This window comes from Oncorhynchus mykiss, chromosome 14 (genome assembly GCF_057628025.1).
Source record: "Oncorhynchus mykiss isolate SJ-2025 chromosome 14, ASM5762802v1, whole genome shotgun sequence".
NCBI classification, from domain to species: domain Eukaryota; kingdom Metazoa; phylum Chordata; class Actinopteri; order Salmoniformes; family Salmonidae; genus Oncorhynchus; species Oncorhynchus mykiss.
In genome coordinates this window covers 25,237,368-25,381,546 of record NC_143035.1, presented here as the reverse complement: position 1 = coordinate 25,381,546, position 144,179 = coordinate 25,237,368, and positions in this window count along the sequence as shown.

The window sequence follows — 144,179 nt, the reverse complement described above, 5'->3', positions numbered from 1 at the left end:
CCACACCTGCTCGCCCGTCCAGCATCACTACTCTGGACGGTTCTGACTTAATATGTGGACAACTACAAATACCTAGGTGTCTGGTTAGACTGTAAACTCTCCTTCCAGACTCACATCAAACATCTCCAAAGTTAAATCTAGAATTGGCTTCCTTTTTCGCAACAAAGCATCCTTCACTCATGCTGCCAAACATACCCTCGTAAAACTGACCATCCTAGCGATCCTCAACTTCGATGTAATTTACAAAATAGCCTCCAATACCCTACTCAATAAATTGGATGCAATCTATCACAGTGCCATCCATTTTGTCACCAAAGCCCCATATACTACCACCACTGCGACCTGTATGCTCTCGTTGGCTGGCCCTCGCTTCATACTCGTCGCCAAACCCACTGGCTCCAGGTCATCTACAAGTCCCCCCTTATCTCAGCTCGCTGGTCACCAAAGCAGCTCCCACCTGCAGCACGCACTCCAGCAGGTATATCTCCCTGGTCACCCCCAAAACCAATTCCTCCTTTGGCCGCCTCTCATTCCAGTTCTCTGCTGCCAATGATTGGAACGACCTACAAAAATCTCTGAAACTGGAAACACATCTCCCTCATTAGCTTTAAGCACCAGCTGTCAGAGCAGCTCACAGATTACTGCACCAGCCCATCTATGATTTAGCCCAAACAACTACCTCTCCACCTACTGTATTTATTTATTTGTTTATTTTGCTCCTTTGCAACCCATTATGTCTATTTCTACTTTGCACATTCTTCCACTGCAAATCTACCTTCCAGTGTTTTACTTGCTGTATTGTATTTACTTTGCCACCATGGCCTTTTTTTTGCCTTTACCTCCCTCATCTCACCTCATTTGCTCACATTGTATATAGACTTATTTTTCTACTGTATTATTGACTGTATGTTTGTTTATTCAATGTGTAACTGTGTTGTTGTATGTGTCAAACTGCTTTGCTTTATCTTGGCCAGGTAACAATTGTAAATGAGAACTTGTTCTCAACTTGCCTACCTGGTTAAATAAAGGTGATCTTAAAAAAGTATACCTGCCCTAGCTATACATTACCTAGCTATATATGACCTAGATATATTTGACCTAGCTATATATTACCTAGCTATAAATTATCTAGCAATACATGACCTAGCTATACTTTACTTAGCTATACATGACCTAGCTTTACATGACCTAGCTACAGTATACATGACCTAGCTATACAAGACCTACAGTAGCTATATGTACCTACATTACCTAGCTACAGTATACATTGCCTAGCTATACATGACCTAGCTATACATGACCTAGCTATGCATGACCTAGCTATACATGACCTAGTTATACATGATCTAGCTATGTATGCATGACCTAGCTACAGAATACATGATCTAGCTATGCATTACCTAGCTACACATGACATAGCTATACATTGGTTTTCAGGCAGAATGTACTATATTGTTTTCCCTCAATCTCCTCAAATGAGTTTAGAATACTATCTCTGTGTATTTAAAACTAATAGGAGGGGCATCCTTAACATCTTTAAAACATGAAAGCTGGTCCGTCTGACCTATCTTGCACAATTAAAGAATGGTTGGACCACAAGCCAGGTTTTAATGGTTATACATTTGATGTGGTATTGAGAAGCGAATACCAGAGTAGCTCTATGTTCAACTAGGCACTGAAAATGAAAAACAGACACGATTAAAACTACACTCCTGAACATGTGCATACTCTAAAAAAGTGAGCCACCATCAAACAGGTAAACAATGATACAGTTGTACTTCTCAAATAATAATTATCCGTGAGAGCAACAGTACCAATATGAGGCTGAATCTAATTTGTTGACATTTACCGAGGCCAAGATTTTATCCGATCCACATTAGATTTGCGTTGAATTACCTTGCTTTAAAGCGACATTTCACTGCTGTTCTTTCACTTTATACAGTGCCTTCGGAAAGTATTCAGACTTCTTGACTTTTTCCACATTTTGTTATGTTACAGCCTTATTCTGAAATGTATTAAATTGTTTTTTTCCTCATCAATCTACACACAATACCCAATAATGACAAAGCAAAAAATAGGGTTTTATACATTTTTACAAATGTATAAAAAATAAAAACTGAAATATTACATTTACATAAGTACTCAGACCATTTACTCAGTACTTTGTTGAAGTACATTTGGCAGTGATTACAGCATCGAGTCTTCTTGGGTACGACACTGCGAGCTTGGTACACCTGTAACTTGGGGAGTTTCATCCATTATTCTCTGCAGATCCTCTCAAGCTCTGTCAGGTTGTATGATATTTTCAGGTCTCTCAAGAGATGTTCGATTGGGTTCAATTCCGGGCTCTGGCTGGGCCACTCAAGGACATTCAGAGACTTGTCCTGAAGCAACTCCTGGGTTGTCTTGGCTGTGTGCTTAGGGCCATTGTCCTGTTGGAAGGTGAACCTTCACCCCAGTCTGATGTCCTGAGTGCTCTGGAGCAGGTTTTCATCAAAGATCTCTCTGTACTTTGCCTCATATTTCCCTCGATCCTGACTAGTCTCCCAGTCCCTGCAGCTGAAAAACATCCCTACAGCATGATGCGTCCACCACCATACTTCACTGTGGGGCTGGTGCCAGGTTCCTCCAGACGTGATGCTTGGCATTCAGGCCAAAGAGTTGAATCTTGGTTTCATCAGTCCAGAGAATCTTGTTTATCATGGTCTGAGAGTCTATGTGCCTTTAGGCAAACTCCAAGCGGACTGGCATGTGCTTTTGACGGAGGAGTGGCTTCTGTCTGGCCACTCTACCATAAAGGTCTGATTGGTGGAGTGCTGGAGAGATGTTTGTCCTTCTGGAAGGTTCTCCCATCTCCACAGAGGAACTCTAGAGCTCTAACGGAGTGACCTTTGGGTTCTTGGTCACCTCCCTGACCAAGGCCCTTGTCCCCCGATTTCTACAGTTTGGCCAGAGAAACAGCTCTAGGAAGAATCATGGTGGTTCCAAACCTCTTCCATTTAAGAATGATGGAAGCTACTGTGTTCTTGGGGACCTTCAATGCTGCAGACATTTTTTGGTTCCATTCCCCAGATCTGTGCCTCGACACAATCCTGTCTCGGAGCTCTATGGACATCTCCTTAGACCTTATATGGCTTGGTTTTTGCTCTGACATGCACTGTCAACTGTGGGACCTTTTATAGACAGGTGTTTGCCTTTTCAAATCCAGTCCAATCAATTGAATTTACCACAAGTGGAATTCAAATAAGTTGTAGAAACATCTCAAGGATGATTAATGGAAACATGATGCACCTGAGCTCAATTTCGAGTCTCATTTCTAAAAACCTGTTTTGGTTTGTCATTACTGGGTATTGTGTGTAGATTGGTGAGCTATTTATTAATTTAATAAATTGTAGCTTAAGGCTGTAATGTAACAAGATGTGGAAAACGTCAAGGGGTCTGAATATTTTCAGACGGCACTGTATGTCCAATAATATTGTATTAGCATTACCTCACTACACGCAAATACGAGTATTTCTGCATCTCACCAGTAGAAATGAGCCATCTACATTTCCTGGTTGTAAGCAAACCACAATATCCAGAATTCATAGCGATTTCAGGATGTGATACCACCCCTGTGGTTGTGGATCCGGTTTTACAATTAATGTCAACAGCTAGCTAACGTTACTCGTTGCCCATCCACTCCTTCATAGAACATTAATTTGTGAATGGTGTGGTGGTGTGATGCTTAGAACGTGGATGTACAAACTACAAGCAAGCACAGGCTGCTGGGGTAGAAATTCATTGTTTGCCTTTCTAAGATGTCGAACAGAAGTAATGTAGCCAACTTAGCTAGCTAGCTAACTAGATAGTGAACTACATTTGTTTATCTAAACCAAAATATATCTTGCGATGTGATTTGTAACTTTGAAAGCTAACTTTAGCTACGTTAGGTTACATTCGCTACCGCCTGTCGGGCCATATCTAACCGTTAGCGCCAACCCGGACAGGAAGATCACGTCAGTGATCCCACTCAAATGATACACCCCTCCTAAGGACGGCATGGAAGAGCACCAGTAAGTCAGTGACTCAGCCCCCGTAATAGGGTTAGAGGTAGAGAATCCCAGTGGAGAGAGGGAACCAGCCAGGCAGATACAGCAAGGGCGGTTCTTCGCTCCAGTGCCTTTCAGTTCACCTTCACACCCCTGGGCCAGACTACACTCAATCATAGGACCTACTGAAGAGATTAGTCTTAAATTAAGACTTTAAGGTTGAGATTGAGTCTGCATCTCTCACATGGATAAGCAGACCATTCCATAAAAATGGAGCTCTATAGGAGAAAGCCAGCCTCCAGCTGTTTGCTTCGAATTTCTAAGAACAATAAGGTCTTGTGACCCTGTCCTACGTTTAGGTATGTACGGCAGGAACAAATCGGAGAGATAAGTAGGAGCAAGCCCATGTAATGCTTTGTAGGTTAGCAGTAAAACCTTGAAATCAGCCCTAGCCGTAACAGGAAACCAGTATAGAGAGGCTAGCACTGGAGTAATATGATCACATTTTTGGGTTCTAGTCAAGATTCTAGCAGCCGTGTTTAGCACTAACTGAAGTAAATTTTGTGCTTTTTCCAGGTAGCCGGGAAGTAGAGCATTGCAGTAGTCTAATCTAGAAGTGACAAAAGTATGGATTAACTTTTCTGCATCATTTTTGGACAGAAAGTTTCTGATGTTTGCAATGTTACGTAGATGGAAAAAAAGTTGTCCTTGAAATTGTCTTGATATGTTTGTCAAAAGAGAGATCAGGGTCCAGAGTAACGCCGAGGTCCGGCGTTACTCAAGGAACTAGAGTAAGTCACCTTTGCTAAAATCTTTCCATGAATCCATTATTGAGCAAATAAATATACTGGACGTAGGCATAAACATGGTTCATATTTTGTTGTCATACAGCTTTTATACTGCCTTACCAAGCAAAAAGGCAGTTCTTGCTCACAGCGTGGAATTGAGAAATATTGCTTTTATTTACCTTGGTTTCACAGTAACTTTATGCAGTTACTTCTAACATGACCCCCATTTTATCCAGAACACAACACAAGAGAGGCAGGATACTTGTTCACATAATTAAGCATGTATTTAATGTTAAAAAAATGACAACTCATTTTCAACCAAATTAGCAAATACTGCCTTTGCTTGGTAGGGCAGTATAGTTATCTATATTATGGAGGCTTAGTTGATTGTTATTGCAAAGCTTGAAGTCTAAATTGGAGAAAGGCAGAGTTATAAGTAAGGAGGGGATAGTGTCGGTGACTGAAGGGTGTCTGTTGGGTGTGGGTAATGTGTCTGTGAAGGTTAGTCAAGATGATCTATTGATCAGCAGCTGTGAGCTTGTAAAATCACTGGGGAAGCCAATCCAGAAAAAAAGCATTATTACAACCTATGTGATAGTATTGTTTGCACTATAACCTGTTAGTTCATATGCCTTGACACCGTGATATATAGGCCCAAGGCTGAGACTATAAGAAGGCAGTGGCAGAAGAAATTCAGCCACATATTTGTTTCATTACAAAACTGCAGAACATCTGTCCTGTGAAGTCCACAAAACATATTTCATGTAACAAACAGTTACATTACCTAGAGCATGGTCAAGCAAGGTAATGTTTCCGACATTTAAGGGACCACTAAACAACTATTGATTTAACACCACAGAGAGTTACCGCAAGTCTCATAGAAGACAGTAGCTGCCTCCACTATTTCAGCACCATTTCAGCTTCAACATTTCAACATCATCGAATCACCTATGCTTAGTCTAATACAGTGACAACTAAAAGATACCCCAATCAACGTAAGCAAAGTATCATGTGGCTATTTATGGTACTGATTTGTGTGTGTATGCGTGGTGTGTGCATGCAAGTAGAAAAAACATGTTGACTCACCCTGTTTGTAGATAAAGCCAATGCTATCCTCCTCTTTCATTTTGCCTAAACGGTCTATGACTCTGTCATACAGTACACGCTTTTAGTTTTTGTTGTCCTAGCCTACCTGGCAAAAATACTTACTCACTAGTCATTAGCCAAACTTCCTTTCTTGGGCAACGATACGTCAGGCCAGCTAGTTAACATTGGCATATTACATTTTCCTAAATGTTTAACTTCCATTATGAATTTATGGTTGGATCAATGTCACCGCTATAATTATTGTCCAGTAACAAGAATTAAGTCAAACCAAATCCCTATCTCCATCCATGGCTAATTTAGGACGGGACGATTTTAGCTAACTAGCTAGCCACCGGAGGACAACAACACAAAGAGAAGCAACAATTCAACATTTTGTCTGTCAATAATGAATTTTGGCTTGTGATGTGATTGATCTGAAGCCAAATCCAAACTGGCTTTCCTTGACACTTTGTTTTGGTGCATCAGGACCATTCACAGCTGAGCTCACTCAGGTTCGCTCAACGCTGATTGGCTATTATTTATTTTTTAATGCTCGCTGGCTTCCCTTGCATTCAATGCTACTTGTGGCAACAATGTCATACTCATTCTAACTAGACAGCATCAGATAGATACGCTACACAAACTGAGACCGAGGGGCACTGTTTAGTTCGCTTAGATGCTTTAACCGGTGAGATAAATTGAGCCTCTTGAAGGAAATGTATGAAACACAGAGAGGTGACAAATACATTATATTGTATGTTTTTGCTTATTTATTGCTAATTTTTTTTTAAGGAAGACAGGCTTCCCTTGGCATCCATGAGTACACGGCACTGGTGGATATACGGTTGAAGTCGGAAGTTTACAAACACCGTAGCCAAATATATTTAATCTCAGTTTTTCATAATTTCTGATATTTAATCCTAGTAAAAAGTCCCTGTTTTAGGTCAGTTAGGATCACCACTTTATTTTAAGAAATGTCAGAATAATAGTAGAGAGAATTATTTATTTCAGCTTTTATTTATTTCATCACATTCGCAGTGGGTCATAAGTTTACATACACTCAGTTAGTATCTGGTAGCATTGCCTTTAAATTGTTTAACTTTGGTCAAATGTTTCGGGTAGCCTTCCACAAGCTTCCCACAATAAATTGGGTGATTTTTGTCCCATTCCTCCTGACAGAGCTGGTGTAACTGAGTCAGGTTTGTAGGCCTCCTTGCTCGCACACACATTTTCAGTTCTGCTCACAAATGTTCTATGGGATTGAGGTCAGGGCTTTGTGATGGCCACTCCAATACCTTGACTTTGTTGTCCTTAAGCCATTTTGCCATAACTTTGGAAGTATGCTTGGGGTCATTGTTCATTTGGAAGACCCATTTGCAACCAAGCTTTAACTTCCTGACTGATGTCTTGAGACGTTGCTTCAATATATCCACATAATTTTCCTACCTCATGATTCCATCTATTTTGTGAAGTGCACCAGTCCGTCCTGCAGCAAAGCACCCCCACAACATGATGCTGCCACCCCCGTACTTCACGGTTGGGATGGTGTTCTTCGGCTTGCAAACCTCCCCCTTTTTCCTCCAAACATAACGATGGTCATTATGGCCAAACAGTTCTATTTTTGTTTAATCAGACCAGAAGACATTTCTCCAAAAAGTACGTTCTTTGTCCCCATGAGCAGTTTATTATGGTTTTTGAACAGTGGCTCCTTCGTTGCTGAGCCGACGTTCAGGTTATGTTGATATAGAACTCATTTTACTGTGGATATAGATACTTTTTTACCTGTTTCCTCCAGCATCTTCAAAGGGTCCTGTTGTTCTATCTGGGATTGATTTTCACTTTTTGCACCAAAATATGTTCATCTCTCCTTTCTGAGCGGTATGCCGGCTGCGTGGTCCCATGTTGTTTATACTTACGTACTATTGTTTGTACAGATGAACGTGGTACCTTCAGGTGTTTGGAAATTGCTCCCAAAGGATGAACCAGTAGCTTGTTTGAGTACAGTGCCTTGCGAAAGTATTCGGCCCCCTTGAACTTTGCGACCTTTTGCCACATTTCAGGCTTCAAACATAAAGATATAAAACTGTATGTTTTTGTGAAGAATCAACAACAAGTGGGACACAATCATGAAGTGGAACGACATTTATTGGATATTTCAAACTTTTTTAACAAATCAAAAACTGAAAAATTGGGCGTGCAAAATTATTCAGCCCCTTTACTTTCAGTGCAGCAAACTCTCTCCAGAAATTCAGTGAGGATCTCTGAATGATCCAATGTTGACCTAAATGACTAATGATGATAAATACAATCCACCTGTGTGTAATCAAGTCTCCGTATAAATGCACCTGCACTGTGATAGTCTCAGAGGTCTGTTAAAAGCGCAGAGAGCATCATGAAGAACAAGGAACACACCAGGCAGGTCCGAGATACTGTTGTGAAGAAGTTTAAAGCCGGATTTGGATACAAAAAGATTTCCCAAGCTTTAAACATCCCAAGGAGCACTGTGCAAGCGATAATATTGAAATGGAAGGAGTATCAGACCACTGCAAATCTACCAAGACCTGGCCGTCCCTCTAAACTTTCAGCTCATACAAGGAGAAGACTGATCAGAGATGCAGCCAAGAGGCCCATGATCACTCTGGATGAACTGCAGAGATCTACAGCTGAGGTGGGAGACTCTGTCCATAGGACAACAATCAGTCGTATATTGCACAAATCTGGCCTTTATGGAAGAGTGGTAAGAAGAAAGCCATTTCTTAAAGATGTCCATAAAAAGTGTCGTTTAAAGTTTGCCACAAGCCACCTGGGAGACACACCAAACTTGTGGAAGCAGGTGCTCTGGTCAGATGAAACCAAAATTGAACTTTTTGGCAACAATGCAAAATGTTATGTTTGGCGTAAAAGCAACACAGCTGAACACACCATCCCCACTGTCAAACATGGTGGTGGCAGCATCATGGTTTGGGCCTGCTTTTCTTCAGCAGGGACAGGGAAGATGGTTAAAATTGATGGGAAGATGGATGGAGCCAAATACAGGACCATTCTGGAAGAAAACCTGATGGAGTCTGCAAAAGACCTGAGACTGGGACGGAGATTTGTCTTCCAACAAGACAATGATCCAAAACATAAAGCAAAATCTACAATGGAACGGTTCAAAAATAAACATATCCAGGTGTTAGAATGGCCAAGTCAAAGTCCAGACCTGAATCCAATCGAGAATCTGTGGAAAGAACTGAAAACTGCTGTTCACAAATGCTCTCCATCCAACCTCACTGAGCTCGAGCTGTTTTGCAAGGAGGAATGGGAAAAAATGTCAGTCTCTCGATGTGCAAAACTGATAGAGACATACCCCAAGCGACTTACAGCTGTAATCGCAGCAAAAGGTGGCGCTACAAAGTATTAACTAAACGGGGCTGAATAATTTTGCACGCCCAATTTTTCAGTTTTTGATTTGTTAAAAAAGTTTGAAATATCCAATAAATTTCGTTCCACTTCATGATTGTGTCCCACTTGTTGTTGATTCTTCACAAAAAAATACAGTTTTATATCTTTATGTTTGAAGCCTGAAATGTGGCAAAAGGTCGCAAAGTTCAAGGGGGCCGAATACTTTCGCAAGGCACTGTATGTATTGATGGGGACAAAGTAGTCAAATGTTGGCTAATGTTGGCATATCCTACAGACAGTGGTGGAAAATGTACCCAATTGTCATACTTGAGTAAAAGCAAAGATATCTTAATATAAAATGACTTAAGTAAAATTGAAAGTCACCCAGTAAAATACTACTTCATTAAAAGTATTTGGTTTTAAATATACCTAAGTATCAAAAGTAAATGTAATTGCTAATGTATACTTAAGTATCACAAGTAAAGGTAAACGTATACATCATTTTTAAGTCCTTATATTAAGCAAACCAGATGACACCATTAAACTCAGCAAAAAATGAAACAAACCTTTTTCAGGACCCTGTCTTTCAAAGATAATTTGGTAAAATCCAAATAACTTCACAGATCTTCATTGTAAAGGGTTTAAACACTGTTTCCCATGCTTGTTCAATGAACTATAAAGAATTTATGAACATGCACCTGTGGAACGGTCGTTAAGACACTAACAGCTTACAGACGGTAGGCAATTAAGTCACAGTTATGAAAACGCAGGACACTAAAGAGGCCTTTCTACTGAGTCTGAAAAACACCAAAAGAAAGATGCCCAGGGTCCCTGCTCATCTGCGTGAATATGCCTTAGGCATGCTGCAAGTAGGCATGAGGACTGCAGATGTGGCCAAGGCAATAAATTGCCTAAGACAGAGCTACAGGGAGACAGGACGGACAGCTGATCGTCTTCGCAGTGGCAGAACACGTGTAACAACACCTGCACTGGATCGGTACATCCAAATATCACACCTGCAGGACAGGTACAGGATGGCAACAACTGCCTGACTTACACCAGGAACTCACAATCCCTCCATCAGTGCTCAGACTGTCCGCAATAGGCTGAGAGAGGCTGGACTAAGTGCTTGTAGGCCTGTTTTAAGGCAGGTCCTCACCAGACATCATCGGTCACAAACCCACCGTCGCTGGAACAGACAGGACTGGCAAAAAGTGCTCTTCTCTGACGAGTCGCAGTTTTATCTCACCGGGGTTGATGGTCGGATTCGTATTTATCGTCAAAGGAATGAGCATTACACCGAGGCCTGTACTCTGGAGCGGGATCAATTTGGAGGTGGAGGGTCCGTCATAGTCTGGGGCGGTGTGTCACATCGGACTGAGCTTGTTGTCATTGCAGGCAATCTCAACGCTGTGCGTTACAGGGAAGACATCCTCCTCCCTCATGTGGTACCCTTCCTGCAGGCTCATCCTGACATGACCCTCCAGCATGAGAATGCCACCAGCCATACTGCTTGTTCTGTGTGTGATTTCCTGCAAGACAGGAATGTCAGTGTTCTGCCATGGCCAGCGAACAGCCCAGATCTCAATCCCATTGAGCACGTCTGGGACCTGTTGGATCGGACAGTGAGGGCTAGGGCCATTCCCCCCAGACATGTCTGGGAACTTGCAGGTGCCTTGGTGGAAGAGTGGGGTAACATCTCACAGCAAGAACTGGCAAATCTTGTGCAGTCCATGAGGAGGAGATGCACTGCAGTACTTAATGCAGCTGGTGGAAACACCAGATACTGACTGTTACTTTTGATTTTGCCCCCCCCCTCCCCCCTTTAATCAGGGACACATTATTCAATTTATGTTAGTCACATGTCTGTGGAACTTGTTCAGTTTATGTCTCAGTAGTTGAATCTTGTTATGTTCATGCAAATGTGTACACATGTTAAGTTTGATGAAAATAAACACAGTTGCCAGTGAGAGGACATTTCTTTTTTTGCTGAGTTTATATACGAATACCCAGGGGCACACTCCAACACTGACATAATTTACAAATTAAGCATTTGTGTTTAGTGAGTCTGCCAGTTCAGAGGCAGTAGGGATGACATGGGATACTCTCTTGATAAGTGTGTGAATTTTACTAATTTCCTATCCTGCTAAGCATGTATGGAGTAAAAAGTACATTATTTTATTCAGGAATGTAGTGAATTAATAGTACAAATGGAAAAAATATGAATAGTAAAGTAATGTACAGATACCCCAAAAAACTACTCAAGTAGTATTTTAAAATATTTTTCCTTAAGGACTTTACACCACTGCCTAAAGACTTATCATGCTGCTGATGACAATGACCATGAAACCAGCTCCAGTAGTACAAGTCCTGTAGACCCATTGGATGAAAGATTTCAGTTGGGAAAAAGCACAGCCTCATCTAAATCGGAAGAGGAAAAGATTGCACGTGGAGTTTTATATCAAATGTTTTAATATAATATTTTTACAAGTGTACTGACAAGTGTCTAAATTATTCCAGCTGCATCAGAAACCAATAAAGTATTGACTTCAACTTCTGGATCAATTCATTGTGATATTCATTCAATATATTTTGAAGTAACTAGCTACGATCTTACAGCTAAAACAAATGATGCAGGGAGTTGGTGTATAATTCCAACTTTTATTTATTGGCAAGTAAACATGCTTCAATATAACAGTAGATGAGTCTGTCAATGTAGCACATAAGTAGACAGGGCTTGTTGTAACGGGAGTCGTCGTCGGATGAGAAGAAATTGGACCAAAACGCAACGTGGTGAGTGTTCATGACTTTTATTGAACTGAACACTTAAACAAAAATAACAAAGTGAATACACGAAACTGAAACAGTCCTGTCAGGTGAAGAACACTAAACAGAAAACAACTACCCACAAAACATAGGTGGGAAAAAGCTACCTAAGTATGGTTCCCAATCAGAGACAACGATAGTCAGCTGTCCCTGATTGAGAACCATACCCGGCCAAAACAAAGAAATACAAAACATAGAAAAAAGAACATAGAATGCCCACCCCAAACCAAAATAGAGACATGAAAAGCTCTCTACGGTCAGGGCGTGACACTTGTATTCAAGACGATTTATTTTCTCTGGAGACCGAGGTGAGTCTACACACCAGTATGCAGGAACAGTTTTGGCAATGTATGACATATATACAGTAGATTACAAAATACACTGTACAGCTAATGCCTATAATAAATACTGCAGTTCTACAAAGGGAATACATGCATGTAGTCCCTTTGTAGAACTGTAGTATTTGTATTACCAACATTTTTAATACCAAAGTTCCAGCTTATTTTGTATTCTACTGTCTATATGTCATACATTGCCAAAACTGCATACTGTATGGTGTGTTTGGGGGGTTTGGGGGGAGATTGTTGTTATGGCCTTTCACATCTTCTCTTGAATTGCTCAAATGACCGCAACAACACATGCAGGCAAGGGGATTCGGTGTCCTGTGCCTAGATTCTCCCCCAAACAATACGTAGTCCAACATGCGTCATTGTCTGTAAGATAGTGACAAAAACGCTCTTAGACCTTCATTGGCAATCGTTGTTTACTATCCATACTGCTACTGTAGCAGCACAATGCAGAACATTACCGATCTCACAGACACATGTTAGGTAGCTAGCTACAACACGCAGGTTTGGTTACTCAAAGATGAGTCATGAAGCCAAAGTCATTCCTTTACTCTCCATCATCATCATCATCATCATCATATACACCACCAAGTGCTAACACTATCTGGATAATGTGTGTGAAATGCTTGACAATGTATGTGATATCAACAGAGAAGTATATTTTCTGGGTGATTTAAATATTGACTGGCTATCATCAAGCTGCCCTCTCAGGAAAAACTTTAAACTGTAACCAATGCCTGCAACCTGGATCAGGTTGTCAGTCAACCTTCCAGGGTAGTTACAAACAGCACAGGAATTAAATCATCAACATGTATTGATCACATCTTTACTAATACTGAAGATATTTTAGTTAAAGCAGTATCCAAATCCATAGGATGTAGTAATCACAATATAATAGCCATATCTAGGAAAACCAAAGTTCCAAAGGCTGGGCCTAATATTGCTGGTCTGTGGTGTGTAATGAGGAGCAACCAGATGCTTCACTTGATGCATTTATGAAACTACTTATTCCAGTTCCTAATAAGCACTATGAAACAAAAATAAATTGTATGAAGAATGGTAGTAAAAAGCTTTGGGGCACCTTAAATGACATTTTGGGGAAAAAAAGCCAACTTGGCTCCATCATTCATTGAACCAGATCACTCATCACAAAGCCTACTGATATTGCAAACTACTTTAATTACTTTTTTATTGACAAGATAAGCAAACTTAGGGATGACATGCCAGCAACAAACGCTGACACTACACATCCAAGTATATCGGACCACATTATGAAAGACAAGAATTGTACTTTTGAATTCCGTAAAGTCAGTGTGGAAGAGGTGAAAAGGTTATTGTCTATCAACAATGACAAGCCACCGGGGTCTGACAATCTGTATGGAAAATTACTGAGGATAATAGCAGACGATTATGCCACTCCGATTTGCTACTAGAGTGTGTGTGCCCTCAGGCCTAGAGGGAAGCTAAAGTCATTCCGCTACCCAAGAATAGTAAAGCCCCCAACCAATCAGCCTGTTACCAACCCTTAGTAAACTTCTGGAAAGTATGGTGTTTGACCAGATACAATGCTATTTCACGGTAAACAAATTGACAACAGAATTTCAGCATGCTTATAGGGAACGACACTCAACAAGCACAGCACTTACACAAATGACTGATGATTGGATGAGATAAATTGATGATAAAATGATTGTGGGGGCTGCCTTGTTAGACTTCAGTGCAGTTTTTGACATTATTGATCATAGTCTGCTACTTGAAAAACGTATGTGTTTTGGCTCTACACCCCCTGCTATAATGTTGTTAAAGAGATACTTGTCTAACAGATCACAGAGGGTGTTCTTTAATGGAATCCTCTCAAATATAATCCAGTTACAATCAGGAATTCCCCAGGGTAGCTGTTTAGGCCCCTTGCTTTAAAAAACATTTATTTTTTTTACTAATGATATGCCACTGACTTTGAATAAATCCAGAGAGTCTATGTATGCGGATGACTCAACGCTATACACGTCAGCTACTACAATGACTGAAATGACTGCAACACTCAACAAAGAGCTGCAGTTAGTCTCAAAGTAGGTGGCAAGGAATAAATTAGCCCTAAATATTTCTAAAACTAAAATCATTGTATTTGGAACAAAACACTAAACCTAATACTAAACTCTAAACCTCAACAAAATCTTGTAGTAAATAATGTGGAAATTGAGCAAGTTGAGATGACTAAACTGCTTGGAGTAACCCTAGATTGTAAACTGTCATTGTCAAAACATATTGATGCAGTAGTAGCTAAAATGGGGAGAAGTCTGTCTATAATAAAGCAATGCTCTGCATTAACAACACTATCAACAAGGCAGGTCCTAAAGGCCCTAGTTTTGACCCACCTTGACTACTATTCAGTCGTGTGGTGTCGACTGAATATACACCGAGATTAATCATACGCATGTCAATCTCTCCTGGCTGAAAGTGGAGGAGAGATTAACTTTGTCACTACATTTATTTATGAGAGGTATTACAGAGGTGGGACCAAGTCATTGTTGTACAAGTCACAAGTAAGTCTCAAGTCTTACCACTCAAGTCCCAAGTCAAGACAGGCAAGTCCGAGTCAAGACCTTCAAGTATCAAGTCAAGTCTCAAGTCTTTAACTTTGAGTTCCGAGTCTTAAACAAGTCATAATGTGCGCTTTTCCCCCCTTTATATAACCAGGTAGGCTAGTTAAGAACAAGTTCTAATTTACAACTGCGACCTGGCCAAGATAAAGCAAAGCAGTTCGACACATACAACAACACAGAGTTACATATGGAATAAACAAACATACAGTCAATAACACAGTAGAAAATGTCTATATATACACAGTGTGTGCAAATGAGATAAGATAAGGGAGGTAAGGCAATGAATAGGCCATGAGGGTGAAGTAATTACAATATGCCAATAAAACAAGAGTAATAGTTAGTATATTACATGTACGCAAATCATGAATGCTTTTAAAAATATATATGTTTATTACATTCCAAATAAACGTTATCTTTCCATGGAAATACATGGGTAGCCATGAGAAAGACACAGCCATGAGAAAGCCTACATCGCCGCAATCGGGCGATGTAGGCTTGTACACAATCGCCCAAACTTCTTTTAGGAATGTCAGGCAGGATTTAGGCTACCAACTGCCTAGCCAGTTGTAGCTCAATCTTGGGTGCAATGATCACGTTCCTGCACTGACTGACTGTGTCGAGGCTCATTGATTCAACTTTACGCTAGCCTACATGATACACTAGTAAGATAAAAAAAATATATAGCTGTTGGCTATATTAGCCACGACTTACCATTCTTTGTGCAGCTTCAAATGTCGAAAAAAGTTGGAAATTGTTGCTCCTCAGTCTGTAATTTTCATCCCGCATGTTTTGCAAGTTGCAATCCGTTTTTTGTTGATAGAGCGTTGTCTTTATATCCGAAAATAATAATTTTGGTTATCATCTTTCCAAGGGCTCCATCTGAATTCACGTTCCTCTGCACTGCCACGCACACCTTTATCTCAGCTGGCACAATTGTATTGGCTGCTGTCCGATTCAAACTGTATTTCGATAAATGAAGAGTTGATGCGCTGCACACTTTTTTTAATAGCATAATTTTTCATATGTGGGCTTGGGGAGGGTATCAAGTCAGGTCTAGTCATTGGTGTCAAAGTCGAGTCCACGTCATCATATTTGTGACTCGAGTCTGACTCGAGTCCAAGTCATGTGACTCGGGGCCACACCTCTGGGTATTGACATGTTGAATGCACCTTGCTGTCTGTCGAAACTACTGGCACACAGCTCGGACACCAATGCATACCCCACAAGACACAGAAGCAATCAATCAGATTCCAAACTCTCCACCATGGCCAAGACCAGAGATCTCCAATGATGTCAGGGACAAGATTGTAGACCTACACAAGGCTGGAATGGGCTACAAGAACATTGCCAAGCAGCTTGGTTAGAAGGTGACAACAGTTGGTGCAATTATTCGCAAATGGAACACAAAAGAACTGTCAATCTCCCTTGGCCTGGGGCTCCATGCAAGATCTCACCTCATGGAGTTGCAATGATCATGAGAAGGGTGGGGAATCAGCCCAGAACTACACGGGAGGATCTTGTCAATGATCTCAAGGCAGCTGGGACCATAGTCACCAAGAAAACAATTGGTAACACACTACGCCGTGAAGGACTGAAATTCTGCAGCGCCCACAAGGTGCCCTGCTGAAGAAAGCACATATACATGCCCGTCTCAAGTTTGCCAATGAACATCTGAATGATTCAGAGGACAACTGGGTGAAAGTGTTGTGGTCAGATGAGACCAAAATGGAGCTCTTTGGCATCAACTTAACTCGCCGTGATTGGAGGAGGAGGAATGCTCTATGACCCCAAGAATGCCATCCCCACCATCAAACATGGAGGTGGAAACATTATGCTTTGGGGGTGTTTTTCTGCTAAGGGACAGGACAACTTCACCGCATCAAAGGGACGATGGACGGGGCCATGTACCCTCGGCCAGGTCATTAAAAATGGGTCGTGGATGGGTATTCCAGCATGACAATGACCCAAAACACGCGGCCAAGGCAACAAAGGAGTGGCTTAAGAAGAAGCATATTAAGGTCCTGGAGTGAACAAGCCATTCTCCAGACCTTGATCCCATAGAAAATCTGTGGAGGGAGCTGAAGGTTCGAGTTGCCAAACGTCAGCCTCAAAACCTTAATGACTTGGAAAAGATCTGCAAAGAGGAGTGGGACAAAATCCCTCCTGAGACGTGTGTAAATCTGGTGACCAACTACAAGAAACATCTGAACTCTGTGATTGCCAACAAGGGTTTTGCCACCAAGTACTAAGTCATGTTTTGCAGGGGGGTCAAATACTTATTTCCCTCATTAAAATGCAAATCAATTTCTAACCTTTTTTACATGTGTTTTTCTGGATTTTTTTGTTGTTATTCTGTCTCTCACTGTTCAAATAATCCTACCATTAAAATTATAGATGGATTATTTCTTTGTCAGTGGGCAAACGTACAAAATCAGCAGGGGATCAAATTATTTTTTCCCTCACTGTATATATCTTACAATGTCCTGGCAGATAGGACCATACTTGAGACAAGTCAAATCAAATATATCAAATGTATTTATATAGCCCTTCGTACATCAGCTGATATCTCAAAGTGCTGTACAGAAACCCAGCCTAAAACCCCAAACAGCAAGCAATGCAGGTGTAGAAGCACGTTGGCTAGGAAAAACTCCCTAGAAAGGCCAAAACCTAGGAAGAAACCTAGAGAGGAACCAGGCTATGTGGGGTGGCCAGTCCTCTTCTGGCCGTGCCGGGTGGAGATTATAACAGAACATGGCCAAGATGTTCAAATGTTCATAAAGGACCAGCATGGTCAAATAATAATAAGGCAGAACAGTTGAAACTGCAGCAGCAGCACAGCCAGGTGGACTGGGGACAGCAAGGAGTCATCATGTCAAGTAGTCCTGAGGCATGGTCCTAGGACTCAGGTCCTTCGAGAGAGAGAAAGAAAGAGAATTAGAGAGAGCACACTTAAATTCACACAGGACACCGAATAGGACAGGAGAAGTACTCCAGATATAACAAACTGACCCTAGCTCCTCGACACATAAACTACTGCAGCATAAATACTGGAGGCTGAGACAGGAGGGGTCAGGAGACAGATTATTTCTTTGTCAGTGGGCAAACATACAAAAGTCCAATCCCAACAGGCAATGAGGAAACGTCCCAGAAGCGTCTCTCTTCTGGAGGTCCGGAATCGGGTGTCGGACTTGGCCCGGAATCAACGTGAATGACTGCCCAGAATCGGCCCAAGTACATCGGGCCATTTCTGTCTACCGGAATTCAGCCGACTTTGCCGGCATCTTACCAGAATCCCCCCAGAAGCGGCCCGATGCAATTTTAAATAAATGTATACAAAATTATCCAATTTAGTAATTTTAAATATTACTATTATACATACAAATTATACCCATCCACAATTTTTTTCAATAATTGTATTTAGTTTTACCCCCTTTTCGTCAAATCCAATTGTCTTGTCCCATCGCTGCAACTCCCGTACGGCCTCAGGAGAATCGAAAGGTTGAGAGCCGTGCGTTCTCCCAAACACATCCCCGCCAAGCCGCACTGATTCTTGACAAGATGCATTCTTAATCCGGAAGCCAGACGCACCAATTTGTCAGAGGAAACACCGTACATCTGGTGACCGTGTCAGCATGCATGCGCCTGGCCCGCCACAGGAGTCACTACAAAGCGATGGGACAAGGACATCCCAGCCGGCCAAACCCTCCCCTATCCTAGATAACGCTGGGCCAATTGTGCGTCGCATCATGGGTCTCCCGGTTGGCACGGGTATCAAACCAGCATCTGTAGCAACACAGTTTGCACTGTGATGCAGTGTCTAAGACCACTGCGCCACTCGGGAGGCCCAATCCACAAAGTTTTTAATGCTTATCAATTGCCTTGCACAAAGTATTAAAATACTAAAATACTAATTAAACAGGACTCTTCAAGAATTTTATTTAAATGTACTTTTTTTTTTTGACCACTTAAACAATGAGAAAATACGGAAAAATAAATTAATAATGAAAGGTTAATTATATAAAGCAGCCCTTGTAATCATCTGCCAGAGAGTAGACACAATCGGCCCGAGCCCCAAGTAGTACATTTGGACCAGACAACTCACACTGGAATCGGCCTGAGCTCAATCCCCACATCCCAGCCATAAGTAATACTGCTGAAGGCAGCCCATACTCGGGCCACATGACATCGGCCGAGGACCCGACTCTCAGCTGGAATCGGCCCAGATCCACTGTGCTAGCTAGGATGGCTTTATTGGACAAGGCCAACCATATCTGCTCACTCCTAGCGTGATCGTGCAAATGGCGATAACACAAAGGCCACAATAATTGCTTCAACACATGGCTCCATTCATTTTTAGATCAGACAGCAGGCTCACTCAAAATAATGACGTCATTAGTTGAACTCTCCCAACGCATTTTTTTTTTTAAATACCACTATAGTGCATAATTATGCCTGAAACACCTCTTGTCAATCATGGAAAAACTCCCAAAATACTGTCTAATGGGGAAGTTTCCCTTTAAAATGGGTTTGATGCTGTTTGTGGAAGTCTAAAATTGAATGCACAGTCAGAGGTTGATATTTATTGAAAATGTACTTATTCATATACTAATGGTTAAAATTCAAAGTGATTCACAAGTTTGCCAATTAAGACAGAGAAAGAGGGAATAAAGCTGTGAACTTCATATTTGAGGTGTCTAAACTACACACTCTGTTTTGCTTTAGGGTTGTGTTTTTTTTTTCTGGGAGATGTTTCCTCATTCTCCTAAAATGCTGGCATCTGCCCCTGTGTCTGTTGACTACTTTGGAGGGGTTAATGAAGGGTAATGTTGCTCTGAATTGAGCGGCAGATGAGCAGAAAGAAGTGTTTCTCGCTAGAAGCCAGAGCACATAATTACTGGTGCTGAATGGCCCATACAGGATGAGGAAAACAGCTGAAAAACAGCACAGTTAGTATTGAGGACTAAATTAACAACGATTGAAAGCCAGGCCTGGTGATAGAAATGGATGAAAATGTGTTGCTACCAGAAACTGACTGGCCATAGGGCTGTTTTGGAAAATGCCAGATGGGATGGTCTATATTTAGGCCAGTGGGCCTGTCTAAAAAAATGTGTTTTGTGCAGAATTATCATTATTTGGCTAATAGGCCTTGAGGCAAAATGGGCCGGTGTGTTCGATATACCCGGGCCGATTTCTGGTCCCAGTCTGTCCCTGGTTGTTCTATGTGCTCTCTGTCTTTACTGTGAATAACCCATTTCAACTGCATGTGTGTGTGTGCATGCAACAAGGAAGTATTGAGGGGAAATTATGTCTAATCTCATACATAGCCACTTCATCTGTGGCGAGTGGAATGGGTGGCATAAGGAGGCACGGTGGTGTCCAGGGGCCCATGGAGGCTCCTGATCCAGGCCTCTGAGGGGAGTCAGAGGTGCCAGCCACTGGAGAACAAGCCTCTCCACAGGACCCAGGGTTATCTCCAGGTCACCCCACCGCTCCAGACAGGCCAGCCAACTCTTCACTCTTCATTACATCATTCCACAGACAGGAGGTGTGCAAAGGTGAAAAAATATTACAGGGCTGGGCCAGACTGAGACATAAATTCTTTAAGTATATGAGCTGCACTATCTCAGTGTTTTTTTTAATGAACATTGGATATAAAGTAACATTTTGATGAGCCGGCGCAACTAAAATGCTTCTATGGAATGGGGTGTTCATCTGGGTAAAGTCACGTACAGTGCCTTGCAAAAGTATTCATCCCCCTTGGAGTTTTTCCTATTTTGTTGCATTACAACCTGCACTTTAAATTGATTTTTATTTGAATTTCATGTAATGGACATACACAAAATAGTCAAAATTGGTGAATTGAAATGAAAGAAAATTCAAACAAATAAAAAATGTAAAAGTGGGGCATGCATATGCATTCACCCCTTTGCTATGTAGCCCCTAAAGAAGATCTGGTGCAACCAATTGTCTTCAGAAGTCACATAATTAGTTAAATAAAGTCCACGCGTGTGCAATCTAATTGTCATATGATCTGTCACATAATATCAGTATATATATACACACCTGTCATGAAAAGCCCCAGAGTCAGCAACACCACTAAGCAAGGGGCACCACCAAGCAAGTGGCACCAGCTCTCCAAACAGGTCTGGGACAAATTTGCGGAGAAGTACAGATCAGGGTTGGGTTATAAAAAAATATCTGAAACTTTTAACATCCCACGGCGCACCATTTAATCCATTATTAAAAAATGGAAAGAATATGGCACCACAACGATTGGACTTGACAAAGTTTGTAGGTGTAATGTATATTGTATATTTTATTGCTCTCACGCGCACATTTCCGTTCTTTAAAAACCAATAATATGCTAAAAAAAATATGCATTTCTGGCAATGCTAACATCTAGTATAATGGCGCTGAAGAGGATGGCTGATGGTTTACATGCTCCTAACCAACTGTGCTATTTTGTTAGTTCTGTGTTGTTTGTAACTTATTTTTAAACTTATATGTACACAATGTTGCTGCTACCATCTCTTATGACCAAAAATAACTAATGGACATCAGAACAGCGATTACTCACTACAAACTGGAACCTTTAACGAGTCACACAAACCTTTAACGAGTCCGACGAGAAGGATATACTCATTTCCTGGGAACAGGCCCAAATCCCCATCATCAACGATGAGAGGTCAGGGAGGAGGGAGGAGGTCAGAGAACTGGCAGTGTCATGCCAGGACAACAACCTCTCCCTCAATGTGAGCAAGACAAATGAGCTGATCATGTACAAGAGGAAAAGGTGGCCAAACAGGCCCCCATTAGTATTGACGGGACTGTAGTGGAGCGGATCGAGAGTTTCAAGTTCCTTTGTGTCCACATCACCAACAAACTATCATGGTCCAAACACACCAAGACAGTCGTGAAGAGGGAACGACAAAACCTTTCCCCTTGAACCTTGTTCCCTCTTCACGACTGTCTTGGGATGGTGTTTTTCGGCTTGTAAACTTCCCCCTTTTTCCTCCAAACTTCACGATGGTCATCATGGCCAAACAGTTCTATTTTTGTTTCATCAGACCAGAGGACATTTCTCTAAAAAGTATGATCTTTATCCCCATGTGCAGTTGTAAACCGTAGTCTGGCTCTTTTATGGTGGTTTTGGAGCAGTGGCTTCTTCCTTGCTGTGCGGCGTTTCAGGTAGTGTCAATATAGGACTCATTTTTACTGTGGATATAGATACCTTTGTACCTGTTTCCTCATGCATCTTCACAAGGTAATTTTGCATAAGGTCCCCTGTTCTGGGATTGATTTGCACTTTTTGAATATCCGTTCATCTAGTACGTTCATCTCTAGGAGATCGAACGAGTCTCCTTCTTGAGCGGTGTGACGCAAGCGTGGTCCCATGGTGTTTATAATTGCGTACCCTTGTTTGTACAGATGAACGTGGTACCTTTGGAAATTGCTGCCATGGATGAACCAGACTTTGGGGGTCTTTTCTGAGGTCTTGGCTGATTTCTTTAGATTTTCCCATGATGTCAAGCAACGAGGCACTGAGTTTGAAGGTAGGCCTTTAAAAACATCCACTGTTACACCTCCAGTTGACTCAAATTATGTCAAGTAGCCTATCAATTGTGATACAGTGAATTGTAAGTGAAATAATCTGTCTGTAAACAATTGTTGGAAAAATGACTGGTGTCATGCACAAAGTAGAAGTACTAACCAAGCTATAGTTTGTTAATTAACAAGACATTTGTGGAGTGGTTGAAAAATGACTTTTAGTGACTCCAACCTAAGTGTATGTAAACTTCCGACTTCAACTGTAGGTGTTCCTTTTGTCCAGGTGAGAAAGGGCGGTGTGGAGTGCGATTGAGATTGTGTCATCTATGGATCTGTTGGGGCGGTATGCGAATTGGAGTAGGTCTAGGGTGTCCGGGAGGATGTTGTTGAAGTGAGCCATGACCAGCCTTTCAAAGCACTTCTTGGCTACCGATGTGAGTGCCATGGGGCGGTAATCATTTAGGCATGTCACCTTCGCTTCCTTGGGCACAGGGACTATGATGGTCTGCTTGAAACAACATGTAGGTATTACAGACTCAGACAGGGAGAGGTTGACAATGTCAGTGAAGCCACTTCACAGTTGGTCCGCCCATGCTTTGAGTACACGTCCTGGTAATCCGTCTGGCCCAGCGGCTTTGTGAATGTTGACCTGTTTAAAGGTTTTGTTCACATCGGCTACCGAGAGCATTATCACACAGTCATCCAGAACAGCTGGTGCTCTAATGCATGCTTCAGTGCTGCTTGCCTCGAAGCGAGCATAAAAGGCATTTAGCTTTTTATGTGCAGCTCGCATCTGGGTTACCCTTTGTTGTCCGTAATAGTTTTCAAGCCATGCCACATCCGACGAGCGTCATTGCCGGTGTAGTAGGATTCAGTCTTAATCCTTTATTGACGCTTTGCTTGTCTGATGGTTCGTCTGAGGGCATAGCGGTATTTCTTATAAGCGCCTGGATTAGTCTCCCCTCTTTGAAAGCATCAGCTCTAGCCTTTAGCTCGATGCGTATGTTGCCTGTAATACATGGCTTCTGGTTGGGATATGTACATACAGTCACTGTGGGGACAATGTAGTCGATGCACTTACTAATGAAGCCAATGACTGAGGTGATGTATTCCTCAATGCCATTGGATGAGTCCCAGAACATATTCCAGTCTGTGCAAGCAAAACAGTCCTGTAGTGTAGTATCCGCGTCATCTGACCACTTCCGTATTGAGCGAGTCACTGGTACTTCCTGCTTTAGTTTTTGCTTATAAAGAAGGATAGAATTGTGGTCAGATTTGCCAAATGGAGATCTTTGTATGCATCTCTGTGTATGGAGTGAAGATGGTTTATGATTTTTTCTATGATTTTTCTATTATTTCTATGATTTTTTCCCCCCCTGGATGCACATGTGCTGGTAAAAATTTGGTAAAACTGATTTAAGTTTGCCTGCATTAAAGTCCCCGGCCACTAGGAGCACCGCTTCTGGGTGATCATTTTCTTCTTTGCTTATGGCCTTATAGAGTTGGTTGAGAGCGGTCTTAGTGCCAACTTTGCTTTGTGGTGGTAAATAGACGTCTATGAATAATACAAATGAGAACTCTTGGTAGATAGTGTGGTCGACAACTTATCATATGGAACTCTACCTCAGGCGAGCAATTACTCAAGACTTCTTTAATATTAGACATTGTACACCAGCTGTTATTGACAAAAAGACACACACCCCCTCCCTCGTCTTACCAGAGGTAGCGTCTCTGTTCTGCTGGTGCATGGAAAATCCCGCCAGCTCTATATTGTCCGTTTCTTCGTTCAGCCACATCTCGGTGAAACATAGGATGTCAGAGTTTTTAATGTCCCGTTGTGCGTGGTGAGTAATCGCTTTTCTGATGTCCAGAAGTTATTTTCGGTCATAAGAGGCTTAGCAGCAACATTATGTGCACATTAAGTAAAAAACTAAATTACACAAAATGAAAAAAATTGCACAATTGTTTGGGAGAATGTAAAACGTCAACCATGTTCTTTGGCGCCATCTTTAGCACTACACCTGGTGGGAAGAGGCTGTGCAACACAGAATTAGTTACTTTATGCATGCTGTACGTTACATCATGACACGTCACAATTTAACGGGGGTCAGTATTTTCAACTTTTCTCCAAATCTATCAGGCCATTACCATGTTAATCAACGCTTGAAAATAAATGTAGTTCACACCCCAGATGTTGATGCCAACACAGTCCCATTAGTTTTCATTGCAGCCTTGTTTGAATGCCGCGGTTGAGCAAATTTGTAAGGAATGGGGTTAGTCAACAGTAGCTAGGTAACTTTAGTTTGTGTATGGCCAGTTTATGCATCACAATATATCATACTTTCTTACACAAAACATATCTAGTTAACATTAATTACATTAAGTTTAAAACCACTAAACTTTGGCAAAATGCCACACTGCTGACTTTCGTTTGCATTGCACAGACCAAGATACGATAATTTATTTATTTTGTTAATTTCTTTATTTCACCTTTATTTAACCATGTAGGCCAGTTGAGAACAAGTTTTCATTTACAACTGCGATCTGGCCAAGATAAAGCAAAGCAGTGCAACAAGAACAACACAGAGTAACACAATAAAAACATATATGTACAGTGTGTGCAAATGTAGTAAGGTTAGGGAGGTAAGACAATAAATAGGCCATAGTGGTGAAATAATTACAATTTAGCATTAACACTGGAGTGATAGATGTGCAAGTAGAGATACTGGGGTGCAAAAGAGCAAAAATATATAACAATATGGGGATGAGGTAGTTGGGTGGGCTATTTACTGTGTACAGGTACAGTGATCGGTAAGCTGCTCTGACAGCTGATGCTTAAAGTTAGTGAGGGAGATATAAGTCTCCAGCTTCAGTGATTTTTGCAATTCGTTCCAGTCATTGGCAGCAGAGAACTGGAAGGAAAGGCAGCCAAAGAAGGTGTTGGCTTAGGGGATGACCAGTGAAATATACCTGCTGGAGCGTGTGCTACGGGTGGGTGTTGCTATGGTGACCGGTGAGCCTAGATAAGGCAAAGCTTTACCTAGCAAAGACTTATAGATGACCTAGAGCCAGTGGGTTTGGCTGCGAATATGTAGCGAGGGCCAGCCAACGAGAGCATACAGGTCGCAGTGGTGAGTAGTATTTTGGACTTTGGTGACAAAACGGATGGCACTGTGATTGACTACATCCAATTTGCTGAGTAGAGTGTTGGAGGCTATTTTGTAAATGACATTGCCTAAGTCAAGGATCGGTAGGATAGTCAGTTTTACGAGGGTATGTTTGGCAGCATGAGTGAAGGAGGCTTTTTTGCGAAATAGGAAGTCGATTCTAGATTTAATTTTGGATTGGCGATGCTTAAAGTGAGTCTGGAAGGAGAGTTTACAGTCTAAGCAAACACCTAGGTATTTGTAGTTGTCCAAATATTCTAAGTCGGAACCGTCTAGAGTAGTGATGCTAGGCGGGCGGGCAGGTGCGGGCAGCAACTGGTTGAAGAGCATGCACTTAGTTTTGAGTGTTGTATGGCATTGAAGCTTGTTTGGAGGTTTGTTAAAAACCTCTTATGGCTGCAATGCCGTTAACGGGAGCGATATTACAACAGCCAGTCAAAGTGTAGGGCGCTATTTTCAAAACATCAAAAATCCCGTAATTAACTTTCCTCAAACATACATGTATCTCATACCATTGTAAAGCTATTCTTTTTGTTAATCCCACCACAGTGTCCGATTTCAAATATACCTTACAGCAAAAGCACCACAAATGATTATGTTAGGTCACCACATATAGCCATAGATAAAATGAATCACTAACCTTTGATGATCTTCATCAGATGACACTAATAGGATGTCATGTTACACAATACATGTATGTTTTGTTTGATAAGTTTACATTGGGGTGTTACATTCACTAGTTCCAAAAACATCCAGTGATTTTGCATAGCCACATCATTCAACAGAAATACTCATCATAAATGTAGATAATAATACAAGTTATACACATGTAATAATAGATATACCTCTCCTTAAAACCTCTTCAGTCTACCCCCTCCTTTTTCGAACATTCTGTTAAAAATCGCGCAACATTTCAGCGTCCTGCTACTCATGCCAGGAATATAGTATATGCATATGATTAGTATGTGTGGATAGAAAACACTCTGAAGTTTCTAAAACTGGTTAAATCACGGCTGTGACTATAACAGAGCGTGAGTTTCATCGAAAAGCGCAAGAAAAACTGGTCACTGAAAGCTGAAAATAATATTCATGCGCCATTTGCATGTATTGTTTAAAGGACACCAAATTAAATAGGACTAAGGATGCAATTCCTACAGCTTCCACACGATGTCGCCATTGTCGTCATTTTCCTGAGAATTATTTATTGGTAAAACAAAGGAAAGGGATTCCATTTCTTCCGGTCTCCGAAAGGATGTTTTGGAGGAGAGATTTCCGACCATGATTTCAAGACGTGGAGCTATTGAATACACATCGCCCCGTGATCATTTTGATAGATTATAAACGTTTACTAATACCTAAAGTTGGATTACGAAAGTATTTCGAAGTGTTTTGTGAAAGTTTATCGTCATCTTTTTTAATTTTAAAAAATGACGCAGCGTTTTGAAACAATGTTTTTTTCTGAATTACACAGTTTCCATAGATGGCTATTTTGGGTATATATGGACCGATTTAATCGAAAAAAAATACCCAATTGTGATGTTTATGGGGCATATAGGAGTGCCAAGAAAGAAGCTCGTCAAAGGTAATGAATGTTTTATATTTTATTTCTGCTATTTGTGTAGCGCCGGCTACGCTAATTCTTTTGTTCGCCTTCAGGCATATTGGGGTGTTGCATGCTATCAGATAATTGCTTCTCATGCTTTCGCCGAAGAGCATTTTAAAAATCTGACTTGTTGGCTAGATTCGCAACGAGTGTAGCTTTAATTCAATACCCTGTATGTGTGTTTTAATGAACGTTTGAGTTTTAACGAGTACATTTAGCATTTAGCGTAGCGCATTTGCATTTCCAGGTGCCTACTGGAGACGTCTGCGTCTCAAGTAGGATCAACAGGTTAATGCAACCGCTGTGTCTGATTTAAAAAAAAACTTTACTGAACAATTAGTCACAATTAGCTGCCATGTTGACATCAACATAAACAAGAAATTACATGATAATTATTCCCTTACCTTTGATGATCTACATCAGAACGCACTCCAGGAATACCAGGTCCACAATAAATGTTTGTTTTGTTCGATAATGTCCGTTATTTATGTCCAAATACCTTCTTATGTTAGAGCGTTTGGTATACATATCCAAACGCTCATTCTAGTCAGCGTTACATCGGACAAAAACATCAAAAAGTTATATTACAGGTCGAAGAAACATTTCAAACTATGTACATAATCAATCATTAGGATGTTTTTAAAATATACCTTCAATACATTTCCAACCGGACTATTCCTTCTTGTCTTCATGAGCCATGAAACGCAAGTGACTACCATGAGGAATAAGCATGATCAGAAAATGGCTGACTGACAGACACCTGACTGATTCTGCTATTATTCACTCCCACAACACCATAGAAGTCTCATTATAATTTCCATTGATGGTTGACATCTAGTGGAACCCCTAGTCAGTGCAACATCATTAATATCTCAAGGGGATTTCATTTGGGACTCTGGTGAATACATACAAAGCTCAGATTTCTCTCTTCCTGTTTTGATTTCTCCTCAGGATTTGGCTTGCAATATGAGTTCTGTTATACTCACAGACATCATTCAAACAGTTTTATAAACTTTAGAGTGTTTTCTATCCAATACTAATAATAATATACATATATTAGCAACTGAGACTGAGGAGTAGGCTGTTTACTTTGGGCAGCTTTTTCATCCAAGCTACTCAATACTGCCCCCCAGCCATAAGACGTTAATTAACACAGTGTCCAAGGAAGGGCCAGATGTATCCAGAATGGTGTCGTCTGCATAGAGGTGGATCAGAGAATCACCAGCAGCAAGAGTGACATCATTGATATATACCGAGAAAAGAGTCGGCCTGAGAATTGAACCCTGTGGCACGCCCATAGAGACTGCCAGACAGGGTCTCCGGCGACGGTCCCCAGTCCGGGGTCTCCAGCGATGATCTGCAGTTCAGAGCCTCCGGCGATGATCCACGGTCTGGTGAGGGGGGGCTGCGTCCGGAACCGGAGCCGCCCCAGAGGGTAGATGCCCACCCAAACCCTCCCCTATAGGTTCAGGTTTACGGCCGGGAGTCCGCACCTTTTGGGGGGATACTGTCACGCCTTGACCTGAGATATCTCTGTTTTCTTTATATTTTTAGGTTAGGTCAGGGTGTGACTAGAGTGGGTACGCTAGTTTTGAATTGTCTAGTGTTTTTTAATTGTCTAGGGTTTTTGTATGTCTAGGGTTTTGGATCGCCTTGGTCCGATCCTTATAACAAATGTGACACCCTTTCATGCCTTGCCTCCAGTCCACTTACCTATATCTGAACAAGAGAGCCTCATCAAAATTGCAACAAGCGGTTCTGTGAAAATTTAATTTAATCAGAAGTCACTGCCAGATTTCTGGATTGGGCTACACTCACTCAGAGTATACTGCCTTGGCAAATCGCACTGTTAAGACATTGATGCCCTTTGTAAGCACATACCTATGTGAGAGTGGATTCTCTGCCCTCACTAGCATCAAAAACGAAATTCAGGCACAGACTGTGTGGGGAAAATGATTTAAGACGGATTATTATTATATTATTATTTGTGCCCTGGTTCTATAAACGCTCTCACTTTCTACGAGCCGGATTGTGACAAACTCACACTCATTCTTATGTTTAATAAATGTATCGTATAGTGTGTGTGTGGCAGGCTTACAATGATGGCAAAAAAACAACATTTGAGGGTGCGCTGACCCTTGTGCTTGAGGGGATACGCAGCTGGAGGTTGAATGTTTCAAGGGTACATGACTTTAAACATTTGGGAACCACTGAATTAATACTTTCGGAAGCCACTGTAGTTCTACATTTTTTAACGGGGCATGCTTATTTAATATGATGAGGAAAGCACTATTAAATTACAACCAGGCATCCTCTACTGACGGGATGAGGTCAATATCCTTCCAGGATTCCCGGGCCAGGTCGATTAGAAAGGCCTGCTTGCTGAAGTGTTTTGAGGAGTGTTTGACAGTGATGAGGGGTGGTCGTTTGACCGCGGGCCTATTTTGGACGCAGGCAATGATGCAGTGATCGCTGAGATCCTGGTTGAAGACAGCAGAGGTGTATTTAGAGGGCAAGTTGGTCAGGATGATATCTATGAGGGTGCCCAAGTTTATGGATTTAGGGTTTTACCTGGTAGGTTCCTTGATAATTTGTGTGAGATTGAGGGCATCTAGTTTAGATTGTAGGACAACCGGCGTGCTAATAAACATATCCCAGTTTAGGTCACCTAACAGTACGAACCCTGAAGATTGAAGTTCAAACTGTTTGGGACAGACCTGGATTGTATGACAGAACTCTGCAGTCTATCTCTGCAGTAGATTGCAACTCCACCCGCCTTTGCAGTTATTTCTTGATAGAAATTGTTGTAGTTGGTGATGGAAATTTCAGAATTTTTGGTGGCCTTCCTAAGCCAGGATTCAAACACGTCTAGGACATCAGGGTTGACGGAATGTGCTGAAGCAGTGAATAAAACGCATTTAGGGAGGAGGCTTCTGATGTTAACATGCATGAAACCAAGGCTTTTACGGCTACAGAAGTCAACAAATGAGAGCACCTGAGGAATAGGTGTGATGCTGGGGGCTACAGTGTCTGGTTTAACGTCTACATCACCAGAGGAACAGAGGAGGAGTAGGATAAGGGTATGGCTAAAGGCTATAAGAAGTGGTCATCTAGTGGGTTGGGAACAGAGAATAAAAGGGGCAGATATCTGGGCATGGTAGAATAGATTCAAGGCATAATGTACAGACAACAGTATGGTAGGATGTGAGTACAGTGGGGGTAAACCTAGGCATTGAATAACGATGTGAGAGCTTGCATCTCTGAAGACACCAGCTAAGCCAGGTGATGTCTCCCCATGTGTGGGGTGTTTGACAAAATAGCTCTCTAAGGCATGGTGAGCTGGATTAGGGGCTCTACAGTGAAATAAAACAATAACTAACTAAAACAGCAGAAGACAAGGCATATTGACGTTAGAGAGAGGCATGTGTAGCCGAGTGATCAAATGCGCATCAATAGGTGAGTCCTGGAGCCGTTCGGTAGCCGCTACTATGCTAGGCGAGCGGGAGGCATGGCTTTCAGAAAGCTAGTGGGCCGGGGCTAGCAGATGGGTCTTCGGTGACATCGCAACGGAAAAGCCTGTTGAAACAACATCGGACGATTACGTCGGCAGACCAGTCGTGATGAATCGGCGGGGCTACGTGGTGGCAATAAAGGTTCCAGGCCAATTGCCAAAAGAGGTATTGTAGCCCACAAATTAGTAGGTATATCTCTTTGGCTAGCCGTGAGATGGGGCTAACTCAAGGCTAACCGGTTCTTGCTTCGGGACAGAGGTGTTTGCCAGCGGTAGCCACTCTGTTACAGCTGCGATGGTCCAGTGTAATGGCCCAGAGCTTGCGGCAGGAATACGGTGATGTGGTGGAGAAAAGCAGTCCGATATGCTCTGGGTTGATATTGCGCTGTGCAGACTGGCAGTTATTGACTGAGCTAAAACTGGCTGGTGTCCGAGCTAAAGGTGAAGACCGCTAACCATGGCTAACAGTGACTACTAGGTAGTAAGGATGGGCTAATGTCTAGCAATCCAAAGGATGAGTGTTTCAATCTCATCATGGACAACTTTGACATTTTAGCTAATTACCAACTTTACAAATACTTTATATGTAATTTGCAACTACACTGAACAGAAATATAAATGCAACATGTAAAGTGTTTGTCCCATGATTCATGAGCTGAAATAAAAGATCCCAGAAATGTTCCATACACAAAAAAAGCTTTTGTTTACATCCCTGTTAGTGAACATTTCTCATGTGCCAAGACAATCCATCCAAATCAAATCAAAGCAAATCACATTTTGTTACATACACATGGTTAGCAGATGTTAATGCGAGTGCAGCAAAATACTTGTGCTTCTAGTTCCGACCATGCAGTAATATCTAACTGTTACGGTTTTCTTGCGGTGAAGGAGAGTCGGACCAAAATGCAGCATGGTTTCTATTCATGGTACTTTAATAAAGACTCTACACATGAACAAACTAACAAAACAATAAACGTAACAAGAAAACCTAACAGCCTATACTGGTGCACAAACAAGAGACAGGAACAATCACCCACAAAACACTCAAAGAATATGGCTGCCTAAATATGGTTCCCAATCAGAGACAACGATAAACACCTGCCTCTGATTGAGAACCACTTCAGGCAACCATAGACTTACCTAGAAAACCCCACTAAGCCACAATCCCAATACGTACGAAAAACCCCAAGACAAAACACACCACATAAAAAACCCATGTCACACCCTAGCCTGACCAAATTAATTAAGAAAACACAAAATACCAAGACCAGGGCGTGACAGAACCCCCCCCCCCCCCCACCCCCCAAGGTGCGGACTCCCGGCCGCACACCTAAACCCATAGGGGAGGGTCCGGGTGGGCGTCTGTCCACGGTGGCGGCTCCGGCGCGGGACGTGGACCCCACTCCAACAACGTCTTAGTCCATTTTCCTTGCGTCCTTAGATAGGCGACCCTCGCCGCCGACCTTGACCTAGTAGCCCTCACCAAGGACCCCACTGGACTGAGGGGCAGCTCGGGACTGAGGGGCAGCTTGGGACTGAGGGGTAGCTCGGGACTGAGGGGTAGCTCGGGACTGAGGGGTAGCTCGGGACTGAGGGGTAGCCCGGCACTGAGGGGTAGCCCGGCACTGAGAGAAAGCCCAGTACTGAGAGGAAGCCCAGTACTGAGAGGAAGCTCAGTACTGAGAGGAAGCTCAGGCAGGTAGTTTGCTCTGGCAGATCCTGGCTGGCTGGTGGTTCTGGCAGATCCTGGCTGACTGGCGGTTCCGGCAGATCCTGGCTGACTGGCGGATCCTGGCTGACTGGCGGATCTGGAAGATCCTGGCTGACTGGCAGATCCTGGCCGACTGGCGGCCCTGGCGGATCCTGGCTGACTGGCGGCTCTGGAGGATCCTGGCTGACTGGCAGATCCTGGCAGACTGGCAGCTCTGGCTGCTCCATGCTGACTGGCGGCTCCATGCAGACTGGCAGCTCTGGCGGCACCTTGCAGACTGGCAGCTCTGGCGGCTCCTTGCAGACTGGCAGCACCTTGCAGACTGGCAGCTCTGGCGGCTCCTTGCAGACTGGCAGCTCTGGCGGCTCCTTGCAGACTGGCAGCTCTGGCGGCTCCTTGCAGACTGGCAGCTCTGGCGGCTCCTTGCAGACTGGCAGCTCTGGCGGCTCTTTGCAGATTGGCAGCTCTGGCGGCTCCTTGCAGACTGGCAGCTCCTTGCAGACTAGCAGTTCAGGCTGCTCTTTACAGACTGGCAGCTCTGGCAGCGCTGTAGAGGAGGAAGGCTCTGGCAGCGCTGGATATGCGGGAGACTCCGGCAGCGCTGGAGAGGAGGAAGGCTCTGGCAGCGCTGGACAGGCGAGGCGCACTGTAGGCCTGATGCGTGGTGCTGGCACTGGTGGTACTGGGCCGAGAACACACACAGGTAGCGTGGTGTGGGGAGCTGCCACCGGAGGCCTGATGCGTGGAGGTGGTACTGGATAGACCGGACCGTGCAGGTGCACTGGAGCTCTTGAGCACCGAGCCTGCCCAACCTTACCTGGTTGAATACTCTCAGTCGCCCTACCAGTGCGGCGAGGTGGAATAGCCCGCACTGGGCTATGCAGGCGAACCGGAGACACCGAGCGCAAGGCTGGTGCCATGTAAGCCGGCCCAAGGAGACGCACTGGAGACCAGATGCGTAGAGCCGGCTTCATGACACTTGGCTTGATATTTACTTTAGCCCGGCCGATACGCGGAGCTGGTATGTACCGCACCGGGCTATGCACCCGCACTGGAGACACTGTGCGCACCACAGCATAACACGGTGCCTGCCCGGTCTCTCTTGCCCCCCAGTAAGCACAGGAAGTTTGCGCAGGTCTCCTACCTGGCGTAGCCATACTCCCTGTGAGCCCCCCCAAGACATTTTTGGGGCTGACTCTCGGGCTTCCATCCGCGTCGCCCTGCTGCCTCCTCATACCAGCGCCTCTCCGCTTTCGCCGCCTCCAGCTCTTCCTTGGGGCGGTGATATTCTCCAGGCTGTGCCCAGGGTCCTTTACCGTCCAATATCTCCTCCCATGTCCAGAAATCCGGATTTCGCTGCTCCTGTTGCCGCTGCCTGTCACCACGCCGCTTGGTCCTGTTGTGGTGGGTGATTCTGTTACGGTTTTCTTGCGGTGAAGGAGAGTCGGACCAAAACGCAGCATGGTTTCTATTCATGGTACTTTAATAAAGACTCTACACATGAACAAACTAACAAAACAATAAACGTAACGAGAAAACCTAACAGCCTATACTGGTGCACAAACAAACACAGAGACAGGAACAATCACCCACGAAACACTCAAAGAATATGGCTGCCTAAATATGGTTCCCAATCAGAGACAACGATAAACACCTGCCTCTGATTGAGAACCACTTCAGGCAACCATAGACTTACCTAGAAAACCCCACTAAGCCACAATCCCAATACGTACGAAAAAAACCCAAGACAAAACACACCACATAAAAAACCCATGTCACACCCTGGCCTGACCAAATTAATTAAGAAAACACAAAATACTAAGACCAGGGCGTGACACTAACAAGTAACCTAACCTAACAATTTCACAACAACATCCACCTGACAAGGGTGGCATATCAGGAAGCTGATTAAACAGCATGAGAAATACGGACTGGTTTTCTGATCCACGCCGCTTCCTTTTTAAAAATCTATCTGTGACCAACAAACGCATATGTATTGTCAGTCATGTGAAATCCATATATTAGGGCCTAATGAATTTATTTCAATTGACTGAAAACCTTATATGAACAATAACGCAGTAAAATTGTTGCATGTTGCATTTATATTTTTGTTCAATTTACTTAGCATGTTAGATAACCCTAACCTTAATCCTTTAACATAACTCTTAACCCTAAATGTAACCCTAACCTCGAGCCTGGTTAATGTTAACCATGTAGCTAACATTAGCCACAACAAATTGGTATTTCTTAACATATCATATGTATTGGAAATTGATAACATATCATACGAATTGTAATTGGTAACATAGGTTACCGTTCAAAAGTTTGTGGTCACTTAGGAATGTTCTTGTTTTTGAAAGAAAAGCTAATTTTTTTTGTCCATTAAAATAACATCAAATTGATCAGAAATACAGTGTAGAAATTGTTCATCTTGTAAATGACTATTGTAGCTCGAAACGGAAGATTGTTTATGGAATATCTACATACTGTAGGCGTACAGAGGTCCATGATCAGCAACCATCACTCATGTGTTCCAATGGCACGTTGTGTTAGCTAATCCAAGTTTATAATCTTAAAAGGCTAATTGACCATTAGAAAACCCTTTTGCAATTATGTTAGCACAGCTGAAAACTGTTGTCCTGAATAAAGAAACAATAAAACCTGCCTTCTTTAGGCTAGTTGAGTATCTGAAGCATCAGCATTTGTGGGTTCGATTACAGGCTCAAAATGGTCAGAAACAAACAACTTTCTTCTGAAACTTGTCAGTCTATTATTTTACTGAGAAATTTGGGCTATTCCATGCGATAAATTGTCAAGAAACTGAAGATCTCGTACAACGCTCCCTTCAGAGAACTGTCTCTAACCAGAATAGAAAGAGGAGTGGGAGGTCATTGGAGTGTCTAGCTTGAGAAACGGATGCCTCACAACTCTTCAACTGGCAGATTCATTAAATAGGAGCCGCAAAACTCCAGTCTCAACGCCAACAGTGAAGAGGCAACTCCGGGAACACAGGAGTGATAGTTGCTGATAATGGGCCTGTCACGGACTGGCCATAGAGAGGCTTTTTATTCTCTATTTTGGTTAGGCCAGGGTGTGACTAGAGTGGGCATTCTATGTTATTTTTTCAATGTTTTGTATTTCTTTGTTTTTGGCCGGGTATGGTTCTCAATCAGGGACAGCTGTCTGTCTTTGTCTCTGATTGAGAACCATACTTAGGTAGCTCTTGCCCACATGGGTTTTGTGGGTAGTTGCTTTCTGTTTTTGTGTCTGCACCAGACAGAACTGTTTCAGTTGTTCTCTTTATTGTTTTGCTATTCAGTGTTCAGTTCAACTAATAAAAGATGAACACGTACCATGCTGCACCTTGGTCCTCACCTTTTTCCACCAACAGCCGTTACAGGGCCGCTGTACGCCTGTGTAGATATTCGATTAAAAAAATCTGCTGTTTCCAACTACAATAGTCATTTACAACATTAGCAATGGTAAAAAAAAAAAGGTGCAATAAAAAGTAGGAAAAAATGTCTACACTGTATTTCTGATCAATTTGATGTTATTTTAAATGGATAAAAAATTGCTTTTCTTTCAAAAACAAGGACATTTCTAAGTGACCTCAAACTTTTGAACGGTAGTGTATAATGCAGAATGGATGATGGACATCCACAGATTAACACATACCATACGAAATGTAATATATTACGCTAAAATGGAGTGTCTCAGATTTACAGTGCATACAGAATATAATATGAAATGCCATGTTGTAGCCATCAGCTTGCAGTCAATCGAAAACAAAATGCTTGCTAACATGGTTAACTATGTAAGTAAATTAGTCTGTTTTCTAATTTATAAGCAAACAGCTGGAGACAGGGCTTTCTCCTATAGAGCTCAATTTTTATGGAATGGTCTGCCTACCCATATGAGAGACGCAAACTCGGTCTCAACCTTTAAGTCTTTACTGAAGACTCATCTCTTCAGTGGGTCATATGATTGAGTGCAGTCTGGCCCAGGAGTGTGAAGGTGAACGGAAAGGCTCTGGAGCAACGAACCACCCTTGCTGTCTCTGCCTGGCCGGTTCCCCTATTTCCACTGGGATTCTCTGCCTTTAACCCTATTACAGGGGCTGAGTCACTGGCTTACTGGTGCTCTTTCATGCCGTCCCTAGGAGGGGTGCGTCACTTGAGTGGGTTGAGTCACTGATGTGATCTTCCTGTCTGGGTTGCCGCCCCCCCTTGGGTTGTGCCGTGGCGGAGATCTTTGTGGGCTATACTCGGCCTTGTCTCAGGATGGTAAGTTGGTGGTTGAAGATATCCCTCTAGTGGTGTGGGGGCTGTGCTTTGGCAAAGTGGGCGGGGTTATATCCTTCCTGTTTGGCCCTGTCCGGGGGTATCATCGGATGGGGCCACAGTGTCTCCTGACCCCTCCTGTCTCAGCCTCCAATATTTATGCTGCAGTAGTTTATGTGTCGGGGGGCTTGGGTTAGTTTGTTATATCTGGAGTACTTCTCCTGTCTCATCCGGTGTCCTGTGTGATTTTAAGTATGCTCTCGCTAATTCTCTCTTTCTCTCTTTCTTTCTCTCTCTTGGAGGACCTGAGCCCTAGGACCATGCCTCAGGACTACCTGGCATGATGACTCCTTGCTGTCCCCAGTCCACCTGGCCGTGCCGCTGCTACAGTTTCAACTGTTCTGCCTGTGATGATTATTATTTGACCATGCTGGTCAGTTATGAACATTTGAACATCTTTGCCATGTTCTGTTATAATCTCCACCCGGCTCAGCCAGAAGAGGACTGGCCACCCCTCATAGCCTGGTTCCTCTCTAGGTTTCTTCCTAAGTTTTGGCCTTTCTATGGAGTTTTTCCTAGCCACCGTGCTTCTACACCTGCATAGCTTGCTGTTTGGGGTTTTAGGCTCGGTTTCTGTACAGCACTTTGAGATATCAGCTGATGTACGAAGGGCTATATAAATACATTTGATTTGATTTAATTTGTTTTCAACAAATCAACTGTTTTAGACATTGTATTTTTAACCAAGCAAGATAATTAAAACTGAATTAACAATATAATTTTGGAAACAAAGCTTCCTGTCGTCACCAGAATGTCAATTTAAATAGAGTGTCTAGATGAAATGTTTATAAACAAGGTTTTCAAACTTCTTCAGGATCGGTGTCCCGTCCATGGGATGGTTGAGCTGACGTAGGCTAATGCGATTAGCATGAGGTTGAAAGTAACAAGAAAATTTCCCAGGACATAGACATATCTGATATTGGCAGAAAGATTAAATTCTTGTTAATCTAACTGCACTGTCCTATTTATAGTAGCTATTACAATGAAATAATACCTATTATTTGAGTAGAGTACACAATTCTGAACATGAAACGTTTTAATAAACAAATTAGGCACATTTGGGCAGTCTTGATACAACATTTTGAACAGAAATGCAATTGTTAATTGGATCAGTGGGGGTTCATTGATGCTGTCATCTAGTCGCCAAAATCGAAATTGCACCTTGGCTGGAATAATACGTTACGTCCTTTCTCTTGCATTTTAAGGAACGGTTGTTTTTTTCTTTGTATGACCTTTTACCAGATCTATTGTGTTATATTCTCCTACATTCCTTTCACATTTCCACAAACTTCAAAGTATTTCCTTTCAAATGGTACCATGAATATGCATATCCTTGCTTCAGGGCCTGAGCTACAGGCAATTAGTTAGAATTTTTTTTTTTTTTAAAAGGGGCGGATTCCTGAAAGTCCTGGGTTCGCGTTCGCATCTCGGAGGAGACATATTGACCATTCTCTTTAGTGTATACAGTTAAAGTTGGAAGTTTATAGACACTTAGGTTGTAGCCATTAAAACTCATTTTTCAACCACTCCACAAATTTCTTGTTAACAAACTATAGTTTTGGCAAGTCGGTTAGGACATCTACTTTGTGCATGACACAAGTCATTTTTCCAACAATTGTTTACAGACAGATTATTTCACTTATAATTCACTGTATCACAATTCCAGTGTGTCAGAAGTTTACATCCACTAAGTTGACTGTGCCTTTAAACAGCTTGGAAAATTCCAGAAAATGAGGTCATGGCTTTAGAAGCTTCTGATAGGCTAGTTGACATCATATGAGTCAATTGGATGTGTACCTGTGGATGTATTTCAAGGCCTACCTTCAAACTCAGTCCCTCTTTGCTTGACATCAAAAGAAGTCAGCCAAGACCGCAGAAAAATAATTGTAGACCTACACAAGTCTGGTTCATCCTTGGGAGAAATGTCCAAACGCCTGTAGGTACAACGTTCATCTGTACAAACAATAGTATGCAAGTATAAACACCATGGGACCACACAGCCGTCATACTGCTCAGGAAGGAGATACATTCTGTCTCCTAGAGATGAACGCACTTTGGTGCAAAAAGTGCAAATCAATCCCAGAACAACTGCAAAGGACCTTGTGAAGATGCTGGAGGAAACAGGTACAAAAGTATCTATATCCACAGTAAAACTATTTCTATATCGACATAACCTGAAAGGCCGCTCAGCAAGGAAGAAGCCACAGCTCCAAAACCGGCATAAAAAAGCCAGACTACGGTTTGCAACTGCACATGGGGACAAAGATAGTACTTTTTGGAGAAATGTTCTCTGGTCTGATGAAACAAAAATAGAAGCCTTTGGCCATGATGACCATCGTTATGTTTGGAGGAAAAAGGGGGAGGCTTGCAAGCTGAAGAACACTATCCCAACTGTGAAATACGGCGGTGACAGCATCAGGTTGTGGGTTTTTTTTGATGCAGAAGGGACTGGTGCACTTCACAAAATAGATAGCATCATGAGGAAGGAGAATTCTGTAGATATATTGAAGCAACATCTCAAAACATCAGTCATGAAGTTTAAGCTTCGTCACAAATGGGTTTTCCAAATGGACAATGACCCCAAGCATACTTCCAAAGTTGGGGAAGTAAGCTCTATAGAAAATGTGTGGGGAGAATTGAAAAACTGTGCGCAAGCAAGGAGGCCTTACAAACCTGACTCAGTTACAGCAGCTCTGTCTTGAGGAATTTGCCAAAATTCACCCAACTCATTGTGGAAAGCTTGTGGAAGGCTACCCGAAACGTTTGACACAAGTTAAACATTTTAAAGGAAATGCTACCAAATACTAATTTAATGTCTGTAAACTTCTGACCCACTGGGAATGTGATGAAAGAAATAAAAGCTGAAATAAATAATTATCTCTGCTATTATTCTGACATTTCCCATTCTTAAAACAAAGTGATGATCCTAACTGACCTAAGACAGGGAACTGAGTTTAAATGTACTTGGCTAAGGTGTATGTCAACATCCTACTTCAACTGTAGTTTTTACACACAGTGCTTACTTGCATTTATTAGGTGGCTTTTAAAAGAGCCTTTTAGTTTGTGGAGTGGCAGGCAAGTGGCAGTGAGTGTGGTGGTGTGTACTGCTGCCTTTTGCGAGAACGGAGGAGATACCACCTCTCAGACTCTCAAGGAAGAAAGAGGTTGTTGCTCTCATCCATGAGATGCACGCCATCTCTACAGTACTGCCCAGGGACACAGTGCATTATGGCCGAGTGGCGGATTGTGGGAATGCGCCTGTCACGGACAAATTCAAGCTGGCCCATGTTGAACTGACAAACGACTTATGCCAATTCAAATGCACACACTACACATGGTACTTTGCAAACTATCAATACTTAAAATGGATGTTATGTTCCAAATCTGTGAGTACTCCCATCTGTTTTCATATTTATACTGCCATTTATAAATGAGGATGTGTGATCTTTTACTGGAGTTGGACAGCTGTGTACAGCATTACTTAGGACATTTGGTGCTGAAGTTTTATATTCAAGGATTTAGAGCATCTATCAATTTCAGATTTGTAAATATGTCTATAATTTTTCTTAAGAGTTTTGAACTTGTCGAATGACTGTATTTTACAGGTGTTTCTCAGCAGTTCGTCTTTTGTTGCAGTGTTTGTATCAGGAGTTTTTAAAATTGCTATTGATGATCCAAAGTGTCATGCGGGCTTTTCTGTTTAAGCCCAGTGCTACCACACCTGATTCTACTACTCAGCTGTTCATCAAGACCTCAGCTGTTCATCAAGACCTCTACTGTTCACCAAGACCTCAGCTGTTCATTGACACCTTGGATAGTAGAATCAGGTGAGGTAGAACTGGGTTGGAACAAAAAAGCCTGGGTAAACCAGTAGCAATTGTGGCCATCTGTGAATTATATTTACAAAGTTGACTATATCTGATGAATGTACATCTGGTTGTACATTTTATATTTAGTGATGACTCACTTTTGTTTACAGGTAATGTAGTACTAGGCCTTTCTTCAGTAAACTATAAGATATGTTTTTGTGGAAATCGTTAATTATACAATTGATTATTTGTGTATTTTCCATGAGCTTGCTCAATTGTCTTAAGAGAGATCAGGGATTTTTTTTCTCCAGTTTACTCCATATTGGCTTGAATGGGTTTCTGTTTTTTCTCTCTGGAAAATCAGATATTAATATTAAAAAAATACTAATAACTACATTACTTCTGCTAGCATTTGTCGTTGTTGCTTATTTTTACTTCACTTTTATTGCTGTGTTATGCTGTATTGTAATGTTGAATAATAATGTTGCATGATCACCTTCTGGTGTAAAAACCATGGGAGAGTGTATGTTGGTATTGTACTTCATACTATGTGTGGGCAGCTTGCTTAGGATCCAAACCTTCTCGAACAGCCTAATTCAGATGGATAATGGGCTTTTTCAATGTCCTGCTATACAATTTTTTAAAATAATATATATTATACTAAAGACATCAAAACTATGAAATAACACATATGGAATCATGTAATGAACAAACTAAAATATAAAACTGAGCAATTGGGGGAGAAGGGCCTTGGTCAGGGAGGTGACCAAGAACCTGATGGTCAGTCTGACAGAGCTCTAGTGTTCCTCTGTGGAGACGGGGGAACCTTTGTCGTGGTAATTATTCTACTCAAAGGAGAGACTTAGATTTATTCAAAATAATTGTACTTTATTATTTAGTTATTGCAGTAATGGAGCTGGTCGGCAACCACCCTGGAGGTTTTGACTGAGAACTCTCCTAGTAGAACTAAGCGACAGCATTTCATAGCAAATTCCATCCTCATGTATGTTCATGACAAACAACAGATGTGTGGAATGGGTCAAAAGGTTAGGATTTGTTTGAAATAAATGTATAATTCACAGCAGACAGTATCTGCTATGTAGACAGCTCTCATTGTAAAGAAACCAGGGTTTGGCCACTGAGAAATGGTTCCTCTCATCATTATCCATACCCGAGCCATCTCCTCCCTGCTACCTCATTGTACACAAACACCAACTCATTCTATAGAATGTTGACTTATCACCAAGCCATCGTAAATCAACAGTCAGCATTAAGCCTCAGGGGCTCCTCTAAGTTCACACAGACTCATGAGAGTTCTAAGAACCCTATTCTGTTGCCTCTCAGAAAACAGACTGTGTCAATCCGCTAATATAGGAATACATTCTAATATAAAATTACTGTGATTAACAAAATATTGTAATTCTACCACAACTTCCAGAATGACATCCATCTCTGCAGCACTCCACCAATCAGGCCTTTATGGTAGTGTGGCCAGATGGAAGCCACTTCTAAGTAAAATGCACATGACAGCCCACTTGGCACCTAAAGACTCTCAGACCATGAGAAACAAGATTCTCTGGTCTGATGAAAGCAAGATTAAACTCTTTGGCCTGAATGCCAAGCGTAACGTCTGGAGGAAACCTGGCACCATTCCTATGGTGAAGCATGGTGGTGGCAGCATCATGTTTTGGGGGTGTTTTTCAGCGGCAGCAACTGGGAGACTAGTCAGGATCCTTGGTGAAAACCTGCTCCAGAGCGCCCAGGACTCAGTCTGGGGCGAAGGTTCATCTTCCAACAGGACAACGACACGAAGCACACAGCCAAGACAACAGATGTGTGGCTTCGGGACAAGTCTCTGAATGTCCTTGAGTGGACTTAAACCTGATCAAACATCTCTGCGGAGACCTGAAAATAGCTGTGCAGCAAAGATCCCCATCCAACCTGACAGAGCTTGAGATGATCTGCAGAGAACAATGGGAGAAATCCCTAAATACAGGTGTGCATGTGCACTCAATCATGTGCACTCAATCATAGAAATAATGTACATTGTGTGATAAACATGATTTAGGTGAGAAGGTGTGTTCATCAATGTTCTTGAGTGGCTCATTGAGAAGCAATGATTAGCATCATTTCATGGCAGATGATGACAGTGGAACACAGATAATAAACAGTTCCACACGGTTGGATGTTCCTTCTGAGACTCTCTCTTCTCCAGAACCTTTTCCAACACCTGCACACTAGCCGGCACCCCTCACTCTCTTTTCCAGATCCCCCTCCAACACCTGCATCCTGGCCTGCAGCCTTAACTCTCGAGGAAGAGTGGCAAGTTGATCTTCTCCCATCCGAAACTCTCCCAGCCAGATGAATGTGATGTCACTTTTCTATTCTTCTTTTCACAGACCAGTAATCTTGTGAAAAAGCATGGCAGGTTACAGCTGCTGCTGTGTGTCACTTTTGGGAGAAGTTGCAGTTGATTTTCTTTCTTTTGTCATCACCAGCTGTGGAAACTCGTATTTTCAGCTGCAAGTGTGAGAGATAATGGCTGAGGATGATTCTCTCCGAGTCTTGTTATCTAATTCACAAAGAGCTTAATATTCCTGATCTAATTCCTGCTCCTTGATGCCTATCCAAGGATGCTCCTTTCTCCATGTGGAAATACATTCGTAATACTGCACATATAAATTACAGGCATTGAATTATAAAAATACCCATATCTCTTACTAGACAATACTTTTTTTGACTATTAATATAATGACTTTGAAATAGTAACCGGAGTGAAATCTTTCCTCCTCTGATGTCATGGGTCCATTTTCGTCTCCCTAGAAAAGAGTTGCATTTGCAACAGAGAAATTAATAACGACTAGTGGGATATGAAATATGATTCCTAATCACACAGAGAATGGGATGAGGGGCAGAGAGTTCACTACTTCTTAATTAGTTTGCAGTATATGTGTAATTACTCCTGCATTTTTAAATTCACTTAAGGCACTGTTCCTCTATTCATTTTTAAGTATCTAGTTCAAGGATGTCCTGGAGTAACATTGCCAAATCAATTCCGTGTTAAACGAGAGCCTTGAAGTAATTATTCCCTCTTTTCAAACATAGAGGAATGGACATATGGATTTGAACTATGTTTGCCACCATGGAATGGCAATGTCCCTTATGGCAGTTTGATTTGGTATGAAATTAATTAAATAACTAAATCAGGAGGAAGAGTCAGGTCCTCAGTCTAGTTTTGTGGAACTGTCGATGTGAGGTTGTAGCAGTAATTAAGTACACAGAATACACCTTGGCTGGTTGCCATTCTACAGTTAGTCACTACATATAGCAACTTTGCCACTAAGGTTGCGTTTACATGGGCAGCCCAATTCAGATCTTTAGCCCAATTCTTGGCAAAATATCTGATTTGATTGGTCAAAAGACCAATTAGTGGCAAAATATTCAAATTGGGCTTTCTGTGCAAATGCAGCCTAATGGTACTGCAAGTATTGTATCGTTGAATACAGTTTGCACTTTTACCAAGTGTATAATCCATGTGAACTATATATGCAATGGATGACAGTTTAACTAAGCTCATGAGGCTTCATGAAGCTCATCGAGTTATATTATTCAATAATCAATGTCTCTATATAATTCATTTAAAAGTCAAACTGTATGTATCAATCACAGATTACCCCTTTAACTAACACTACATTCTCAAAATGAATGGTTCAACAAGGGTTCTTCTAAGATCCTTATGGTTCTTGGCACTAAAAATTGCTGCCAAAAGGTTCTTCCAAGAACCCCACAGGAGGTGGGGTTCATCGAGGAACCTCCTCAGTTGGTAGGGGTTCTTGCAGAAACCTAACTACCCAACTTTAACATTTGGAAGGACAGCAGGTGCAGGCACGTAAATTAAAAATGTAATGATCTCCTTAATTTAAGGTAAGGTTTTCCTTTGTTATGATTTAACAAATAGGTAAGAATATGTAGGCTATAGGAAAATGTTGAAGGCTAGCTGTACTGGATGCAGATGACTGAACTGCTCACTTTTGTTTCTGCAGGAATACAGACGAGAAGGCATAAAAAGGTATGTCAATTGGTATTGATACAGTATGTTATGCAGATCACATGTACCATCCTCCTCCCTTACCTCTTCAATGAATATCCCATAGTCCTCAACATTATAGACAAGGTATGTGTATGAAAACCAATATCAAAACAGTTTTTTTTTCATTCACATTTACCTCAAAAATCAAGGTATGAAGGCTGTCATGTGCATGTTTTGTTAAACATCTGTATAATTAATATTTTTTTTTGAGCCACAGACTTCACCCTTCCTACAACTCTGATGAATATAATAGGAAACCTGTTCGATCACCATGCACTCCAAAATCATGCTGGCTATGGATACGCTAACATCGACAAGCCAGAGGATATTCCCATTATACTTGAGGCTCTGCTGGGAGTTTAAACACTGACAACTAAAATATTGTGTTATTGTTATTCATATTATTATTTAATAGTAATAATAATAATAGGGTGGGGGGGTAGTTCAAAAATGTACCCCAAAAGGTTCTTTGGAAGGTTCTTCGAGGATCCATTAATAGGGGTTATTCGAAGAACATAGGGATTCCCCCACTGTTTCAATTTGAATAACCCCTAAAGCATACTCTGGGAACCTTTTCTTTTTAGAGTGTAATAAAACAAACAGTCTGCAGCTCCTTGGCCTCAAAGGACTTTTTCTTGGAGAGGAACCGAGTGCCTTCAGTAAGTATTCACACCCCTTTACTTTTTCCACATTTTGCTTTGTTACAAGGTGGGTTTAAAATTGATTTGTCGTCATTTTTTGTCAACGATTTACATAAAATTCTCTCATGTCAAAGTGTGAAACAAATTCTAACATTTGTAAAAAATAAAATAAATGATAAAACCCCCACTAATATACTATATCTTGATTACTTAAGCATTCAACCCCCTAAGTCAATACATGTTAGAATCACCTTTTGTAGCTATTACAGATGTGAGTCTTTCTTTCTAAGAGCTTTGCATACCTGGATTGTACAATATTTGCACATTATTATTCTTGGTTGGTTGTTCATCATTGCTTAGACAGCCATTTCAAGTATTGCCATACTTTTTTAAGCCAATTTAAGTCAAAACTGTAACTAGGCCACTCAGGAACATTCAATGTCATCTTGGTAAGCAACTCCTTTGTGTATCTGGCCTTCTGTTTTAGGTTTTTGTCCTGCAGAAGTGAATTTGTATACCAGTATATGTTGGAAAGCAGACTGGACCAGGTTTTCTTACAGGATTTTGCCTGTGCTTAGATCTATTCCGTTTCTTTTTATCCTAAAAACAACTCCTTAGTCCTTGCCGATGACAAGCATATCCATAACGTGATGCAGCCACTACCATGAATGAAAATATGAAAAGTGATGTGTTGTGTTGGATTTTCCCCAGACTTAACACTTTGTGTTCTGGACATGAAGTAACTTCTTGGTCCAGTTTTTTTGTAGCTTAACTTTTTTTGCAGCTTTACTTTAGTGCCTTATTGCAAACAGGATGCATGTTTTTGAATACTTGTCTTCTGTACTGTACAGGCTTTCTTCTTTTCACTCTGTCCATTAGGTTAGCATTGTGGAGTAATACCACCCTCAGTTTTGTCCTATCACAGCCATTAAACTCTGTAAATGTTTTCAAGTCACCATTGGTCTCATGGTGACATCCCAGAGTGGTTTCCTTCCTCTCCGGTGACTGAGGTCGGAAGGATGCCTGTAGGTTTGTAGTGGCTGGGTGCATTGATACACCATCCAAGGTGTAATTAATAACTTCACCATGCTCAAAGGGCTATTCAGTGTCAATTTTTTTACCCATCTATCAATAGCTGCCCTACTTGCGAGGCATTGGAAAACCTCCCTGGTCTTTGTGGTTGAATCTGTGTGTATAATTCACTGCTCGACTGAGGGACCTTACAGATAATTGTATATGGTGGGGTACAGAGATAGTCATTCAAAACTCATGTTAAACACTGTTATTGCACACAGAGTCCATTAAAACCTGTTAAGGATGCTGCGAATTTTCGCAGCTTTTTGTTAAAAATCGCGCAACATTTCAAAGTCCTGCTACTCATGCCAGGAATATAGTATATGCATATGATAAGTATGTGTGTATAGAAAACACTCTGAAGTCTCTAAAACTGGTAAAATCGTGTCTGTGGCAATAACAGAGCGTGTTTAGGAGTAAAACTCCCAGGGAAAACTGTTCACCAAAAACACACAAAAAAAATGAATCCGCCAGTCTTTGAATTGTCTAAGGCGAAAGAAAATAGATCCGGTTCCGTTTACAACGCCTACAGCTTCCACACGATGTCGCCAATACTGGAGATACATTTATCCTTGGTGGGATGACGTAGAGGCACTTCCTGTCTTGGGGTGCACCCAGGAAATTATGAAAGTTAAAAAAATGGACGATGATTTCAAGACTTGCTGCTATCGAATACAGATCGCCCGTGATCAATTTGATCGATTATTAATGTTTATTAATACCTAAAGTTGGTTTACAAAAGTCGTTTGAAGTGATTTGTAAAAGTTTATAGGCAACTTTGTTAATTTTAAAAGTGACGTTGCGTCGTGTAAAGCTGCATTTTCCTTGGATCAGACGGCCTTTATAGATGGACATTTTTGGCATACTTTGACGGATTTAATCGGGACAAAGACCCAATTGTGATGTTTATGGGACATATAGTAGTGCCAACAGAGAAGCTTGTCAAAGGTAATGAAAGTTTTATATTTTATTTCTGCGTTTTGTGTAGCACCGGCTACCGCAAAATCTGTTTAGGTGACGTTTTGGTATTTTGGGGGGGTGCATGCTATCAGATAATAGCTTCTCATGCTTTCGCCGAAAAGCATTTTACAAATCTGACTTGGTGGCTAGATTCACAACGAGTGTAGCTTTAATTCAGTACCTTGCATGTGTGTTTTAATGAAAGTTTGAGATTTATTGAGTACTATACTATAGTACTATAGGTGGCGCTCTGAAATTTCCGCTGAGGTGTTCCTGTGCAGGAACCACGTCGGTAAGAAGTTAATAAAACTTATTAAGTGACTTGTTAAGCACATTTTTACTCCTGAACTTATTCAGGCTTGCCATAACAAAGGGGTTGAACAGTGGCGGATTTAGGTATAGGTGACATGGGCAGCTGCCCAGGGCGGCACCTTGCCAGGGGTGGCCGTGGGCGCCCACACAAACATTTTTGGAAATGGTGACATTTGCGCAATCGTTTTTCTATCGCTTATTTGCACGTCACGTCAATGATATCATGTCACCTTGTCGGAGTGGGCGCCCTGATTATAGTTTGTGAGCTAGGCAGGCTACTGCCTAGGAAGGTCCCCCACTCAGAAGTACGAGATGTGGAGGGGGGCAGGGGTAGGTTGACCTCAGGTCTCCCCACAGGAACCTCGAGGTAGGGGGAGCGGGGGAATCTATCAAATAGCGCACCTCTAACTTTGTACAGTAATATTGCAATTAGTAAAATCAGTCCCACTGCAAAATGCTACGAAATAATCCACAATAAATTCATAATACTGTGAATATATAGTTTCACAGACATATTGTTGCATTTTTTTCTGGCTTGTGCAAAAACGTTAAGAGTAATATAAAACCAGTCTGCACACCACCAAGGTGAATTGGTTTAGGCTTGACTCTTGGTTGACAGTGTTGGGGGATGGGTAATGTTCCAAATCAACAAAAATGTATTTCTATTTGTCTTTGTTACTTCTTTTTGATATTTATGAGATATATATAATTTTTTATATAGTTTTAAATGTTTTGATTATTTATTTGTGTTGTTCCAAATGTCTGAATTAAAATTACAGTTAGTACAGAATGGTGCTTTTTTTGGCAGAGGGGGTTCTCCCAGGGAGCCAAACAAGCTAGAACTGCCACTGGGGTTGAATTCTTATTGGCTCAAGACATTTCAGCTTTTCATTTTTTAAATTAATTTGTCAAAATGTCTAAAAACGCAATTCCACTCTGACATTATGGGGGTATTGTGTGTAGGCCAGTGACACAAAATCAAATTTTACTCCATTTTAAATTCAGGCTGTAACACAACAGAATGTGGAAAAAGTCAAAGGGTGTGAATACTTTCTAAAGGCTCTGTACTTGCCCCCATTCCCCCATTCCCAACAAAAATACATGTTCATATGTCAATCTTTTTAAAATTTCAAACCCCTTTAGGCAGGCCATTGTGTGCACAGCCTGAAAACCCAATGACAAATAACCAACTTAAAAATACAGCCAATGATATGAATGAATCCAATTTAATGGTTGTGCAATTCCCACACCCTTGTGATATTATCTACCCGAGACTGAATTTCTAAATCTCACCATACATAAATAACCTGCTGAGGAAGGATTGGAAATTGTTGTGAGTTTAGCTCTGGTGATTCCAAAAGTTATTGCATTTACAAGACGAAATCGCTAATGCATTATATGGTGTCATCTCAAGCAAATAGCCATGTTTATGAGGGAGCACCAAAGCCACGGGAACATAGTATGTCTAGGGATATATTGACCTAATGTAACATTCTCAATAATGGGTACAGTGTGTAGTTAACACACATATACATATATATATATATATATATATATATATATATATATATATATATCTACCTGTTTTGTGGTTAAAATACATTTGAATAATCTATCTGAGATGGGTGAGAGTTTTCCACCGTATTAGCTTTTCACATGTTGCAGCAATATAGACAACAAGCAAACTAGCTAAATGTGTTTCAATCTGCATCTGTATATCTGCTGGATTCAGGGTCAATCACGTCTGTGACTTATATTGTTTTGTCTCATCTCTCCTTACCAGGAAATGATAATGGCACTGCCATTCATACTCCAATCCACCAGTCAATTGGCATGTAAAAAAAACATGAAGTCAGATTTTTCAGACAGCACAAGTTTAGAGTGAGAACACCCATTTATTTCAATGTAATATGGGAAGATACATCTAAACTTAATCAAGGATATTCTACACCATGATAATCATAGATATTTAGAATCTCAAACTCTGTCCACAGATATCTAGTATTTGAAGGTTGTATCATGCCGTCTTCTTCAGCTCCAGTACAACCTTCAACATCAAAGGTTTAATTGTCAATCACTTACACGTAAAGTCCACTTTGGAAGCGACCATCAGTTACCTCGAACCTCGGGCCAAAAGCGGCTCATCATTTTAAGTTGGACTTACTTCCATGGACAACCATGCACGATATGTCCAGTAAAAAAATTGTCCATCACTCTAGCGCCTGCAGGACTTCCCCTTACACCACATTCTGCCTAAGACATGATGGTGTCCGGAGACGTCTGTCACGGGTAACACCGGCTAAGTGACACCCATATTGCAGTAATATCCTTTGGGGGCTTGGGATGTAAATGGTTGACAGCCTTGGGTCTGGTTAAAGTCATGACTGTGCCACTCATTTATGAAAACAGTAGCCCCTGGCAGGCAGGTATGGTAATAGGCATTGCATCCCCCCAGCATGGTAAAAGAAATAGGGTGATTGATTGAGGTCTGTGCTTTGACTAGGCCATTCCATTTCATGGTTAAGTGTTTCTGGCATATACAGTACCAGTCAAAGTTTGCACCCACCTACACATTCAAGGGTTCCTACTTTGTAAAATAATAGCGAATACATCAAAACTGTGAAATAACACATGAAATAATTTAGTAACCAAATAAGTGTTAAACACATCAAAATAGATTTTTGAGATTCTTCAAAAATTAGATTATTCAAAGTAGCCACCCTTTCCCTTGATGAAAGCTTTGCACACTCTTGGCATTCTCTCCACCAGCTTCATAATGTAGTCACCTGGAATGCATTTAAAATAACAGGTGTGTCTTGTTGAAAGTTAATTTGTGAAATTTATTTTGTTCATAATGCATTTGAGTCAATCAGTTGTATCGTCACATGGTAGGGGTGGTACACAAAAGATAGCCCTATTTGGTAAAATACCAAGTCCATGTTATGGCAAGAACAGCTCAAATAGGTAAAGAGAAGCAACAGTTAGTCATTACTTTAAGACATGAAGATCAGTCTTCAAGTGCATTCACAAAAACCATCAAGCACTAAGAAGAAACTTGCTCTCATTAGAACCGCCACAGGAAACGAAGTCTCAGAGTTACCTCTGCTGCAGAGGATAAGTTCATTAGAGTTAGAGCCTCAAAAAGTGCAGCCCAAATAAATGCTTCAGAGAGTTCAAACAACAGACACATCTCAACATCAACTGTTCAGATGAGCCTATGTGAATCAGGCATTCATTTTTATACCTTTATTTAACTAGGCAAGTCAATTAAGAACAAATTTGTATTTTCAATGATGGCCTAGGAATAGTGGGTTAACTGCCTTGTTGAGGGGTAGAACGACAGATTTGTACCTTGTCAGCTCAGGGATTTGAACTTGCAACCTTTCGGGTTAGTAGTCCAACACACTAACCACTAGGCTACGCTGTCGCCCCACCCTGGCAATCCGTGGTCGAATTGCTGCAAAGAAACCACTACTAAAGGACACCAAGAAGAAGAAAATACTTGCTTGGGCCAAGAAACAGAAGAAATGGACATTAGACCGATGGAAATCTGTCTTTTGGTCTGATGAGTCCAAATTAGAGCTTTTTGGTTCCAAACACTGTCTTTGTGAGACACAGAGTAGGTGAATGGAGTATCTCCGCATGTGTAGTTCCCACTGTGAAGCATGGAGGAGGAGGTGTGACAGTGTGGGGGTGCTTTGCTGGTGACACTGTTAGTGATTTATTTGGAATTCAACAAACATGGCTAACACAGCATTCTGCAGCGATATACCATCCCATCTGGTTTGCGCTTAGTGGGACTATCATGTGATTTTCAACGGGAAAATGACCCAACACACCCCCAGGCTGTGTAAGGGCTATTTGATAAAGAAAGAGAGTGATGGAGCTGGTTGAGAGAATGCCAAGAGTGTTCAAAGCTGCCATCAGGGCAAAGTGTGGCTACTTTGAAGAATCTAAAATATACAATATGTTTTGATTTGTTTAACACTTTCTTGGTTACTACATGATTCTATATGTGCTATTTCATAGTTGTGATGTCTTCACTATTATTCTACAGTGTGGAAAATAATACAAATAAAGAAAAACCCTTGAATGAGTAGGTACGGTATATCCAAACTTTTGACTGGTGCTGTATATATGCAATTTTCTGCCCCAGCACATTCATTAGATGTATTTTTTATTTTATTTATTTAACTAGGCGAGTCAGTTAAGAATATATTCTTATTTACAATGATGGCCTACCCCGGCCAAACCCAGACAACGCTGGGTCAAATGTGCACTGCCCTACGGGATCATGCTGAACTGAGGAAGAGCGAAAGAGTTATATTCTGTTTACTTGAATTGTATGGAAAGGACAGGTTCAAAGAGGCTGTGTGGTGCTCAGCTCACAGAATATATTTAAGTTATTGTCCTCAGAGAGCTGCATATGGCCAAGAATGGAAACACCACTTTGGACAGTATTCCTTGCATTATAACATTTTATTGGTATTGAAATGCCAGTTGTTTTTCTGTGACATAAATTAACTTCCAACATAGCTTGTGCATAGAATATACATCATATGCTGCAAAATGTGATCTCAGGTACCCAATGGAAGGATTTTGTCTGTGCAAAGTAACACTAGCTAGAATAAGTTTGTGACTTATTCTCCCCTTTAACACATAAAAGTCTCATTTTGATACAACCAGCTGGGACGGTGAAAGGAGCAACAGAAAGAGAGAGAGTATAGGTGATATCGCTATGTAAGAAATTCTGAGCTACTAGGGTGGGTGTGCTGTATCCCATCTCCCCATCAACCCATCTCCCATCACTTTCAACACAAATAATGCTTTTGCCTCAGCCACATCAGCAGTAGGGACCAAATCCCATTAACACAAAGATGGAAAAATGCAGCAATAGTTTTTATGTTCCGCTTTTCTCTCCTCTTCCGACCTTTTTCATTTTCTCTGTGATGGAGGGGCATAAAAATAAAAACCACTTTAACCTGTGCCTTTGGGTCTTGGATAGGACGTTATAATCAAATCATTACTTTTATTAACGTTCAGATGGCTTTTTAATAGAATCACTTTATTACGTTGTTTCTCATTCTCATCGCTTTTGTGATATTGCGTTTGTTAGTTGTTCTGTAGCATGTGGCTGCAGGGTATACATCCCGGAGAGACAAACTTTACATTCAGGGAAAACAGAGGTTATGTGTTTGTTTTTACAATTTGTTTTGGGGAGCAATGTCCTGTCCTCACTCACAATCCCCAGGATGCTGTTAGCTTTACCTCGCAGCTCTTGCTTCAAATATTCACTATTTTCTTCTTCCATTCATCCAGTCTTTCATAAAAGACACAAAAGACTGGTCTTTGTTTTTAGATCTGAGGTAGCTTGACGTTCAGTGGAAACTCAAAAGTCACTTGATTTTGTCTATAAAGATTTGTAACAAAAAACGTAACTGGCACTTGCTTGCTCTGTGGGGCAATCAATCAATCAAATGTATTGATGTATTTTATAAAGCTATTTTTACATCAGCAATTGTCACAAAGTGCTTCACAGATACCCAGCCTAAAACCCCAAAGGGCAAGCAATCCACAGTGGGTATCAAAAACTCCCTGGAAAGGCAGGAATATAGGAAGAAACCTTTGTTCAGAGGGGAGGCCAGTCCTCTTCTGGCTGTATCAGGTGGAAATGTAAGAAGACGTGTCCATTAAGGCCAGATTGTTTGTCAAGACTTGAATTTGAAATTAAATGAGTCAAACTTTGGTGGCCTATAACAGTGGCTTTTCCTATTTTGTTGCCTTGCAACCTGGAATTAAAATTAATTTCTAGGGGGTTTGTATCATTTGATTTACACAACATGCCTATCACTGAAGAATCCATTTTGTTTTATTGTGAAGCAAACAAGAAATTAGAAAAAAATATGAAAACTTGAGCATGCATAACTATTCACCCTCCCGAAGTCAATACTTTGTAGAGCCACCTTTTGCAGCAATTACAGCTGCAAGTCTCTTGGGGTATGTCTCTATAAGCTTGGCACATCTAGCCACTGGGAGTTTTGCCCATTCTTCGAGGCAAAACTGCTCTGGCTCCTTCAAGTTGGATGGCTTCCATTGGTGTACAGCAATCTTTAAGTCATACGACAGATTTTCAATTTGATTGAGGTCTGGGCTTTGACTAGGCCTTTCCAATACATTTAAATGTTTACCCTTAATCCACTTGAGTGTTGCTTTAGCAGTATGCTTAGGGTTATTGTCCTGCTGGAAGGTGAACCTCCATGCCAGTCTCAAATCTCTGGAAGACTGAAACAGGTTTCCCTCAAGAATTTCGCTGTATTTAGCACCATCCATCAATCATGGGGATGTTTTTCATCGGCAGGGACTGGGAAACTGGTCAGAATTGAGGGATTGATGGATGGTGCTAAATACAGAGAAATTATTGAGGGAAACCTGTTTCAGTCTTCCAGAGATTTAAGACTGGCACGGAGTTTCACCTTCCAGCATGGTGTTATCAGGGTGATGAGAGGTGTTGGGTTTGCACCAGAATATAACGTTTTATTTAATTGCCAAAAAGCTCAATTTTAGTCTCATCTGACCAGAGAACCTTCTTCCATATGTTTGGGGAGTCTCCCACATACCTTTTGGCAAACACCAAACATGTATGCCTATTTTCTTTTTTAAGCAATGGATTTTTTCGGGCCACTCTTCCGTAAAGCCCAGCTCTGTGGATTGTACGGCTTAAAGTGGTCCTATGGACAGATACTCCAATCTCTGCTGTGGATTTTGCAGCTCCTTCAGGGTTGTCTTTGGTCTCTTTGTGGCCTCTCTGATTAATGCCCTCCTTGCCTGGTCCGTGAGTTTTGGTGGGTGGACCTCTCTTGGCAGGTTTGATGTTTTGCCATATTCTTTGTATTTTCTAATAATGTATTTAATGGGGCTCCGTGGGATGTTCAAAGTTTTTGAAATATTTTTATAACCCAACCCTGATCTGTACTTCTCCGAACTTTGTCCTTTACCTGTTTGGAGAGCTCCTTGGTCTTCATGGTGCCGCTTGCTTGGTGGTGCCCCTTGCTTAGTGGTAATGCAGACTCTGGAGCCTTTCAGAACAGGTGTATATATACTGAGATCATGTCACAGATCACGTGACACTTAGATTGCACACAGGTGGATTTTATTTAACTAGTTATGTGACTTCTGAAGGTAATTGGTTGCACCAGATCTTATTTAGGTGCTTCATAGCGAAGGGGGTGAATGCATATGCCCGCACCAGTTTTCCATTTTTTATTGTTAGAATTTTTTGAATCAACACATTTTTTTTTATTTCATTTCACCAATTTTGACAATTTTGTGTATGTATTTTAAATGAAATCATAAATCATAATACATTTAAATAACAGGTTGTTATGCAACAAAATAGGAAAGACGCCAAGGGGGATGAATACTTTTGAAAGGCACTGTACTCATCCAACGTGCAGAGTTCATGATGCAGAATGTCTCCCAAAACAATGCTTCCAGTTAGAATGTAATGGCGGTAGCCTCAGATACGACATCCCTTTAAGGAAGTCAACAATGGATCACATTGATATAGTTCATCTACTCTAGAGAATATATTGTTAATACCACCTGAATGCCTTCATAAAAATGTGCATTAATGGGCTCAATCTCATTATAAATTAAATTGTATGTTTTAATGCTTATAAAGATACCATTAATTGGACCATGGCCATGAACTGTTCATAACTGCTTTCCCAGGTTTTCTGAACTTCAGAATAAGGTACACAGCCCTCACCTTCCTAAAATGTGTGTAATGCACATGGTACAAAAGTAAATGAAGAAAGCTCCTCTTATTTTCCATGGTCCTAATAACGTGATGGTGTGGAGGGATACTTTAGCGCTTCTGTTATTTGTTTTAAGGCCTTGTTCCTCCCTGTTTTCTTGATGTGTATCCATGGCAAAAAATACAAAATATTGTATATTACATTTATTTATTTTATTTTCATGGTCATTTATTACTCAAAAATCCATAATCCTTTTGTCCCTAAAAAATAATGAGCATAATTGGACACGGCCCTGATTATCTCAAATCCAAGTGGCATCAAAACCGAAAAGGAAAAGTCACAGTGAATGTGAGTTGAAATGGCAGGTGGTAAAACAGCAATTATAAAACTAAACTGTGTCGTTTCTCAGAAGTGTGTGTCTTATTTGTAGCAACTGATGTGATAAAGAAAGAAAATAATTAGATTTTTTTTCTTCAGTCTCTCTCCTCTCACTCTCTCCCTCCTTGTCCCGAGTGTTTGGACAAGCCTCTTTGAACAAACTTTATTCACTCTAACCTTTGATTAAGTGCTTCCCACTCAAGACTGAGAAGAAAAATAACAAATTATACCCAGAAGATATTCCAGCAAGTCTCATTATCATCCGCCATCTTTTCTAGGAGGGGTTTTCCATCACCAAATGATGTGGTAAAATATGGTTAGTCCAATTAAAATGTGTTCAACAAACAGATTGACTTTCACTGCATACAATTAAAATGAGAATTCATTGTGTTAAGTATTTTGATGAACATTATAGCATGTCTAGTCCTAGGCCTAGTCTACAATAAATGTGGGAAGGGAGACTAGGCTTTGGAGAGTTAGCACTAAAAGAAACAACTGCTATGTCTAGTGTGGAATATACTGTACCTGGTGTGTGTGGCGCGCCTACCTTGGCTGCCTTCTCTCCTTCTCACGCTTCCCAAAACAGGTCCTGTAACTCAGCTGGCAGCTGGCCCAGAGGACTAGGTAAGTGCTCCAAGGACAATGTCAGAACCATCCTCAGGAAGTGCCTAATCAACACTATCAACTGGGAGGACAGAAGTACTGTAGATGGAGGAAGACTGTCCAAGAGAGGGATGCACTCTACTAACGATATGTCTGCCCTGTCGCACCGGACAAGCGGCAACAACATAACCAGAGGCTTCCCACCATGAAGACTCAACCGTCATCCACCACCATCACATACAGTGCCTTCACCACAGCAGAATCGGGGTTCTTACAATTGGCCTCTTCAGCCATAAGAAGGAAAATCATACTTAACCCACGTGATCAAAAATGGCCATTATGTGTGAGTGTGTGCATGTGCTTCTCCTTTTCTTTAACCCTCTTATTATGTTGTGGGTCAATTTGACCCATTTCCACTTTTGAGTTGTCTAAAATACTAGTTAACCTCTCTTTTTCTCCATGAAATTACATTACTTTTCCTCATTTAGGGTCATGAGCCTAACTTCAAAATGTGGACATAGTGTTGTGGAATGTCTGTGTAGATTTTGTATACAAACATGATGTTGTGGGTCATTTTGACCCAGAGGCTTTCATGTGTATAGATATTTGCACAGGTATAAAATAAACAAGTGTCTCTGATATATTTAATTTTGACTGGTTCTGATTGCACTTTCATTAATATGTTTGGGTGAAAAGGAGCTTCCCCATGCTTCTCCTTCGCAGTGCGAGAGCAGCAGATCTCTGACACAAAAACAAATGAGCTCAAAACAGAAAACGCTTATTTGTGAGTAAGGAAATATGTTTAAAATATGTTTTGAAATAAAATGTTCGTGTATTTCTTCTTTCTGAAAGGTCTGACAAGACAACATGGCTGTTGTGGCTGTTTTTACTTTTATTTGTCTGTCTTGAGTGTGTTTGTACTGTGTGTGTCAATCTGACCCATACCACAATGGGCATCATTTTGTTTTCAGCAAAGCACAAGGGTTAAGCAATCTTTCAGATCCTTCCCCTCATTGCCATCTTTAGAAAAGTTCTCTGAATGAAGGGACCTTTATATTATGTGAATGCTTTTTATTCAAAATCTCTCAATAAAAAATCCACTTTTTGGTGACCTTCGGCTCTGCAAGCATTATTTTAAAAGTGTGACAGCAGTGTGACATTCAGCTGCTGTATGACCTCCCAAGGCCCATTATAATTGTTTTATTTTTCCACCAGAATAAATGGAAGAAAGGCAGGGGGAAAATCAATGTCTGCAGAATGTTAAAAAAATATATTTTGAAACTAAAAGCTAGTCCCTTACAAAGGTCAGGTGTAACGTTTCCCAGCTTTACATTCGAGAACTAGAGAAATGGAGACTCCCCTATAGCAAGGAAAGTATCAGTTCCCAATCTCCTTATTAGTGCATTATTGTAAGACTCAATTTATGTTGAATAAAAGTAGTCCTGATTGTAATGAGTCATAAAATGTAGCAGTGAGTTAGATTATGGGAAGGGCCTGTGTCGTGTTGTTTGATGACATAAAATGCTGCATTATTTGAGAGAATGTATTAGCTGTGAAACATATTTCAGTGGGAGATGAAAGCAATGGAGCCATGCAATGAACAATCCATCCAGGTCCCCCATTATACAAGTCAGTATTCAACGTCCATCCACGTCTGAGGATGTCGGGAGATGAAGTGGAAACCGGCCACTAGGGGCAACAGTGATTGCTGTTCAAATCAAATCAAATAGTATTTATTTCAAATCAAGTAAATCAAATTGTATTGGTCGTATAGACATATTTAGTAGATGTTATAGCAGGTGTAGCAAAAATCCTAGTGTTCCTAGCTCCAATAGTGCAGTAGTATCTAACAATTCACAACAATACACATATCTCAAAGTAAAATAATGGAATTAAGAAATATACATGTATAAGGACGAGCAATGTTGGAGTTGCATTGACTAGAATACAGTAGAATACAGTATATAGATATGAAATGAGAAAAACAGTATGTTAACATTATTATAGTTCCATAATTAAAGTGACCAGTGATTCCATGCCTATGTGCATAGGGCAGCAGCCTTTCAAGTGCAGGGTTGAGTAACCGGGTGGTAGCTGGCTAGCGACTGTGACTAAGTTCAGGGTAGGGTACTGAGTGGAAGCCTGCTAGTGATGGCTATTTAGCAGTCAGATGGCCTTGAGATAGAAGCTGTTTTTCAGTCACTCGGTCCCAGCTTTGATGGACCTGTACAGACCTTGCCTTCTGGAGGATAGCGGGGTGAACAGGCCATGACTCGGGTGGTTGATGACCTTGAGGATTTTTCTGTCTTCTGTGACATCGGGTGCTGTAGGTATCCTGGAGGGCAGGCAATATGCCCCCGGTGATCCATTGTCACCTTCAAGTAGGTTTCGGTTTTGCTAGGGTGTTGTGGATGGGGATGGGCGTAAGCATCTGCCTCTGATTACAAAGGTTGCTTGTTTGATCCAGCAATAGAAAGTGTTTTAAACCTATCCCAAGGAAAAACAAAAAATTGGACATTTGAGGAACATGGATGCATGTCTAATTCTGACTGGAGACTATGAGAGCTTGTAGGAACAATCTTACCCAACATGAACCGCACATACAGTATATTTCTTTGCTTTGATTGGATGTCCCACTTCGATGACCCCCCCAATCACAATGGTCATCCCTTTTTTCTTTCATGGTCGTGTTCATTAGGCAACAAACAGGAAAAACGGACTGGTACAGGGAGGGATTACCAGACTATTTTTCACAATTCTGTTGCAAACCCCCATTTCCATTTCGTGCCCTAATGAAGACAACCCAGGTCTGAGTATGAAAGAACCAACTGTCCGGCTGGACAAGTGGGTGCCATCGAAAAAGCCATATAATGACTCATTTCCTCTCTTAGTGGGGACACACGTGGACCGGTGTCCACTTCTACTCCCTAGACTGTGTTGAGGATGAAAACAGGGCCCAGTCTCCCACTCCGCCATATAATGAGAGGTCTCATTATCCTGACATAATCGTACCTTTGCCCACAGCGCCTTTGAAGGCAAACACACGACACGATCCCCTGTCCCCAAGCCCGTTCACTTCACACGTCCCGAGCATGATTAAAACGGCTTTCACCATGCCAGAGATGGCACCCGTGTCTGCCACAGAGATTAAAAAGGGTGTTTGACTTCAGGAACACGTGGCTGCCACCTTGGGTGTGTTTGTAAGGGGAGATGCTGTCGGGCACATTCATTTATGCGCTGTGTTTATCTGCCTCATCCAAAGGCAGTATCTTCCAGGAGGATGGAGACAGTTCGGGGAAAGCATGTCTCCTGTTACTTACGAGAGGAGAAGTGAGAGAATGGCATTGCCTTTTTCCCCTCCTTCTTCTGAAAATTAAACAGAGCGGTTCCCTATTAATGCACAGTATGCCAGGATAAGTAATGCTGGTACAATTCTGTCATAATTGCCAACCTCCCCAGGTATAAATACCTTTTCTGATTTGTTTGCATGATTACTAAAGTTGCATAATAAGCAATAAGGACAGAGGGGGTGTGGTATATGGCCAATATACTATGGTTAAGGGCTGTGTGTGCCTGGACACAGTCCTTAGCCAGGCTATATTGGCCATATATAACAAACCCCAGAAGTGCCTTATTGCTATTATAAGCTGATTGCCAACTTAATTAGAGCAGTAAAAATACATGTTTTTTCATACACGTGGTATATGGTCTGATATACCATGGCTGTCAGCCAATTAGCATTCAGGGCTCGAATCACCCAGTTTATAATATTACTAACATGTTACAGGGTAATTACATTGCTTAAACACGTCACTCACATGGCATTGTCTGTCTTACAGGTTGCATTACTGGTTGAGAATCACATCAGTACATGTCTACCTTTTAGATACCCTGTGCGTCATCCATCCTGTAAATAGTATCCTATTTGGGAAATCAAACTTCATGATAAATAGCAGTCCCCTTTTAACTTTGTTTGTTTCATTGCTATGTCAAGGCCTTCCCAGCTCTATAACAATCCTGGGCTAGGTCCTTGCTACACAGCCATAGCTAAGAAGCCCCCTTATACGGCTGATGAAGATTAGGAACATTGAAATGGTCCTCTGAGGCCAAATGTAAAGCAATAATACCCAGGCAAACTCAGTTACCCAACAAGCACATTACCTTCATATAAGACGACTAAATCTAATTGTCAGGTGCAATATCCGAAGAGAATTACACCATTAGTTTTCATCAGTGTTCTATCGCAATACCTTCCAGCTAGGTGGGGCTACAAGATACGTCTGGTCAATCTAATTGCAAACATTAACTCCAGAATTGTTTGCAGGGTTGTGTTTTTATGTCTATAATTTTTTGAAAAATGTGAGGTCTCAAACCACAGCACCCATGTGAAAGGTTATCTTTTTAGAATCTAGTACTTCAAAGGACACAAAATTAAGTAACATTTTCAAAAGATGGCTAATTAATTTGAAGCCTATCCTTTGAGATGCCATGATAAATAAAAGATTGAGGAAGACCAAATGATTTCATGGAAAGAAAGAGAAGGGCTGGAATTAAATGAACCATCTGAGACAAAGGCAGAAATCCTAATGTGGGGATTCTTTGATTGTTAATCTTTTAAATGCTGCTTTGATCAACTTTGTTGTGTTTTCATTGGTTTCGTTGTGCCATTGGGAAGATTCAGATAGCCGCAGTGTTGTTAGATCTTCCTGTAAAAAGGTTGTTTTCTTTTCTTGTTTTTTTTTTACCAGTCAGGAAAAAAGGGGACACGCCACATCCCCTGCCCACCATAATTGGCAGTAATGCTCCAGTTGGCAACAGGGCCCAGTTGCTAGGCAACCATCTTTAAGCTTTCACAAACCATCCAACAAATATATTTTTATATGGGATGTTTACAGCACACAAAATGAAAGACAGCCAACTGTTTGTTAACTTGTGTTAGATTTTTCATTTAGTTTGCCGACATTAGTGGGGCCAATAAACACACTCTCGGATGAACGGTGGCAAGAGCGATGTCTCTTTTCCTTGGCTATTACCAAGTTGGGCCAGACCCTGAGGTGCTTTTAACTGTGACTATGTGGTCCAGAACATTCTCCCCTCATTCTCCGATGTTAGCCTTTTCCCTGACTGTTGTTTGATGATAAAAGCAATTTAAAGTCAGAGGCAGCATGCCTTGTTATCGAGGAGTTATCTTTCCTTTATGTATCTGCTGCTACCCCATCTTTTTCTTGAAATGTTCAAAGGTTAGCTACCCCATTTGTATTTAATTGTAATTAATTATGAAGTAAACATTTGACCTACAACAAATATGCTGAAATAAGAGGACTGTCATAACACTCTGACATTCGAACCACTCTATATTAATTGATCTGTCCATACATTTGATTTCATAATAATGATAGATTAGTGGTCACAACCACAGAGATGGCTTGATCAGTCTATTGTCTACGAGGTAGCAATTTTCAACAAGTTAGTTAAACTCCACTCCCCTTTACATCCTTACTGAATGTACCTAATGCATCATGTATGTGTTATGCCAGTTTCTATAATACCTTACAAATAGGCACCACAATAGAGCTAACATCTCTCTCTACTGTGGTGTTGGTGCTTACAGACCTGGAAAAGGGATGGGAAAACATAATGAATAATGGATGGGCTTGGTGTGGGGAAGTCATCAGGACGTGACAGTGCTGTTGAATTATGAAAATCGATGAGGCTTTGCAGTTATCCCTCAGGTGAGAGGCTAATTTTAAAGGGGAAGAGGGGTCGCTGATGTTTACAGTACAGCTGCACCTCTGAAGTGATGTTGAAGGTGTTTGGGTGAAGCATTTAAAATTGTGATGAGACAACTTTTGGTGCATTCAAGCACACCGTTGATTTTGAATACAGATTGGAGTTGCTTCTTTATATGTATATATATATATATATATATATATATATATATATATATATACAGTATATATATATATATATATACACTGCTCAAAAAAATAAAGGGAACACTAAAATAACATCCTAGATCTGAATGAATTAAATATTCTTATTAAAAACTTTTTTCTTTCACATAGTTGAATGTGCTGACAACAAAATCACACAAAAATGATCAATGGAAATCAAATTTATCAACCCACGGAGGTCTGGATTTGGAGTCACACTCAAAATGAAAGTTGAAAACCACACTACAGGCTGATCCAACTTTGATGTAATGTCCTTAAAACAAGTCAAAATGAGGCTCAGTAGTGTGTGTGGCATCCACGTGCCTGTATGACCTCCCTACAACGCCTGGGCATGCTCCTGATGAGGCGGTGGATGGTCTCCTGAGGGATCTCCTCCCAGACCTGGACTAAAGCATCCGCCAACTCCTGGACAGTCTGTGGTGCAATGTGGCATTGGTGGATGGAGCGAGACATGATGTCCGAGATTGGATCAATTGGATTCAGGTCTGGGGAACGGGCGGGCCAGTCCATAGCATCAATGCCTTCCTCTTGCACGAACTGCTGACACACTCCAGCCACATGAGGTCTAGCATTGTCTTGCATTAGGAGGAACCCAGGGCCAACCGCACCAGCATATGGTCTCACAAGGGGTCTGAGGATCTCATCTCGGTACCTAATGGCAGTCAGGCTACCTCTGGCGAGTACATGGAGGGCTGTGCGGCCCCCCAAAGAAATGCCACCCCACACCATGACTAACCCATCGCCAAACCGGTCATGCTGGAGGATGTTGCAGGCAGCAAAACGTTTTCCACGGCGTCTCCAGACTGTCACGTCTGTCACATGTGCTCAGTGTGAACCTGCTTTCATCTGTGAAGAGCACAGGGCGCCAGCGGCGTATTTGCCAATCTTGGTGTTCTCTAAAAAATGCCAAACGTCCTGCACGGTGTTGGGCTATAAGCATGACCCCCACCTGTGGACGTCGGGCCCTCATACCACCCTCATGGAGTCTGTTTCTGACCGTTTGAGCAGACACATGCACATTTGTGGCCTGCTGGAGGTCATTTTGCAGGGCTCTGGCAGTGCTCCTCCTGCTCCTCCTTGCACAAAGGCGGAGGTAGCGGTCCTGCTGCTGGGTTGTTGCCCTCCTATGGCCTCCTCCATGATGTACTGGCCTGTCTCCTGTTTGCGCCTCCATGCTCTGGACACTACGCTGACAGACACAGCAGACCTTCTTTCCACAGCTCGCATTGATGTTCCATCAAGGATGAGCTGCACTACCTGAGCCACTTGTGTGGGTTGTAGACTCCTTCTCATGCTACCACTAGAGTGAAAGCACCGCCAGCATTCAAAAGTGACCAAAACATCAGCTAGGAAGCTTAGGAACTGAGGAACTGAGAAGTGGTCTGGATTTGATTTGATTTGATTTGGTTATCACCTGCAGAACCACTCCTTTATTGGGGGGGTCTTGCTAATTGCCTATAATTTCCACCTGTTGTCTATTCCATTTGCACAACAGCATGTGAAATTTATTGTAAATCAGTGTTGCTTCGTAAGTGGACAGTTTGATTTCACAGAAGTGTGATTGACCTGGAGTTACATTGTGTTGTTTAAGTGTTCCCTTTATTTTTTTGAGCAGTGTATATATATATCAACTGTGAGAGATGGAATCTAAAAGAAAAATCTAGAAAATCAAATTGTATGATTTTGCATTTTATTGCATGACACAAGTATTTGATCACCTACCAACCAGTGAGAATTCCAGCTCTCACAGAATCCCTCCTGTTCTCCACTCATTACCCGTATTAACTGCACCTGTTTGAACTCGTTACCTGTATAAAAAAACACCTGTCCACAAACTCAATCAAACAGACTCCAACCTCTCCACAATGGGCAAGACCAGAGAGCTGTGTAAGGACATCAGGGTTAAATTGTAGACCTGCACAAGGTTGGGATGGGCTACAGGACAATAGGCAAGCAGCTTGGTGAGAAGGCAACAACTGTTGGCGCAATTATTAGAAAATGGAAGAAGTTGAAGGTGACGGTCAATCACCCTCGGTCTAGGGCTCCATTCAAGATCTCACCTCGTTGGGCATCAATGATCATGAGGAAGGTGAGGGATCAGCCAGAACTACATGGCAGGACCTGGTCAATGACCCGAAGAGAGCTGGGACCACAGTCTCAAAGAAAACCATTAATAACACACTACGCCGTCATGGATTAAAATTCTGCAGCGCATGCAAGGTCCCCCTGCTCAAGCCAGCGCCTGTCCCTGCCCGTCTGAAGTTTGCCAATGACCATCTGGATGATCCAGAGGAGGAATGGGAGAAGGGCATGTGGTCTGATGAGACAAAAGTAGAGCTTTTTGGTCTAAACTCCACTCGCCGTGTTTGGAGGAAGAAGAAGGATGAGTACAACCCAGAGAACACCATCCCAACCGTGAAGCATGAAGGTGGAAACATCACTCTTTGGGGATGCTTTTCTGCAAAGGGGACAGGACGAATGCACCGTATTGAGGGAAGGATGGATGGGGCCATGTATCCCGAGATCTTGGCCAACAAACTCCTTCCCTCAGTAAGAGCATTGAAGATGTGTCGTGGCTGGGTCTTCAAGCATGACAACAACCCGAAACACACAGCCAGGGCAACTAAGGAGTGGCTCCGTAAGAAGCATGTCAAGGTCCTGGAGTGGCCTAGCCAGTCTCCAGACCTGAACCCAATAGAAAATCTTTGGAGGGAGCTGAAAGTCCGTATTGCTCAGCGACAGCCACGAAACCTGAAGGATCTGGAGAAGGTCTGTATGGAGGAGTGGGCCAAAATCCCTGCTGCAGTGTGTGCAAACCTGGTCAAGAACTACAGGAAACGTATGATCTCTGTAATTGCAAACAAAGGTTTCTGTACCAAATATTATGTTCTGCTTTTCTGATGTATCAAATACTTATGTCATGCAATAAAATGCAAATGAATTACTTAAAAATCATACAATGTAATTTTCTGGATTTTTGTTTTAGATTCCGTCTCTCACAATTGAAGTGTACCTATGATACAAATTATAGACCTCTACATGCTTTGTAAGTAGGAAAACCTGCAAACTTGGCAGTGTATCAAATACTTGTTCTCCCCACTGTATATATATACCTTTCTGTTCTCATACTTTCTACAGATTGTAAATTAAAAATAACATGTTTTCCTAAAGGTATTATTAGATTATTGATTGATTGATTGACTATGACTTTCAGGTCACCCAGTAGTGCTATCTGCAGAGTTAGCTCCAGGCAAATGTTAAATTCTTCAGCCATTCCTGGACATGTGACCAGAAACAAGCTACATATGGACAGTACCAAAACAAATGATCTAATGATTCTGTCTCTTCACAGAAACATCTGCACAGCTGGGAAGGTTGTATCCGCCACATATATAACTTTTTGAATAAGAATTTAAATAGAACAATTTGTTTTGCATATCAATTCATAAACCATGTGTCATGGAATGGGTATGTCGAAAATCTCTTAACATCTATTTTGCAATGTTTATGGCACAGCTGTCAATTTGTTGGTCCTTAAATGAAACAGGCATACTTTTTATTTATGAAAATTTTCTTTAACCAATTATGATTTTAAGGCAGACAAGTTCTCCACTTTTTTTTACACTTTCCTCTTACATTTTTGCAGTAATGCTGCAATTAGTTGGTCATCATTTTGGGAAGAGCAGACATTTCCATATATTTTTGTTAGCTGTATAACTCCCCCAGTCCTATTTGTGATATAATTGACAAAGATTAGACTTTATTTTATTTTTTTATCGATTAGTATATTTGAGATTAACCACAATGTTTGTTTTAATATTTGTTCTGTATTTTCTGGTGGATTAAATTGAAATTGCAACCAACTTTCTCTGGCTTGTTTAAAAATAGTGATATTTGGGAGATGATTTCCTTTTCAAACAACTGAAAGTGCGAAGTTGTAATCTGAATAAAGGGAAAAGGCCATTCTTGAACATGGAGTGAGACATTCTTATTAATTTGCAAGAAAACTCTTTTGGATTTAAGTATAACTATGACTGAAGCCTTTAGTAAGAGGTCTAATGCATTAATGTTTAATAATTTCTGTCCTCTGAATTCATATTCTTTATATAAAAAGGCCAGTTTAATTTTGTCTGGCTTTCCGTTCCAAATCAAATTGAATATTTTTTCTCATGTAATTGAAAAATTCTTCACTATGTGTAGACAAGACCATAAGCAAATAGGTAAACTGGGATATGACTAAAGAGTTAATCAGGGTGATTTTTCCAAAAATAGGCAGGTATTTTCCTTTCCATTGTAGCAAGATATTATTTGTTTATATAAAATGTATTGGAGTGAGATCATTTATTTATTTTGTTATATGTATACCAAGTATGTTCACATCACCATCAGACAATTTTATTTGTAAACTACACTGAAATGTAAAAGTTGTATTTTCTGTGATCCAATACGTAATATAGTACAGTTTTCATAATTTGGTAGTAATCCTGAGAGATTAGAAATAGCATCTAGATCCTCTATGAGACTGTGGAGGGATCCAAATTGTGGATTTAAAGAAAACAAGAGTAATCTGTGTACAATGACACCTTTGTTTTTAAGCCTGGGATTTCTTACCCCTTGATATTATTGTTGCATCTGATTTTAATAGCTACCATTTTGATGGTCATAATAAATCGATATGCCGATAGTGGACAACCTTGTTTTACCCCTCTTGACAGTTTAAAAACTTCTGAGAAGTAGCAATTATTTACTATTTTACACTTAGGGTTACGATACATGACTTTAACACATTTTATAAGAGATTCTCCAAAATTGAAATCTTCCAGTCATTTAAAAATGATCTCCAATCGTACTTTATCAAAAGCCTTTTCAAAGTAATCTATGAATAGGTGGTTCTTTATATCTGGTCAGCACTCACAAGGTCACGGGGCCAGACGGTATTCCAGGGCGCGATCTCAGGACATGTGAAGACTAGCTGGCTGGCACCTACACGGTCGTTTTCAACCTCTCTTTATCCTAGTCCGTAATCCCCACATGTAACAAGTTGACCACCATCATTCCTTTTCCCAAGAAGTCTAAGGATACCTGCCACAATGACTACCACCCTGTAGCACTAACATCTGTTATCAAGAAAAACTTTGAAAGGCTCATCATGGCACACATCAACTCCCTCGTCCCAGACACCTTGGACACATTCACATTTGCATACTACCCCAACAGATCTACAGACAATATAATCTCAATTGTTCTACACACTGCCTTCCCCCACCTGTACTAGAGGAATACCTATGTGAGAATGCTGTATTTCGACTACAGCTCAGCGTTCAACACCATAGTGCCCTCGAATCTTGTCATAAAGCTTGGGACCCTCGGACTGAACACCTCCCTCTGTAACTGGATCCTGGACTTTCTGACGGCCGACTCCAAGTGGTGAGAGTAGGCAACAACACCTCCGCCATGCTGAAAATTCAAATAAAATAAACTCCAGGCACCCGAAACATGGACTGTTCTCCATGCTCCCGTCCGGCAGACGGTACCGGTGCATCAAGGCTCTTACCAACAGACTATAAACTATAAACTTCTAAACAGCTTCCATCATTAGACTGTTTACTTCTTATGGCTCGGGGGCAGTAGAGTAGCTTGGATTAATAAATTGCCCAAAGTAAACGGCCTGCTCCTCAGTCTCAGTTGCTAATATATGCACAGTATTATTCGTATTGGATAGAAAACACTCTGAAGTTTCTAAAACTGGTTGAATGATGTCTGTGGGTATAACAGAACTCATATGGCAGGCAAAATCCTGAGGAGAAATCAAGACAGGAAGTGAGAAATCTGAGCTTGGTATGTATTCACCAAGGTTCCCATTGAAATCCCCTTGAGATATTAATGATGTTGCACTTCCTAGGGCTTCCACTGGATGTCAACCGTCTATAGACATTTGAATGAGACTTCTACTGAGTTGTGGGACTGAATGAGAGCAGAATCTATCAGGTGACTGGCAGTCAGCCATTTTCTGATCACGTGCATTCCTCATGGTATCCACTTGCGTTCCATTGCTCATCAAGACACAAAGGAATACTCCGGTGTGAATTTTATTGAAGCTATATGTTAAAAACCTCCTAATGATTGATTTTGTACTTAGTTTGAAATGTTTCTTTGACCTGTAATATAACTTTTTGAAGGTTGTGTCTGAGGTAATGCTGACCAGAATGAGCGTTTGGATATGTATACCAAACACGCTAAACAAAAGGAGGTATTTGGACATAAATAACGGACATTATCGAACAAAAAAAACATTTATTGTGGACCTGGGATTCCTGGAGTGCTTTCTGATGAAGATCATCAAAGGCAAGGGAATATTTATCATGTCATTTCTCGTTGATGTTGACGCCAACATGGCGGCTGTTGTGACTATTTTTCTGAGTATTGCATGAGTATTCTGATTATTGCACGGTTTGCTTATTCCGTAAAGTTTTTTTAAAATCAGACACATCGGTTGCATTAACTTGTTATGGCTGCAAGTGTCATCAACAACAGCTGAATAGCATAACGCTACATTCAATAAATATTACTACAAATATTTATATTCATGAAATCACAAGTGCAATATAGGAAAACACAGCTTAGCCTTTTGTTAATCCACCTGTCATGTCAGATTTTGAAATTAAGCTTTACAGCGAAAGCAATCCAAGCTTTTGTGTAAATTTATCGATCGCACGACAAAACATTAAGTACACATAGCATCAGGAAGCTTGGTCACAAAAATCAGAAAAGCAATCAAATTAATCGTTTACCTTTGATGATCTTCGGATGTTTTCACTCACAAGACTCCCAGTTACACAACAAATATTCCTTTTGTTCCATAAAGATTAGATTTTTATATCCAAAATACCTCCGTTTGTTTGTCGCGTTATTTTCAGAAATCCACAGGAAAGAGCGGTCATGACAACGCAGATGAAAATTCCAGATAGTTTCCATAATGTCCACAGAAACATGTCAAACGTTTTTTATAATCAATCCTCAGGTTGTCTTAAAAATATATAATCGATAATATATCAACCGCAAATGTCTTTCACAGTAAGAGAGGGAAAAGCAATACCTATCCAAACTCTGTTGCAAAACTCATGTGACCACTCTACGCGATGTTATCGTTCTGGCTCATTTTTCAAAATAAAAGCCTGAAACTATGTCTGAAGACTGTTGACACCTTGAGGAAGCAATAGGAAAATGAATCTGGTTCATATCCCTTTAAATCCAGCAAAGGGAGGCTAAGGAACATGGAGTTTTCAAAATAGAAACCACTTCCTGTTTTGATTTTCCTCAGTGTTTCGCCTGCAATATCAGTTCTGTTATACGCACAGACAATATTTTGACAGTTTTGGAAACTTTAGAGTGTTTTCTATCGAATACTAATAATAATATGCATATATTAGCAACTGAGATTGAGGAGCTGGCCGTTTACAATGGGCACCTTTTCATCCAAGCTACTCAATACTGCCCCTGCAGCCATAAAAGTTAAGGAGAGGTATATCTATAATTCCATGTGTATAACTTGTATTATCATCTACATTTATGATGAGTATTTCTGTTGAATGATGTGGCTATGCAAACTCACTGGATGTTTTTAGAACTAGTGAATGTAACGCGCCAATGTAAACTCATAATTTGATAAATATGAACTTTATCAAACAAAACATACATGTATTGTGTAACATGAAGTCCTATGAGTGTCATCTGATGAAGATCATCAAAGGTTAGTGATTCATTTTATCTCTATTTGTGCTTTTTGTGACTGCTATCTTTGGCTGAAAAAAATGGCTGTGTTTATTGTCGTTTGGTGGTGACTTAACATAATAGTTTGTGGTGCTTTTGCTGTGGTGGGATTAACAACAAGATAACCTTTAAAATGGTATAACATACATGTATGTTTGAGGAATTTTAATTATGAGATTTTTGTTGTTTTGAATTTGGCGCCCTGCACTTTCACTGGCTGTTATCATATCTATACCGTTAACAGGATTTCAGCCCCATGGCTACCAACTACTGTGCTCCCTCTACCACAGACTATCCACACTGAGTCTATCCCCATCCAGAGGTCTCTACCCACTCAGACTCAACCTACGCTGCTGCTAAAAGGACTACTGATTAGATATATTACTTCATTACACTGCGGTCCATTGATTATTGAATGCCATTAGTATTTCAAATCAAACCAAATGTTATCTGTCAAGCTTCGTCGACAACAGGTGTAGACTAACAGTGAAATGCTTACTTAAGGTCCCTTCCCAACAATGCAGAGATAATAATATACAACAAATTATAACATGAGGAATAAATACACAATGAGAAACAATAACTTGGCTTTATGCACAGGGTACCAGTACTAAGTTTATGTGCAGGGGTACGAGGTAATTAAGGTAGATGTGTACATATTGTATACACTGAGTATACAAAACATATACAAGACATGCTCTTTCCATGACAAAGGCTGATCAGGTGAATCCAGGTGAAAGCTATGATCCCTTATTGATGTCACTTGTTAGAAATCCACCTCATAAGGTGTTGATGAAGGGGAGGAGACAGGTTAAATAATGACTTTTACACCTTGAGACAATTGAGACATGGATTGTGTCTGTGTGCCATTCAGAGGGTGAATGGGCAAGACAAAATAATGAAGTTCCTTTGATCAGGTTATGGTGCAAGGTGGCTGGCGAGTGTGTCAAGAAATGCAACGTTTCTGGGGTTTTCACGCTCAACAGATTCCCTTTTGTATAAAGAATGGTCCACCACCCAAAGGACATCCAGTCAACTTGTCACAACTGTGGGAAGCATTGGATTCAGTCCCTGGGGGCTAGTCCCTGTGGAACGCTTTCGACAACATGTAGAGTCCATGCCACGACAAATTGAGGCTGTTCAGAGGGCAAAAGGGGGTGCAACATTTCATTAAATGGCTACCTGTAATATTTGCATTGACTTCTTATTTGATTCATATTAATCATAAGTTTTTACACTGACTCTCTTACACAGGCTCAATGTACACTCACTGAACAATTTTATTTGAACTCAATATTACGAGGTTGTTCCTAATGTTTTGTCCACTCTGTGTATGTAGGGATAAAGGGACTTGTCCTTTATGTGTTGAGTCAAAAGAGTTTGTGAAAGAAAGGGTCAATAGAGATAGCCTGGGTAGCTATTTGGTTAACTATTTAGTAATCTTATAGCTTGGGGGTATCTATCTATTTATTCTGCTACTGGTTACTATTACTCCTAATTACATGTATATTTTATCATTAGTAAACCATATGCATTCATATATTCCTGCTACCAGTCACTTTTCAGCCCTGTTTACATGTATATCCCCCCAACCTCTCCAGTAGCCCTGCAGATTGAAGGTACTGGCACTGACCTGGATGTACTTGCATTCTCGTGTTTCTAACTGACATCTTAGTTGTTGTGGTTTTTATTTGTATTTTTCTATTATTATCTTCATTATTATATATATTGATTATCACTGCATTGTTGGGAAAGAGCTCTTACAGTAAGAAGTTATAAACCTGTTGTATCCAGTGCATGTGGTGAATAAACTTTGAAACTTGAACACAGGACTTGAATGGATGCATTTATAAGTCTTCATACGCATTCATTTCCATCAGCTTTATATTACAATTGACTAAATAACTTCTGACATCAAATGTTTGCATCAATTCTCAATTCTCAAGTACAACATAACCAGAGTAACCAGAGTATAGAATTACAGACACGTAATAGGTCAGCAACTAAACATTTCAAGAGAAGCCCAAGAACCCTAGATAGATGTGGCTTTGATTAAGTAAGTCTCTCTCATTCAATAGTAGGATGAGTCCAGAGCTACACACAGCAGGACAGGAGGGTTGTAGCAAAATACATTTAAAATCATGCTTGTCTGCAACTCTTGTGCACGTCTAACTCCCAATATTTCTCAATAAAATACACACACTCATACACAAAGCCAGCCAAACCCCTAGGTTCTACCTCCCTTCCTAGCTCCTAGGTCTGTTCAACGGCCACAATATGCCCAAAGACAGGCCACCAGAAACCACAGTTTTCGATAAGTTATTAATACTTGATGCTGGCAGCCCATGTGCATTATTTAACAATAATGATAATGTCTGTTCCATTATAGATTAAAGGAGCTGGGCTCTTTTTTTATATCAGGCATTTCACGAAGACAAAAGAAATCCCTGCAAGTCCATTTGGCATACAATAGATGAGGACGGTGCCATATGGGAGATAAAAATAAAAGAGAAATGTTATGTATCACTGACTTTCGCCTCAGTTCACCATAGCCTCCACAGCAACACAGACAGACAGACAGAGACTGTTGGGGTCCTAAATTCAAGCTGCCCATTAAATCAGATATTAGCCTCTGGGTGACACTTCTCTGAGGTTCAGGGTCACCATCCTAGGTGTCCATCCTGAGGCTAAGGCTGATAGCTGTAACCAAGCTATAGCAACGTTCAAGTATGTCTAATGTATGGTGTACTCTGACCCAGAGTAGGATAACCTTGACTAATGTTTTGACCAGGCCCTGAGCACTTGGAGCGCAAACAGAGATAGAATGTGTATATCACAAGGTTCTGTCCTTGAGTTGTCTGTAGATTGGTACCAACCACTCAGAGGAACGTGTCTGTCTCCCCATATGCATATGTATGTCTATTGTTTGTCCATTAAACCTTTAAATACAGAATACAGAATACAGAACCCTTATCTTTGGGTTTATCATTTTCTACACTTTGAGAAAATCAAGAACATGTATAATGGAGATTGGTATTCCAATAATTAAAACATTTCTCAAAGCCAGGAAAGCAGCGTAATATATAAGATCTAGTAAATATAAAGAGTTAAAATAAAGACAGTGTACCAAAGCCCCCGAGAAATGCCCTTAGATGTGGTAGTACGTTTAAGGAAAATCTGATATCTTCAAAGAAATTCATCACTCTCTCAAGCCATTGAAGTGGAGCAGACTGAGATAATAGAAAAGCCGAAGCCTGGACTAATGCACTGTGCGATATGATAGGCTCATTTTAATAGAGGGCCAATGAGTAGAGTGTCAGGTCTTGGAGACACGTCTCCCAGCTGTCTACTAGTGTGTCTTGGTTGTCCCTTTTAAAGTAAGTCTCTCTCAGTAGAAAAGTCTTTCACATTCACCTACCTTCACCTCACCTCAGACCCCTATCGCCTGAGAACACAAACCAAGTAATGTCATAGCAGCCTTGGCAGCCTTTGCCGAGTCGTGGTAATTGCTCTTCATGGATGTTGGCACCAAAGTAACTGAGGGCGAAAGCCAGGTTGACCTGGTTAATTTGACATTTCAGCACCAGAAATTTGAGTTGTGTGGTGAAATACATTTCCAACCACAAACCAGGACCACAATTATTTTTTACCATAATGTTGACGAGAATAAATGTACCAAGGTGAAATCATGTGTGGGTTATTTAAAAAATATATAATTCTACAGCGTCGATTTTGGGGCTGTTACTTCCTGCACAACAAATGTGAAAAGTGTGGTTGTGTGCTTGTTAACCCTCTCCTGAATACATTTCATCATCAAACAGCCTCCTCCTAGTGATATTCTGAGACAAATGTCTGAAATACTGGTGCCAAAATGGATTTCCAAACACCAAAATGGTGTTCAGTGTTAGATTGACCATAGTGTTAAACCCGAACGCCCACCCCCAAAGTACCATAATGTAGCCTACTGGATTACTCATAAGATATGTTTTGCAATTCTGATTCCAAAACATACAGCAAAAGTAATTTGACTGTAACGTTTGAAGACAAGAATCATACTTACAATTGCGTTTGCTTCTCTTTTACCACATAATATCGTTCTGGAAATGTAACTTTTACACTGTATGTACATTTATTTACTTAATTGGCAAGTCAGTTATGAACAAATTATTATTTACAATGACAGCCTACCCTGGCCAAACCCTAACTCGGACAATGCAGGGCCAATTGTGCCCTGCACTGACTATGGGACTCCCAGTCACAGCCAGTTGTGATACAGATTGGAATCAAACCAGCATCTGTAGTGACACCTCTTGCACTGAGATGCAGTGCCTTAGACCACTGTGCCACTCAGGAGCCTCCTTGTACACCAAATATATCCACTGTATGTACACATAATGTATTCACTGTATGGACACGTCATGTATCCACTGCATGTACACATCATGTATCCTCTGTATGTACACAGAATGTATCCACTGTATGTACACAGAATGTATCCTCTGTATGTACACAGAATGTATCCACTGTATGTACACAAGGCATTCACTGTATGAGTGAATGTTGCTGTTTTGTTGTTATTAGCATGTGTAGTTATCGTTCATATTTTGTGTAATCACAGTGGGTACCGATGCAGTTCAATGCTTTTTAGGAATAATTGATTGGCGCCATAGCTAGAACTCATAGCTCCAGTAGAACTCCAGAGGCCGCAAGAATCAGAGTGCCCCAGGGCAGGTGTGTCCAGGGACTGAGAGATGAGAGAATTTTTATGCTTTTAAAAATTCTTAAAATAGCATATATCATACATCAACACACATATAACCCAACACAGCTCACGTCAAAACACTACAACAGAAGAACTCCTGTCCTGTTTACAGTACAGAATGTATTGTATCTACCAGTGTACAGGGATGATACAAAGATAACTGCAGGGACCACTTCATAGAAGGTGAGAGTTAAGCTCACTTATTTGTAGTTGGAGCTTAAACACTATGGACGTATTTTAACTTCAACACTTATTAGCTAGAAATAACTAAAACCCAGAGGAAATTCAATGGAATTTTGACACTTGGCATTCTCCTCATGAGGCTAACCCTTTGTGAAACCTACATCAGAGAATTTCTCCCAATAACTCCCATTCAGCATCAACACAGTACTCTTGTCAACTACAATTACAGAGTTGAGTGAAGCAAAACCAACCCTACAATCAAGGCCGCTGGGCAAGCCAATGCCGTTTAATCTCATATTTAATATTATTTCCACCTGTTTGTTTATTTGACTGGACCCTTTTTCACCACCCTCACAATATTTCCAGAAATGCCATTTCAGAGAAAACAAAAGGCCAATGTGGTGTTTGATTCAATCAAGTTGGAATAGACCTCAAATGAGTGCCTGTTGTGTAATGCTGTTGTTTGTGTGTGTGGTACCTAGGCTTTAGTCTGCTTCATTAAGACCCCCACATTGGCCTCACTAGTTCACGGCAATGTGGGTGGCTAGAAATCGAAAAAGAAACACATTTGAAAAGCACATTCTTTGCTGTGGTAAAATACATCAGGCCAAAGATAACATTTAGATTTTATCATGCCAAAGATAAAACTTAGGTATTTTCAGTCCAAAAATAACACTTAGGTCTTATCGGGCCAAAGATAACACGTAGGTCTTGTTCCTTTTCTTTATTGCCTGAGTGACAAAGAACAATGTTACACAATGTCTAGCAACAGCCACGACCATCAGAATGCTCCTCCAAGCCCACTTCACATCAAAGGTCAACTCCTAATTGGCTTATCTTTAAAAAATAATCCTCCATGGACAATTTTGTTTTTCTTCCGTCCACCGTAAAGGAGAGACATTTTAATCTTGGTTTTATTAATTTACGCAATGACCATTTCCCTTCGATTCACAACGCTTTGTGTTTACTGAAGTAAGTACTTTGCTCAAGGGTAGAGACAGCAGTGGTGCTCCGACTCCCTCTCTCCTCTACTACAGCTGTACAGGCTGAGGACTGCATATCTTATCATATGTTTGCAAACAATCTGTATTTCTCAGGCCCTGTGGTAGGCCCTGGGGGACGCAAAGGAGTGTCTCAAGTGCTCACACTTTGTTTTTCCCATCTCCTTTTATGGTTGCCATTAGGCAGCTGGCCAGCGGCAAGAGGTAGCAAAGCAGCTGGAGTGGAGATTTCCTGTAGCTTGGGTTCCATACGCTCGAGGAGGAGCAGCGGAGGAGCAGTCCTTCGGGAAAGGGAAGAGACTGCAAAGAGAATAACTTTTAATAGATTGCAGTTGGGGCGAACTGTGCTCAGCTCTCTGACCTAACAGGTCTCTCAGGCCCAGTGCTCTGTCGGGTGGTCAACACCACCACCATTCCTCAGCCAGTGGAAAACTAGGCTCCATGGGTTTTGTGTTCCTCAAGGGGAGGGACTTTATGTCCCCCTGAGGGAGTTGTGTATCAGCTGTGTGTTCTTTAACGGACCTACTGGGTCTCTCTTCTTTTTCTCCTCCTTTCCCTTTCAACAATCAAGTCTCTACATACAACATACTTTGAGCAACCTCCTCCAGTTCACATAATGTGTCCTCAGTCCTTGCAGATTATTAACCAACCAGCAAACATTCCGACACACAAGCAACATTTCATAAAGAGTAATTTGTTGACACTTTTACACAACCGCTTTCCACGAATGGCCACCTCTGTCACATGGACCTCCAAGCCATTTATAATGTGATCACTATATGTCTGCTCAAAACGTCTCAAGCCTCCTCAGGCTTTATGACTCCCATAAATAACTACTCTAAAGTTGCCGTGTTCCCAGGAAAAAATGAGAGGCTTTAAACTCTGAACTTCAAAGACGCCTCAGAAGGTAAAGTTGAAACTTTTAACAGTTTAGACTTTGCAGACGAACCAACTTTGGAGAAACAAATTAGATGTGTATTTGTTTTATACCCACCCCATTGGGCACAGGTGTCAATTCAATGTCTATTTCATGTTGGTTCAATATAATTTCATTGACATGGCGTGGAAACAATGTTGATTAAACCAGTGTGTACCTAGTGGGACCTGTGTCTACAGAGATGACATGAAATAGCTGGAAAACACAGTCAATTACTTTTCTTTTTGATTCCTTTCAGATATCCTCTATTTCACTCACGTGTGTATATTGTGTGTGTATGTGTGTGTGATGTGTGTGTGTGCGCACGCAGCCTGCTGTGTTTCCAGACACACCTGTCAGAGGCAAGCCTCATCACACCTTTAGCCTCTGGAGAATCTGTTTTAAAGGCACCAGGCCGCCGATTTCTGCAAGACAGAAATAATTAGGATGAAGCGTTAAGAGGTAGACGCTAAACCTTAGAGTACGCTTACCTTGGAGGTGCGAACAGGTATTTACTCCAGCTGAGAGAGGAGCCAGTGAAGCGCTAACTTGCTAACGCTGGATTAGTGGTGGAGCTTTGTCAGCCTAGCTTCACCAGGGCCACATCAAGAGCTGATTTGGCAACATTTATACTAATGTGACATGCTGAAGGCATTGTGCACAGCTTCACTACAAACACTGACAGATGACTTCATACAAAGACACTCAGAAGGGAGCTGGAGGCTTACTCTTAATAAATGTTGCTGATAATACATACAGTGGATATGGGCAATCTATGTGATCTGAGTTTGGCAAACTTTTGAATGAAAGTATCCATAGATGCATAACGCACTTATAGTTAGTTATAAACAACTATTCAGCATTGACTTTGCCATTGCCAAGAGTAGGGGATATATTCAATCTTTATTGCGGAAGTTCAGCTTTGAAGCCCAATTGTAATTTAAAGGGAATGTTCCCGAGTTGGCAGAGACTACATTTACGGTGAACGCTGCATATGTTGGCTCAATTGGAAATCACCTTTACATTTATATCACGCAATCTGTAACGCTTCAGCAATACAATTTGAACAGAGCCCTAGGTTTAGAAGCCTAATGAGGATAGACCGAGTAGTCACTTGGCAATGAAATTGAAGCAATCTGATCATTTTTCATCTATTGGTCATTAGGAACAATAACAGTTGAACTCTGTACCCTTCCCTTCTAAATGAATCATACATGTATTAATTTGTATTCCAATCTATATACCCTAGAGTTTCCCAGACTATAGGAAGATGTTGTCCTTTTTAAATTCCTTCAAACTTCCTTCCCTTTCACCTCCCGAGTGGTGCTATGGTCTAAGGCACTGCATCTCAGTGTTGGATACGTCACTACAGACCCTGGGTTCGATTCCAGGCGGTATCACAATCGGCCTGGATTGGGGTAGGGTTTGGCCAGAGTAGCCCGTCATTGAAGAAATCTTTTCTTAACTGACTTGCCTAGCTAAATAAAGGTTACATTTTTTTTTTTTTTTATCAAATTAATCATGTCAGTCTATTAGATGCCCCCATTTGTTTGGGCAGATCTGAAGACTGCCTTAGATTCAATGTCAAAATCCAAGTCTACAGGGTTGGATGATATGGGATTTGTGGAATTTAGTTGGATCTGTATTACTAAACTCAATCAACCACTCGCTGGAAAATGGGACATTCCATAAGGACCAAAAAAACAGTTCTCACTGTATAACCTTGCTATTGAAAGATGGCAAGGATCCTCTTGATTGTTAAAGCTACAGGCCCATATCAATTTTGAACTGCGATTTTAAACTCTTTGCCAAAGTCTTGTCAAAAAGACTTAACTTGCATATCATCAAAAGTTAATCCTGACCAATAAGGATTCATAAAGGGTTGGTGGGTCTTGGACAACGTACTATTCCATATATATATATTTTTATTATTTTTATTTCTCACCTTTATTTAAAAAGGTAGGCCCGTTCAGAACAAGTTCTCATTTACAACTGCGACCGGGCCAAGATAAAGCAAATACGACAAAAAACAACAACACAGAGTTACACGTGGGATAAACAAAAGTACAGTCAATAACACTATAGAATAACCTATAAAGAATGTGTGCAAATGGAGAGTGTGTGAGTGTGGAGAGTGTGAGTGTGGAGAGAGCAAATGGAGAGTGTGTGCAAAAGGAAGTAAGGCAATATATAGGCCATAGTAGCGAAGTAATTACAATTTGCAAATGAACACTGGAGTGATAGATGTGCAGATGATGATGTGCACGTTGAAATACTGGTGTGCAAAAAAAGCAAAAAAGTTTTTAAAAAATAAATAAATATGGGGATGAGGTAGGTAGTGGGATGGGCTATTTACAGATGGGCTATGTACAGCTGCAGCGATCGGTAAGCTGCTCAGATAGCTGATGCTTAAAGTTGGTGAGGGAGATTTAAGTCTCCAAATTCAGCTCTTTTTGAAATTCGTTCCAGTCATTGGCAGCAGAGAACTGGAAGGAAAGGCAGCCAAAGGAGCTGTTGGCTTTGGGGATGACCAGTGAGATATACCTGCTGGAGCGCGTGCTACAGGTGGGTGTTGTTATGGTGACCAGTGAGCTGAGATAAGGCGGGGCTTTACCTAGCAAAGACTAGATGACCTGGAGCCAGTGCGGGCCAGCCAACGAGAGCAAACAGGTCGCAGTGGTGGGTGGTATATGGGGCTTTGGTGACAAAATGGATGGCACTGTGATAGACTGCATCCAGTTTGCTGAGTAGAGTGTTGGTGGCTATTTTGTAAATGATATCGCCGAAGTCGAGAATCGGTAGGATAGTCAGTTTTACGAGGGTATGTTTGGCAGCGAGTGAAGGAGGCTTTGTTGTGAAATAGGAAGCAGATGTAATATTGGATTGGAGATGCTTAATATGAGTCTGGAAGGAGAGTTTACAGTCTAGCTAGAAACCTAAGTATTTGTAGTTGTCCACATATTCTAAGTCAGAACTGTCCAGAGTAGTGATGCTAGTCGGGCGGGCGGGTGCGGGCAGCGATCAGTTGAAAAGCATGCAGTTAGTTTTACTAGTGTTTAAGAGCAGTTGGAGGCCACGGAAGCAGTATTGTATGGAATTGAAGCTTGTTTGGAGGTGTGTTAACACAATGTCCAAAAAAGAGCCAGATGTATACAGAATGGTGTCGTCTGCATAGAGGTGGATCAAGGAATCCCCGCAGCAAGAGCACATCTTTGATACGTATATACAGAGAAAAGAGTCAGCCCGAGAATTGAACCCTGTAGTACCCCCATAGAGACTGCCAGAGGTCAGGACAACAGGCCCTCCAATTTGAAACACTGAACTATATCTGAGAAGTAGTTGGTGAACGGGTTGAGGCAGTCATTTGAGAAACCAAGGCAGTTGAGTCTGCCGATTAGGTATACAGTGATTGACAGAGTCAAAAGCCTTTTGCCAGGTCAATGAAGACGGCTGCACAGTACTGTCTTTTATCAAGGGTGGTTAAGATATTGTTTAGTACTTTGGGCGTGGACAGCTCAGAAACCGGATTGCACAGCGGAGAAGGTGCTGTGGGATTCTAAATGGTCATTGATCTGTTTGTTTTGGCTTTCGAAGACTTTAGACTTTAGATTATAGAAAGGCAACGCAGGCTGGATATATGTGTGTAACAGTTTGGGGATAGATTGTCACCCTCTTTGAAGAGGGGGATGACCGCCACAGCTTTCCAATCTTTAGGAATCTCGGACGATAAGAAAGCGAGGTTGAACAGACTAGTAATCGGGTTTGCAACAATGGCTTTGGTTTGCAACAATGGCAATGGTCCAGGTTTTGCAGCTCTTTCAGAACATCTGCTATCTGGATTTGGGTGAAGGAGAAGCTGGGGAGGCTTGGGCAAGTAGCTGCGAGTGGTACAGAGCTATTGGCCGGGGTTGGGGTAGCCAGGAGGAAAGCATGGCCAGCCATAGAGAAATGCTTATTGAAATTCTCGATTATCGTGGATTTATCTGTGGTGACAGTGTTTCCTAGCCTCAGTGCAGTGGGCAGCTAGGAGGAGGTGGTCTTACTCTCCATGGACTTTACAGTGTCCCAGAACTTTTTGAAGTAGACCTACAGGATGCAAATTTCTGTTTGAAAAGCTAGCCTTTGCTTACCTAACTGACTGTGTGTATTGGTTCCTGACTTCCCTGAAAAGTTGCTTGGGACTATTCGATGCTAGTGCAGTACGCCACAGAATGTTTTTGTGCTGGTCGAGGGCAGTCAGGTCTAGAGTGAACCAAGGGCTATATCTGTTCTTAGTCCTACATTTTTTTGAAAGGGGCATGCTTATTTAAGATGGTGAGGAAATTACTTTTAAGGAACAACCAGGCAACCTCTACTGCTGGGATGAGGTCAATATCCTTCCAGGTTACCCGGGCCAGGTCGATTAGAAAGGAAGTGTTTTAGGGAGCGATTGACTGTGATTAGGTGAGGTCGTTTGACCGTGGACCCCTAACGGATGCAGACAATTAGGCAGTGATCGCTGAGATCCTGATTGAAAACAGCAGAGGTGTATTTGGAAGGCAAGTTGGTCAGGATAATATCTAGGAGTGTGCCCATGTTTAAGGATTTAGGGTTGTACCTGGTGGGTTCCTTGATAATTTGTGTGAGATTGAGGGCATCTTGCTTAGATTGTAGGGTATGTCCCAGTTTAGGTCACCTAACAGAACAAACTCTGAAGATAGATGGGGGGGAATCAATTCACATATGGTTTCCAGGGCACAGCAGGAGCTGAGGGGGTCTATAACAGGCAGCAGTGAGATACTTTTTTCTGGAGAGATTTGTTTTTTAAATTAGAAGCTCAAACTGTTTGGGCATATACCTGAAAAGTATGACAGAACATTGCAGGCTATCTCTGCAGTAGATTGCAACTCCTTCCCCTTTGGCAGTTATAGCGTCACGGAAATGTTGTAGTTTAGGATGGAAATCTCAACATTTTTGGTGTCCTTCCTAAACCGTGATTCAGACACGGCAAGGACATCAGGGTTGGCGGAGTGTGCTAAAGCAGTGAGTAAAACAAACTTATGGAGGATGTTCTGATGTTAACATGCCTGAAACCAAGTATTTTACGGTTACAGAAGTCAACAAATGAGAGTTCTTGGGGACACACGGGGCCTGGGTTAACCTCTACATCACCCGAGGAACAAAGGAGGAGTAGGATGAGGGTACAGCAAAATGCTATCAAAACTGGTCATCTAGTGTGTTGGGGACAGATAATAAAAGGAGCAGATTTCTGGGCATGGTAGAATAGAATCAGGGCATAATGTACAGACAGGGTCATGGTAGGGTTCGGGTAGAGTGGAGGTAAACCTCGACATTGAGTGACAATAAGAGAGGTTGCATCTCTGGAGGCACTAGTTATGCTAGGTGAGGTCACCCCATGTGTGGGAGGTGGGACAAAGAGGTATCTGAGGCATGTTGAGTGGGGCATGGAGCTCCGCAGTAAAATAAAACAATGATAACTACCCTACGATAACAACAGTATACAAGGCATATTGACATTAGAGAGAGACATAAAGCGAGGCATAAAGCAGTCACAGTTATTGATTGGGAGAGCTAGCTCAAATCAAATCAAATCAAATGTATTTGTCACATACACATGGTTAGCAGACGTTAATGCGAGTGTAGTGTAAAATGCTTGTGCTTCTAGTTCTGACAATGCAGTAGTAACCAACGAGTAATCTAACTTAACAATTTCAAAACTACTACCTTATACACACAAGTGTAAAGGGGTAAAGAATATGTACATAAAGTTATATGAATGAGTGATGGTACAGAACGGCATAGGCAAGATGCAGTAGATGGTATCGAGTACAGTATATACATATGAGATGAGTAATAGGGTATGTAAACAAAGTGGCATAGCTTGATTTGATTTGATTTAGTTAAAACAACAACGGTAAGACAGCAACAGCTAATCAGCTAAGACAACAACAACAGGTAAAATGGCGATGAATTGGCAGAGAGGTTCGCATTTGAATTAGTATTTGCTAGCATTGCCTGTAAATTGTATATCATTGGTCAAAGGTTTTGTGTGCCTTCCACAAGCTTCCCACAAAAAGATGGGTGAATTTTGTCCCATTCCTCCTGACAGAGCTGGTGTAACTGAGTCAGGTTTGTAGGCCTCATTGCTCGCACACACTTTTTCAGTTCTGCCCACAAATTTTCTATAGGATTGAGGTCAGGGCTTTGCGATGTCCACTCCAATACCTTGACTTTGTTGTCCTTGCTGTCCACAACTTTGGAAATATTATTGGGGTCATTGTCCATTTGGAAGACCCATTTGCAACCAAGCTTTAACCAGTTGCATCTCTAGGGGCGCTATTTCATTTTTGGATAAAAAACGTTCCCGTTTTAAGCCCGATATTTTGTCACGAAAAGATGCTCGACTATGCATATTCTTGACAGTTTTGGAAAGAAAACACTCTGAAGTTTCAGAATCTGCAAAGATTTTGTCTGTCAGAACTCATTCTACAGGCGAAACCAAGATGATACGTCAAACAGGAAATTAGCAGAATTTCTGAAGCTCTGTTTTCTAATGTCTCCTTATATGGCTGTGAATGCGACAGGAATAAGCTTAGACCTTCTGCCGTTTCCCCAAGATGTCGGCAGCATTGTGACGTATTTGTAGGCATATCATTGGAAGATTGGCCATAAGAGACTACATTTTCCAGGGGTCCGCCCGGTGTCCTTTGTCTAAATTTGTGCATAATCTTCAGGTGCGGGCATTTTCTCCTGGGATTCAGGAGAGAAAGCACACTTCCAGGAACGATATATCATCGAAGAGATATGTGAAAAACACCTTGAGGATTGACTCTAAACAACGTTTGCCATGTTTTCAGTCGATATTATGGAGTTAATTTGTAAAAAAGTTTGCGTTTTGAGGACTGAATTTTCGTTTTTTTTTGGTAGCCAAATGTGATGTACAAAACGGAGCTATTTCTAATACACAAAGAATATTTTTGGAAGAACTGAGCATCTGCTATCTAACTGAGAGTCTCCTCATTGAAAACATCAGAAGTTCTTCAAAGGTAAATGATTTTATTTGAAGGCTTTTATGTTTTTGTTGAAATGTTGCGTGCTGGATGCTAACGCTAATGCTAACGCTAAATGCTATGCTAGCTAGCTACTTTTACACAAATGATTGTTTTCCTATGGTTGAGAAGCATATTTTGAAAATCTGAGATGACAGTGTTGTTTACAAAAGGCTAAGCTTGAGAGATGGCATATTTATTTCATTTGCGATTTTCATGAATAGTTAACGTTGCGTTATGGTAATGAGCTTGAGTCTGTATTCACGATCCCGGATCCGGGATGGGGAGATCAGAAAGGTTAACTTCCTGACTGATTTCTTGAGATGTTGCTTCAATATATCCACATAACTTTCCTCCCTCATGATGTATTTTGTGAAGCGGACCAGTCCCTCCTGTAGCAAAGCACCCCCACAACCTGATGCTGCCACCTTCACGGTTGGGATGGTGTTCTTTTTCCTACAAACATAACGATGGTCATTATGGTCAAACAGTTCTATTTTTGTTTCATCAGACCAGAGGACATTTCTCCAAAAAGTACAATCTTTGTCCCCATGTGCAGTTTTTTTTATTTTTTTTTATTTTTTATTTCACCTTTATTTAACCAGGTAGGCTAGTTGAGAACAAGTTCTCATTTGCAACTGCGACCTGGCCAAGATAAAGCATAGCAGTATGAGCAGACAACACAGAGTTACACATGGAGTAAACAATTAACAAGTCAATAACACAGTAGAAAACAAAGGGGGAGTCTATATACAATGTGTGCAAAAGGCATGAGGAGGTAGGTGAATAATTACAATTTTGCAGATTAACACTGGAGTGATAAATGATCAGATGGTCATGTACAGGTAGAGATATTGGTGTGCAAAAGAGCAGAAAAGTAAATAAATAAAAACAGTATGGGGATGAGGTAGGTGAAAATGGGTGGGCTATTTACCAATAGACTATGTACAGCTGCAGCGATCGGTTAGCTGCTCAGATAGCTGATGTTTGAAGTTGGTGAGGGAGATAAAAGTCTCCAACTTCAGCGATTTTTGCAATTCGTTCCAGTCACAGGCAGCAGAGTACTGGAACGAAAGGCGGCCAAATGAGGTGTTGGCTTTAGGGATGATCAGTGAGATACACCTGCTGGAGCGCGTGCTACGGATGGGTGTTGCCATCGTGACCAGTGAGCTGAGATAAGGCGGAGCTTTACCTAGCATGGACTTGTAGATGACCTGGAGCCAGTGGGTCTGGCGACGAATATGCAGCGAGGGCCAGCCGACTAGAGCATACAAGTCGCAGTGGTGGGTGGTATAAGGTGCTTTTGTGACAAAACGGATGGCACTGTGATAGACTGCATCCAGTTTGCTGAGTAGAGTGTTGGAAGCCATTTTGTAGATGACATCGCCGAAGTCGAGGATCGGTAGGATAGTCAGTTTTACTAGGGTAAGCTTGGCGGCGTGAGTGAAGGAGGCTTTGTTGCGGAATAGAAAGCCGACTCTTGATTTGATTTTCGATTGGAGATGTTTGATATGAGTCTAGAAGGAGAGTTTGCAGTCTAGCCAGACACCTAGGTACTTATAGATGTCCACATATTCTAGGTCGGAACCATCCAGGGTGGTGATGCTAGGCGGGCATGCGGGTGCAGGCAGCGATCGGTTGAAAAGCATGCATTTGGTTTTACTAGCGTTTAAGTTGCAAACCGTAGTCTGGCTTTTTCCGGCGCCGACAGAGATAACCGCCTCGCTTCGCGTTCCTAGAAAACTATGCAGTATTTTGTTTTTTATGTGTTATTTCTTACACTGTTACCCCAGGAAATCTTAGGTTTTATTACATACAGTCGGGAGGAACTATTGGATATAAGATCAACGTCAACTCACCAACATACGACCAGGAGTACGACTTTCCTGAAGCGGATCCGCTGATGTCATTGTGAACGACTGTAATTAATTGACTGTTTGGTACCAAATCAATAATTATCTGGGCACAACTTCTAATTTTCATGAGTTATCGCCTATTTGAAATAACATTTTTAGTTTATCTGGCTCTGCCCTTTACATTTGTTTACAGCGTTGAAAACCTACGGTGAACAATAGGACGCCAAACCAAACTCCCACTCTTTATTGAAACCACGTTCATGTCCAGGGTAAGCCTGAATGGTGTCCTCACTATATGATAGGCTAGTGACTCATAACATAAAACATCTACCTGTGATGGAGATCTGGGAGAAGGACCTACAAAGTGCAGCGTTTTAATCTGATTGGAAGACAATATGGGGAAGTATTTGTGCCTCTTTTAAGAGTATTGCCCATCAACTTATTCATTTCAAATTTGCTCAAAGGTTTTATTAACCCTCTTGCTGTGTTCCAGTTGAAATGGACTGATTTACAAGTTTTCTTTCTGAAAAATGTAGTTTATTTAACCTGATTGTGTGACACACACACACACACACACACACACACACACCTCACTCCCCTTCTTGGCTTCCATGTTAACCCCCACGGGAACCTTTCCCCAATAGAATCTTTCCCCCACGGGAACCACAACTGTTGGCATTCTCACAAACAATCAAAACATTGTTTCAATAATATATAGAACATTTCTCGCAGCTCTGGTATATAAAGCTTTTTTGAGGCCTTGCTCACAATTCATTCTGTGGCAGCACAATGACCAAACGATATACTATATGTGAAGCTCTTGATCATATCTTTGATCATGACACTGGTGAGGAGGAAAGAGTCCTTGTTAAACTTTGACACAAAGTAGTCTGTGATAAATAGCACAATATGTTTCATCTGAGTATTTGTTATAGACAAAATAATCCGTAAATTATGCTTTTTTACTCAAAAACAAGTTGTTTGAGCTACGGTCATACAGGCCATGAATAGCAAATAGAAGTTCAAAACGTGTAATGTCCACAAGAACTTAAGTTGATAAAAAGATCTAACACAACATTTGGTGTTAATTGTTGTTTTATTTTGTATTTAAAATCAGCTATAATGGGAGCGGTCATTTTGGACCGGGAACACAGGATTCATTAACATGAAACGAACACAACAGGAGGGTTAAACCCCAGAGCAAAGGTTCGACATGAAACTTGTGGATCGTGATTTATGTAATAAATGTAACCAATCTCAGCTGGGCAATTATATGCATATGTTTTGGAGCTGTGTACTGGTGAAGTCTCCTTGAGTTCATGTTATTAGTGTTTTAAATGGTATTATTGGCAGGAACCTACCTACTTACCCATCCCTCCTCCTATTGGGTGGTAGCCCTAGAATTTCGTTGTCTTATCAAGAGAGGCGGATTGTTATGGCTGCATTAACAGCAGGCACAAAAACTATTCTATGGAGTTGGCTTGAACCCGGTATTGCACTTTGCAGATGTTAGTTGTTTATGTACTTGGACATTGCACAGCTGGAAATATCCACTGCCAGACTGCATGGGGCCAAGCCCGCAACTCTGGTCAATTGGTCACATACTATCTCCCACTTGCAAGAGCTAATTTAACAACAATGTGAGACAGCATTGCCCTTCTCTGTCTTTCTCCCAGTTTTCCTGCAGCATGTCTAATCAAATGAAATCAAATGACATTGTATTAGTCACGTGGGCCGAATCAACCAGTGAAATGCTTACGTACGTGCCCCTAACCAACAATGCAGTTTTAAAAAATACAGATAAGAATAAGAGATCGGCAGCGATGTGCTTTATAACCATGAGGTGGGCTCCGAGAGGTCAGGTAGGCTGTTTGGAGAGTTTTTCCGACTGGATAAAAAAAAATTACATAAAAAAAAGGATTTCCTCCCCACTTCTAAAAGCAAAGTTGTGCCCCTGTGTGTCAAAGCTGTATGAGTCATTGAGTCATGTTGCAAGATCACAGTGTCTCATGGATACAGTAATACCTAGCCATTCTTCTCAGTGCACAAACATCCAATTCCAATGATAAAACTGGTGGGGGGACAAAAATGCTATTTCAGAATATGGGGGGACCTGCCCCGTCCCCAGTGAAAGTTATGCCCCTGTTGACATGAATAGAAAATGCGAGTGACTCTGGATTGATACTAATCAAGTCTATTTAACATGAAGGCAATATTTATTTAGGATGCCCTATGAGGATTGATTAAAAGTGCCATTTTGCTGTGTATAAAATTAATACTTGCACGAGGAATAGACGTAATTTGTCTGTCACATCTTATATCTACAAATAGTTGAATTTAATTTAATTTTGGTCCCTTCTGTGGCTCTGGGTTGGTAGCCTTTGAGAATGACATTTGAATAGACTGTTTTAATTTAGAAATAATGAAAACTATTTAATCCGTTTTGTTTTGTCCTTTTTCATTTGTGTGGTGTTGTTTTTGTGTTTTGACATTTTGTTTGATTTCCTCCTGTTGAACTGTACATATTTATATGCTGAAACTGTAATTGTCTAGGACATGTAACAAAAAAAATGAATAAATAATTGGTCACAAAACAGAAACCTAAGAACAGATATGCGTTGTCTTGCCATCAAAAATGTTTAGAATGAGTCCACCAGGCCTCGCTCTAATGGATAGTATCCATGAGACACTGTGATCTTGCTACATGACTCATACAGCCTTGACACGCAGAGGCACAACTTTGGTTTTAGAAGTGGGCAGGAAATCTTTTATTTTACATGTTACATTTTTTTTTTATCCAGTCGGATAAACACTCCAAAATGCCTACCCAACTCCTCATGGTCCTAAAGCACACCATTACCTCATTTTGTATCACATTCCAATGATAAAACTGGTGGAGGGGACAAAAATGCTATTTCAGAATGTGGGGGACATGCCCCATCCCCAGTGAAAGTTGCATCCCTGTTGACATGAATAGAAAATGCAAAATAAATGGATTAATACAAATCAAGTCTATTTAACATGAAGGTAATATACTGTATATTTAGGATGCCCTATGCGGGTTGATTAAAAGTGCTATTTTGCATAATATAATATTAATACTTGCACGAGGAATAGACATAATTTGACTGTCACCTCGAATATCTACAAACAGTTTCATTTGTGTCCCTTCTGAGTTTAGAATATTTTGTTCATCAGTCAGGATTATTTTTTTGTGTTATTTTTTGTTGTTGTGGATTGTTCATTTCTGCCCTCCCCATTCCAATCAAACGTGTCCATAAAGTGTACTATCATAACACAGTGTGGTATCATCTGGTCCAGTGTGTTCCAAAAACATATATTTTTATTTAGGTTTCCTATGACACCAAATATAATAGTGCCAACCCATGAATTTAACAATGAATTATTTATTTAGTAATACATTGAATTTAGTAATCATTGAATAAGGGATATTTCTCAAACATAGATTATGTGCTTTAATGTTTCAGAGCCCAGTGAGAAGAACAAACAAAAATAAAACATTTGACAATGTTCATGCTTTAACCTACACATAGTGTTCCTGTGTCATTTTATCTTTTTTTTAAAGGCACCTTAAATATTATGGAGTTTTCTCAGCTGGAAAGGTCCATCTACTGCATGTCACTGTCACCATGAGAAATGTCTCTGTTGTGGAGTGGCACCAGCCTCTCGTTGTGTTATCCTTATTCTCTCCATAGTCGGCAGCTTTGTTAAATTATACAGTGAGAAGAAACTAGCAGATAAAGTATCTTCTGCTTCACAAAGTTATAGAAGGGAAAAAAAGAATGATTTGTGCAGCAGAGCTGACTTTGAAGAGCAGACGCAAGACTCATCTAATCCAGTAGGCAGATTTGGCAGTACAAAGAGAAAGAGAGCCGTGTGACAATGGTGGCGAAATGAGGAGACAGGAGGAATCCATGTGGCAGGCCACTGTAAAAGCCTCTCCTTTTCCTTTTCTTTCTTCTCACGTGTTTCTTTGCGTCGCTCCTCTTTGAGTAGAAACAGGCTGCTCAGTGTCCCAGAGATTATTTATGTCATTTCGTGGATGGTGAGTGGTATTAATGGGTTTGTCTCTACTCTGGGCACACAGCAGCATTGGCAAAGGCAAACGTGTCCCATCTGGAGGTATGGCATCAGAGCCTTGCATTTCCCCTAGCTACCCCTCTCATCACCCCACCCTCTCTATCTGAAGTAAATTATTCAGGGTGATATGGGGGAGGGCTCTGGAGTGTCCTGGCATCCCCAAGCATATCCTGTCATAGACGTTAGTGTGGCCTTGTGCTCTAATGTGGCATAAACCACCCAGGGGGCAGTTCGTTAGTGCCTAGCTTGCCTCCAGCAAACATTACTTCCAGATCAGGATTGATTAATGCCTAATGGGAGGCATATCGGGAAAGGAACATTATGCAGGCATGTTGGGTTTGTTGACTTGCTTATGTCAGAATTAAAGCAGTCATGAAAGGAAAGGGAAGACATAGGTACCTAACTTGTTCTGAGCATCATCATATTTGATAGGAAGTCTGTTTATTCTGTGCATGTTTTGAGTTGGATGTTTCCTTATGTGTTATGCCCTAAAACATTAACCCAAATTAAGTTTGATAATTTCATTCTACAGAATTAAATTATTGTGGTTAATCAATGTTCAATGAGAAGTTGATGAACTTCACGGAATAGCCTTGAGAACAAACTATTCCACATTCATAAGCTTTTGTCCAGTGGTGTGTATTTATGGATGCCAAGGGAAGCCAGGTTTCCCCCTTCCAAAAAATGTAATTAAAATAACGTATCTTTAGTCTCTCTGTGTTTCATAATTTTCCTTCAATTTGCAAGAGGTTGAATGTATCTCACCAGAGAAAGCATTCGAGCGAGCAAAACAGTGCACCTCCATCACTGTATGTGTAGCCCATCTATATGATGCTGTCTGGTTGAAAAGATTATGACACTGTTGCCGCCCACAGGGTTGAATGCAGGATTGAAAGTGAGTGAGCTTAACTGTGAATGGTCCTGGTGCACCAAAAACAAGTACTAAGGGAAGCCTGTTTGGATATGGCTTCACTCCAATCACAACAACGTCATTGACAGAAAAAACTTGAATTGTTGCATCTCATTGTATCGTTGTCCTCAGGTCACTAGCTAGCTAGTAAAAACGGTCACTTTCCTAAATTAGCTATGGTTTTTACTTAATTCTCTGTACTGGCCAATGAATATAACAAAAAAATTTACATTTTGCCTCAGGCCTGAGAGAATGGAAGTTCAATATGCAATAGGCTAATGTTAACTAACTGGCTCAGCATTGCCCATGAAAGGAAGTTAGGCAATTTTGCCAGGTAGCCTAGGTCTAAAAAAACTAAAAACTTAGTGTAGTGTATGACAGAGTCATAGACCGTTTTGTCAACATGAAAGAGATGAGGACGGCATTGGCATTTATCTTCAAGCACACACACAATCTCACACACACACACACACACACACACACACACATACACATACACACACACATACACACACACACACACACACACACACACACACACACACACACACACACACACACACACACACACACACACACACACACACACACACACACACACACACACACAGAAATCAGAACCATGGACAAACACATCATATTTAGCTTACATTGATTGGGCTAACTTGTTTTTCCTATCTTTTAGTGGTCACTGCATTATACTAAGCTGAAATTGTGCTGAAATTATGCTGGAAAAGGCAGCTCCTGTTTTCTTTGCGACTTGTGGTAACTCTCCATGGTTCTAAATCAATAGTTGTTTAGTAGTCCGGAAATATCGAAAACATTAACTTGCTTGACCATGCTTTAAGTCATGTAACTGTTTGGGGCTTGACTTCCCCAATGATTTTACCCACACACAGGTACTGCTTTTATTGTGGCAATTTCCTTATTTTTACAGAACAGGTTTCGTTAGTTTGTCTTTGGGAGAATGCGCTCTGTTTCTATGGGAACTCATTGTGGTGCTACGCATAACCATTTAGCACAAAGAGCAACCCCCAACAGCAAAGAGCTTAATGAGGCCTCTCAGAGGCACAGCCTGCATGTACTATATGGCTCCCAAAAAGTCTGTGACAATAACCAAGACACTGTATCTACTGTGTGATATTGAAGTCCCCTGGTTAAGCCTGCAGGTTGAGCAGTGGTTTAGTGGTGTCTGGAGAAGTGGGTATAATCTAATTTTGCCAACAATTTCCCAAACAGCCCACCCGGCACCCTGGCTGAACATTATTTATGATAAACAGTGATATACTGTATACTCGAAATGACTTAAAAAGATCAATCCCATATTGGTCTTTCAAAGTCAGGCCAACCCAAGCTGTACTGTGCAAGTAGGTTAATGGTAGGCCTAGTATTGAAACAGATAAATTAGGGTGTCAACTGAGTCAGATATCCACAGGTTTCAGATTATATTTATATTGGAAGTTCTAAGTCCACAACAATGCTTGAACCACATCAGGAGACTATTTTTGAGGTCTGCAAAAAATCTAAGAAATGTAAAAAAAAAAATGTGTAGTTACCCTTTAATTAAATGCACAGGCACATAGCAATGTTGTTTCGTTAGTGGTTTCTCTGTAACGCACATGAGAGTTTGAGTTTGCAAAACAAATGGCCAGTGGATTGATGCAAATAATCATGATATCATTCTGCCAGGTAGGCTACATTTAATTGAGAAGGATTTTAGGAAGACGGTTGGGCCTATCATTGGCATCGCTATATTTTTCCTGGTCCTTAATTGTTTGAAACCTGGATGTTTGACTTTATATTATGAGACATGTCTTACTTTGCTTCAAAATAGCCTAGACAAAATTCAACCATAGAAACCTGGAGGCAATTAATGATCTAGCAGCCAAATGCACTATCTTAGTCATATTAGCAACCCATGATAGTTGTTGAATCTTTAGGTCCTCCCCTCTTTTAACATTTATACGGATATGCCTATCTCTGTCCACTAAACCACTAGCATGTGCTGTGTGCATTTTAGAACGGTGTTTTCTGCTAATTGCATTTCAACACATTCACATGTAGGCCTACCACAGTGTGCAGATGGCTGCTCTTAAAATATGAAGAAATAATAGTTTATCAACATTTTAAACTAAACATTTTGATCTGTTCCATCAGCAAAATTAATTGATACGGTGAATACCTCCGCTACACTACTTTGATACGCATCATTTGGATTAAGAAATTAGTATATGCAATGCCCAATAAAAAAAAGTGGGTACACGTTGTATACCTGCGTATACTCTCCGCTACACCACTGCCTGACACAATGGTATTGGCAAAGTGGTTCGAGGAAAATTCTAATGAAAGAGAATCATCTCTACATTAGCTCCGTGCTCGAGTACAGAAATGGTCAATAAGCTCTTGTTTTTGTTCCACTGATTCAGTTTTGAGGAAGATCATTTCAGATGGATTGTACCTCAGTTTGCTCAGCTACAAAAGTGCCATTCACTCAAACATTGTCAGGAGATGAGTGTCTCCCAAGGGCCAGGGTTCCGGTCTAAGAGCACAGTTTTGACTGCTCCTACAGTTTTCCTTTGGTACTGCAGTTGAACTGACACCCAGCCCAGAAATACCATTTCCATACACGTTGACAATGAGAATTCAGATTTGAAAATTCCTAAAAAGACACTTTAGTCATCACCTTTGTGCGCAAAATATCCATTCAGGTAATCAAATAATTGTCACTGAGGCCCATTGGTTTTCCATCACTCACAGGCGAAGATATTAACGTTTTATATTCATCCAATGTATGCCATGCTTTTGGATGATGTGATGACATTGTCACTGATCTCGCTGCTCCCTGTGCGCACTGGGTGCTAGTGCACATGTGATGCTGGTCCGTATATACCAGATGCAACCCGGATATACAGTTGAAGTCGAAAGTTTACATGCGCTTATATTGGAGTCATTAAAACTTGTTTTTTAACCACTCCACAAACATCTTGTTAATAAACTATAGTTTTGGCAAGTCAGTTAGGACATCTACTTTGTGCATGACACAAGTCATTTTTCCAACAATTGTTTACAGACAGATTATTTCACGTATAATTCACTGCATCACAATTCCATTGGGTCAGAAGTTTGAATACACTAAGTTGACTGTGCCTTGAAACAGCTTGGAAAATCCCAGAAAATGATGTCATGGCTTTAGAAGCTTCTGATAGGCTGATTGACATCATTTGAGTTAATTGGAGGTGTACCTGTGGATGTATTTAAAGGCCTTCCTTGAAACTTAGTGCCTCTTTGCTTGACATCATGGGAAAATCTAAATAAATCAGCCAAGACCTCAGAAAAAAATGTATAGACCTCCACAAGTCTGGTTCAACCTTGGAAGCAATTTCTAAATGCCTGAAGGTACCACATTCATCTGTACAAACAATAGTATGCAAGTATAAACACCATGGACCCACACAGCCGTCATACCACTCAGGAAGGAGATGCGTTCTGTCTCCTAGAGATGAACATCCTTTGGTGCGAAAAGTGCTAATCAATCCCAAAACAACAGCAAGGGACCTTGTGAAGATGCTGGAGGAAACAGGTACAAAAGTATCTATATCCACTGTAAAACGAGTACTATATCGACATAACCTGAAAGGCCGCTCAGCAAGGAAGAAGCCACTGCTCAAAAACCTCCATAAAAAAGCCAGACTACGGATTGCCACTGCACAATGGGTCAAAGATCATACGTTTCGGAGAAATGTAACAAAAATAGAACTGTTTGGCCATAGTGATAATCGTTATGTTTGGAGGAAAAAGGGGGAGGCTTGCAAGCCGAAGATCACCATCCCAACCGTGAAGCACAGGGGTGGCATTATTATGTTGTGGGGGTGCTTTGCTGGAGGAGGGACTGGTGCACTTCCGAAAATGGATGACATTGAGGGTGGAAATTACGTGGATATATTGAAGCAACATCTCAAGACATCAGTCAGGAAGTTAAAGCTTGGTCACAAATGGGTCTTACAAGTTGACAATGACTCCGAGCATACTTCCAAAGTTGTGGCAAAATGGCTTAAGGACAACAAAGTCAAGGTATTGGAGTGGTCATCACAAAGCCCTGACCTCAATCCTATAGAAAATGAGTGGGCAGAACGTAAAAAGCGTGTGCGAGCAAGGAGGCCTACAAACCTGACTCAGTTACACCAGCTCTGTCAGGAGGAATGGGCCAAAGTTCACCCAACTTATTGCAGGAAGCTTGTGGAAGGCTACCCAAAACGTTTGACTCAAGTTAAACAATTTAAAGCCAATGCTACCAAGCACTAATTGAGTGTATGTAATCTTCTGACCCACTGGTAATGTGATGAAAGAAATAATAGCTGAAATAAATAATTCTCTCTACTATTATTCTGACATTTCACATTCTTAAAATAAAGTGTTGATCCTAACTGACCTAAAACAGGGAATTTGTACTTGGATTAAATGTCAGGAATTGTGAAAACTGAGTTTAAATGTATTTAGCTGAGGTGTATGTCAACTTCTGACTTCAACTGGAGACGGTCCATGAATCGGTGTGTGCGAACGTGAGTAGATTACCTTAGAAACAACAGTCTCCAGTTAATATTATTCGTCAGTGGTCTCTCCCGTATTCAACCTCAAGTGCATTCATATGCACGGGAACAATTCAGAAAGCATCCACATACCTTGGAACTTCTTTAATAATACATGTTCTAAAGGAAACTGTTCACCATTGATAAAGCTCCCATTGGTTGCTTGAAAAAGTGAAGCTTAAGATCCACTGATCCCCATGGTTATTTCACGTTCTTTTGCCTCTTAAGAACCCCTCCTTTGAAAATGCCAAAAGACAGATGTGATCCATACTGAAATCAGTGGAACAGCTCCTTGGATTGAAACAGTCACGGGGTGTCAGCCTTCACCTAAAGAGTGAATGTATTCAGTGTACAAGGCCAAACTGCATCCTGCTTCTGTCAAACAGTTCAGCGACGGGATCCAAAGAGACAGTGGGAGAAGTTTATAGCTTCATCCGGAGTAGGACAAATCGGCTGAGATTTCCCCTGCGAGATTAATGGCATGGCGAATCATGGCTCATGTCGCCGTAGCGACAGGCGTTCCCTGGGACGCGTTCCCCATGGCTGCGGCTCATTTAAAATGCTGTATAATCTCGACGTTGGTGGCGGGATGGCGAATGGTGTGTGCGTGGTGCAATGCATCGCTGGACCGGCGACACTGACAGCTGCATTAAGAGCTGCCAGGCTCAGTTCATGCCCAAAGGGTCCCCCCACCCTTCCTTTTCACTCTACCCCTCCCTACCATCCATCTCCTCTTGTGTAGTAGATATGTCCTTATGGAACCTGTGGCTAAAGTCGGAATGTTACACAGAAGTGTATTAGTTGTTGGTATCTAGAACTCATTGTATGACTGTGAAACTACTAAATGTAATACAATTGCATGTTAACTGGTAATCAAAAAACATAATTACTTTCATAATAATCCTTGTTTACAAATATATATATATTTTTAAATCTCATCAAAAGTCAATATGCACTGTGTGCAGTTATGGTTACCAGGACTACTCTCTGGAAGGGAAAGTAATGCTGTAGAGCCCTTCAAAAAAAACTCCCAATCAATGCCTATTGGCACACAGTTAAGAGCGCTGTTAGTACTACAGGTCAGAGTGCTGTTGGTACCATCCCTGCTTTGAAAGAAGTGAGCATATGTGTGTCAGGCTAAACTAAAATTAATTGCAGGGGCCTGGCAATCTCCCATTACCACTTTACTCTCTCTGGTGTTCTCTCGGTTCCCTTTCACTTCCACTCCCTCTCCCTCAGTCTCTGTACTCCCACTCTGTCTTTCTCTACTCTCACTGAGTCCTAGCCACGGGCTTCTCAGCACTGCTCTTTCATTCCCAGTACAGGTGTGTGTCTGATATCCAGAGCCTGTCTTTGAGTGTAGAAAAGAGATGCCTTGTGAAGGCATGTTGCCATTGCACCGCCTCCTCCATTTGATCTCTTTTAGCATCGAAACCACTCAGTCTTTCCCTGTCAGATTTTTGTTTTTATATTTAGAAATTGACAGGTAATGTGTTCTCTTTAGGCAAAACATTTTGTTCCTTTTGACATTATCCTGGATGAAATGTATGTAGTTTGAAATAAAAAAATTGCATAACACCGAAAGTACAAGTGTTACATTAATATAGCTTTAAGTAAGAATTTAGTTTACATTTAAAGTTAAAGTATGATATAAAATGACTTAAATGTAAATATAATTTTCAAGATATCCAGTCAAAACCTGCACAGAGACTGATAATGATTAAAGTTCGACAAATTATGATTTCATGCCTGGTGTATGCAGTGTATGATTGAAACATTTCAATTTAAAATATACAGCTTTAATGGAGACAGAATTTGGAAGCTGTTGTGAGGAGAGTGTCTCTTTGGTTATTGTTCCCTCAAATTCATTACTGAGAACATCTGCAACGACACGTTGCGGCAATTAAAACAATGTGCAGCCATGATGCCATCAGTTAGGGAGCGCCATGTGAAGGTTAAAGAATAAATTAAGATACATCTATCTGCTCATTCAGATAAAGATTAAGAAATGAAAAACCAAAATTGTTTTTTCTTTGTTTGCTTTTTAAACTGGCAGAATGTGAGATGTGATTTCATTGACAGATGGCAACATGCACTAAGACCAACAATCTGATATGTAAATGATAGTATCTGTTAGGCTAAATCTAGCACAATGCATCAACATCCTTGCTAGATTTGTATAAGTAGTTGCCTATAAAGGATACGTTTACTCTTTTACAATGTAATGTTTAATGGTTCCCTACCCTGGAAGTAGTCTATGAGCCTGGAGAAATTGGAATCCATGGTTCAGAGTTCTTACATTCTTCAGTTTTTTGATAGGGGCAACTGGGCAATTTTCTAAATGTCAAGGCCAATCAACTGAAATCAACTCAATGGCTTGGTTTAAGTTACTATAAGGTGAATTGGCCAAAAATGTTGTTTTGCGGTTGCACCTATCACCCACTGATTTTTAGCTAGCGGCTAAAGTTAGGCTAGCTGAAAATTATAGTGCCTGTTTTAAGAAATCCGAACCATGGATTACAGTTTCTCCTGGTTCATAGACTACTCTCAGGGTAAGGAAGCATCTAACATTAAATGTTTGATTCATCTCTGTCTTTTTGTTTTTTGGCAGAGGTTTTTTGGGAGGGGAGTGACCATTGTGATGGCAGCCAGCCACCTCCATCCTTCTGCTTTCCCCACTACAGCCAATGTGTCCCAAGTGCCATTAATATTGTACCGGTCTCGCTCATGTTTAATTCATGACAACTAAACGTTTAATTAGAAACGGGTTGTAGCTGTTTAAGCCTGTTTTACCATCCCTTCCTCTAAACCTAGAGACTGACATTTGTGACATGCCAAATCCTGTTAGTTCATTATTCATTCGATCTCCGTGTTTTCCTCCTCTTCATAATACACACTACAGTGATTTTGGAGTCACTGAAGGGGCGGTTGAGAGCCAATGAGGGGTAGGAAGCAGACATCCCTGGTCCTGGCAAAATTATGCTTGTCTAGCTTAACTGATATGGAGCAGATGGGACCCAATGATACAAAGTCAAAGAAATGCAAAGCAGGTGCTGGGCTGGAGACAAGGATGGACAGAATGTTTAGAGACCTCTTCATGTCCACCACTTACTCAAAGTCATGTCTTAAAGAGGATATCCAGGCAAATCAAGCACTAAGTTTGATATCTAGAGGTTGTTTATAGATCCACATAATGTGTTTCTTGTCCTGGAATGTAGTGTTTAGTGCGAAAGTGTTATTGTTGAGCACATGGAATAGAGCTTGGCTGAAAATAAGTGGTAGGAAGAATATACTTGTGGTATAAGTTATATACAAGCTTGGTATTGTTAGATAGTAATAGTTACATCCCCAGGGAAGGAAATTAGTTTAGCCTGCTCAACAGAGCTTTTTTGCTTAAGAGCAGAATATTTTTATTTAATTTTTTTATTTCACCTTTATTTAACCAGGTAGGCTAGTTGAGAACAAGTTCTCATTTGCAACTGCGACCTGGCCAAGATATAGCAAAGCAGTGTGACACAGACAACAACACAGAGTAACACATGGAGTAAATAATAAAGAAACCAATAACACAATAAACAAGTCAATGACACAGTAGGAAAAAAAGTCCATATTCAGTGTGTACAAAAGGCATGAGGAGGTAGGCAATTAATAGGCCATAGAAGCGAATGATTACAATTTAGCAGATTAACACTGGAGTGATAAATGAGCAGATGATGATGTGCAAGTAGAGATACTGGTGTGCAAAAGAGCAGCAAAGTAAATAAAATAAAAACAGTATGGGGATGAGGTAGGTAGATTGGGTGGGCTATTTACAGATGGACTATGTACAGCTGCAGCGATCGGTTAGCTGCTCAAATCGTTGATGTTTAAAGTTGGTGAGGGAAATAAAAGTCTCCAACTTCAGCGATTTTTGCAATTCGTTCCAGTCACTGGCAGCAGAGAACTGGAAGGAAAGGCGGCCAAATGAGGTGTTGGCTTTGGGGATCATCAGTGAGATATACCTGCTGGAACATGTGCTACGGGTGGGTGCTGTTATCGTGACCAGTGAACTAAGATAAGGCGGAGCTTTACCTAGCATAGACTAATAGATGACCTGGAGCTAGTGGGTCTGGCGACGAATATGTGGCGAGGGCCAGCCGACTAGAGCATACAGGTCTCAGTGGTGGGTGGTATAAGGTGATTTGGTAACAAAATGGATGGCATTGTGATAGACTGCATCAATTTTGCTGAGTAGAGTGTTTGAGGCTATTTTGTAGATGACATCGCCAAAGTCAAGGATCGGTAGGATAGTCAGTTTTACTAGGGTAAGTTTGGCGGCGTGAGTGAAGGAGGCTTTGTTGCAAAATAAAAAGCCGATTCTAGATTTGATTTTGGTTTGGAGATAATATGAGTCTGGAAGGAGAGTTTACAGTCTAGCCAGACACCTAGGTATTTATAGTTCGGAATAGGTCGGAACCGTCCATGGTGATGCTCGTCCGGCGGACGGGTGTGGGCAGCGAACTGTTGAAAAGCATGCATTTGGTTTTTACTAGCGTTTAAGAGCAGTTGGAGGCCACGGAAGGAGTGTTGTATAGCATTGAAGCTCATTTGGAGGTTAGTTAGCAGAGTGTCCAAGGAAGGGCCAGAAGTATACAGAATGGTGTAGTCTGTGTAGAGGTGGATCAGGGAATTGCAAGAGCGACATCATTGATATATACAGAGAAAAGAGTCGGCCCGACTGCAAAGTAGTTGGTGAACCAGGCGAGGCAGTCATTAGAAAAACCAAGGCTATTGAGTCTGCCGATAAGAATACGGTGATTGACAGAGTCGAAAGCCTTGGCCAGGTCGATGAAGACCTGAACATTTGTGCCAAATTTACACAAATAAAAAATGAAAAGAGGAACAATCATGGATTACTAGAGGATACATGGGACACAATCCACAATGGTAGTATAATATTGTATAAACCCTGCCCGTAAATAATTGGTAATGGGTTTATTTTAAATAGGGTCATCACAGATCTGACGTTACACCTACAAAATCTGCTAGCAAACATCACAGACAAGAAAACCTAAACACGAGACAGGGGTCACAAAAGTACACAGTAATTATAAAATCACCCTGCACTTTCTGATAGTCTCAGACATAGAACTCTGTTACCTGGTAACAGTGAGGACAGTAGGCTTCTTGAAGTCTTTTATCAACTCAACATTTTGCCATTCCAGGTAAAACAAAATGGCCAACTTGCTTCACTTTTCTTGTTCTTTGTGAGGTCAAGAGAATGCTGAGGGGCCGATCAGCAGATCCCAGGGTATTTCCAGGCAGGACAGAGAACAGCTTAGTGCATCAGTGGAGAGGACAGTTGGTAAGGGGAGAGCAGGCAATTTCTCAGAGATCCCCAAAACTAATTAAAGACATCCAATTAATGGCCCATCATGGCCAGTCAGAGGCCCTCCAGAGGGCTGTCCACTGGAAGAGCTGGATCCTGACAACATGCTCTGCACACAGACACAATTTTCTCCACTCACACCCTCATCAATCTACAGGCCCAAATCCTCACTAGAACAACATTAGTCCACAACAGCACAACAGCATCCACAGAGCAGCCTGGTCGCCAGCATTTGGCATCTTTTTTAGATGTTTGTGCAAGATAGAGTTCCACAATAGGACATCTGAGGGTGTGATACTGCCTTCTGTGACATTTTGGCAGTTTTGGGTTTGGTGGATGGGCTTTAGCATTGCCTTACAGCTCCGACCCTCCCTGTTATGGATCGACTCCCATGTCTGGCAATTTACTTTCGGTTTTGTTCTTGGTTTCCTGTTTTAACCTCTCCCATGATCTTTACCTTTACCTTAACCTCACTTTAACTCTGGAGGTTATTGCTTCTTTGAGGTCTTAATTAACCCCTTACAGCAAATTGCTTTAATTCAGTTTCCAGTGATACATGTACAACAACCATTTTGAGGAACATATCAAGACTTAAAAACATCAACAAACTACCACATTTTTTCCACTGCCATTTGAGAACAATGCGCTTTGGTATCCCATTCAACTGTAACCAAATGTGTATGGAACGGAGTGAACTGTGGCAACCAACACAAACATCCTTAGACTTATGTGTGTGGGAAAGAGTGTGTCAGTTGAGGAAAGGAAAACCAAACAGTGGCAGCATCACTAAGCTCATGAACAATAGCAAAGGTTTAGAGAGGGAGTTAGCCTCATATCCCAGAGAATGAAAAACATTGAACTCAGACATGGAAAAAGACTAGCTCCTCTCCCACCCGCTGTTTGCTTTGATAAAGACAGCAGTAAGACATTATTCCCATTTCCAGGGCTTCCACCCTGTCTCTCTCGCTCTCTGTGCTCTGTCACATCGGACTAGTGACACAAATCTTTGCTCTTCTTACTTTTCCCCCATAGATATTGCCTGTGATCTGGAATACCGTCAGAAATCACCAGTGTGTGTGCATCTGACACATCAAGGAAAGTAATGCAGACAGGGCTATAAAAAACACAACAGTGTCAGCATGGTGATGTGTGTGCAGACGTGAGGTGACTCCACAGTGACTCAAGGACCCTCTGCCATGAGCTGCCGCCTGCCGATCACATGGCCAAGTTTGCTGTATACCCCTTTTTATTAAGTAACTGAAATCATGTAAAATATTCCATGGATTTGCTACAAGCTATCACAGTCTCACGTCAGCATTAGACTTGCATCGATGTTTCTCAAACGTCAGTTGTTCCAAAGTGTTTAATGGTTAGGCATGGACTCAAAATCGTTAAGGTAATGGTACAGGTTTGGTATAAGCTTAAAACAAAAACATTAAAAACGCTGTAGTTTGAACATGCAACCTTTGGAATTAGCGGCAGATGCTTACGCCCACCCGCCATACTTGCCCACAATGCCCTAGCAAAATCAAACTTACTTGAAAGTAACATTACTCACTGTTGCCCCTAGTGGACGGTTTCCACGACATCTCCCAACATCCTCAGACATGGATGGACTACCGACTTGTATCACAGGTGACCTGCCTGGGATTTGAAAGTATTGAAGGCATGTATAGACACTGTGACACAATGTTGAAGAGTGTGAATGGTCACACAAACATAGCCCCTGTGTATCAACACCAGTCAGCTTTCACAGGCAGGGACTCATTGATCTATTCAAACAGCTGTCACTGGGCCAAATAAACCGGCGGTCCCATGATTGGATGTGGCAAAGCATTCCATTTGGCTCTACCACCATGGGAATCTGCTCCCATAATGTGGTTCCATTTGGCTTCTAGAATCCCAGGAATAAGAGGGATTTGATGAAAAACGAATGGTTGCTGTTTAAAGGAGCTTTATTGAGTTTTGATTCCTCATTGAATTTGATGAGAAAACGGTGCAGATGCTACACTCCGCTTCACAGCTCCCACTTTCTCCAAGGGCCTTTGCCCAAATTCTCCAGCAGAATTATGCATGGATATTGCTGGATTTTGGATGGTTTCGGGAAGAGCATATGGCTTTAGTGGTGCCATTGTAGAGAAATGTCCCTGCAGTGTTTTATACTGTACACATATTAAAAGCTCAGGATCCTGGATTTAAAACCAATCCTTGCACAGTTTCAAACTCATGGGGTTTAGCCTATACGGTAAGAGCACTTTTGAGATAGTTCACATAAATACTAAATTCATCATAGGGGAACATAATGTATCAAAACAGTCGAATGTGAGACCCTGTCGTGAAGTTAATCATTATGACTGCTTTAATGTAAATGGGATATGTATTGTGTTTCAGTCACATCAGGCATCAGGCCGTCAGTGGCATCATTACATGTTTTTTCAACCGACCACCCAAGCCGCAAATCTTTAGCTGCAGCCCATTAGTAATCCTCAGCCGCTCAGTCTTCTACAGGCTGCTGTTTGTTGCCAAGGTTTGGTCTAATTTATTATGACTTCGGTGGAGAGAGCCCTCCCTTCCTCTCTACCTGCCTGTCTCAACTGTGTGCGGGTCAGAGCTAATACAAACCTAATACAGGGCCAATACACAGGGGGATTTAGTCCTGTGAATCCCACGATACCATGACAGATTATCAGATATCATACAGTCACAAGATGCATGACTGCCATGAAATTTCCCAGCATTTCTTCAGTTTAGTTTTTCCTTCCAAAAAAAAGAAATTAGACGACCACAGCACAAAAGGTGGGTGAGCTGTCTCAAATTTCAGAGTATCTCTCTGCATGCTGTTGTTACTCCATTTTGCCCCGAAGGAAAGTGCCGATGCTGACATAAATGCCAAAACTCCCAGCACGCTCCATAGACCTAATCAAAGCTCCTTGGCTCTCTAGCGTGTGGCAGAGTGGCAGTACAGACGGCAGAGTCGGCCCATTACCTGCGACAGGTGTGGAGCACAGGTCTGCCGGGGGGCTGGTGATGAGCATGCTGGGAAAAACGTCATTCGAAAAGTTACCCAGCGGCAGAGATATGTCTGTCCCTGCTTTTTACACCAACACTCTACTGAGGAGCCCAGTGCCCCCTACAGTGGTGCACCTTTCCAATCTCTTTGATGTGGAGAGGCACACTGAAGACTACCACTGAGCCATGGTAATTCCAGGCATGTCTGTGAGTGACAGTCCAAGACCTGCAGTCCTAGACCTGTGATACTCGCGTTGAAGCATAATGCGCAAGTCTACATAACATTGTATGAATTTTCTCTAGCTAGCATTATGCTCATTATGCTAGCTTGCATTATGGTCATTATGCTAGCTACCATTATGCTCATTACACTAGCTAGAATTAGGCTCATTAAGATAGCTAGCATTATGCTCATTACGCTAGCTATAATTATGCTCATTACCCTAGCTAGAATTAGGCTCATTAAGCTAGCTAGCATTATGCTCATTAAGCTAGGTAGCATTATGGTCAAATATTCTGGGTAGTCATTTGACTAGATGTTCAGGAGTCTTATGGCTTGGGGGTAGAAGCTGTTTAGAAGCCTCTTGTACCTCGACTTGGCGCTCCGGTACTGCAAGGCATGCGGTAGCAGAGAGAATAGTCTATGACTAGGGTGGCTGGAGTTTTTGACAAATTTCAGGGCTTTCCTCTGACACCGCCTGGTATAGAGATCCTGGCAGGCTGAAAGCTTGGCCCCAGAGCAGTTGTCATACCAGACAGTGATGCAATCAGTCAGGATGCACTTGATGTTTAGCTGTAGAACATTTTGAGGATCTGAGGACCCATGCCAAATCTTTTCAGTCTCCTGAGGGGGAACAGGTTTTGTCATGCTTTCTTCAAGACTGTCTTGGTGTGCTTGGACCATGTTAGTTTGTTGGTGATGTGGACTCCAAGGAACTTGAACAGCTCAACCTGCTCCACTGAAGCCCCGCCGATGACAATGGGGGCGTGCTCGGTCCTCCTTTTCCAGTTGTCCACAATCATCTCCTTTGTCTATCATGTTGAGGGAGAGGGTCTCGTCGTTGTCGGTAATCACTGTCGGTGATCACTGTTGTGTCATCTGCAAATTGAATGATGGTGTTAGAGTTGTGTCTGGCCGTGCAGTCATGGCTGAACAGGGAGTACAGGAGGGGAATGAGCACGCACCCCTGAGGGGCTCTGTGTTGAGGATCAGCTTGGCGGATCGGTTGTTACGTACCCTTACCAGCAGTGGGTGGCCCGTCAGGAAGTTCAGGATCCAGTTGCAGAGGGAGTAATTATTTAGTTCAGCTTTGGACTTGGGGAAGCTGATCCGAGATCTATTTGAATAACCTCCTTAAAGTCTAGAACCACAGACAGATATGACAACCCCCAACACAAAACACTGCAATTTATTTTTAAAGATCCTTACTGTCACATTATTGTTTGTTGTAAAGCCCAATATGGATTAGTCCCAGGGTCCTTAGCGTAGTGATGCGCTTTGAGGGAACTATGGTGTTGAACGCTGAACTGTAGTCAATGAATAGCATTATCACATAGGTGTTCCTTTTGTCCAGGTGGGAAAGGGCAGTGTGAGTGCAATGGAGATTGCATCATCTGTGGGTCTGTTAGGGCGGTATGCAAATTGGAGTGGGTCTAGGGTTTCTGGGATGATGGTGTTGATGTGTGTCATGACCAGCCTTTCAAAGCACTTCATGGCTACAGACATGAGTGCTACGGGTTGGTAGTCATTTAGGCAGGTTACCTTTGTGTTCTTGGGCACAGGGACTATGGTGGTCTGCTTAAAACATGTTGGTATTACAGACTCGGACCGGGAGAGGTTGAAAATGTATTTGAAGACACTTGTCAGTTGGTCAGCGCATGCTCTAAGTACACGTCCTGGTAATCCATCTGGCCCAGCAGCCTTGTGAATGTTGACCTGTTTAAAGGTCTTACTCACATTGGCTGCAGAGAGCGTGAACACACAGTCTTCCGGAACAGCTGGTGCTCTCATGCATGTTTCTGTGTTATTTGCCTCGAAGCGAGCATAGAATAAGTTTAAAGAACTTTTCTACAAGCACGTTAGTGTTTTTCGTCAGTAATCCGGTTCCGGAGGCAGCTTCGCAGAGTGGTCACTAGCTGGCACAGCCACAAAGTCATAAAATCTGATTTTAAATCTAACACTAACCTTAACCCCAACCTTAACCACACTGCTAACCCTAATGCCAAACCTAATGTTGAGTAACATTCCAAAAAGCACATTTTTCTTTTCATACATTTTTACAATATAGCCAAATCTGAATTCACAGCTGGCCTATCTAAGGGAAAACATATCAGTTCTGCTTCCAGGACGAGACTCATGACATTAAATGTCAACCTGCGTTCTACAAATAAATAATTGTGCTATGCATGAAAATCTCTGTAGCTCAAAGGTGTCAACATCTTAAAATCAGTTTGGTGTATCACAGTGTTCTAAAGGTCATTATCAATTGAAAATTGTTTTGAAAAAAATAAAGTCTAGAATCAGTGAGGTGAAATTTTAGCACATGATATACCATGAGGTAATGGATTTAGACGTGTCCTTGCTATCAGGGATCCTTGGGACATCCCTACCCTATTGAAGTCTACATTTAAAATGGTTAAGGTAAGGGTTAAAGGGGAATGGAAACACTAGGGGTTTCGAACACCAGCTAACTGTAAATTGCTATTTTAGTATTGTTGCATCAGAGTTTTGGAATTCCTGAATTTACTGAGACCATCACCTCTGCGTATATTAATGAGCATTCTTTGCTGGTGTCAAACCATATATGAAAACAAGATGCATGTTTTGAAAGATGAGAAGCAGCACTTTCTAATGGTACAACATGCAATAGCATCACATCAATCTAATGTTAATCATGATTGATATCATTTACACAACTTCCTCATGAAGGTAGAGGAAAACAGTAATAATTAATTTTACTGTGAGTTAGTTACAGTGGTTTTAGTGGTATTTCTCTAGAATTCTATGGAATGTTCTGTGATCAGAGGCTTCCTAATATGGATAGAATATTAATCATATACAGTATCAGTGAAAAGTTTGGACACCTATTCATTCAAGGGTTTTTCTTTATTTTTACTATTTTCTACATTTTAGAATAATAGAGAAGACATCGAAACTATAAAATAACACATACGGAATCCTGTAGTAACCAAAAAAGTGTTAAACAAATCAAAAAATGTTTTATATTTGAGATTATTCAAAGTAGCCACCCTTTGCCTTGATGACAGCTTCGCACTCTCTTTGTCCTTCTGGATGTTCTCCCATCTCCACAGAGGAACTCTAGAGGTCTGTCAGAGTGACCATTGGGTGCTTGGTCACCTCCCTGACCAAGGCCCTTCTCCCCCGAATGCTCAGTTTGTCCGGGCGGCCAGCTCTTGGAAGAGTCTTGGTGGCTCCAAACTTGTTCCATTTGAGAATGATGGAGGCCCTTTTGTTCTTGGGGACATTCAATGCTGCAGACAATTGTGGGTACCTTTCCTCAGATCTGTTTCTGGACACAATCCTGTCTCGGAGACAATTTCTTTGTCATGGCGCCATGGCTTGGTTTTTGCTCTGACATGCACTGTCAACTCTGACCTTATATAGACAGGTGTGTTCCTTTCCAAATCAGGTCCAATCAATTGAATTTACCCCAGGTGGACCCCAATCAAGTTGTAGAAACATCTCAAGGATGATCAATGGAAACAGGATGCACCTGTGCTCAATTGCAGGTCTCATAGCAAGGTATTTCTGTTTTCTCTTTTGAATACATTTCTAAAATGTCCAAAAAACTGTTTTCAAGTTGTCATTATGGGCTATAGTGTATAGAATACCAATAATGCTTTATTTATTTAAGACATTGTAGGTTAAGGTTTTAACGTAACATAAGGTTTTAAGGTTTTAACGTAACAACATTTGGAAATAGTCAAGGGGTTTGAATACTTTCCGAAAGCACAGTATTTCTATGTATATATATATGTGTCCTGTGAGGGTGAGGGTGTGATTGTCTCTGAGCCCTGTTTGCAGCCTCAGCAGCATGTTGTCCAGTCTCTCCGAACCCTGTCTATCCTTGTCACAGTGGAGCATAGCTGACATGTCTATAGTGTCATCCTCCTCACAGTGGTCTGAGAGCTGACAGTCCACCACAGTGTCCTAGAGAGAGTTAAATAAAGAGAGAGATAGAGAGAGTGAATGAACGAGCGAGAGAAAAAGTATTTTAAAATGCATATACCTAAATTATGTATAGGCCTAATATTACATAACAATAATATATAATTGACAGTTACCTGTCAGTCAAAAAGCTAGGCTGAGAAATGGAATCATCACGTGGTGGCTCCAACTTCCTCTGGCCCCTCCATTTCAATCTCATCCTCTTCATTCTCATCTTCCCCAAGTAGTGATTACCCTTCAGCACATAAAAAGGTAATCATGAATGGAAGGGAATTGTACAAGGTATCAGGGTTAGGCTTCAGGCTTATGCTACATTTTATTTTATTTTTTACCTTTATAGGCAAGTCAGTTAAGAACAAATTATTATTTTCAATGACAGCCTAGGAACAGTGGGTTAACTGTCTGTTCAGGGGCAGAATGACAGATTTGTACCTTGTCAGCTCGGGGATTTGAACTTGCAACATTAACTATTGCAATCAACAGCCAGCAGGCCTACTATTTTGGGGGGAATTATAGCTATCACAGATCAAAAGAAACATATATATATGTAGCTAACAATTACTGTACATATGGGGATCATACCTTTCACTGGTAAAATAACAATCCTGCAGCAGCTCTCTCTTCTGCATGGCTGGCTAGCTAACTAGCTTCATATTTAATCACTAAAGTCAGCTAGTTAGTTTTAGCTAGGTCTAGTTTTAGCTAGCTCACACCTAATGACAAATGCTCTTCAAATTAAAGAGGAATGGAAACGCTTCAGAAAGCTGAGCAAAGGGATGTGATCAATCCACAAACACGCTTATAACATAGAAGCATCTCAATTTTTATTAATTTGATCTTGAACAACGTTTATTAGAGTTAAGCGACAAAGTAACAACTGACGCCAATGTGTCATTGGTAGGAGTGAGCAAATTGTGAGTTTTGGCATGGAGACTGAAAGTGAATGTGCCTTGCCACTACTGGATTTCAAAAGGGTTCTCACAACTTTAACAGCTAGGTCATTGAGATCAGGACAACAATATTAAGTTAAGAAATTACATTTTGATAACCAGCCGAGTAGACAATCAACCAAAATGGGGCAAGGCAGCTAACATTAGGGTTAACGTTAGTGTTAGTTACCCTAACGTTAGCTACCTTGCCTCGTTTTGGCTGATTTTCTATTTTTCTTTTCTTTTGTGTTATTGACTGTACGTTTGTTTATGTGTAACTGTGTTGTTCTTTTTGTCGCGCGGCTTTGCTATATCTCGGACAGGTCGCAGTTGTAAATGAGAACTTGTTCTCAACTGGTCTACCTGGTTAAATAAAGGTGAAATAAAAAATAAATAAAAATGGTAAGGGTTATGGTTATTGTTAAGGTTAGATAAGGGTAACGGTTAAGGTTAGCATTTAGGGTAGGAATGTCGAAAGGATCCCAGATAGCACTGACCCTGATTTAGTGGGACATGCAAATTTAGTTTTCATTTGAAACGGGGATGTCTGATTCATGAAGAATGATCAAGCCTTCATATGGAAATAGATGAATGAAATAGCATAGGCCATATTTCAGGTTTGCAGACATATTAGCACTTTTTTTTCGAATTAATTTAAATTCAAATAAATATCTACATACTTGTGTAACACACGGAAATGCACAGAGGTCAGTTATTGTCGTTAGATTGTAAAAATACAACATACTATGCGTAAACACACAACGAACAGGTCAAAAGTTGAAAACACTTATTTATTATCCCGATCAAGTTTCCATTTTCTTCAGCCTGAGCTGTAATTTAAACTTTACAATGATCCGAGGCTACTATGTTGTCCTGAATGCCATGCTAGGTCAGGAGCTGAACAGGAAGGGTCTTGAGAAATGCCTTCACTTAGTCAGCAACACTGTGATCAATCTGTCTGGCAGTCTGTCTGACTCACTTAGCCTCTTCATCCTGAGAATAGAGGCCTCGATGCCCTCGTTGTAGCGATAAAAGCACATAAAATGCAGCCATTTGGTGCAAAGTGTCACTAAATGTGTCCAAAAAAGCCACACACCAGACAGGCTTCCTCTAGTCTTCTCAACCTTTCACACAGGACATTGTGAGACACGATTGCCAGCTCCAACATTCCCATCTGGGTTTTAGCCAGGGAAAAAAAGAGACAATCTCCATTTAAAAATGATATATATATATATATATATATATATATATATATATATATATATATATACTGTATATATTAACTGAAAGGTTCAATTACTCAAACTTTATAAGACATGGGATTGACAAGGGAGTCACCATCCTGCAGTTCACAGTCACAGGCCCAGAGAAAGAGACATGAAAGGAAAATGCACAACACCCACATGACAGTCTAGTGGCTTTCATGGTATCCTCATGCAATCATTTGTGAGTTATTAATGAATTTCTGTAGTTGAGGTTCAATGCTTCAAGAATGACTGATTATGTTCAGCTGATGTTGCATGTGTCATGATCGATCAGTTAGCACCCTTCTCTGATGATGGGGCAAGCTGAGAGGTCGATATAGGGAGGTACCGAAACAAACATGAAAGGTAAGTAGGTGAGTCTGAAGTTGATTCTAGCGTTCCCGAAACATGTTGTCAAAAATGTTGTTTCTTTCATTCTACTTCCAGAAAAGGAAATAGTGAGGCAAGCACATGCCCAAGGCAACATGTTCCAAAATGAAAGATGAAGGTGTGAAGTTGAGAAAGCTTACCAGATATTCCTTTGAAAACCACAGCAAGACAGAAGGGGAAAAGAGAATAAAGCATCTTCCAGTGCCTCTCACCATCTAACGCACGAGGAGTTCAGCTCTCTACAGTTATTTCACAACGGTACACCAAATTGAAACGCTAGTAGTGTAGACGTCTTGGTTTATGAAATAATATACGCTGCAGTCTGCACAGAATAGGTATTGGTCGTGTTTTAAATATCAGCATGAAAGTCTTCAAAGCCTTTATAATCATTAATCAGTTTCTAAATTATATAGTAATTGTCCTTTAAAACTGCCACTGGGTATTTGCATCTGCTATACCAAGGACATTGAGCAGGCGCTAACCTAACGACGTCGTTTGATCCCATTTTTCTCTGTGCAATACTAATAATAATAATATAGTAAAGGTGTATCATAAAAGTCCAGCAGATAGCATCGGTCCACACACTGAGTTCAATTTGATCATAGTAATTACTGTTGATTTGCTGCACCCTGCGCTGAGCTGATTGCAGGAGAAAGGTGTGCTTCCCTGAATGTTGCTTCTAAAGAACAACATTTTTCTTGTGCACTGTAACATGCTTCACCATAAACGTGTTAAAGCAAGAATGCAATGAAACATACATATATATATAGCTGAAGATTATGTGACGTGCCTAATCCAAACAATCTGTTGAATGCCTGACAGTATAGGAAGCATGTGTGTCTTTTTTAATTTGACTTTTATTTAACTAGGCAAGTCAGTTAAGACCAAATTCTTATTTTCAATGACAGCCTAGGGACAGTGGGTTAACTGCCAGAACAGCAGATATTTACCTTGTCAGGGATTTGATCTTTCAAAGGACACCTGTTTGGGAGTCTTCGTTTTCATTTCATTATTTTCAACATTGCTTTCCCCTTTCTTTCCCCTAGTCCCCTCTAACCACTAGGCTACCTGCCGCCCCACTAGGCTACCTGCCGTCTTTCTAAGGGTGTCTCACTATTCTCAGAAAGGGGAAAGCAATGTGGAAAATAATGAAATTAAAACGGAGACTCCTAAAAAGGTGTCCTTTAGCCAGGTAAATGGGAATCTTAATGGAGAAGGCCTGAGAAAGTAGACGCACTAAATCCTGGCGTCTGCATCATTGGTTATACCTTGCTTTCATTTCACTAAGAGACAGGTGTAGTGTTGCCAGCATATACACAATGGGCATTTGTGTTTCAGTGTGGTCCGTGTTAAATTATATTCAAAGCTGGTAGCCTGGCTTAGAAAGATCAGATCAAGCTGCTGATCCCCAGGGGTGTGGAGAGAGAGCCAATCAGCCTGTGAGCACCTAACCCTGCTTCTCACATCTCCCCCCAAAAATACCAACTCTGCAGTGAGACACACACTGACTTCAGATCACCGGTAATCATCATTCCACTCCTGTGCTCTGAAGTCCACACTGCCCCAGCCCAACAATATGACCCACAGACAAATAGCTTTCTATGGCTTCACAAACCACCAGACCTGGGTTCAAATACTAGCTATTTTTAATTATGTCACATATTTTCGCTGTGAATAATTGAGATTGCCTGTTGCAATAGAACCAATAGAAACGTCACAAAAGGGAAAACCTCACCCACGGGCAGGCTAGAGCAAATTATCATATATTTTGAAAGATTTCAAATAGTATTTAAACCCAGGTGTGTCAACCTCACCTGGGCACAATGTTATTTGATTAAAACCCAGAAGATGTGCAGAAGCACCACAAAGCTTTATAAATATGAGCTTTCACAATTCAGTTGGGTTTGGTAGCCAAGTGGAGAAAGACATATGAGAGGATGTTGTTCCCCCCCTAAATGTGGGCTCCATTACTCTCCCGTAGACATTCCTCTACTCCTGGGCCTCTTTGTTTTGAGTTCTGCAGTCGTTGGTTTGCACCGCGCTGGGCTCCAGTGTACGCCAGCAGATCAATAATCACACAGACATACCACCGTCAGCAGTTCAGGTCATATTCTTACCACTTGAGTGCCTATAAATCTGCCGTCTATCTCTACCCAGTTCAACAGTCTTAGCAGTTTCTCTCTCTCGCTCTCCTTGTGGGAGGGGAAGAGAGGCAGTATTAATCAGATTTACTGCCAAACTGATAGACAAGTCCTTCCTCACATATACATGTGGAATTATTTGCATATCCATCCTTAAGCATGGGTTCCTGGGTTGAGGAATATAAAAATGTATAAAGTTTCATAGGATATTCTATTTTGATTTTCTTTGTATTACTTTTGGTTTGACTAGGAGTGAGCAATATGTTGATGCACTTGCTATCACGGTTTAATATCAATTCACTATCAAAGCATAACATCTGGATTTAAAAAACAGAATAGGAAGGAGAACGTCACTCTTATGTTTACTAATATTCTGGTCAAATAGAGAATGTATTGATTGTATTGTAGCTATAGTTGAAGTTGGAAGTTTACATACACTTAGGTTGGAGTCATTAAAACTTGTTTTTCAACCACTCCACAAATTTCTTGTTAACAAACTATAGTGTTGGCAAGTTGGTCAGGACATCTACTTTGTGTGTGACACAAGTCATTTTTCCAACAATTGTTTACAGACAGATTTTACAATTCCCTGCATAACAATTCCAGTGGGTTAGAAGTTTAATTACACTAAATGGACTGTGGCTTTAAACAGCTTGGAAAATTCCAGAAAATTATGTCATGGCTTTAGTAGCTTCTGATAGGCTAATTGACATAATTTTAGTCAGTTGGAGGTGTATCTGTGGATGTATTTCAAGGCCTACCTTCAAAGTCAGTGCCACTTTGCTTGACATCATGGAAAAATCAAAATAAATCAGCCAAGACCTCAGAAGAACAATTGGAGACCCCCACAAGTCTGGTTCATCCTTGGGAGAAATTTCCAAACGCCTGAAGGTACCACGCTCATCTGTACAAACAATATTATGCAAGTATAAACACCATGGGACCACGTAGCCATCTTACCACTCAGGAAGGAGACGCATTCTGTCTCCTAGAGATGAACATACTTTGGTGCGACAAGTACAAATCAATCCCAGAACAACAGCAAAGGACATTGTGAAGATGCTGGAGGAAATAGGTACAACAGTATATAGATACAGTAAAACGATTCCTATATCGACATAACCTGAAAGGGCACTCAGTAAGAAAGAAGTCACTGCTTAAAAAAAAAAAAAAAAAAGCCATACTACGGTTTGCATCTGCACATGGGGATAAAAGATCGTACTTTTTGGAGAAATGTCCTCTGATCTGATGAAACAAAAATAGACTGTTTGGCCATAGTGACCATCGTTATGTTTGGAGGAAAAAGGGGGAGGCTTGCAAGCCGAAGAACACCATCCCAACCGTGAAGCACGTGGTTGGCAGCATCATGTTGAGGGGGTGCATTGCTGTAGGAGGGATTGATGACCTTCACAAAATAGATGGCATCATGAGGGTGGAAAATTATGTAGATATATTGAAGCAAGATCTCAAGACCTCAGTTGGGAAGTTAAAGCTTGGTCGCAAATGGGTCTTCCAAATAGACAATGACCCCAACCATACCTCCAAAGTTATGGCAAATTGGCTTAAGGACATCAAAGTCAAGGTATTGGAGTGGCCATCACAAAGCCCTGACCTCAATCCTATAAAAAATGTGTGGGCAGAACTGAAAAAGTGTGTGCGAGCAAGGAGGCCTACAAACCTGACTCGGTTACAGAAGCTCTGTCAGGAGGAATGGGCCAAAATTCACAAAACTTATTGTGGGAAGCTTGTGGAATGGTACCCAAAATGTTTGACCCAAGTTATATCTGGAGTACTTCTCCTGTCCTATCCGGTGTCCTGTGTGAATTTAAGTATGCTCTCTCTAAATCACTCTTTCTCTCTTTCTTTCTATCTCTCTCTCGGAGGACCTGAGCCCTAGGACCATGCCTCAGGACTACCTGGCATGATGACTCCTTGCTGTCCCCAGTCCACCTGGCCGTGCTGCTGCTCCTGGCCGTGCTGCTGCTCCAGTTTCAACTGTTCTGCCTGTGATTATTATTATTTGACCATGCTGGTCATTTATGAACATTTGAACATCTTGGCCATGTTCTGTTATAATCTCCACCCGGCACAGCCAGAAGAGGACTGGCCACCCCACATAACCTGGTTCTCTAGGTTTCTTCCTAGGTTTTGGCCTTTCTAGGGAGTTTTTCCTATCCACTGTGCTTCTACACCTGCATTGCCTGCTGTTTGGGGTTTTAGGCTGGGTTTCTCTACAGCACTTTGAGAAAACAGCTGATGTACGAAGGGCTATATAAATACATTTGATTTGAGTTAAACAATTTAAAGGCAATGCTACCAAATACTAATTGAGCGTATTTACACTTCTGAACCACTGGGAATGTGATGAAAGAAATACATGCTGAAATAAATAATTCCCTCTACTAGGCTTGGTTTCTGTACAGCACTTTGAGATATCAGCTGATGTACGAAAGGCTATATAAATACATTTGATTTGATTTGAGTTAAACAATTTAAAGGCAATGCTACCAAATACTAATTGAGCGTATGTACTCTTCTGAACCACTAGGAATATGATGAAAGAAATACATGCTGAAATAAATAATTCCCTCTACTATTATTCTGGCATTTCACATTCTTAAAATAAACTGACCTAAGACAGGGCATTTTTACTTCAAATAAATGTCAGGAATTGTGAAAAACTGAGTTTAAATGTATTTGGCTAAGGTGTATGTCAACTTCTGACTTAAACTGTAGGTTGTAGGCTACACCTCACAGCAAGCACACTCACATTTATACAGATTCTTAACTACTATGATACTCACTTTCCTGCAAACCAGTAATCTAGTCATACCCCTAATATAAATGGATGCAAGAATCTCAGAAAGTCCAATTTGTGCACCAAGGACAATGTTTCTGGTATGGCTCTGCATGAAAAGGGGTTCAGTCTGGATCTTGTGAGATTCTCAACTTTCTCCACTTCTCCCTTTCGAACATGACTGTGAGCATGTTTTATTCTCAAGGCAAAATAACACTGGAGACAACATGATGTGAAAATTAAATTAAAATTCTCTGAAAATGTTGAATCACTTGCTTCAAAGGTCTGTTTTGCTTGAAGGTCACAGGGTTAGAATAATTTCCACTTCTCTTTTTCAGTGTCAGTGGACATTCAAAAGTGTTTGGAGGTAAGTTAGCAAATAATTTCTTGCTCTTGCAGTGTAAACAAACTTGCATTTCCGACAAACAGGTTACTGCCATTTCATTTCAAACCAGCTAAAGTGTGTAATGGCTTGATTCCACTGCAAATGGAATGCCTCTGAAATAACAATAGGAATAAGCCTTGGTACAGTACTCAGACCAAGGAAATGCCAGGATGACCTAATTGTGGAACTAGGGCAATTTTGAGACACATTCAAAATGAAGACACAAAGAAAAGACAATGCATACTCATTTTATAAAAAACATTGTGTAATGCTATGAAATGGTTCCAAAACATTCTCACAACATCAAATGACAACAATCACGTTTGAGCATCTATGTTAGAAACAATAACCCAACCGCCAGGCCTATCCAGTTTGTCTGTTTCATGTTAATAGACTCATAAGAAGAACACAACAATACACAGACATAACATTAATTCATAAAGACATAAGATTACTATTTAGATTATTACTCTCCATACTTTTTTAGTTTTGCCAGCTCTAAATCTACAGATACAAATGTGTAGCTAAGCTCTCAATTTAGTCAATGTTTGCCTTAGGTCTCTGAGAGATGCTTGTCTCTGTTCTCACTGAGCACTTGGAAATGTCAGCTGAGCAACTACTTGGAAAATCTCAACTTGTTTCAGCACAATAGCAGTGCCTTCTATCTGAGCCTGAGCTAAATAAACAAAGACATTATTTCGTGTGCCATTTTGTTTTGAATGTTCTGCCCTAGGTGCCATATGATACAGTACATTTTCACTTCCTTACTGTTAGCATCCACTCAATGAAATGACTTTTATGCTGAAAATAATATATATTAGAGAAAATTAAGTCACATATTAGAACATTGAATGTGTCTGGTGAAGGAGTCAAGTGCTGATGATAGTAATGAGCTACATTTGCAACAGTTCTTATTTGTTAGCTTTGAGCTCTTGGATAGGTGGGGCCTAATAATAGGCCAGGGTCATGTTCAACTTTTAGAAGAGGGGACTGTAGTTCAAGAGGACGTTATCGAAAGAAATAACACATTTATTATTTACCATAACTTGAATAGTGATACAATTGCATGTTCGTTTCCTGACCCTCATGGCTGTTCAATGTCGGTCATGGAGAGCCAAAGAACTTCAGGTTTTCATCCTCTCCTTCTAATAAGGACTAATTCAAACTTGGGACACCAGGTGAGTAAAATTAAATACCCGAAAGGGTTTCGGCCCTCCACGACCAGAGATGAACAGCTCTGTTAAGCATTCTTTGGACAAGGACAGATCCAAAGGTCAATCCATGCTTCGGTTTTGTTTACTTGACTTGGTCACCAAATGCTAACTTCAGCATTGTTGTTGTTACAGTTGTCCCTGCTCTCCCTAGGTCAACTGCACTAACATTAAAGGGTTCATGTTCAGAGTTTCCTCCCACCTGTTCTTAAAATAGAGGGTCATTTTAGTAATGAGGAAAAAATTGCACCTCTGTCATTTGAAGTAAATCATCACCAAATTCTGCCATTGACTGAATAATGTTCATATTGAAGAGAGCCTGTGTTGACTATGATTTTATCATGATGTTCCAACCAAATTGTTGGAGATAATATTCAGTCATCTACCTTAAACCTGTGCTAGCTACGACACAACATAAAAAGACTCCCTCATGTTCCAAAACACAAACCCTTATGAGCATATGGGAAAATATAGTTTTTTTTCAGTCGTCAAGACCTCATAAAATATAAATGTGCAATAATAGTATACTTAGCTACATGTTTAATATATTTATGAACAGCTTGCAGTGTAATTGCTTTGATAGTCCTGGGTTGTCATGAACACAGCTCTAAACATGCCTCCATTCATTTGGATCAATTTATGTTTTCTCTCCCCCTCCTTCTCTGTTGGGGCTTTTTTGCATATTTCTGCGTTCTGTTGACAGCAGCAATATTATTAACAATATTAATTTACATGGACCTTATCCTGCTGGACTTATTTCAGGTGTCTCAGGGAGTGTTGGGATGTGCAAATGATACATTTTTGTACAACCAAATGATGACTTTATTATTATTATTTTATAATGTTGGTTCTAGTTATTAGCTAAATGTTTCAGTTCATTTCAATTTAAATACTTACTTTGCAGCGTTTATGATATTACCTCAGCTGGTTGACTGAGAGAAATGTGTCATTGGTAAATGTTCACTTACCAACCAATTACATAGTCCTTTGTAATATCCCTTTAAAGTGCTATCAACTTAGGAGGCAGACACAGCAATAAACATAGTTTGGGTACCAACTTTGTATGGCAGCCATGATGACTTACCTCCTCTTTCCAACATGCACAATTTGGTTATAAGAGAGTGGGACTATTTTCTGGTGCAGCAATGCATGTGTTGGATCTGGCATGCATCCCAAATAGCACCATATTCAATATAAAGTGCACCACTTTTCACCAGAGCTCTATGGGCTCTGGTCAAAAGTAGGGCACTATATAAAGAATAGCCATTAGGGATGCAAAAATGGAATTGTTGTTATTACCACTACCATTACCACTACTATTAATCAAATGGCCACCCAGACTATTTACATTGACCCCCCACTGCTGATACTCAATGTGTATTATCTATGCACTTTACCCTTCCTCCATGTACAAATGATCTTGACTTACCTGTACCCACGCATATTGACTCGGTACCGGTACCCCCTGCATATAGCCTCGGAATTGTTATTTTATTGTGTTACTTTTATTTCATTTTTACTTTATTTTATTTACAAAATATTTTCATAACTCTATTTCTTGAACTGCATTGTTGGTTAAGGGCGTGTAAAGTAAGCATTCGGTTCATGTGACAAATACAATTTGATTAGATAATTACTGTCAGGTTAACAGTAGTCCTCGTAAAGCAATGTATGTCTGTTATGTTATGTTTGACACCACCAAAGGCTCGGTAATGACTAGAGGGATGGGATCTCTGTCCACATGGATCAAAGACAAACGTCTTTACTCCCATCTCATCACCTCCAATCCCATTGACTCCAGTAATATTCTCGTAAGGGTTGTTGCAGGAGAAATAAATCTACAACCTTATTATGGAGAGTCCCCACGCCACCCAAGGTGCTCAATGCACACATAGGGTGCTATTTGCGATGCAGCCTATTTCCTGCGGGCCCTGGTCAAAAGTAGTGCTCTACGTAGGTAATTGGGTGCCGTGTAGACACAGTATACTCTCTTTATTTTCTGGATTAATTACCTCTTTGTTTAGTTGCACATTAATCTCAGACCCAATCCCAGACGTGCTCCACGGTTGGTTAGTGGATATAAATGAATATGTATTTCACATGTGTTTTGGCCTTGGAACGCATGATTTTGTCGGATCTGCTGATTTCAGGAGATTTAGGCCTATAACAGCTGACTGCCTCTGGACTGGGCCTTTCTAACAGAGTCTGGATAGTCAGCAGAGAGGCTCACTTCAAGCTTTCATGTCACATACACAACTACTAACACTGATGACATCTCTTGGGATGAAGCCCCCCCCCACACCCCTATGCACACACAAACAAGCACACAATGAAAGACACACACGTTTCTTTCTCTGTTTGAACCCTGAAGTGGGGGGTCCCATATGAGGAGAGCAGTCGTGTGTGTGATATGGGTAGGAACTCCATTGTTTGCGCCTCACTTCACCGAGAGTGGAGGGGAGTAGGGGAACCCATGATCAGGCGATACCTTTTTCTCTGCCATTCATTTACTTGGCATCTCTCACAAGACTTTCCTAACTGTTTGAAAAACACAGCTGTTTATATCTCGTTCCCATAGGTTGTGTATCAGTTTGAGAACAACATGTTATGTCGACTTGACATGCCGTTGTCTATGTGATTAGTTAAATGTAGGCCATGGTCATTTTACAACACTGTGGTAGCTTTATTATAAAAACCACAACACAATGTCTCAGCATATTTACCATAAACGCTACACTATAAAAAAAACACCTGAAAAACAGGTGCTGTTGCTAAGCTAAGAAAGTCTATATTTACCCTACATCCAAGTGTGAACGCACGCCACCTGAGATCATGTAAACTCAAACTAAGGGTTGAACAGCATGGAAAAAGAATACGTGCAATTGGATTTCCCGATGTCATGACATTATTAAAATCAACTTGCATGTGTAATTAAAGGAACCATATGTAATATAGGGCTATGCATTTCAGAAATTAACCGGAGCATGTTATTTAAGGCATGGCGGGCAAAGTGGTGGCGACGGCATGTGTTGAATTCTCCCCCTGCCTCCTTATCTCCTCACCTCCCAACTTTTTGTTGTGACATACAGCAAGCTGCGAGTGGAATGTAATTAGTTCCCCTCTTCAGTTTCTCTCTGTCAGGTTCCACTGGAAGGTTGTTGTCAGGAAGGCCATACAGCCGGGGCCACTGTTTCAGAGGCTCCTCGCTTAAACAGTTTGCGGATTAATTAAACTTTAATATTAAGTATCTGGAGGGAATAGGCAGTTGGGAGCTGGACTTGAGACCAGATGGTTGCAGATATGAAGCCTTGTAGGGTGACTGCTTTGTTGCCTTCAGCTGAGAAAATGAGAAATACTTTATAATTAAAGGAACTGCCACTTGGCTTTATGGTGCAGTACCACTTTCAACTATGTTTCTTGGTTACACTTTTTCGATATGGATGATTACCTAAAGCTGGAATCCTCAGCTGCTACATCCATTTTTGGACGTAATTATATATACCCATCTATTCTTGAAAAATATAACTAATAAATACCACATAAGTTAATTAGATTGTCGTACCCCATCAGAACAAAAAAATATATGCTTGTTTTGTTCCGGCCCAGATTAGCCCTCAGAAAGAAAAAAGCAACGGAAGTTAAATTAAAGCTGATATTCCTGTAATCAAAAACTGTACCTAATCAGATTTGCATGTAACACAAAATGTATCACCCTGTTTTTAAACACGTTTTGTCATCGTCGTGTGTATAGGTGGCAGGGAAGTCAGGCGCAGGAGAATCGAACTTGGTATAATGGAGTAGTTTAATAACTTAAAAACACAGCTCCAAAACCATAATACATAATCAAAACAAAGTAGGTACGAGGACCCGTCGCGCACCAATACAAACTACACAATCATGAACAACAAACAATCTCTGACAAGGACATGAGGGGAAACATAGGGTTAAATACACAACAGGTAATGAATGGGATTGGAACCAGGTGTGTAGGAAGACAAGACAAAACCAATGGAAAATGAAAAATGGATCAATGATGGCTAGAAGACTGGTGACGTCGACCGCCGAGCACCGCCCGAAAAAGGAGAGGCCTCGACTTCGACAGAAGTCGTGACACGGTTGCTCTCGCGGCTTGACCACAGACTTTTTTTGACAATGTTTGATCAGTCATACATTGTAACCACTGCATGAAAAACCATGACCAGAAAACCTATCCAAAAGCATACAGTAGACTGCCAAACTGAAATTATTCGATGGGCTGAGATGTAGACAGAATGTGAATGGGTAATCCATGTCTGTGTTATAAGTAATACAAGTATTTGAAAGAACTGTATAAAAAGTGAAATATAGTCCCATGCCATTTTTTTTCTAGAAAGTATTCCAAGCCCTTGACTTTTTCCACATTTTGTTGTTACAGCCTGAATTTAAAATGGATTAAATATAGATTTTGTGTCATTGGCCTACACACAATACCCTATAATGCCAGAGTGACATTATGGCTTTAGACATGTTTACAAATTCATTGAAAATGTCTTGAGTCAATAATTATTCAAAGTGGACATTGAATATCCATTTAAACATGGTGAAGTTCTGAATGACACTTTGGATGGTGTATCAATACACCCAGTAACTACAAAGATACAGGTGTCTTTCCTAACTCAGTTCCTGGAGGATAGAAACCCCTCAGGGATTTCACCATGAGGCCAATGGTGACTTTCAAACAGTTGCAGAGTTTAATGACTGGGATAGGAGAAAACTGAGGATGGATCAACAATATTGAAGTTACTCCACAATACTAACCTAAATGATAGAATAAAAAAAGTCAGAAACTTGCATCCTATTCAGTGAATATTTTAGCATGTAAATCTTGGTGGGGCCAAGAAAAAAACTTTTTTTTTGATGCATGCCAGCAAAGCCACTGCACAACACTAAATGACACATTAATTGCACTATAACAGTGACAAACAGTGCCTACAAACTGTTAGTGCCTACAGTACATAAGCTGTCCCAAAAACAGAGTCCCAACAGCAGTCCCAACACCTTCCCACTGCTACACCTGGCTATCAGCGGAGCCTTGTCTGTCTGCGAAACAGTTCATTCAGCCTCACTTACTGTTTTGAAAAGAAACATAGCTGATATGGTTGACTTGCTTAAACAAATGTGGTTTCTACTGACAATTGAGATGTACAAACTATGGCATAAGGGGACAATGAGCGGATAAGAGGCAATCCGTAATTTAGTTTAAGACATTAATGAGCAAGCCAGGATGGACGTAGTCAATGTAACTTTTTGTTCAGCACTTTTGACCGAATTCAGAACATGGGCCATTCATACACGTTTCTCCCTGTACACCAAGTCAAAACTGTAGGAGAAATAAAGGGTCTATATAAACTGACAATGAAAGCTCTTACAATAATTGATGATGACGTTTCTCTAAAACAAGCTATAGGCTACATGTGCACCACCAAGTCAGAACAGTAGGCTATGTTATGAGGGGAAAAGGGACCAAATTATTAAGGTAAAAAACATGGGCTACTAACAGCTTACTACACAACATATACTTACTATTACAGTATACACAGTATACACATGTCCCTAGCATATTACATAATTTATGCAGCAGCATACAATACATTTTTGGACTCACCTTGATGTGCTGTGCTCATTTGAACGGGAAGGTGGCACATTTTGTCATCAAAGTCTGGCATTCTCTGGATTTATGGTGCTTTCAAGACAACTGGGAACTGGGAATGTTGAATCATGAAGTCAGTGATCTTCAGGTCGGAGCTCTAAAAGAGGCCCGAGTTCCCGACTTGGAATTTCAAGTTGGATGACCGTTCAAAACGTATTTTCCCGGTCGGAGCTTGTTTTTTTCCAAGTTGTCTTGAACTCACTGAATTCTGAGATTTCCCAGTTCTGATTTTCCAGATGTTTTGAATGTGGCAGTAGTTATGCTGGATTGACAGCACGGCCAATGTTGCATGTTTATAATTTTAAGCTGAGAAAAGAGACCCTTAAACCCAGACTTGGACCACGCACCCACTTCACTGAATAGGCTAGTGATTGCTTTGCAATGCTTGCAGTTAGCCACTGATTCATTCCAAACCACTTGTCATTTAGGGGGTATTGCATGTAATCAATGTAATCCATTTAATCCATTTTGAATTCAGACTGTAACACAACAAGGTCAAGGGGTATGAATACCTTTTGAAGGCACTGTATCTTAGGTAATTTATTTTGTGAGAGCCAGGAACACCCATCTGTCGTTGACATACAAGATGGTACCATTCGCATCACTGTGCTTTAGAATATAGCATGATGAGTTTGCTCTTTCAAGAGTTTGAGAAGGAATATTCAGTAAAACATTTTCAGTTAAAAGGACATTTATAATATTTACAATAATTTAGAAATCATATTTCTAATATAATTTCATCAACAATATATCTATATACATACAGTGCCTTGCGAAAGTATTCGGCCCCCTTGAACTTTGCGACCTTTTGCCACATTTCAGGCTTCAAACATAAAGATATAAAACTGTATTTTTTTCTGAAGAATCAACAACAAGTGGGACACAATCATGAAGTGGAAGGACATTTATTGGATATTTCAAACCTTTTTAACAAATCAAAAACGGAAAAATTGGGCGTGCAAAATTATTCAGCCCCCTTAAGTTAATACTTTGTAGCGCCACCTTTTGCTGTGATTACGGCTGTAAGTCGCTTGGGGTATGTCTCTATCAGTTTTGCACATCGAGAGACTGAAATTTTTTCCCATTCCTCCTTGCAAAACAGCTCGAGCTCAGTGAGGTTGGATGGAGAGCATTTGTGAACAGCAGTTTTCAGTTCTTTCCACAGATTCTCGATTGGATTCAGGTCTGGACTTTGACTTGGCCATTCTAACACCTGAATATGTTTATTTTTGAACCATTCCATTGTAGATTTTGCTTTATGTTTTGGATCATTGTCTTGCTGGAAGACAAATCTCCGTCCCAGTCTCAGGTCTTTTGCAGACTCCATCAGGTTTTCTTCCAGAATGGTCCTGTATTTGGCTCCATCCATCTTCCCATCAATTTTAACCATCTTCCCTGTCCCTGCTGAAGAAAAGCAGGCCCAAACCATGATGCTGCCACCACCATGTTTGACAGTGGGGATGGTGTGTTCAGCTGTGTTGTTTTTACGCCAAACATAACGTTTTGCATTGTTGCCAAAAAGTTCAATTTTGGTTTCATCTGACCAGAGCACCTTCTTCCACATGTTTGGTGTGTCTCCCAGGTGGCTTGTGGCAAACTTTAAACAACACTTTTTATGGATATCTTTAAGAAATGGCTTTCTTCTTGCCACTCTTCCATAAAGGCCAGATTTGTGCAATATATGACTGATTGTTGTCCTATGGACAGAGTCTCCCACCTCAGCTGTAGATCTCTGCAGTTCATCCAGAGTGATCATGGGCCTCTTGGCTGCATCTCTGATCAGTCTTCTCCTTGTATGAGCTGAAAGTTTAGAGGGACGGCCAGGTCTTGGTAGATTTGCAGTGGTCTGATACTACTTCCATTTCAATATTATCGATTGCACAGTGCTCCTTGGGATGTTTAAAGCTTGGGAAATCTTTTTGTATCCAAATCCGGCTTTAAACTTCTTCACAACAGTATCTCGGACCTGCCTGGTGTGTTCCTTGTTCTTCATGATGCTCATGATACGCTTTTTCATGATACGCTTTTAACGGACCTCTGAGACTATCACAGTGCAGGTGCATTTATACGGAGACTTGATTACACATAGGTGGATTGTATTTATCATCATTAGTCATTTAGGTCAACATTGGATCATTCAGAGATCCTCACTGAACTTCTGGAGAGAGTTTGCTGCACTGAAAGTAAAGGGGCTGAATAATTTTGCACGCCCAATTTTTCAGTTTTTGATTTGTTAAAAAAGTTTGAAATATCCAATAAATGTCGTTCCACTTCATGATTGTGTCCCACTTGATGTTGATTCTTCACAAAAAAATACAGTTTTATATATTTATGTTTGAAGCCTGAAATGTGGCAAAAGGTCGCAAAGTTCAAGGGGGCCGAATACTTTCGCAAGGCACTGTATATATATATATAGAGAGAGAGAGAGAGAAAGAGAGATTATATATTTTTAAACGTTTTAAATTAAGTCCTTGGGCGAGTTGGAATTTAACCACAAAATATTTAAAACATTTTCAAACAAATCTATCCATACTGTATTTAATGGTCGTCATCCAATGTTTGTCAAATATGACCTAAGGTATATAGCCATGAAGAAAGGAAATGCATGTGTGCATGGGAGGGAAGATTACATTTAACTTCATATAGATCTGACATTAAATTACTGTATTTCACATACCATAATGTTTCCCTCTTTAAAACATAATTGGCATGAGAGTTGCCCTTGAGATGTGTGTATGCTCGTCCATCAAAATACATGTTTTGTACTACTAACACTTCATGCATCTACTGTGTGGCCGTGAGGGTTCAGTGGCTATAGAGAGAATGCCCCCTAACGTGTTATACATGTAGGATCGCAGTCCACCACTGGGCAAGATAGGGATTAAATCATTAGGGCTTGCAGGTCTTCACAGTGCACCACTATGTGTTTCATTAATAAAGAGCTATGGCCAGTGTCAAAAGTATGATGTAATATTTAATGTCCATTTAATTGGGCTGGTGTTATAGCAGGGTCTCTCAGGTGAGAGATATTTCTTGTAGTGTTGCTAGCCAAGAATTTAGTTCACTCAACAGCAGTCATGGTTCCAAATTGTTTGGAGAATGTACTGGAGGTGGTCTGAAAATTATACTTTTTTAAGCCCTTAGATTGCAATCTCTACTAAGCTGACATATGCAATTGTTTTAAGATGTTCCTATAATGTATCGTTTAGACATTTTATTTAGAATTTTATGACCCATGTAGGTATAAAAAATATATATAATTTATAATAATTATAATTTGGCTTTTACTGCTATAGCCCATAGAAACGCAATAAATATCACATTCATAAATTACAAAACAAAAAGGGAAGAAAATGTATCATCATGAACAAGGTTTTAAAGTATATGTCCTACGGGCCTCCCGGGTGGCGCAGTGGTTAAGGGCGCTGTACTACTGTCGTAAGCGACCGGGAGGTCCGTGGGGCGACGCACAATTGGCCTAGCGTCGCCCGGGTTAGGGAGGGCTTGGTCGGTAGGGGTGTCCTTGTCTCATCGCGCACCAGCGACTCCTGTGGCGGGCTGGGCGCAGTGTACGCTAGCCAAGGTGGCCAGGTGCACGGTGTTTCCTCTGGCGCATTGGTGCGGCTGGCTTCCGGGTTGGATGTGCGCTGTGTTAAAGAAGCAGCGGCTTGGTTGGTTGTGTATCGGAGGACGCATGACTTTCAACCTTCGTCTCTCCCGAGCCCGTACAGAGATATACGATGAGACAAGCTACTATTGGGGAGAAAAAGGGGTAAAATAAAAAAAAAAAAAGTATATGTCCTATGTAAGAAATTGTAAGAATTGTAAGAAATTGTAGAAAAAACATAATTTTTAAGGTTTGGTAAGGTTTGGTCACGTTTTTCAATTTTTACAGCCTATTATTAAGTTACCTTTTAGATGACTCCCCTGAAGCCTGACACCTGTGTGCAGAACAACTGACAGCTGTGTGCAGAACAAGTCTCCCCTTTCGATATTGGTGACATAATCGTTTGTTGCTCACACGGTTCTGGTTTTACAGACGATTTTGTGACAATTTTTTTGACCGGATCCTCTCATGTGTAGAAAATAGCCGCTTTCACAAGCCCCATGTTATGGAATAGGCTCATGTTTTATATCGGCGGAAAGAGTGGATTGATCAGCAGCCACTACAACAAAAAGGTCTCTAGAATAAACACACAGGGAGCTATTCAATATTCAAAATGATGTCACTGTGTGACGCACGGATGCGTCAATCGACTCCATTTTAGGGGGAAAAATAAAATAATGATAAAATATGACATTACAATTGATGCAATTACTTCTGCACAGTTTTATAACCACTTTTTGGAGAGTTGCCCTTCCACAAAATAACAAAGGTGTATTATTTCACATTATGTTTTCAACATTATAACTACTGTACTTTAATACAATCTTGTAACACAGTCATCTGAATGTTTGTGAAAAGCTCCATAGCAAACATGTAAGAAAGAAAACAAAAACATAAATCAGTATGTGAAGAAAAACATATTCTATCATTTTTAAAAAATCCAGAGGCAGCCTTTAAGGAGAAAGCAAAAGGTCTCCATCTGTCTCTGAGTTGAAATACCCCTGTCACAATAATATATGGCTGTTTGTTTGGGGGAGATTTGAAACTACTCCAAACTGTCAAATGACCCACATCAGTAAAAATGAAAACAAACGACGAGGTAAATAACTTCAAATATGAAATACTCTGGCCATATTTCCTGGGAGTGGGAGGCACATAGCTCAGGTGTGACATTCCGTGGATGCCATGCATGAATAATAGCAAATAGAGAAGAATGAACCCTTGATGTATTTGCAGCTCTGCCTGGCGCAGCCCAGTGCTTTATTGCTTTCACATTTCTGCAGCTTTTGCAGAAAGAGATTTCTGGTGGCAACACAGTTGCAGTGGGGGAACCACAGCTGGGACCTAGGACTGGGGGCAAGGGCGCAGATACACACACATAATGATAACACATACACGATCGGGGGCACACACACACAGGATCACGTGCACATACACTCGCACCCCCACACACCAGTAAACGAGAGAATGCAGGACAAAACAACTGGGACACAAAACTCAAGGGACAACATTTACCACACAAGCTGGCTAGCCTTGCACTCACACTAGACCCATCCCTATGTCAATGTAATACAGAGAAGGAGTGGCCTGCTCCAAGGTGTGCTGGGTTATCTGCAAAATCATCTGGCTTTAATAGTTTTTTAATGAGTTTGTGGAATGCACTCTGGCGACAATCTAATAAAGGACGAGCTCTGTTCAGAGACTCTTAAGCTGAATAATGCATAGGGGCAGAGGTACCTTTAATGAAAAGATGATGAGAGGCATTCCTGCGAGAGGGAAAGACAGAAAGGAAAAGGAGCTCTGAACGTTGAAAGAGGGGTCCAATTAATCTTCATGTGCTTACAGAAGAAATTAAACAAAAGAGCAAAAGAGAATGAGGGAGAATGCCAGTTAGACTAAATGCAAGGGGACCCAGGAAAGAGGGAAAGGGTCAGGGAATAGGAACCATATTCATAATTCTGTATGGAGACTGGGTCGAGAAGAAGTGAGGTACTGGAAATCTATTTCTTACAAAAATATTGTTTTCCCTTACACTTTCATCTCTGTGTTCCAAATGAACACCTCCTTAGCATATGTTCTCCCACATTAACACACAAAGTGCATCATATCACCACGCATTAATTCAATTCACATGGCTACACATTCCAGCATCACACACAATTATTTCATGCCTTTAATTCTATGTGGTCGTCACGTCTCAAAGGAATGATCGCTTAACGGGAGCAACACGTATCTAAACAACATCTTTGTGTGTGTTTTCTTCAGTCATGTACACATGACAAACCGTGCCTTTCAAAACACAGAGGGGCGACACCTGAGCACATTGCACCGTTGTATAATGAAAGCCATTTTGCGATTTGAATATTTGCCGATGTAAAAGACATTTAGGGAATTTGTATTACTGTTGGTCGAGCATAGCGCCCCATGTAAATGAAGCCCGGATTGGCCAGTCAGTCAGAAGTAACCTGAACAAACAGACAGAGGCCTCATTAACGGATGAGAGATCAAGGAAATGAAGCAGAGCAGCGGGGGAAATGACTCGGTCCCAGATATGAGGTGGATGGTTTAATTCTCTGCAGATTCTAGTATAAGCAGATTTAGGGCTCTGTTCAATCCACATCGTGGAAGTTCAGCTTTACACCGTGATTGAAATTTAAAGGCAGTGTTCCTGCTTTAGTAGAGACTGCATTCACAGTAAACGCTGCATATGTCGGCTCAATCGGAAATGAACTTAACATCTCTATTGCGTAATCTGTAATGCTTCAGCGATACAGATTGAAGAGAGCTTTACTATTTTGCCTTTGCCCATTGAGCTTTTTGGGATTCAGCTGCTAAGGTTTTATAATGTATCACTGGTCAGTCATTAATTCAATGTACTTTATCTCCAAATTAAAAGGGAAAATCATTCCAATGCTAGTCAGTCAAGTGACAAACAGATTTAGAATTACACAAACGAACAATTTGAGAACCTCTCATGGGGAGAGCCCTTTCATTTACTTTGTGTCTCAAATAATCTTCAGGAAAATATGTTGATATATTACAATGGATGAATGATGAATTATAGAGGGGCTGGGAGGACCAGGGAGGGGCTTTGGGCTGCTGAAGCATTGTTTACATCAATTTGGTTAGAACCCTTTTGCGTTCTATGCAGAATCCTCTGTGAAAAGGGTTATACATGGAACCCAAAAGGGTTCCATCTGGAAACAAAAAAGGGTTCTCCAAAGGGATCTCCTATGGGAACAGCCGAATGTGGGCTGGAAAACCCGGTCTTGAGACCAACGCTGGTAAGGTTCGCTAAAGTATTTCATAAGAAACCATAACTATTTCATTGATGTGTTGTAAGGAGGCTGAAGAAATTTGGCTTGGCCCCCAGAGCCACGGCCTGTTCACCCTGATACCATCTAAGGTAGAGACAGTACATGTGCATCAATGCTGGGACCGAGAGACTGAGAAACATTTCCAGACCATCAGACTGTTAGACAGTCACCACTAGCTGGCCTCCGCCCAGGACCATGCCCTGAACCTTAGTCATTGTTACTACCCGGTACCACACGGTACTCTACCCTGCACCTTACAGACTGCTGTCCTATGTACATAGTCATTGAACACTGGTCACTTTAATAATGTTTACATACTCTTTCACCGACTATATACTGTATGTATACACTGTATTCTAGTCAAGAATCATCCTATATAACTACCGCTGTACACCTTTTCTATTGATATATTATCCATACTGTCTTTTCACATACTTATATGTATTTTTACGTATATACACTACCATTCACATGTTTGGGGCCACTTAGAAATGTCCTTGTTTTTGAAAGAAAAGCAAATTTTTTTGTCCATTAAAATGACATCAAGTTGATCAGAAAAACAGTGTAGACATTGTTAATGTTGTAAATGACTATTGTAGCTGGAAAAGGCTGTTTTTTTAATGGAATATCTACATAGGCGTAAAGATGCCCATTATCAGCAACCATCACGCCTGTGTTCCAAGTTTATCATTTTAAAAGGCTAATTGATCATTTGGAAAACCTTTTGCAATTATGTTAGCGCAGCTGAAAACTGTTGTTCTTTAAAAAACAAGGACATTTCTAAGTGACCCCAAACATTTGAAAGGTAGTGTACATATATGTGCATATTTATATTTAGGTCTCTGACATTGCTTGTTCTGATATTTCTTAAACACTTTATTTTTTGTATTGTTTTTGTATTATGTGTGTATAGTTTTTATTGTTAGGTATTACTGCACTATTAGAGCTAGAAACACAAGCAATTTGCTGAACCTGCGATAACATCTGCAAATCTGTGTAAGCGACCAATAAACTTTGATTTGGATACTGAATATTTTGATTGTTTTCTTTCAAGACATTGTTTCATGAACATAATAGGAATCTGGTTATTCATATAATATATGGAGAGAAAAAAGCATACCAAATGTATTATATTTAGAGTTGAAGTCGGAAGTTTACATACACCTTAGCCAAATACATTTAAACTCAGTTTTCACAATTCCTGACATTTAATCCGAGTAACAATTCCCTGTCTTACGTCAGTTAGCATCACCACTTTATTTTAAGAATGTGAAATGTCAGAATAATAATAGAGGGAATTATTAATTTCAGCTTTAATTTCTTTCATCAATTTCCCAGTGGGTCAGAAGTTTACATACACTCAATTAGTATTTGTTAGCATTGCTTTTAAATTGTTTAACTTTGGTCAATCGTTTTGGGTAGCCTTCCACAAGCTTCCCACAATAAGTTGGGTGAATTTTGGCCCATTCCTCCTGACAGAGCTGGTGTAACTGAGTCAGGTTTGTAGGCCTCCTTGCTCACACACGCTTTTTCAGTTCTGCCCACAAATGTTCTATAGGATTGAGGTCAGGGCTTTGTGATGTCTACTCCAATACCTTGACTTTGCTGTCCTTAAGCCATTTGCCACAACTTTGGAAGTATGCTTGGGGTATTTGTCCATTTGTAAGACCCGTTTGTGACCAAGATTCATCTTCCTGACTGATGTCTTGAGACGTTGCTTCAATATATGCACATCATTTTCCTGCCTAATGATGCCATCGATGCCACCAAAAGTACGATCTTTGCCCACATTTGCAGTTGCAAACCATAGTCTGGCTTTTTTTATGGCGGTTTTGGAGCAGTGGCTTCTTCCTTGCTGAGCGGCATTTCAGGTTATGTCAATATAGGACTTGTTCAAACCAAATCAAATCAAAGTTTATTGGTCACATGCGCCGAATACAACAGGTGAAATGCTTACTTACAGGCTAAAAAGGTATTAGGTGAACAATAGGTAGGTAAAGAAATAAAACAACAGTAAAAAGACAGGCTATATACAGTAGCAAGGCTTTACAAGTAGCGAGGCTAAGTACAGACACCGGTTAGTCAGGATGAATGAGTTAGTATGTACATGTAGATATGGTTAAAGTTACTATGCATAACTGATGAACATAGAGTAGCAGTAGCGTAAAAGAAGGGTTGGTGGGCGGTGGGTGGGACACAATGCAGATAGCCTGGTTAGCCAATGTGTGAGAGCACTGGTTGGTGGGCCCAATTGAGGTAGTATGTACATGAATGTATAGTGACTATGCATATACAGTATGATAAACAGAGAGTAGCAGCAGCATAAAAAGAGGCGTTGGGGAGGGGGCACACAATGCATAGAGTCCGGGTAGCCAGTTGGTTACCTGTTCAGGAGTCTTATGGCTTGGGGGTAAAAACTATTGAGAAGCCTTTTTGTCCTAGACTTGGCACTCCGGTACTGCTTGCCATACGATAGTAGAGAGAACAGTCTATGACTGGGATGGCTGAGGTCATTGACAATTTTTAGGGCCTTCCTCTGACACCGCCTGGTGGAGAGGTCCTGGATGGCAGGCAGCTTAGGCCCAGTGATATACTGGGCCGTACGCACTACCCTCTGTAGTGCCTTGCGGTCAGAGGCCGAGCAATTGCGAGTGAGTCAGGATGCTCTTAATGTTGCAGCTGTAGAACCTTTTGAGGATCTCAGGACCCATGCCAAATCTTTTTAGTTTCCTGAGGGGGAAAAGGCTTTGTCGTGCCCTCTTCACGACTGTCCTGGTGTGTTTGGACCATGATAGCTTGCTGTTGATGTGGACACCAAGGAACTTGAAGCTTTCAACCAGCTCCACTACAGCCCTGTCAATTAGAATTGGGGCGTGCTTGGTCCTCCTTGTCCTGTAGTCCACAATCATCTACTTAGTCTTGGTTACGTTGAGGGATAGGTTGTTATTCAGGCACCACCCGGCCAGGTTTCTGACCTCCTCCCTATAGGCTGTCTCATCATTGTCGGTGATCAGGCCTACCACTGTTGTGTCGTCTGCAAACTTAATGATGGTGTTGGAGTCGTGCCTGGCCATGCAGTCGTGGGTGATAAGGAAGTACAGGAGGGGACTGAGCATGCACCCCTGGGGAGCTCCAGTGTTGAGGATCAGTGTGGCAGATGTGTTGCTACCTACCCTCACCACCTGGGGGTGGCCCGTCAGGAAGTCCAGGATCCAGTTGCAGAGAGAGGTGTTTAGTCCCAGGTTCCTTAGCTTAGTGATGAGCTGTGAGGGTACTATGGTGTTGAACGTTGAGCTGTTGTCAATGAATAGCATTCTCACAAAACTGTTCCTTTTGTACAGGTGGGAAAGGATGGTGTGGTGTGCAATAGAGATGGCATCATCTGTGGATCTGTTTCTGCGGTATGCAAATTGGAGTGGTTCTAGGGTTTCTGGGATAATGGGATAATGGAGTGCTACAGGTCTGTAGTCATTTAGGCAGGTTACCTTTGTGTTCTTGGGCACAGGGACTATGGTGGTCTGCTTGAAACATGTTGGTATTACAGACTCAATCAGGGACATGTTGAAAATGTCATTGAAGACACCTGCCAGTTGGTCAGCATATGCCCGGAGCCAACGTCCTTGTAATCCAATCCGTCTGGACCCGCAGCCTAAGATCTTACTCATGCCGGCTACAGAGAACATGATCACACAGTCGTCCGGAACGGCTGATGCTCTCATGCATGCCTCAGTGTTGCTTGCCTTGAATCGAGCATAGAAGTGATTTAGCTCGTCTGATAGGTTTGTGTCACAGAGCAGCTCGCGGCTTTGCTTCCCTTACAAGCTGTTTAAAGGCAACTTAGTGTGTGTAAACTTCTGACCCACTAGAATTGTTACATAGTGAATTATAAGTGAAATAATCTGTCTGTAAACAATTGTTGAACAATTGTTGCATATGCACAAAGTAGATGTCCTAACCAACTTGCCAAAACTATAGTTTGTTAATTAACAATACATTTGTGGAGTGGTTGAAAAACAAGTTTTAATGACTCCAACATAAGTGTATGTAAACTTCCGACTTCAAATGTAAATACCTGGCTCTACGTGGAATTAAAGGGATAGTTCACCCAAATTACAAAATTATTACTAGTTGGCATTTGGATACGTTGGCCAGGTAAACAAAGCCAAAGCATGGATTACTGTCTTACCTTGTCCATAGACTGCATAAAAGGTAAGGATACCAATATGTAATTTTGTAATTTGGGTGAACTATCCCTTTAAGCATAAGGTCACATTAGTCAAAGGCAAGTTAATACCAGGTCAGATAATAATATATGTACCTAGACACAGTGTTATCAAAATCACCAGGCCTACCATTGTCATTGTAGGTGCTTTTATATAATGTATGGTTGTCTGAGCAAGAGAGGCGCCTAATTGCAGGTTTCCTGGGAAGTAAAATTCAATTGTGTAATGTAAGGTGAGGGAGGGAGGATTAGCACAGACGTGCACAAGGTGAGGAGAGTGAACTTTTAATTTCCATAAAACAGCCATTCTTCCTATATGGAAGAATGGCTGTTTGGGCTATTGTCTGGCTCGTTTACCATGTGATAAATGAACACCTCTAAATATTGATGTCTAAATATAACAGTGACCTTATCTTTATTGCATTTTATTGGCATTATTGTGATCCTAATGACAAAAAGCACTTAATTGTTTCTAAACTGAAATGTAGTACATCAAGCATCTACCATCAAAAATCCAGCTGCATTGCACTGAGTGTACAAAACATTAAGAACCACTTCCTAATATTGAGTTCCACCCCCACCCCTTTTGTCCTCAGAACAGCCTCAATTCATTGGGGTATGGACTCTACAAGGTGTTGAATGCGTGCCACAGGGATGCTGACCCATGTTAACTCCAAAGCTTCCCACAGTTGGCTGGATGTCCTTGGCTGGATGTCCTTTGGGTGGTGGACCATTCTTGATACACATGGGAAACTGTTGAGCATGAAAAACCAAGCAGTGTTGCAGTTTTTTACACACTCAAACCAGTGCACCTGGCACCAACTACCGTCTTTTATCTTGCCCATTCACCCTCTGAATGGCACACATACACATTCCATGTCTCAACTTTCTCAAGGCTTAAAAATGTTTATCTGTCTCCCCCCTTCATCTACACTGATTGAAGTGGATTTAAAAAGTGACACCAATAAAGGATCATAGCTTTCACCTGGTTTCAGCTGGACAGTTACCTGTCAAGGAAAGAACAGGTGTTCTAAATGTTTTGTAGACTCTGTGCTTTTAACATTGGTCCCAGCCCTTACTGGAACTGCAGATACATTTGGTCTGCTCATTCTCACAGTTATCTTTAAAAACACACAGAATTAGCTGCATCTGTAGAGAGATTATGCTCATGCTAATTTGCTACTTAGCGGCATGTTGTGACCTCCTTCCCACTCCCTGTATTTTGCAGCTGAGAGAGCTGCAGTTTAGCATGCATATATTAATAAGGTCAAAGGTCAGAATGGTGAGTTGTGGCTTCCTCAGGTGGGAGGGTATGTGAATGAATCCAATGGGGGTTATATTGTTATCGTTAAATATGGAATTTACTCTCTCCACATCCTAGTTTTGTCTTACTGACTCCTTATTGGTTGAGGAGGATACAGTGACCCCATAGCCCAGGGGCCTCAGCATGTTTTATTTATGAATCTGATTAAACACGACTCAGGGTCCAGGCGGGATAGAGATCTATAAAAGGACCTTAAAGAAAAGGGAGAGGGATGTAATTCTAATTTATTATCTCTGGCTGTACTAAATAAGAATCATTCCATATGCATAATTGAGAATAAAGGCTTACACAATGCTCCTTGAAATTCCCTGCTTGGCCTATTAAATCAAACTTTTAGGAACCCTTAACGCAGGGCAGTGTGTGGCAATGTGTTAGGGGTATAGATCAACACCATCGGGGGCATGGAGAAAAGATGTGCAGATCTTGTGCCTTTACTTACTGACTAGTTCAAGGGATAACACATACAGGCTGCATGAGAGCCCACATGAGAGCCTTGCAGAGTACATTAAGACTCCATTAACATGAACCATTGCCAATCTGTGTACTGCAGAAATGTTTCCTCTTTAAACTACCATATGTTTATTTTGTTTATACTTAAGTATGATACAATTAAGGAATTCTAATTACATATAACATATCACCATCATTTGAGTAAATGTGCTCTGCTCTGCTTGGTGCAGTATTTAACCATCCCTCGGATTCAAATGGATTACTGGAGTCTAGTCTGTTACAATCCATTACTGGAGTCTAGTCTGTTACAATCCATTATTGGAGTCTAGTCTGTTCTGTTACATTCCATTACTGGAGTCTAGTCTGTTACAATCCATTACTGGAGTCTAGTCTGTTACAATCCATTACTGGAGTTTAGTCTGTTACATTCCATTACTGGAGTCTAGTCTGTTACAATCCATTACTGGAGTCTAGTCTATTGCAATCCATTACTGGAGTCTAGTCTAATACAATCCATTACTGGAGTATAGTCTATTTACAATCCATTACTGAGTTCAGTCTGTTACATTCCATTACCGAGTTTAGTCTGTTACGATCCATTACTGAGTTTAGTCTGTTACAATCCATTACTGAGTTTAGTCTGTTACATTCCATTACTGAACTTAGTCTGTTACAATCCATTAGTGGAGTTTAGTCTGTTACAATCCATTGCTGGAGTCTAGTCTGTTTCATCCATGACTGGAGTTTAGTCTGTTACAATCCATTACTGTAGTTTAGTCTGTTACAATCCATTACTGGAGTCTAGTCTGTTCTGTTACAATCCATTACTGGAGTTTAGTCTGTTACAATCCATTACTGGAGTCTAGTCTATTGCAATCCATTACTGGAGTATTGTCTGTTACAATCCATTACAGGAGTCTAGTCTGTTACAAACCATTACTGGAGTCTAGTCTATTACAATCCATTACTGGAGTCTAGTCTGTTACAATCCATTACTGGAGTGTAGTCTATTGCAATCCATTACTGGAGTCTAGTCTATTGCAATCCATTACTGGAGTCTAGTCTATTGCAATCCATTACTGGAGTCTAGTCTGTTACAATCCATTACTGGAGTCTAGTCCGTAACAATCCATTACTGGAGTCTAGTCTGTTCTGTTACAATCCATTACATGAGTCTAGTCTGTTACAAACCATTACTGGAGTCTAGTCTATTACAATCCATTACTGGAGTCTAGTCTGTTACAATCCATTACTGGACTCTTGTCTATTGCAATCCATTACTGGAGTCTAGTCTATTGCAATCCATTACTGGAGTCTAGTCTGTTACAATCCATTACTGGAGCCTAGTCTGTTACATCCATGACTGGAGTTTAGTCTGTTACAATCCATTACTGTAGTTTAGTCTGTTACAATCCATTACTGGAGTCTAGTCTGTTCTGTTACAATCCATTACTGGAGTTTAGTCTGTTACAATCCATTACTGGAGTCTAGTCTATTGCAATCCATTACTGGAGTCTAGTCTGTTACAATCCATTACTGAGTTTAGTCTGTTACATTCCATTACTGGAGTCTAGTCTATTACATTCCATTACTGAGTTTAGTCTGTTACAATCCATTAGTGGAGTTTAGTCTGTTACAATCCATTACTGGAGTTTAGTCTGTTACAATCCATTACTGGAGTCTTGTCTATTGCATTCCATTACTGGAGTCTAGTCTGTTACATTCCATTACTGAGTTTAGTCTGTTACAATCCATTAGTGGAGTTTAGTCTGTTACAATCCATTACTGGAGTTTAGTCTGTTACAATCCATTACTGGAGTTTAGTCTGTTACAATCCATTACTGGAGTTTAGACTGTTACAATCCATTACTGGAGTCTAGTCTGTTATAATCCATTACTGTAGTAAAGTCTGTTACAATCCATTACTGGAGTCTTGTCTATTGCAATCCATTACTGAGTTTAGTCTGTTACAATCCATTACTGGAATTTAGTCTGTTACAATCCATTACTGGAGTCTAGTCTGTTACAATCCATTACTGGAGTTTAGTCTGTTACAATCCATTACTGAAGTCTAGTCTGTTACAATCCATTACTGGAGTCTAGTTTATTGCAATCCATTACTGGAGTCTAGTCTGTTACAATCCATTACAGGAGTCTAGTCTATTGCAATCCATTACTGGAGTCTAGTCTATTGCAATCCATTACTGGAGTCTAGTCTATTGCAATCCATTACTGGAGTCTAGTCTGTTACAATCCATTACTGGAGTCTAGTCTGTAACAATCCATTACTGGAGTCTAGTCTGTTCTGTTACAATCCATTACAGGAGTCTAGTCTGTTACAAACCATTACTGGAGTCTAGTCTATTACAATCCATTACTGGAGTCTAGTCTGTTACAATCCATTACTGGAGTCTAGTCTGTTACATCCATGACTGGAGTCTAGTCTGTTACAATCCATTACTGTAGTTTAGTCTGTTACAATCCATTACTGGAGTCTAGTCTGTTCTGTTACAATCCATTACTGGAGTTTAGTCTGTTACAATCCATTACTGGAGTCTAGTCTATTGCAATCCATTACTGGAGTCTAGTCTGTTACAATCCATTACTGAGTTTAGTCTGTTACATTCCATTACTGGAGTCTAGTCTATTACATTCCAATACTGAGTTTAGTCTGTTACAATCCATTAGTGGAGTTTAGTCTGTTACAATCCATTACTGGAGTTTAGTCTGTTACAATCCATTACTGGAGTCTAGTCTGTTACAATCCATTACTGGAGTCTAGTCTGTTACAATCCATAACTGGAGTCTAGTCTTTTACAATCCATTTCTGGAGTAAAGTCTGTTACAATCCATTACTGGAGTCTTGTCTATTGCATTCCATTACTGGAGTCTAGTCTGTTACATTCCATTACTGAGTTTAGTCTGTTACAATCCATTAGTGGAGTTCAGTCTGTTACAATCCATTACTGGAGTCTAGTCTATTACAATCCATTACTGGAGTCTAGTCTGTTACAATCCATTACTGGACTCTTGTCTATTGCAATCCATTACTGGAGTCTAGTCTATTGCAATCCATTACTGGAGTCTAGTCTGTTACAATCCATTACTGGAGCCTAGTCTGTTACATCCATGACTGGAGTTTAGTCTGTTACAATCCATTACTGTAGTTTAGTCTGTTACAATCCATTACTGGAGTCTAGTCTGTTCTGTTACAATCCATTACTGGAGTTTAGTCTGTTACAATCCATTACTGGAGTCTAGTCTATTGCAATCCATTACTGGAGTCTAGTCTGTTACAATCCATTACTGAGTTTAGTCTGTTACATTCCATTACTGGAGTCTAGTCTATTACATTCCATTACTGAGTTTAGTCTGTTACAATCCATTAGTGGAGTTTAGTCTGTTACAATCCATTACTGGAGTTTAGTCTGTTAAAATCCATTACTGGAGTCTTGTCTATTGCATTCCATTACTGGAGTCTAGTCTGTTACATTCCATTACTGAGTTTAGTCTGTTACAATCCATTAGTGGAGTTTAGTCTGTTACAATCCATTACTGGAGTTTAGTCTGTTACAATCCATTACTGGAGTTTAGTCTGTTACAATCCTTTACTGGAGTTTAGACTGTTACAATCCATTACTGGAGTCTAGTCTGTTATAATCCATTACTGGAGTAAAGTCTGTTACAATCCATTACTGGAGTCTTGTCTATTGCTATCCATTACTGAGTTTAGTCTGTTACAATCCATTACTGGAGTTTAGTCTGTTACAATCCATTACTGGAGTCTAGTCTGTTACAATCCATTACTGGAGTTTAGTCTGTTACAATCCATTACTGAAGTCTAGTCTATTGCAATTCATTACTGGAGTCTTGTCTGTTACAATCCATTACAGGAGTCTAGTCTGTTACAAACCATTACTGGAGTCTAGTCTATTACAATCCATTACTGGAGTCTAGTCTGTTACAATCCATTACTGGAGTCTAGTTTATTGCAATCCATTACTGGAGTCTAGTCTATTGCAATCCATTACTGGAGTCTAGTCTATTGCAATCCATTACTGGAGTCTAGTCTGTTACAATCCATTACTGGAGTCTAGTCTGTAACAATCCATTACTGGAGTCTAGTCTGTTCTGTTACAATCAATTACAGGAGTCTAGTCTGTTACAAACCATTACAGGAGTCTAGTCTATTACAATCCATTACTGGAGTCTAGTCTGTTACAATCCATTACTGGAGTCTAGTCTGTTACATCCATGACTGGAGTCTAGTCTGTTACAATCCATTACTGTAGTTTAGTCTGTTACAATCCATTACTGGAGTCTAGTCTGTTCTGTTACAATCCATTACTGGAGTTTAGTCTGTTACAATCCATTACTGGAGTCTAGTCTATTGCAATCCATTACTGGAGTCTAGTCTGTTACAATCCATTACTGAGTTTAGTCTGTTACATTCCATTACTGGAGTCTAGTCTATTACATTCCATTACTGAGTTTAGTCTGTTACAATCCATTAGTGGAGTTTAGTCTGTTACAATCCATTACTGGAGTTTAGTCTGTTACAATCCATTACTGGAGTCTAGTCTGTTACAATCCATTACTGGAGTCTAGTCTGTTACAATCCATAACTGGAGTCTAGTCTTTTACAATCCATTTCTGGAGTAAAGTCTGTTACAATCCATTACTGGAGTCTTGTCTATTGCATTCCATTACTGGAGTCTAGTCTGTTACATTCCATTACTGAGTTTAGTCTGTTACAATCCATTAGTGGAGTTAAGTCTGTTACAATCCATTACTGGAGTTTAGTCTGTTACAATCCATTACTGGAATTTAGTCTGTTACAATCCATTACTGGAGTAAAGTCTGTTACAATCCATTACTGGAGTCTTGTCTATTGCAATCCATTTACTGAGTTTAGTCTGTTACAATCCATCACTGGAGTTTAGTCTGTTACAATCCATTACAGGAGTCTAGTCTGTTACAAACCATTACTGGAGTAGAGCCTATTACAATCCATTACTGGAGTCTAGTCTGTTACAATCCATAATTGGAGTCTAGTCTATTGCAATCCATTACTGGAGTCTAGTCTATTACAATCCATTACTGGAGTCTGGTCTGTTACAATCCATTACTGGAGTCTAGTCTGTTACAATCCATTACTGGAGTCTAGTCTGTTCTGTTACAATCCATTACTGGAGTTTAGTGTGTTACAATCCATTACTGGAGACTAGTCTGTTACAATCCATTACTGAGTTTAGTCTGTTACAATCCATTAGTGGAGTTTAGTCTGTTACAATCCATTAGTGGAGTTTAGTCTGTTACAATCCATTACTGGAGTTTAGTCTGTTACAATCCATTACTGGAGTCCAGTCTGTTACAATACATTACTGGAGTTTAGTCTGTTGCAATCCATTACTGGAGTCTAGTCTATTACAATCCATTACTGGAGTCTAGTCTGTTACAATCCATTACTGGAGTAAAGTCTGTTACAATCCATTACTGGAGTCTTGTCTATTGCAATCCATTACTGAGTTTAGTCTGTTACAATCCATTAATGTAGTCTAGTCTGTTACAATCCATTACTGGAGTTTAGGCTGTTACAATCCATTACTGAGTCTAGTCTGTTACAATCCATGACTGAGTTTAGTCTGTTACATTCCATTACTTTAGTCTAGTCTGTTACATTCCATTACTGAGTTTAGTCTGTTACAATCCATGACTGTAGTCTAGTCTGTTCTGTTACTTTCCATTACTGGAGTCTAGTCTATTACAATCCATTACAGGAGTCTAGTCTGTTCTGTTACAATCCGTTACTGGAGATTAGTCTGTTACAATACATTACAGGAGTCTAGTCTATTACAATCCATTGCTGGAGTCTAGTCTGTTCTGTTACAATCCATTACTGGAGTTTATTCTGTTACAATCCATTACTGGAGACTAGTCTGTTACAATCCATTACTGGAGTTTAGTCTGTTACAATCCATTAGTGGAGTTTAGTATGTTACAATCCATTACTGGAGTCTAGTCTATTACAATCCATTACTGGAGTTTAGTCTGTTACAATCCATTACTGAGTCTTGTCTGTTACATTCCATTACAGAGTTTAGTCTGTTACAATGCGTTACTGGAGACTAGTCTTTTACAATCCATTACTGGAGTTTAGTCTGTTACAATCCATTACTGGAGTTTTGTCTGTTACAATCCATTACAGGAGTCTAGTCTGTTACAATCCATTACTGGAGTTTAGTATGTTACAATCCATTACTGGAGTCTAGTCTATTACAATCCATTACTGGAGTTTAGTCTGTTACAATCCATTACTGAGTCTAGTCTGTTACATTCCATTACTGAGTTTAGTCTATTACAATCCATTACTGTAGTCTAGTCTGTTCTGTTACATTCCATTACTGGAGTTTAGTCTGCTACAATCCATTACTGGAGACTAGTCTGTTACAATACATTACTGGAGTCTAGTCTATTACAATCCATTGCTGGAGTCTAGTCTGTTCTGTTACAATCCATTACTGGAGTTTAGTCTGTTACAATCCATTACTGGAGACTAGTCTGTTACAATCCATTACTGGAGTTTAGTCTGTTACAATCCATTACTGGAGTTTAGTCTGTTACAATCCATTTCTGGAGTCTTGTCTATTGCAATCCATTACTGAGTTTAGTCTGTTACAATCCATTAATTTAGTCTAGTCTGTTACGATCCGTTACTGAGTTTAGTCTGTTACAATCCATTACTGAGTTTAGTCTGTTACATTCCATTACTGGAGTCTAGTCTGTGACATTCCATTAGTGGAGTTTAGTCTGTTACAATCCATTACTGGAGTTTAGTCTGTTACAATCCATTACTGAGTTTAGTCTGTTACATTCCATTACTGAGTTTAGTCTGTTACGATCTCTTACTGAGTTTAGTCTTACATTCCATTACTGGAGTCTAGTCTGTGACATTCCATTAGTGGAGTTTAGTATGTTACAATCCATTACTGGAGTTTAGTCTGTTACAATCCATTACTGAGTTTAGTCTGTTACATTCCATTACTGAGTTTAGTCTGTTACAATCCATTACTGTAGTTTAGTCTGTTACAATCCATTACTGGAGTCTAGTCTGTTCTGTTACAATCCATTACTGGAGTTTAGTCTGTTACAATCCATTACTGGAGTCTAGTCTATTGCAATCCATTACTGGAGTCTAGTCTGTTACAATCCCATTACTGGAGTCTAGTCTGTTCTGTTACAATCCATTACTGGAGTTTAGTCTGTTACAATCCATGACTGGAGTTTAGTCTGTTACAATCCATTACTGTAGTTTAGTCTGTTACAATCCATTACTGGAGTCTAGTCTGTTCTGTTACAATCCATTACTGGAGTTTAGTCTGTTACAATCCATTACTGGAGTCTAGTCTATTGCAATCCATTACTGGAGTCTAGTCTGTTACAATCCATTACTGAGTTTAGTCTGTTACAATCCATTACTGGAGTCTAGTCTATTGCAATCCATTACTGGAGTCTAGTCTATTACATTCCATTACTGAGTTTAGTCTGTTACAATCCATTAGTGGAGTTTAGTCTGTTACAATCCATTACTGGAGTTTAGTCTGTTACAATCCATTACTGGAGTCTAGTCTGTTACAATCCATTTCTGGAGTAAAGTCTGTAACAATCCATTACTGGATTCTTGTCTATTGTATTCCATTACTGGAGTCTAGTCTGTTACATTCCATTACTGAGTTTAGCCTGTTACAATCCATTAGTGGAGTTTAGTCTGTTACAATCCATTACTGGAGTTTAGTCTGTTACAATCCATTACTGGAGTTTAGTCTGTTACAATCCATTACTGGAGTTTAGTCTGTTACAATCCATTACTGGAGTCTAGTCTGTTACAATCCATTACTGGAGTAAAGTCTGTTACAATCCATTACTGGAGTCTTGTCTATTGCAATCCATTACTGAGTTTAGTCTGTTACAATCCATTACTGGAGTTTAGTCTGAGAGAATCCATTACTAGAGTCTAGTCTGTTACAATCCATTACTGGAGTCTGGTCTGTTACAATCCATTACTGAGTTTAGTCTGTTACATTCCATTACTGGAGTCTAGTCTATTACATTCCATTACTGAGTTTAGTCTGTTACAATCCATTAGTGGAGTTTAGTCTGTTACAATCCATTACTGGAGTTTAGTCTGTTACAATCCATTACTGGAGTCTAGTATGTTACAATCCATTACTGGAGTCTAGTCTGTTACAA